The sequence below is a fragment of the Canis lupus genome, chromosome 9 (genome assembly GCF_011100685.1).
Source record: "Canis lupus familiaris isolate Mischka breed German Shepherd chromosome 9, alternate assembly UU_Cfam_GSD_1.0, whole genome shotgun sequence".
Taxonomy (NCBI): domain Eukaryota; kingdom Metazoa; phylum Chordata; class Mammalia; order Carnivora; family Canidae; genus Canis; species Canis lupus.
This window is the reverse complement of record NC_049230.1, coordinates 23,532,328-23,672,551: the sequence shown is the minus strand read 5'-3', so window position 1 is coordinate 23,672,551 and position 140,224 is coordinate 23,532,328. Positions and strand designations below refer to the sequence as shown.

General features: G+C 54.0%; 2 protein-coding genes and 1 pseudogene across 21 annotated transcripts in view; 2 read left to right on the top strand and 1 right to left on the bottom strand.

Annotated features, from left to right (window-relative positions):
- Positions 1-40,535, top strand: part of ARHGAP23 (Rho GTPase activating protein 23) — a 72,263-nt gene extending 31,728 nt beyond the window's left edge. The window contains 19 exon segments of the mRNA XM_038547507.1: positions 2,204-3,368; positions 5,018-5,173; positions 5,398-5,509; positions 5,686-5,743; positions 7,203-7,346; positions 12,618-12,935; positions 14,278-14,339; positions 14,592-14,722; positions 15,340-15,461; positions 15,829-15,984; positions 19,546-19,624; positions 22,251-22,324; positions 22,592-22,681; positions 23,473-23,598; positions 31,148-31,189; positions 31,765-31,861; positions 33,961-33,992; positions 37,986-38,228; positions 38,230-40,535. Of these exon segments, the coding sequence (XP_038403435.1) occupies positions 2,204-3,368; positions 5,018-5,173; positions 5,398-5,509; positions 5,686-5,743; positions 7,203-7,346; positions 12,618-12,935; positions 14,278-14,339; positions 14,592-14,722; positions 15,340-15,461; positions 15,829-15,984; positions 19,546-19,624; positions 22,251-22,324; positions 22,592-22,681; positions 23,473-23,598; positions 31,148-31,189; positions 31,765-31,861; positions 33,961-33,992; positions 37,986-38,228; positions 38,230-39,075 (4,053 nt within the window). The 3' untranslated portion in view covers positions 39,076-40,535.
- A 10,072-nt stretch (positions 40,536-50,607) lies between these two features.
- SRCIN1 (SRC kinase signaling inhibitor 1) lies at positions 50,608-120,216 on the bottom strand. Of its 20 annotated transcripts, none has more exons than XM_038547494.1 (23): positions 118,127-118,203; positions 109,039-109,101; positions 92,900-93,201; positions 89,735-89,833; positions 82,999-83,022; positions 79,104-79,299; positions 78,278-78,476; positions 77,764-77,857; positions 76,339-77,249; positions 75,140-75,232; positions 74,844-74,887; positions 74,341-74,525; positions 73,034-73,209; positions 67,163-67,293; positions 66,824-66,971; positions 66,236-66,482; positions 65,574-65,808; positions 63,847-64,001; positions 63,428-63,580; positions 62,742-62,864; positions 59,707-60,291; positions 58,638-58,784; positions 50,608-54,080 (listed from the first exon to the last, which is right to left on the bottom strand). In XM_038547494.1, the coding sequence occupies exons 3-23, from the start codon at positions 93,176-93,178 to the stop codon at positions 53,946-53,948; spliced, it is 4,359 nt and encodes a 1,452-aa protein (XP_038403422.1). In that variant the 5' UTR covers positions 93,179-93,201; positions 109,039-109,101; positions 118,127-118,203; the 3' UTR covers positions 50,608-53,945. The 20 variants fall into 20 exon arrangements, with proteins under 20 accessions (XP_038403422.1, XP_038403415.1, XP_038403414.1 ...); XM_038547487.1 differs by lacking the exon at positions 118,127-118,203 and adding an exon at positions 117,624-117,832 and having other exon boundaries at positions 82,999-83,019; XM_038547486.1 differs by lacking the exon at positions 118,127-118,203 and adding an exon at positions 117,624-117,831.
- An 8,950-nt stretch (positions 120,217-129,166) lies between these two features.
- Positions 129,167-132,722, top strand: LOC119873186 (annotated as a pseudogene).
- Positions 132,723-140,224: the final 7,502 nt, after the last annotated feature.

Below are 140,224 nucleotides of genomic sequence, written 5' to 3'. Positions count from 1 at the left end.
CTGGGCCACCACACACAGAGCCGGTACCCAGCACTAACATGTATATCTGTCTGCCCCACATGCTCTGTGCCCTGAGACACACACGTACATGTGCACACACACATGCTGTCTCTGTGCACCCCAACCTCAGTCCTGGCCCAGAGCCCAGGGCAGTTCTCTCTGCCCAGTGTCCAGTTTCCTGATCTCATGGGTCTCAGTCAGATGCCAGCTTGCTTGCCCCCAAGGTCACAGCCCCCTGGGGGGGAGGCTGAGGGCCAAACCCAGGAGGCCCTGGGAGCCGCCGTGCTGGCTTCTGCCCTGGACACACTCTCATAATCACTGTAATCACAGTGCCATGCCTGGCACGGAGCCCTTCTGGGAACCTCCGCCCTCTGACCTGGATTGTCCCCCTTGTCCTTCCTGGGGAGGGGGAGGTAAGGCTGGAGGCCCAGAGAGATGAACGAACTCAACTCGCAAACCTCCCAAACTCCGCAAGTCTCAAAGGCCCTGTGGGTATGCTTCCCCAGGCGGAGGCGAGGCAAGCAATGAGGGAGTGACCGCCAGCCAGCGCTGGAGGAGGACAGGGGTGGGGACAGAGCAGCAGCCTTGAGCTCTTTTCTAGAGATTTGAGAGGTTTGAGATCGAGGTGGGAAGGCAGCCCCAGATGTTAGCATCTGGGGCCCTCCGCTGCCACCCCCCACCCTGGGCCAGCCCGAGGGTGGGGCCCAGGCATTCCTGTGGTTGGGAGCCAAAGCTGGGGGCCAATGGGGCCTCAGCAGCTGCTGACGCCACCGCCGACGCGGCGAGGCCCCTCCACACCCATCTTCCCCTCCCTCCTCCTCCTCCCGCCAGCAGAGAGAGAGAGAGAGAGAGAGAGAGAGAGAGAGTGCGCGAGCGCACGCGAGCGAGCGCTCGAGCACGAGCGCCGGTGGGGGCGGAGGGCAGGCGCTGGGAGCCCAGACTGGGGGTGTGGGGGGGAACGGAGGCTAGGCCAGCACAGTGGTCAGTGGGGGTTAGCCCGGAGGAGCCTGGGAGGCCGAAGGCTGGCCGAGATGCTGGCGCCGCCACCGCCACCGCCTTGATGCGGGGAGCCTGGGGAGCCGGCAGGATGGCAGGAGGGAGAGGTATGTGAGTGTTGCCGACTGGGTGTGTGGGTCTGGAGGGGGCTGAGTGTGTGTGTGTGGGGGGGGGGGTGTGGTCTAACTTGTCTTCAGCACATGATGTGTGTGCCTGGGACTGGAGGTATAGTTATTTGTGTGTGTGTGTGTCTCATTGTGTTTCGTTGTGTGTGTGTGTCTTTGGGTGTGTATTTTCCGGTATCTCCTTGTGGTGTGGCACATGCACGCGCTTGCGCATGTGTGAGTGTGTCTGTGTGTTTCACCCTCCCAGCCTTTGATACTTCACCCTGCAATAGGCCCCTGCGCACCCATGGGCCAGGCCAGGGCCACAAGGCCGCGGTCCCTGGGGGCTGCCTCCTTTTTTGGCTGGGCCTGGGCACTGGGCCTGTCACTCCTCAGCAATGCAGCGTCAGCCTCAGCTCCCAGGGCCAGATTCCAGGCCTGGGGTGGCAGGAGGTGGCCCAGGGCCCCTTAGGCAGTCTGGCCCCTCCCCTAAGCCTGGCCTAGAGGGAGCAAGAGGTGGGCAAGTTTCTCCTCACTCCAGAGGCCCAGCTCCCTGTCGGGGGGGAGGGACAGAGGGACAGCTGGGCTTTCCCAGCCCACCCCACTGTGGACACACCCCTTAGTCGGCTTTTTTCTGTCTCTGGCCACCTAGACTGGTCTCTGGTGGGGTTTCCCAGCTCTGCTAGAGGGACTGTGGGTACTGTTGGATGTCAGGAAGCAAGGAGGCAGCTGAGGCCAGTGTGGGGGAAGGACCCCAGAAAACAGATGTCGGAATGTTTGTGGCTAAAGGCAGTCCTTGTCATAAGTCTTAGAGAAATCCTGGCTCTTTCTCCAGTGAAAGAGAGTGTTTGTGTGTGTGTGTGTGTGTGTGTGTGTATGTATGACAGAGAGACTCCCAAAGGCCTCTAATTTCTTTGTTCTCTCCCTTCCTTCCACTTGACTCTCTGTGGAGCATGCCCTCCTTCCCCCACCCACTCAGGGCTCCCCTGCTTGGTCTGTTCCCTCAGTCCCCTTCCCCAGGGTCCTGATCTCCCACGGCTGCTGTAGCCCTGCTTTGTGGGACTTGTCTCACCCTGCTCACCTGCCTTTGTGTCCCCGGTCAGGCCTACTCCCAGGACGCCTACCTGAAGGGGAACGAGCCGTATTCTGGAGAGGCCCGGAGCATCCCAGAGCCACCCCCAATCTGCTACCCTCGCAAGACTTACGCCCCGCCAGCCCGGGTCTCCACCTGGGCCACTATGGTGCCTGAGCCCCTCTCAGCACTGCCCAGTGACCCCCGGAGTCCTGCTGCCTGGAGCGACCCGGGGCCCCGCGTCCCTTCCACCACCCGTTCCCATCTGGACAACTCTTCCTCGGGGATGAGCCAGCCCCGCCCCAGCCCTGGTGCCTTCCCCCGCCTCCCCCCGGAGCCCCGGATGCCCCGTGCCTTCCCTGAGCCTGGCAGCCGGGTGCCCCCCAGCAGACTGGAGTGCCAACAGGCCTTGTCACACTGGCTGTCAAACCAGGTACCCCGCAGGGCGGGGGAGAGACGGTGCCCTGCCATGCCCCCCCGGGCCCGCAGTGCCTCCCAGGACCGGTTAGAGGAAGTGACTGCCCACCACCCATGGCCCTGCTCCACCTCCCAGGGTGCCTTGAGCCAGTTGGGCCAGGAAGGCTGGCACCGAGCTCGCTCAGACGACTACTTGAGCCGGGCCACCCGCTCAGCTGAGGCACTGGGGCCAGGAGCACTGGTATCACCCCGTTTTGAGCGCTGTGGCTGGGCTTCCCAGCGTCCGTCTGCCCACACCTCTGCCTGCCCACCCAGGGACCTTCCCGCACCCCAGGCCCCACCCCCGCCTGGTCTGCAAGGCCTGGACGACATTGGGTACATTGGATACCGGAGCTACAGTCCATCATTCCAGCGCCGGACTGGCCTCCTGCATGCACTCTCCTTCCGGGACTCACCATTTGGGGGGCTACCCACCTTCAACTTGGCCCAGTCCCCAGCATCATTCCCACCGGAGGCCTCCGAACCACCAAGGGTTGTCCGCCCAGAACCTGGCACCCGGGCTCTGGAGCCTCCCACTGAGGATCGCCGCGATGAGGTGGTCCTGAGGCAAAAGCCTCCCACAGGCCGCAAGGTCCAGCTGCCCCCTGCAAGACAGATGAACCTTGGGTTTGGTGAAGAGTCCCCAGAGCCAGAGACCAGTGGGCGCGTGGAACGCTTGGGCAAGAAGATGGCCCCTTTGGCCACTACCGAAGATTCTCTGGCTTCCATCCCCTTCATTGGTGAGTGATGGTACAGGGGGCTTGGGAGATTTGGTCATTTGTGCCCTGTTGTACCCCACCCACCTGTCACACGGGTGAAACCTGGGTTGAGCGCTGTTAGGATCAGTCTGTTTCTCTGTCCATCCATCCATTTGTCCATCCATCCATCCATCCATCCTTCTGTGCTGTCTTGTATCCTGTCATCCTTTCTCCTGTTCGTTTCTCCCCCAGCCGTCTTCCCTCCCTCCCTTCTCTTCTTCCTTCTCTCACTCTCTCCCTCTTTCTCTTCAGCTCTGTTTTTATTTTTCCTTCTGTCTTGCCTCGCTTCTTTCCCTCCCTTCTTCCTTTTGCCCACCCACCCACCCACCTCATCATTTATCTTCTTTCCTCCTCCCTTTCTTTCTCCCTCCTCCCTTTGTCCATTCATTTCTTCCTTCCATTCTTTCTTTTTTCTATCCTTCCTTTGTTCCTTTCACTCCTTGTTCCTTCCATCCACCCTCCATCCATCCATTCATCCAACAAATATTTGTGTTAGGCACTGTGCGAGGTTCCGTGCTCTCCTGGAGTGTGTGGTCCAGCAGCGGGGACAGATGATCAGACAAGAACAACGCCATGATGTGTGTGTGATGGAAGTACAGGAAACTCTAGGAGACAGAGAAGGGTGACATGGCCAAATTGAGGCGTGGTAGCCAAGGAGAGAATCTTGAAGAAAGGAGATTAGAGCTAAGATTTGAAGGATGAGAAGGAGTTAGTCAGGGGGAGACTATCAAGGAAGAGAATAGAATATACCAAGACTCTGAAGTGAGAGAGGCAGGCTGCCCTTCCAGGTCATCAGAGGGGCCGTGTCATTCTCTGGGGGAGTTTGGACTTTATCCTGAGAGCAGAGAAGGCACTGAAAGTTTGCTGCCAGGGAAACAGATGTTGGGTAAGGAAGAGGACAGGTGATTCCCAGGTTTCTGGCCTAGCTAGAGGGTTGTGCCTCCCCTCCATATTGGGAATGAGAATAGGGCAGGAAAAGGCTTAGGGTTTGCTACTGTGTCATGAGGGTGCAGGATGGGCTGGGCTGGGTGTAGGGGCTTGAGAGAAAGACCAGATGCAAGATCATGAGACTGGGAGCCAGGAGCCGAGAGATGGTGCCTACAGCTGAGCATGGTGAGCTCACCCTATGTGTAGTCATGGGAGTGAGGGAGAAGAGGCCAGACCAGGGAGGGGAGACCCAGCCCTGACCTTCCCTGGCCAGCCTTTGGTCTGAGTAGGCAGACACAGCCTTTAGTAAGTTCCTGGTCTAGGAACCAGAGCACCGAGCTCACTCAGATGAGAGGTGAAGCCTTTATTTTCAAATTGTTCCTAGTCTGAGGGAGAAACATAGCACCTACCCTGAAGGAACCCCCAACTGATGGACGAGGTGGTCTTTATCCTCAAGAGACTCTCAGTCTAGAAGCCCAGTCTAGGGAGGGTGGGTCAATCTCATGCCTGGGTCACCTCAGTGTGAAGGGGGAGGGGGACTGAGCCTCCATGCCCACAGTCTAGGAGGGTGGGGACCCTTGGCCATGGGCATATTGCCAGCAGGGCCCTGGGAATGTGATCTGGTCCTGGACATGAGGCTGGGGGTGGGAGGCAGGCAGGCTTAGCTTTCTGCCACCTTTTGCCAGCACTCCCTCTGCTTGCAGATGAACCCACCAGCCCCAGCATTGACCTCCAAGCCAAGCACGTCCCTGCCTCTGCTGTGGTCTCCAGCGCCATGAATTCAGCCCCTGTCCTGGGCACCAGCCCATCCTCCCCAACCTTCACCTTTGCTCTCGGCCGCCATTACTCCCAGGACTGCAGTGAGTGCTCCCTGAATCCCAGCCCATCCTGTCCCTGGCTGCTTGGCCCTCAGAGGTCTCTGCGGGGCCTGCTGCCTGATGTCTGGCCTCTTCCTGCTGGCTTCTGCTACCCCAGGGCCCCATGGGTAAAGTCACCTCCTGGCCCTGCCAGACGGGAGGGCTCCAGGGAAGTCCCTGCCCCACCACCCTGCTGACCTTGTGGCCCAATGTGGGCGGCTTTGCAGGTAGCATCAAGGCCGGCCGCCGCTCCTCCTACCTTCTGGCCATCACCACCGAGCGCTCCAAGTCCTGTGACGATGGGCTCAACACCTTCCGGGAAGAGGGCAGGGCTCTGAGGTGAGGACAGGGTGTGAGCATCCCAGCCACCCCAACTGGGCTGTGATGGGACATTTGGCTCTGCTGTCCTCCAGGCCAATGAGTTCCCTCCCGGGAAGGCTTCTGAGCCTTGGGACTTGGGGGGGAAGTCCCAGCTGCGCTTCCTATATCCCTCACACTCAGTTCTCACTTCCCAGGCGCCTGCCAAACCGGGTACCCAGCCTGCGGATGCTGCGAAGCTTCTTCACTGACGGGGTGAGTGGTGAGTGTGTGTGAGAGCAACAATGTTGGGCGGGGGGGTGGGGAGGGGCTGGAAGTGACCAATGCTTCAGCTCCGAAGTCCAGTCTTGGAGTGACACCCCTGACCAGAAGTGGTACACTCTGGCTCCTGTCTCCCTTCCCCCTGCTGTGCCCGACCCCCCTCATGTCAGCCATGGGGGCTCTCTGTCATCACCTAAAGACACCTGCACCCTCCCACCCAAGGCCTCAGCCCTTGTCTTTCTCCCATCGAGAATGTCCTTTCCACACACACCCCTCCATAGCCATGTGACTCACTTTGTTACTTTCTTCAGGTTTTTTCTGAGATTTCAAGTCTTCATCCCTGACATTTCATGCCTCTTTTCGCCACCTAGGCTTTTTTCCTTAGCACTCCTCATGGGATACCATGCATACATCTGTCTCCTTGCTTGCCTGTCTCCCAGCTAGAATGTAAGCTCCCTGAGGACAGGGATTTCATTTGGCTTGCTTGTTCCCGTGGGTCCCTAAAACTGCCTTCCCTGTGCAGCATTGGGCAGTAACTGCGTGGTGTCTTCAGGGGACAAGGGGACACTGGAAAGGAGGGGGACACAGCATTGAGAGTGATGGATGGGCTGGAGTTCCCAGGTTCCACCCCTGGGGACCACACAGGGTCAGTTCGTTGTTGTTGTTGTTGTTTTTTAAATTTATTCATGAAAGATACAGAGAGAGAGGCAGAGACATAGGCAGAGGGAGAAGCAGGCTCCCTGCGGGGAGCCCGATGTGGAACTCCATCCCAGGACCCTGGGATCACGACCCAAGCCAAAGGCAGATGCTCAACCACTGAGCCACCTGGGTGCCCCTAGGGTCAGTTCTGAAATGGCCTTCACTCTTTGTGATTTTGCAGATGGACTGGAAAAGCCATTTTGATTTCATATCCTCAGTATCTTTGGTTCATTTGACACCTTGAGGACATTGTCACCTGCCTTATTCCTTATCACTTCCTCTGCTTACTTAACTCTCCCTTGACCTGTCACTTCTGTTGCTGGAGTCTTGTTGACACTATCACTTCCTCTGTTTAACTCCTTGTGGACATGACTACCTGCTCCACTAACTCAGCCTCTGTTGATGTTTCTACTTCCTCTGTTTATTTAACTCCATGTTGACACAATCACTTCCTCTGTTTCCTTAGTTTCTTCAAGTCTGTAAAATGACAGGAGGTTCCAGATTGGCTTTTCTAGCGTGATGAGGCATGTGGTCGGCATGGCCTTTCCTCCTTTCTGGTTTCCTTGGCACATACGTCCCATGACCTCAGCACAGTGGTTCAGAAAGGGCATGTGGGGCCCGTGAAGCCACACAGCATAGCAGAGCATACCACAGGCATATCCCAGGCCTGTGTGACTGTGTGAGGTCCATGGGGCTCCTGGCATGCTGGCACTGTGGGAGTCACCCTAAGTTGCCCTCTGTTGTCTCACCACAGTCCTTGGATAGCTGGGGCACTTCTGAAGATGCCGATGCTCCCTCTAAGCGACACTCCACCTCTGACCTCTCGGATGCAACCTTCAGTGATATCAGGAGAGAAGGCTGGTTGTATTATAAGCAGGTCCTCACCAAGAAGGGGAAGGTAAGGTAGTTGCCAGAATGAGATAGAGGTGGATGGAAGCCATCTCTGGCGGAACTCTTCAGCGTCTACACCTATCCCACAGCCTCTGGAGCCAGAGAGAACCAGCTAAGCCTGTAGCATGAGGGGTGAAAGCTAGATGTCAGGAAGAGTTTCCTGGGGGACCTAAAGAACTCCTGAAACAGAGGTTAACCAGAGAGATGGTCTCTGCTGTGGGATGGGTCCGGTCAAATTGTGCCTGGAATTCTGACAGAACCATCCCACAGTAATCTTTGGTTGGCAGATCACCCCAAGAATGGCCACGGGGGCTCTTGGAAAATGAAGGGGCAAGGCCAGGGTGATTCTCTTAGGGGAGCTGAGACCCCAGAAGAATGCAGAGGTTCCCCTTTTCAGGGTTTTGCAGGGCCAGCAGAGCTTTTAGTCTTTATCCTAAAGCAATTGAAAGCTCCCGGGGCCTCTTTCATTTGGCTTCCTGGGGAATGAGTTAGAGAGGGCCCGACTGGAGGCCAGAAGACCAATTAAGAGCCACCACAGTGATCCAGGTGAGCGATGAAAATGGCTGGGCCCGAGGGTGGCAGAGGGAGACCAACAGGATCCCAAATTGAGAGGGCGGGGCCCCTGAGTCTGAAGCCCTGGTTCCAGGCCATGCTGTGGCTGAGGAGGAAGGAAGAGACACAGCCCAGGCAGGACTGAGGAGAGCGGTTAGCATAAACCTGGGCTTGGCCCTTGACTGCATCATGCATTGCTGGAGAGCTTGGGTGACTCAGCTGCCTATGACTCAGTTTCCTCATCTGTAAATAGAGCTAATGACAGCCCCCAGCACATACATCTGTTGCTGAGGATCAAACAAGTTGACCTGAGCAAAAGTGTAGCCAGGCCCACAAAAAGTGTACCCAGGAAGCTATGCTCTGGCTGTGATTCGAATTTCCTGCCTTGCCTTCTAGGGGTCTTGTACCTGGAGAAAGAACATAAGCTTTGAAGTCAGACAATTTTGGAGTTCCTGCCCAGCCACTTTGGCCAGCATAAAGCTTTGGGTAGCCCCCTTAACCTCTGTGCCTCACTTTTCCAATCTGTAAGATGGGGACGAGGTTATCCTGTGCCCTGGACTGGTGTGAGGTGAAGTGAGCTGGGTAGGCCAGGCGGGGCAGCTTCATTCATCCATGCCTTCGTCCAGTCCGTGAAATGACTGAGTGCCTGCCGTGTTCCCGATTTGAGGTCAAGGTTCTCGGTATTTTGTAGAGAGGGAGCCAGACCAGTCCTGCCCTGCTGGGGCTCAGGATAAGCAGAGAAAGCACATGGTGCATAATAGTTGCCGGTACATGGCTGTTATGGTGGAAGAGCAGAGCAGCATGCAGTAGGTGATCCCAGCCTCGGTGGGGTGCAGAATGATGTCCAGGAGGCTATGACTTGAAGGGTGCGTGAGAATCCACAAAGCAGGGAGGGCAAGGAGTGCTCTGACAGCAGAGATGTCCTCCTGGATAGCCTGGGAGAACAGAGGGCATGCTGGGTGGCTGCAAGCCAGGCTGCGAGGTGGAAGCCGAGGTGGGGAATCAGGCGCCTCCTCGTGGGACCTCAACACTCACAGCAAGCCTTTGCAGGGGTTTCAATGGGGGTGAGAGGTATGTAAGCCTAGGAGGCAAGAGTCATGTCTGTGACAGGAGAAGACAACACCACTGCTGTTGTCCAGGTGAGCCAGGGTGGGGGCCCTGACCAAGGTTGTGGCATGGGGCTGAAGGGAAGGGACAATTTGGAGAGATTAAGGGAGGGATGCCCTGGGCTTGCTGATGGCCAGGAGGTGAGAGGGGGTGGAGGAGGCAGATGATGGCTGTGGGGATGATGGAGCCTTCCCCTGAGCCATAGGGCACAGGAGGGGCAGGTTTGGTGAGAGAAAGCCAAGGGTTCATATGGCAACTTGTGGAGTCCAAGGGCCCTGGGATGTATCCCAGGGGAGGTGTCCTGGGAACAGAAGCTCCGGAGGCATGGCACTCAGGAGGGAGTCCATCCAGGTGTGCATGGGCCTCTGCCTCCATGGGTTGGGGAGCACTGAGGGAGAAGGCAAGAGCCCAGCTACACCTTGAGAGGGAGTGGGGAACACAGACCAAGAAGGAAAGCCAGCAGGATGGCAGGAGGGGTTGCCTAGGAGGAGCAGCAGGAGCCAGCTGTGGGAGCTGAGGAAGGGCAGCCAGGGTGGGCAAACCCTTCCAGCCTGAAGTTTGAGCCCCTCTGAGGGCCTGGGGAGAGCTGCTGACTCTTGCCTGCAGGTATCCTGTCCCCCAGCTGTGGATGGCTCCTGGCAGCCCTACCAGTGTCTCTCCCAGGCAGGGAGAGGAGCTGGCCCCTTCCTGCTCACTGACCAGTTCCAAAGGACAGAGGCTTCCACTCCTGGCTTGGCCAGGACCCGATTTCACTTATCCCCTAGATGCTGTGGCCCAGGAGTTAGGAGAGGGTTCCTTAGGTTAGCTTCAGGCCCTTAGTCTGTCCAGGAAACTGATTGCCAGACAGATGTTGTCCACTCTAGCAAATCTAGCCTCTCCTGGGTAACCCCAGCCTCCTCTTTCAGAGGCTGTTCACTACTGGGCAGCGGGCGGGGGCGGGGGGGTGTGCATGGTTGTGACAAGACAAGTCCCTGCAGTCACAGACCCAGCATTTGAGCTGGATGTAACCTTTGAGACCAGCTAGTTCACTTTTCATTTTACCAATAGGGAACACTGATGCCAGGGGACTGACTTGTCCAAGGTCATCTAGCTGGCTTGGTCTCAAAGGGGTACCTTGCCAGCACCTCACCCTGACATTAAAAAATCCCCTGGAGGACCATGCCGTCTCCTGCTCTGACGATCCTCTCTGGGTCCAGCAGGTCTGCGGTGGTGGGCAGGGCTCATGGCCAGATGTGGCTGTGTTCCCTGCCAGCCATGGAGTTTCCTCACCTGGTTTGTTCTGAGGGCAGAGGCCCGTGTTGGGGGAGGAGGAGCAGGTAGGCCACCAGCCCAAGGAAGGGAGCCCTCCATCTGATGAGGGAGATGGAGCTCCTGCCCTTAGTGTGCTCTGGGAATGATTAATTCATTTATTCAGTGAATATTGATGACCACTTACCCTATGCCTGTGGCTGCTCTACGGCTCTTGGGTGTGGACGTGAGAGGAGAGACAAGCTCCCAAGAGCTTTCCATTTACTGGAGAGATCCGCAACTAGTATAACTGGAGGTTGCAGTAAGCACTCAGGGAAAATGAACTGGGTGACATGATTGCCTTTATGTATATATATATATATATATATATATGATTTTATTTATTTATTCATGAGAGACACACAGAGAGAGAGAGAGAGAGGCAGAGACACAGGCAGAGGGAGAAGCAGGCTCCATGCTGGGAGCCTGACGTGGGACTCAGTCCCGGGTCTCCAGGATCACACCCTGGGCCGAAGGCGGCGCTAAACCACTGGGCCACCAGGGCTGCCCACATGATTGCCTTTAAATTTGGAGGTAGTGGGGAAGCTGCTGTTAGAAAAAAAATGGTCAGAGAAGACCTTGCTGAGGAGGTGATGTTTGTGACATTTGAGCAAACCTAAAGGGCAAGAGGGAGGCCACATGGAGAAGCAAGAGAAGAGACTCTGGGCAGAAGGAACAGAGAGAGCAAGGTCCCTAGCAGGGGATGGTTGGCTTGTTCACAGAGAAGGCCCCTGTGTCGTGATATAGTGAGAAAGAAGTCGGTGGAGAAGTTGAGTTTGGAGGGGGAGGGACACAGAAATTCTTGGATTTGATTCCGGGGGCAGCAGGAGCCCACTGAGAGGGTGCTAAGCAGGGGAGAGACACAATCTCATTTACATTTTAAAATGGTGGCCGCGGCACACCTGGCTGGCTCATCCCATAGAACGTGCAACTCTTGGTCTCAGGGTCATGAGTTTGAGCTCCAAGTTGGGTGCAGAGATTACTTAAAAACATGGTGGCCGCAGCTGCTGGGTGGAGAGTGGATTACAGGAGGCAAGGGTGGGGACTGGGAAGGTTTGTGTAGTTGCCCAGGTAAGAAGCGTTGGTGGCATGGGCAAGGTGGTAGAGAGCAAGAAGGATGGAGACAGGTGATATTTTGGAAGCAGAGCAGCTGTGACTTTGTGATGGGTTGGATGTCAAGGGTAAGGAAAAGGGAGGGGTGAAGGGCAACCCCCAGGTTTCTGGACCACTGGGTGGATTTACTGAGCTGGAGGAGTTGGAGGGGGGGCTGCTGTGGAGAACAAGTTTGATGACACAAACCAAGTGCCCCATGGTGAGCAAGTAGTGTGCAGAGTGCCTATGGGAATGCAAGTGGGGACACTGGGCAGGCAGTGGGGGGTGCAGCACTGTGGCTGGGGTGTGGGGGGGGTGCCAGACCAGGGATACATTTGTGAGTCAGCAGACAGATGGGATTTAAAGCCACAGCTGTGGATGACATCAGAGTAGAGGCATGGATGGAAAGGGGAACCCAGGATAGAGGTCTGGAGCGCCACCCCGTGCTTTAGGGCAGGGTCTCAACATCAGCTGTAGTGCCATGGGGGGCCAGACGATTCTATGTTGTAGGGGGCTGTCTTGGACATCAGGGGATGTTTAGCAGCATCCTTGGCCTCTCTACCCACTAGATGTCATAGCACTTGCCCAGGTGTGACACCTGAAAACGTCTCCAGACTAATGTCCCCTGGGCACCGGTTCGCCTCCATCGAGAATGGCTGGCAAGAGGATGTTGCGGGGAAGGGAACCAATGGAGGAGACCAAGAAGGAGCCAGTGGGATTTTAGGAGGAAAAACAGGGACCCTGGGGTCCCAGGTGCCAAGAGAGGGTTTAGAGAAGGAAGGAGTGTCAGGCTGGGTCACATGCCTCAGAGGGGTTAAGAAAGAGCCGAGAAGGACGGAGAAGCTGCCACTGGCTTGGGTAACATGGGCGTCCTGGCTGACCTTGTGAGCCTCTTCTGCCGGGATACTCAGCAGAGGCTTGAGCCAGCGGCCAGAGTGGGGAGAGCAGGTGCGGCGGACAGCTCTGCGCTAGAGCTGCGCAGGGGGCAGCGTGGCCTGGGAATGGCAGTGCCGCCGCCAGACGCTGCTGACGCTGGTATTCAAGGACGACTGGGGACACGGGGGCAGGGGGCACTGAGAACCGTAATAGGTGGGGGGTCCAGCAGGGGAGGGGCTGGGCAGGAGTGGGGGGCCCCGGCTGTGGCCGCCCACGGCTCCTAGAGCCCCCTCGGGCTGTGGGGGCGGGGCGGGCCGGCCTCTCACGCGCCCCGTGTCTCCCCCTCCCCCGTGTCTCCCTGCAGAAAGCGGGCGGCGGCCTGCGCCAGTGGAAGCGGGTGTACGCCGCGCTGCGGGCGCGCTCGCTCTCGCTGAGCAAGGAGCGGCGGGAGCCCGGGCCGGCGGCGGCGGGGGCGGCGGCGGCCGTCGCAGGTGAGGACGAGGCGGCGCCCGTCTGCATCGGCTCCTGCCTGGTGGACATCTCCTACAGCGAGACCAAGAGGAGGCACGTGTTCCGGCTGACCACCGCTGACTTCTGTGAATATCTCTTTCAGGCTGAGGACCGGGATGACATGCTGGGCTGGATCAGAGCGATCCGAGAGAACAGCAGGGCCGAGGGCGAGGTGAGGGCCCGGCCGCCCACCCGGGCCGGGGCGGGGATCAGCCGGGAGGGTGGGGAGCCAGGGCCGCTCCTCACCTGCCAGTGCACCTCGCTTTGCCGCTCTGAGCCTCAGTTCCCTCAGCCAGAAAATGGGCTAACAGGAGTACACCTTGTAGCTGTACCCACCTGGGCTTTGGTGTGAAGAGAAAAATGCAGGCAGTGGCTCACAGAGCACCTGGCATCCTCAGTGTTCCCTGGCTGGCAGGAACAATAATAACTGGAGGAATGACACTAATTATTATTATTATCATTATTAATTATTATTACTGCCTTGGGCAGGCTCTGGCACAGACAGGTCAGCTCCAGGCCAACCTCAAGTTGGGGTTCAGGAAGCAGAGGTTTCTTCTGGAGTGTATTACAGAATGAGGTGCCCCCGTGCCAGAACTGTGGCTGGCACTTCTGACAGGCCTGGCCTGTCAGCAGGGCATGAACACATTGACCTTGGGAGGAGGCCAAGAGGATTGGCCTTTGGCAGCAAGCTGTAGTGGTTGAGCCAAAGGCTTTGGCAGGGATTTCGGTGTAATTTTTAAATGGCGCCCCCTCTTGGGCAGCTGCAGCCTCACACCAGGAGCTTGGGCTGGGAGGTTGTCTGCCTCCCCTTGCCCTCCCCACCAAGTGCCTGCACCATGTTGTCTCTGCACAAAGTCATGTGGGGGTCCTGGGCTCAGGGGCTGGTCTCTACCATGAGGATGGTGGGCCTGCGCCCTGGTCCAGGTGTGCACCTGCTCTGGCCACGGGGAGAGGGACACTAGTACATAGCCACAGGCCCTCTCACTGAGGGGAGGCATATGCTCTCACTGAACCAGGCTCTGCTTTCCCTCAGGACATTGTCTTTCCTTACTGTAAGGAGGAAAGTACCTGGAAACTGTGGCTCCTGCTCTAGGGGCTCCTGGCTGAGGCTGTTCCCAGCAGGGCACAGTCGGGGGCGGGGGGGGGGGGGTCTCAAGTGACCTTCATTATTGCAATAGCTGCCGGTCATGGGGTGCCTCCTCAGTGCCTTGCCAGGAATGTGATCAGTGCCAGATGCATAGTTATGCACCCCAACCCTGAGGTTGCCATATTCTCTCCTTTGCTACTGTGGGTGAGACTGAGGCTCAGAGAGGCTAGTGGATTACCCTAGGTCACACAGCTGGTGAGGGGGTGCTCAGGAGTCCAGCCCTGGTCTTTCTCACTCCAGGGTGTGAGCCCTCCAGCTGGCAGATGGAGGAGAGGGGAGGCAAAGCCGAGGCAGGGACCAGGGGTGAGACCTGAGTTGGCTGATTGTGGGCACTGATGGGGTCTGCTTTTTCTTTCCTCTCCTCCAGGACCCCGGCTGTGCCAACCAAGCTCTGATCAGCAAGAAGCTTAATGATTATCGCAAAGTAAGGTGAGGCCCGGCTCTCCTAAGTGGTCCTGGCCATAGGGCAGGGACACTCCAAACAGAGGTCATCCTCCTGGCCCACCTCCAGGCCTGAGGGCAGCCCCCGAGTCACCCTCTGCAGGGGGGCAGGCAGGATGGCAGGGGCATCAAACTCATTGCTTCAGGGACGGAGGGGAGGTCCAAAGTGGTAGGAGGCTGGGGCAGGCAGCACACTGGGTCACCCCAGATGAAGACTTCTCTTCCCCTTTTCCTACACAGCCATAGCTCTGCGCCCAAAGCTGATTCCTCCCCAAAAATCTCTCGTGGCCTGGGGGGCCTCAAGTCTGAGTTCCTCAAACAGAGTGCTGCACGTGGCCTCCGGACTCAGGACCAGCCTGCAGGAAACAAGGGTATGAAGGTGGCTGCTGAGGGGATAATGTGTGTGTGTGCATGCGTGTGGGAAGATGGGGAGGGGGTCAGCCCCGTGGATTGGCCTGTGTGCCAAGGGCTCGTGTGTGTGTGTGTGTGCGTGCATGCCTGTGGATGTGTGCCTCTGAGGGTCTGCGGGCTCCCAGTCTCAAGGCTGGAAGGGCCTAGAACCTGACTTCCCCCCCATGACATCCTAGCTGGGTAGACTCCAAGTCTCTGTTTGTGTCATCCTTCAGGAGCTAAAGGCTCATTCTCTCTGGAGGCAGCCTTTTCCATCTTTATACACTTTGGGCTACTAGAAAGTTCTTTCTTTGGTTGTACCAGAATCTCTGGCTCTCACCTTGTTGTTTTAGCCCTTGAGACCATATAGAAGTCCTTACATTACCCTGAGGCTGTCTTGTCAGGAATACACACCCTCATCTCTTAGGCTATCCCTTGGGATATAATTTCCCATCAGCCCTCATCATTTCAGTCGCCTCTTGATGGAGTCCCCATACGTCCAAGCATGGGATGAGGTGTGTGTGACCTGGTGTGGCTGCTACTCCTCCCCCTGCCCCCAGCTCAGCCTGGCTTTTTCTGCCTCCCCCCCTCTCCCCAGATGACAGTGCTGCCACTCCTAAAACCCCTTGGGGCATCAACATTATCAAGAAAAACAAGAAGGCAGCTCCTCGGGCATTTGGGGTCCGGCTGGAGGAGTGCCAGCCAGCCATCGAGAACCAGGTGAGTCCCCCGCTACACTCCAGAGCCAGCGGTTAATGGGGGAGACCAAGGCACAGAGCTGTGAGGGACTTTGGAACCAGCTCTCCAGCTCATCTTAGAGACACAGTGGTCGGAGGGCACTCAGAGAGGGAACTGTGGAGCTGAGGCAGAACCCAGAATTCCTGACCCTTGGGTGGTAGTCCTCTGCAGACCTTGGCGAGGCTCTGGTGTTACTTCCAGCCCCTGAACTGGAGACAGTGGCCTTTTATGCCCCTGCACGGGGCTCTGGGTAGCAGCTCTGGCCTTTTGCTGCTCCCGTCTTGGCCTTTCCGCCTCTTCTGGCCTGCCCTTTACCTTCCTAACATGTCTGCCCTGCCTGTGTCCCCAGAGGGTCCCCCTGATTGTGGCTGCGTGCTGTCGCATTGTGGAGGCACGGGGGCTGGAGTCCACGGGCATTTACCGAGTGCCAGGCAACAATGCAGTGGTGTCCAGCCTGCAGGAGCAGCTCAACCGTGGGCCCGGTGACATCAACCTACAGGATGAGGTGGGTGCAGCTGGGGAGTCTGAAAGCAGGAGTGGAGGTGGGGGCAAGGTGGTATGTGTGTCTGTTGTGTTCATCAGACCCTGTGATGTGCCTGGCAGTGGGCCAGGGCATCCAGATGGGTGAGACAGGACCTGCCCAGGCAGGCTAGTCCCGCGGATGGCCATCACCCCAGCTGAAGCCTGAGAGACAGACACAGTCATGACTGGGGATCCCTGAGGTGGAGGCTTGCAGGTAATAGGTTTTGAGGCCTTGAGGATGAATAGAGTTCCCCAGTGTCAGTGAAAGCTGGGTAGGTAGGCACATTCCAGGTGGAAGGAATGGCCAGGGCAGAGGTGCAGCCAGTAGTCAACTCACCTTCTCTGTAAAGGGCCAGGTTGCAAATGCTTTAGACATTGGTTACCATCATGCGGTCTCCTTCTCCTCTGCCTCCTCCTCCTTCTTCTTCTTCCCAGCCTTTTAAACGTGTAAAAACCATTCTTAGCTCAAGGGTCATACAAAACCAGACAGCTGGCTGGACTTGACCTACAGGTTATGGTTTGCAGACCCGTGGCTTAGAAGGCGAGCATGTGGTATTTTCTGGAGCAGCCAGCACTTTGAGCGGTTACAACACGGGAAGAGGAGGGGCTGGTGGGGTGTGACACAGCCAGCTCGGGAAGGAATGTGACAGCCACACTTATGAACTCGCAGCAGGTTACATGTCAGTTACATCTCAGTAAAGCTGGAAGAAAAGCCAAAAACATATTTCAGTGTGGAAAAAGAAAATAACAAAAGTATTTGCAGCAAGGCCAGTGTTTCTCAAACCATCTTCCCCAGAGGAGCTGTGGGAGGCCTGGAACAGGTCAGAGTACCGCCTCCCCCCTTCCTTGTTTGAACTAGAGTAATCTGCGTTGTTAATTTTTCTTTTAATGTCAATTATTTTCATATTGGGTTTTCATGGATAATTCTGTTCAACAAAAGGGGCTCTGCTGAGAAAGATGTGGAAGGCCATGAATCTGGGCAATGAAGTCCCACAAGTCACATATTGTGAAACCTTATGTGATACATGCCAGTCTTCCTGCCCTTGGGGAGGAAGTGGAGAGACATGATATGTGGGATAGTAGCCATGAGAAAAGGCTGATCTCTCATCAAGGACCAGACTGTGATGAGGAAGGAGAAGATGCTGAGGGCTGGAGCAAGTGGGAAGCTTGAGTGTTGGAATCTTTGAAGGATGAATGGGAGTGGGCAGGTGGACAAGAAGGCAGTCCAGGCTGGGAATGATAGCATTTTCCAAAATCCCAAAGAACGGTCTGAGTGTCAAGAGAGAACAGACCCACCCCCTTCCTCCTTCCTGAGCTTGGCAGTGGGGAGGGTGAAGCCCAGGGCAGGAGGCAGAGGGCTATTGATGACTGCACTGGAGCCTTTGATCTTGATCCAGTGGACAATAGGGAGTCTTCACTGGTTCTTCAGCTGGGGAGGTATAAATGAGCATGGGGTCTGCGTTAGCTTATGCCTGATGGATATGAATGAGGGAGGCCCAGAGTAGGGCATCTGTAGGGGAAACTGCTGATATGTGGGAAGTGCCAGGGGCCAGGAGGACACAGTGGTCCCAGAGGAATTAGGGAGGATGGGAGCAGCTCTAGGAGTTGACTGCATGAGGAGGGGCAGGGAAGAGCCAACATTTGAACTGGGGGCTGATAGTATCTCTCTGGCAGAAACTGGGGGAGTAGGGCCAGAGAAGAGGATATGTCAGGTAGGGCCTCCATCGGATTTGGGGTGATGGCACAATCAGGCACTGCCCAAGAGTGGACTGGGGGGATGGGTGTGGTCACATTGGGGCACAGAGCAGGACAATGGAGGGAACTGCTAGGTGGACAGACAGAGAGCATCAGGAGTGAAGGGCCAGGCTCTGCATGGGACAGAGGAGAGGGCTCAGGTGAGGCTGAGGATGAGGGGCTGATATGCACACACAAGAGGGGTCCAGAAGCCTTGGGTTTGGCAGCTGGGAGATGAGAAGAGACCATGCCCCCAGGCCAGGAGCTGAAGGGGCAGGTGGGCAGGAGCTGCACTGGGCAGGGGTAGGTATGCGCTGAAGCACATTCGTGGAACCTTAGCCAGGAAGAAGCATGGCCAGAGCTGGACAGGCAGCTGGCCCACGTCAAGGCCCAGAGTGTGGGTACACCCATTGTGTTGGGTGTGTGGTTTTGTCTCAGGCATCAGTCCTGTCCTTTATCCTGGGGATGGCTGGAAGTTAATTGTTGTGGGCAGGGTGGCTGTAACTCCTGCTGAGCCTGAGGGGAAGCTATTGTTTGTGGGATGGTGTGGCATTGGGCTGTGGCCCCACTGTACAGAGTGTGTATATTGTGGAGCTCTGTGTCTTTGTGGAGAGCATTGCCTTGTTTTCTGTGCCTGAATTATTCTAAGCGGTTCTCAAGTCTTTTACCCTTGACTTTGTGCACGATGGTGGTGCCCCCTGGTGGTGAGAGGGGACAATGACCCGTCCATGCTTCAGTGATTCTTGCATTTAACAACCCGTTCATTTAGAACAGGGTTTCTCAATCTTGACTCTTTAGGCAGAATAGTTCTTTGTCATGGAAAGTTGTCCTGTGCATCACAGAAAGTTTGAAAGCATCCCCAGACTCTATCCACTGGATGCCAGTGGCACTCCCCAGTTGTGGAAACCAAAGTGGTTCTAGATACCACCAGATGTCCCTGGGGGGGGTGATTCCACTCCTGTTGAGAATTGCCGACTTAGACCATTTAAGTGCCAGGCTCATTGAGCTCGACAGGTGGTAGGAGCACGGTGGGGGACAGGACAGATAGGGTCCCTGCTCCTCAGGGAGCTGCAGTCTGCCAGGCAGACAGGCAGGGGCAAGGAGACAAATGCATACCACAGTTACAAAGTGTGGCAAGCACCACAGAAGAAACAAAGTCAGGGCTGTTGCACAGATGACGGGGCAGTGGCAGTGGGGGCTGCGTTAGCTGGGACTGTCAGGGAAGGCCTCCCTGAAGAAGTGACCTTTGGGCAGGATGAGAAGCCAGGCCTGTGAAGGCAGGAAAGGAAGGTTCTGGGGGAGGGAATCGGCAAGTGCAAAGGGCCTGAGACAGCAAGGTGCCAGGCACAAGTGACTACTGGGCCATGGATAAAGAGAGGGGGTCCAGGGATGACTCTGCTAAACGGGGAGCTCTGGGAGGCAGGGAGGGGGCTCTAGGAGGCCCAAAGAAGCCCAGTCACCAAGGAGATTTCACTTACTTCTGTCCCACAATGCTTGCACCAAAGCAGGTAGCTGGTAGGTAGATGGTACTTTCTGTGGGTAGGCAAAGATTGGAGACCACTTGGCTTTCTGGAACACGAGGGGGTTGGGGCCATTTGCTCAGGGGGCCAGGACCCAGCTGGGGACTGTTCTGCCACCACCACCCTGAGGAGTCTTCTTAGCCTGGAGATCCATGGTCTGGGCACAGCTGTGAGTGTTCCCCGGGGAGGGCCTGGGTTGCGGCAGACTGGGCTTGAGGGCTGGACAAGCATGGAAGCATGCGCGCCGCACCACGCCTGCCTGGGGCCTGATGTCTTTGCCCTCTCCCCAGCGCTGGCAAGACCTCAACGTGATCAGCAGTCTGCTCAAGTCCTTCTTCCGAAAACTACCTGAGCCTCTTTTCACTGATGGTAAGTAGTGGGTGGCAGCGGAGGATGGGAGGAGGACAGAAACCTGTCTATACTGCTTTTTGTTTTTTTATTTTAAATTTTAAAGATTTTATTTATTTTATTCATGAGTGATGCAGAGAGAGAGAGAGAGGCAGAGACATAGGCAGAGGGAGAAGCAGGCTCCCTGTGGAGAGCCTGATGCAGGACTCGATTCCAGAACCCTAGGATCATGCCCTGAGCCAAAGGCAGATGCTTCACCACTAAGCCACCCAGGTGCCCTGATACTGCTTTTTAAATTGGGTTTATTAGTTCTTTCCTCCTGGGGCTTTTGTTTTAATACAAGGGAAACACGTGCTTGTAACGAACTTAGTATAGATACAAGGAAAGAGAACACAAAGGTCCCTGTCACACCTCTCGTCCCTGTCTGGTCACTGACTATGTGCCAAGCCCTGCTCCCTCTCAACAACTCTGAAAGGTAGGTACTATTATTTCCACTGTACAGATGAGGAAACGAAGATGAAGTCATTTGCCTAAGGTCACACAGGTTATAAGTGTCAGAGCCAGCATTGGGCCCAGGCATCAGGCTCCAGGGCCCAGCTCTTCATGTTTGCTGAGCTGCTTAGTAATGGTCTGTTGTGTTTCCTCCCGGGCCCTCTTACACCCATGACAGAGATATAGATGCAGATATAGGGTTTGGAGTGGGGTGAGTTCACAGGTGTGCTGGCAGATGTTTAACATCTGGCTCTCAAGGGGAAAAAAAAACTTGATTTTTAGCATTTTTCCAGTCTGCATGTACAAATCTGTCCATCGTGGCTTATTTCAAGTCATGGATAAGCTACCACCAACGTGGAGTCGGGACGAACAGAACACCTCCAGCCCTCAGGAGCCAGTGTGAGCGGGCTCCAGCACGCCACTGGTGGGGTTGTCCTTAACAAAAGGAGGCTTATAATTTTGAGATTCGTTCATGTTTGTACATAGAACCCTACCTCATTCTTCTTTTAAATCAACCACATAGTAGTTCCTAGTCTGAATAGGCTATAGTTTGCCTAATCACTCCCCTATGGATGGAGTTTGGGTCGTGTTTGGGTTTTTGCTCTTATAAAAATGGTTGCAACAACTTTCATTAACTGTGTCCCCGCACACCTGGATCGATGTCCTCGAGGTGGATTCCTAGATGTAGAATTTCTAGGTCAGGGTCCTGGCCAACATTTTTGAAAGCTCATGTCCAGTCTCCTGAGAAGAAAGCCCTAGTTCACACTCTTGCCAACAGCATAGGAGAGAATTTGCTCCCGCATCAACCTTGGATGTTATCAATATTTTATACCTTTGTTAATCAGAAGGAAAATGTCATCTCATTACTGTTTTCATTTTTGTTTCTTTCATTACTAGGGAAATTAACTATCTTTTCATTCATTTATTGACCTTTTCTGTTTTCTCTCATCTCCTGTTCAGACTGTGTGCCCATTTTTCTGTTAGGTTGTCTTTTTTTGTATTGATTTGTAGGAGACAAGCTTGTGTATATTTTGGGTGTTTGTAGATGTTTGCTCCTGGTCTGCCATTTGCATATTGACTTTGCATTGTAAGGAATTGTCAACAATTATTCTAAGTGTCATCAAAGCTGTTATGTATTCTGCATCTCATATTTAGGAAGGCCTTACTATTGTGAAGATACTTCCTTGTGTTTCCAGTATCTTAATAAGTTTTACATTTGGGGGGCACCTGGCTGACTCAGTCAGTTAAGCATCTGCCTTCAGCTCAGGTCATGATCTCAGGGCCCTGGAATTGAGCCCTGCATCGGGGACCCTGCTTCTCCCTATCCCCCCTACTCGTGCTCTCTCTGCTTTCTCTGCTGTCTCTCACTATCTCTCTCTCTCTCTCTCTCTCAAGTACATAAATAAAATCTTTAAAAAAATAATTTTTACATTCGGCTCTGTAATGCAATTAAATGTGTTTATGTATTATGTGAGCAGGAAATGGATTTTCGTTTCTCCAGCAATATAGCTAATTGTCTCAGGGACATTTATTGACACCTCCATCCTTCCCTACTGATTTGAAATACTGCCTTTGTCACATAGTAAAGACCCACGTGGCCTGTTCCCCTCCTTTCTGTGTCCTTACCCTTGGTTAGCTCTCCCTGTGGGTCCCAGACTGCTCTGGCTGTGTTGTTTTTAGTATGTTTCAGTATCTGATAGGGCACATCCTCCCTCGTCATTCTTCCTTTACAAAATATTCTCAGCAATCCTTATGCATTTATTCATCAGATGAATTTTAGAACTTCCCATATTCCATTTTTTTTTAAAGTTCCCCTTGGGCTTCTTCTGAAGGGAGTTGGGGGCATCTTGACCCAGCTCAGGAGGCTGAAAGGCCCTTCGCTCTTTCTAGGTAACCTCCTCTTTTAACCTCGTGGTGTCCTTGTCCCAGAGACTGGGGCAAGGATCCCTTTGCCATTATCAACCTGCAGCTCAGGTCTTATTTCTTACCAAACAAACACACCTGGGCTACCCCAGGTCAGGTGTTATGGACACAAGGCCACAGAGCTTTTCCCAACTGGAGCAACCTGGGTCTCTTCAGCTTGGGAGCAGCCCACCCTGAGAGTGAGAGAAAGGACTGCCTTCCACCTCTCTAAAGAGTCTTCACTGTGTTCTAGACAAATACAATGACTTCATCGAGGCCAACCGCATCGAAGACTCAAGGGAGCGGATGAAGACGCTCAGGAAGCTGGTAAGGGGGGAGAGAGATGCCCTTAGGCAAAAGGCAGACTAGGCTGGAAGGACACCATCACCTTGGGAGGCCTGGAGTCCTTCTATTCCTTCTGTGACCTTGGAGAGACCCTGCTCCACTATGGGCCTCAGTTTCTCCATCTATCCAACAGGGCTGGTTAGAGGGTGGTTTCCAGACTCCCGAGATAGGACAGTGGGAGCCCCTGTGGGGTGTGGTGGGGAGGTGGGGAGGCCATCACAACCCATATCCCTTCTCACTCCTTCTCAGATCCGAGATCTCCCAGGACACTACTATGAAACACTCAAATTCCTCGTGGGCCATCTGAAGACCATTGCTGACCACTCGGAGAAAAACAAGGTGGGGGGACTCTGGTGTAGAGTGTGGGGCAAGGAAGCATATAAGGTCCTCTCAGCATATTCTAATCTCTTCCAGGTCAGATAATCCCATGGTCCTCTAGGCGCACCTTCCTCCTTAGAGGTCATTTTGTCCCCACCCCACCTTTCTGTGCTTCTCCCCCGGAGAGTCATCTCCTGAGTTTCCGAGGTTCTCCCAGAGGCAGAGAACCACAGTTCCACAGTGTCCAATGGAAATCTCTCCTCAGATTTAGCTCGAATCTCTTGCGTTGCCTTTTTCTTTTCTTTTTAAAAAGATTTTATTTTAAGTAATCTCCACACCCCATGTGGAGCTCAAACTTACAACCCCGAGATCAAGAGTCACATGCTGTACAGACTGAGCCAGCCAAGTGCCCCGCATTGCTTTTTTCTAATCAAACCTCTGCATCTTCTGGTTCTGCAGCAGGGAAAATAAATGGAGCTATAGGAATTCTCCCAGTTTTAAGATATCCTTAGAACCTCCAGAAGGTCCCTCCCTATTCTGGGATCTCTCATTGTTAGAGCAGTATGGATGAGCAGATTGGGTACTGCCCTTGGCTGCCAGACCTGCGGATGTATAAGGCTGAAAATCTGGCCTGTGCTGTACTTACCAGGCATCTCCATGCCCAGCAAGGAGGTATCTATCCCCTAAGCCAAGCATAGCTCAGAATGTGGTTGGGGCTCAGGCCTTAGGTGCCCACAGTGATGGAGGCATGGGGGACTGGAGATCAGAGCTCATGGGGTGTTGACACTGACCTGGTTTCCTCCCTCACCCAGATGGAGCCCAGGAACCTGGCCCTGGTCTTTGGGCCAACACTGGTGAGGACGTCTGAGGACAACATGGCAGACATGGTGACCCACATGCCTGACCGCTATAAGATTGTGGAGACGCTGATCCAGCATGTAAGCAGCCACCCTGGGCTGTGGCCATGTTCCCCTGGGCAGCTTGCTCCTGCCTGCTTGGGTGGATGAGCCCAGTGAAGGGGGAGACAGTTTAAACAAATGTTCCTGGGATGGTGAATGCCCTTCAGAAGGGATGGGCTGTGTTTCTGGACCAAACAGCAGTGGATCCTAGAATCCTTGTCTTTCTAGGATGTTTCATCCCCAGCAGGAGAATCAGGAGCCCCTTGAGCTTCCAAGATGCATGTGAGGGTCAGAGGTGAAGGAAGGTCAGGGAAGGTGCTACGGAGTTGGACAGCCAAGGAGTGAATGCAGGGGCATCTTCAGAAGGTGGCCCCCAGGAGAAGTGTCCTGGCAGAAACAAGCAGACAGGTGCAAGTAGAACAGGTGCAGCAGAACTCGGCCTTGCTGGCCTCACTGAGGCTTTGGGGGCCAAGTGGTGATGCCCAGTGGAGGGTGATGGGTGGGACAGGGCAGAGCAAGGGCTGAGGTGGGATCCTGCACTTGTGCTCTGTATGTCCTCGGCTGCTGTCTTGCCTTCTCATGGCTTCCCAGGGACACCACAACCCCACTGTCTCTAAGGATTCTAGATAGTTTTTGTCCATGATGGGATGAGAACCTAGAGCAGCCAGCAGAGGGCGCAGGAGGCCTTGGTCCTCTGGAGCCAAACCCAGGACAGCACCGCCCCCTTCTGGGGCACTCAGGAATGTTTTTATAAATCACGTTTTCCATTTCCAAATCTCCCTATGGCCTGTGGAGGGAATAGACCCCCTCCTGCTAGGAGAAATAAGATTGGCAGCTGGCCAGGAGAACGGGGTCCTCAGGCTCTGCAATGTCACAGATGCTTTAGGGAAGAGAATCCAGGTCATGTTACTTCCATTTTGTAGATAAGGAAACTGGTGCTCAGAGAGGCAAAGTGACTTGCTCAAAGTCACACAGCTAATAAGTGACAGCCCCAGGATTCTAAGCCAGCTTTGTCTGACCAAAGTTTGTGCTTTCCTCTTCCCCTACTGGGAGGGCAGACTCATGGGTCCTTCCTAGAGCTGATCTGACTGGCCAGGGGCAGTGAAGCGAGGCAGCAGGGTAGACTTTGGTCATGCTGACTGGCCTTGCCTGCTTATTTCCTTCCTTTCCTAGGTGGTCAGGGCTCTGAGCCTCAGGAGGGAACATCAGAGCCTGTTTTCTTGCTAACTTTGGGACCACCGGGGATCCCTGGGTGGCGCAGCGGTTTGGCACCTGCCTTTGGCCCAGGGCGCGATCTTGGAGATCTGGGATCGAATCCCATGTCGGGCTCTCAGTGCATGGAGCCTGCTTCTCCCTCTGCCTATGTCTCTGCCTCTCTCTCTCTCTCTCTCTCTGTGACTATCATAAATAAATAAAAATTAAAAAAAAAAAAAAAAAACTTTGGGACCACCAGCCCTGCAGGGGGGCGGCGGCGGGGGAGGGCAGCACTCCAGAACTGCCAGGGAGACCAGGGCTGCTGGGCAGTGTCAGGGATCCTGAATGAGGCCTTAGTCTGGGGAAGCTATCTCCCTTGGAAAAGTTCAGCTCCCCAACCTAACCCAGGTAGCCCCTGGAGCCCCCATGGGCATGTGCTTTGGGAAAGGGCCAGTGCGGAAGAGAGGGAGACTAGCCCCATGGCTCCTGGAGAAGCCCCTGGAAGCCCAAGGCCTGTGGTCAGCTGGAGTGTCAGGAATAGCAGCCTTTGGGAGAAAGGAGGCCCAGTGTGTGCACTTACCCTCCCCTAGGCCCCCAAGAGGGAGTCCCTAGACAGTAGCAGCCCTTCCTTTGGGCTGGCTGCCGGGAGGAAGAACACAATCTATCTCCTTCATAGGACTACTCCCAGCATCCAGCCTAGTGCCTGGCACATGGTGAACACTAAGGGTTTGTTGAATGAATGCATGAATGAATGAATGAATGAATGAGTGGCTATTGAGTTTCACCCGTCTGGGCTTTCCCACTCAGGGATTCATTCCTGGGCACTAGTGCAGCTGGTGACTCTCTGTTCTCTGCCTCCTTGGCACTTGAACATAATCAGCCTGGACAGTTGTCTAGGGAATGCGCTACCCCCTCCGTGGTCCACTGAAGTCCACCCACGCAAGTTTGCTGGTCTTTCTCTAGTCCAGAGGCCCTATAGCCAAGGCTCAGTGTAGTCAAGAGCCCAGGCAGGATGGGACTTTGGCAGAGACCGTGCTCTGACTCTGGCTGAGTCTGTGGCCAGTGAGTGGATGGTTGAGGGTCTGGGTGACATGACCTCCTGCTGGACTTCCAGCCACAGCTGTTACCTGGCCTCTCTACCTGGGGCTCCTGTCTTCTGTGGAACTCTTAGACAGCAGAGCCAGAAGGGGCTATAAGGCATGGAGACCCATTGTCGCATCCTACAGGAGGTGGAAACAGGTGTAGAGAGAGGCAGTGACTTGCCTAGGGTCACACAACATGATCGATCATGGCAGGGTGGAAGTGTGCAGACCCAGCTGTTCAACCCTCTCAGTGGCAAGTTGTCGCCAGCTCTTACCCGTGTTCACTGAGTCATCTGAAATCCAAAGAGCATTCATTCCTTTATTCCCCTGGCAAACGTGGTTGATTCCTCCTCTATGTACACTGGGATTTTTCAGTGCCAGTACTAGTGACCTTTGGGGCCAGGTAATTCTTCTTGGGGGGGGGGGGGGCTGTCCTGTGTATTATAAGATGGTTAGCAACATCTCTGGCTAGATGCCAGGAACATCCCTCCAGTTGTGACCAATGAAAATGTCTGCAGACTTTGCCAGTGCCCCCTGGGGAGTGGGGGAGTGGAGTCACCCTGGCTGAGAAGCACTGAGGCAGCTGTTGAAGGGCACTGGCTCTGGAGCCAGCCTGCCTGAGTTCACCTCTGCCTCTGCTCCTTGCATGCTGTGTGGCCTTAAACACATTACTTACCCTCTCATCTGTAACGTAGAGACAATAATAATGCTTATGGCACAAAGTAGTTGTTGAGGGTTATGTGAGTTAATGGCTGTAAAACACTTCAAAAGCCACCTAGCAGCTAGGAAGTGTTCTCTGAATTAGCGATCTCTGATCTCCGTTACTGACTTGATGGGCATGATTTCATGCCAGAGGCCAATGCAGGTGCTGAGACACAGATGTCACTTCATTTTCTGGGCTGCAGCTAGCTAGCGAAGCTTGGTGGAAGGCCCCGCCCCTGCCCCAGGGGTAGAGAGGGACCAAGAGGTGGGAGGGGTGGGAGGACTACTTGAATTATCTTAAAAGGCCCCAAGGAATTTAGCCAGGCAGAGAAAGGAGAAAGCATTCCAGGCAGTGGGAACTGTATATGCAAAAAGCAGGGTGGCACCAGCTAGCATGCATTCTTCCAGAGGCCTCTGGGCTACCCGGAAGCTTCCTTTAGACTTCTGGGTTCCCACAGCACTTTTGGGCACCCTCAAACCGAATTAAAGGCTGGCTTATTATACACTAACAATGTGTTGTACATACAGGATCTCATTATTTTTAAAAAATTTTAAACGGAGGGGAGCATCTGGGTAGCTCAGTTGGTTAAGTGTCAGACTTTTTTTTTTTTTAAGATTTTATTTATTTATTCATGAGTGACAGAGAGAGAGAGAGAGAGAGAGAGACAGGCAGAGGGAGAAGCAGGCTCCATGTAGGGAGCCCGATGTGGGACTCGATCCCGGGTCTCCAGGACCAGGCTGAAGGCGGTGCTAAACCACTGAGTCCCCCGGGCTGCCCCTAAGTGTCTGACTCTTGATTTCAGCTCAGGTCATGATCTCAGGGTCATGAGATAGAGCCTGGGGTTGGGCTCTGCACTGGGCCTGGCACCTGCTTGACATCCTCTCCCTCTCCCTCTGCCTCATCCCTCTCCTGCTTGCAGGCATGCTCTATCTTTCAAAAAAAATTCTTTTTAATGGAGTTATAACTGACATGTAACGTTATATTAGTTTCAGGTGTACAACATAATGATCCGATATTTGTATACGTTGTGAAATGATCGGCACTATAAGTCTAGTTACCACCCATCACCATGTATAGGTACAATTGTTTTTCTTCTGATGAGAATATTTTTAGTTTTTAATTTTTTTATTTTTATTTTTTTAAAGATTTTATTTATTTATTCATGAGACACACACACACAGAGAGAAGCAGAGACACAGACAGAGGGAGAAGCAGGCTCCATGCAGGGAGCCTGATGTGGGACTTGATCCTGGGACTCCAGGATCATGCCCTGGACTAAAGGCAGGCGCTAAACCGCTAAGCCACCCAGGGATCCTGAGAATTTTTTTAAAGTTTGATTTTATTTTAGAGAAAGCAAGGGAGAGTGGGGTGAGGGACAGAGGGAGAGGGAGAGAGAATCTCCAACAGAATCCCCACTGAGTGCAGAGCCTGACGCAGGGCTCAATCCCAAGACCCTGAGATTATGATCTGAGCAGAAATCGAGAGTCAGACACTTAACCAACTGAGCCACCCAGGTGCCCCTTGTGATGAGAATTTTTAAGAGTCATTCTCTTAGTGACTTCCACATATACAATACAGTGTTTTTAACTATAGTCATCATGCTCTATGCTACATCCCCATGACTTATTTATAACTAGAAGTTTGTACCTTTTGACCCTCTTCACCTACTTGGTCCTCACCCTACTCCTGGCAACCACCAGTCTGTTCTCTCTACCTATGAACTTGGATTTTGTTTATTTGTTTGTTTGTTTTAGATGCCACATAAGTGAGATCATTCGGTATTTGTCTTTCTCTGTCTGAAATATTTCATTTATCATAGTGTCTTTGAGGTCCACCCATGTGGTCACACATGGCAAGATTTCCTTCTTTTTTTTTTTTTTTTTGATATCCTTCTTTTTATGGCTGAGGAATGTTCCATGTTATATATATATATACCACATCTTCTTTATCCATTTCTCCATTGATGGACACATAGGTCACTTCTGTATCTTGGCTTTTGTAAATAAAAACTGCTGCAGTGAACGTCAGGGTGCAGATATCTTTTCTTGTTGGTGTTTTTTTTTCCCCCCTTCAGATAAATACCTAGAAGTGGAATTGCTGGATCATAAGGTAGTTCTACTTTTAACTTTTTGAGGAACCTCTATACTGGTTTCCATAGTGGCTGCACCATTTCACATTCCCACCAACAGGGCGTGAGGATTCCCTTTTCCCTACATCCTTGCCAACACTTGGTATTCTAATCTTTTTTATAATAGCTATATGGGATTTCATTTTAATTCTCACCACAATTCTAGAAGTAGATACTCCTATTATGCCCATTTTACAGATAAGTAAATAGGTCATTTACCTGAGGTGAACTTGAACCTGACACGACAGACTTTAGATCTTGCATTATTTTAAAACTATTTTATTTATTTATTTGAGAGAGAGAGAGAGCATGAGTGGAGGGGAGGGACAGAGGGAGAGGGAGAAGCAGACTCCCCACTCAGCAGGGAGCCCGGCTTGGAGCTTGGTCCCAGGACCCTGAGATCACAACCTTAGCTGAAGGCAGACACTTAACTGACTGAGCCACCCAGGCACCCCTAGATCTTGCATTATTTCTTGTCCTCTCTTCTCTTTCTTATTTCTCTTCTGTGCCACTTATTTGTGTTAATAATATGCCCAATTATGATAAATAATAACTGAGGTTCATGGCACATGGTCATCAACTTGCAAGTCTTATGCCCACCTTCATTCCTACCCTCACTCTGCCCCCCCATAATGACCCACTCTAAAAGGTTAATACATGTCCTTCCAATCCACCTTCTCTATGCTTACTTTATTTATTTTTAAACAAACAGTATTTTATTTTTATTTTTTAAAAGTAATCTCTCTGCCCAACATGGGGCTTGAACTCATGACTCCAAGATCAAGAGTCACACACTCTACCAACTGAGCCAGCTGGGCACCCCAAATCTGTGTGTTTTAATTTTCATCAGTGAACTCATTGGCTTGATTCTAATTTCTATACTGTTAGGATTTCTCTCAGTTATCTTTTTTATTTTATTTTATTTTATTTTATTTTATTTTATTTTATTTTAAAGATTTTATTTATTTATTCATGAGAGACACAGAAAGAGATAGGCAGAGACATAAGCAGAGGGAGAAGCAGGCTCCATGCTGGGGGCCCGATGTGAGACTCAATCCTGGGTTTCCAGGATCACACCCTGAGCTGAAGGCAGACGCTTAACCACTGAGCCACCGAGGCGTCCCTTATCTCTGTTATCTTAAATGTCATTTATTTACCCCATTTTCATTTTATTTCTTTTCGATCTGTCCTACCTTGCTTTAGATGAATTGATTTTTATTCTCCTGATGTGAAAATTACACAATTTATAAAGCCTGTACTGTGTTTAATTATACAATTATAACAGCCCATACTTATGTTTCATTTTCTCTGACTATTTCTAAAGCTCATCAATATCCATTGTCTTCCACCACATCTGAAAGCCAAGTACATTAATGTATGCTCACCTGTCACTGGTTTCTCCCTCTGCATTTGAAATCCACGGTGTGATGTATATACTTTGATTGTATTTGTATATGTGTGTGAGTATCCTTGCTTGGATCGACAATGGACTTTTCTATGCTACTGTCCATCCTTCTCAGAGCTTGTTATTCCACCCTGGAGTCATTTCTTTATATGCTCATGTACACAATTAAGACAGTCTTTGTGCAGTCAGCTTTTTGATGTCTTAGAAAAGCTGTAGTTTATACCCAGTTGAGAGTTTAGCAGGGTATAGAATTCTAGGTTTGAAATTCCTGCGTTTTTAAGTCTAGCAATACAGTGAAAATATTGTCTTCTTGTGTCTTGCTGCTGTAAGTTCTAGTTACAGCTAATACTTGCTCATGTGTAAGCAGTCTGTTTTTGTCTTTCAGAAAACTTTGGGTTTTTATCTTCAAGATTTCTCACATATCACAAAATGTATTCAAGAGTGGGATTTTCACTATTTTCTATCCTGTTTGGCATTTATGTGAAAACCCTTGCCTGCGTGCCCTTCAGAGAACCTCCTAACGCTTCCCTCCAGGCACTTTTCTGGCCAGGGGAGGGGCTGCTGCCCCAGTGCCGGTGAGGGGTACACAGCTGGGACATCTGTGATTGGCCCACTCCCTGCAGTGGCCTGGACCAGCACTAGATGGTGCTGCTGTCCCCACTTCTGGCCTATTGTTGGGAGGGAGCTCCAGACGCTTGCACTGGTGCACTGTACGAGGTCTAGTGACACACAGGCCACAGGCCGAAAAGCTCTCCCTGAGCCAGCCCTCCATCAATCCTCAGCGCCTTCCCCAACCAGGCTGCGTTTCCCTCCCACACTGGGGTCCGACCTTTTCTCTCCCCAAGAGTTTCTCATAATCTATGGATTTGGGTCCTGGGCTTCATCAACTTCCCTTGGGGACTTCTAGTAACCAGGCATGAGGTGGGGACCCTCACCCCTTGGTGCCCCCTCCTGCCCCACTCCATCTGGCATCTGAGTGAAACCATTTGGACTGTGCAGATCGGGAGCCCATGTCTCCATCTTCCCTTAGCGCCTTCCCATGCTGAGCTCACCACTTCCTTTTGTCTCTTCTGCAGTCAGACTGGTTCTTCAGCGATGATGAGGACAAGGGAGAGAGAGTAAGTGATGCGGGGGTGGGGTGGGGGTGTCTGGTCTGAGGTTGGCCCTTATCCTGGGCTGGGGGCCAGGAGGGGGCAGGCAGCAAGACTCAAGTCGGGGAAGGTCCCTCCCTCAGGGCTTCCCAGTCTGATGGAGGAAACATAGACCCTCTCCTCAGGAGCCTCTAATCTGATAGAAAACACAATCTTTGCCTTCACGAGAGCCCCCAGTCTGAGGAAGGAGATATAAGCTTGACCCTAAGAAAACTGAATCCAATGGCAAAGGCAGACCCCACCATCTGGTTTTCTGTGGAGGGTACAGGTCTTAGGAAAGTCCAGTCTGATGGGGGAGACACAGCTCCTGCCTCCAGCCTTTAGGGGTTCAGTCAAGGTGCTGGGGAAGGCACAAAGCAGTCTAATGGGAGGACATGTAGGACCTATCCTCCAGAGTGCCTGACTGATGAGAGAGACAGTTGCCCCAGTGAGCCTCAGTTTGATGGGGGAGTTGTGGGCTTTGCCTTCGGGTTACCCCATTTTGCGGGATCCACAGTCTAGCCACCTGAGGGCATGCTGGCTGACCCTCCTCCTGTTTGCAGACTCCTGTGGATGACAAGGAGCCTCAGTCAGTGCCCAACATTGAGTACCTCCTGCCTAACATTGGCAGGACGGTGCCCCCTGGTGACCCAGGTTCAGGTGAGTGTGGGGGGGCCTGGGAAGGGGTGGGAGTGGGGTGGGATCCACATCCCTGAGGGTCCCAGGTGCCTGGCCAGATGCCTAGCTTCCCTGCTCTGCCCCCACCACAGAGACTGGGCCGTGGCAGGGCCTTCTCCTCTCTGGGGAGGTCCAGCTTTCCTGTGCACCTGCCTCCTCATCTGCTCAGCTGCCCCTGGGCTGGGGAGGGACTTTGTTTGCCCTCCTTCACTGGTTTCCTTCCTGAGCTTTTTATTTCTCATGGGCTGTGTCCTTCTGGGCATGTTGCTCTTTTTAATTTTTCTTCCTTTTCTCCTTGCACCCCTCCACCCTCCTTTCTCCTTTCCCTGTGCTCTCCTCCCACCCCTGAACCCTGCCCCTCTCTTCTCTTCTTCCTCTCCTCCAGCGGACCTGTTGGAGATTTAAAGGGTACAGTGTGGCATTGCGGCCTCGGTCACTAACAGTGGCGGGTGATTATAAGAAGGCTGGGCAGGCCTGAGGGGCAGGCAGAAAGGTCCCGGGTTGTAAGCACCTCGATGTGACACTCCAGCTACCCATGCTTGTTAGCAACGCCCCCCCACCACCACCACCTCCCTGACCCTCTCATCTGAAAGCCCCTTCTCAGGAGGAAGGAGGCATTTGTTGGAGCCAGATCCTATCCCCTTGCCAGGAAGTCAGGGCACCTGGGGTTGCTCTCTGCAGTCCCCAGACTCTGGCCTTCTTTCTGTGCCCAGCCTGGCCACTTTTGGTTATCTGGACAGGGGGAGGCTTGGCTGGAGGGGGACCCAGACTGTCCAGACATGAGGGATGTCATCCCTAAAAGCCTTTCTATAGCTGTGGCACCTGCCTCAGTTGCCTCCAAGGGCTGGCTCTTCCTGCTTCTGAAACCAGAGCCCCTGATCACTCAGCCCCTTAGTCCTCTTTCTGGGCATGGACCCTCATAGCAGCGTAGCCCAGAGCAGTCCTTCTTGGCTCAAGGCATTAACTTGTCCCACTCCATGGCTGAGCCTCCCCTTTGTATTTTGACTGCTCCTGCCTCTGACATAGGTATACCACAGCCCCTCTAGTTACCAGAGGCAGGCCGGGGAGGGAGCCAGAGGACCAGGTGGGTGGGGGTCGCAGAGAGGAGCCCCCCATTTCTTCTAATCACCTGCTGCCGCACCCCTGCCCTGTGTGTGTCACTGTGTGGTCAGCCATCTGCTCTTCTCACTGTGTGCAGGGGAGGGCCGGGGAGGAGGTCTCACTTGCTTGCCAGAGAGTGTGGATTAACTGTGCCTGTCCACTGCCCCTTCTGACCCCAGGGAGATCCTTAGAGCAGCCCGCTCCCTCCCCAGTCCCGGAGAAGACACTACCAGGATTCGTTTCTGGTTCCTTCTCCACCCCCAATGATATTAAGGGAGTGGGACCCAAGTCCCACGGATGTGATGATTTACTCTTCTTCATAACTCTGGTGATGAACAGATGCCTTGCCCCATAAGGGCAGATTGACCTGGAGTCTGGAGATGGAGCCTGGCAAGGCCCTAATCACCAGCCCACTCTACCTCCTGTGTCTCACCCACCTGCTGTCTGCCCCTGTACTCCATCTTTCACAGGGCCCGTCTTCTTCCTCCTGTCCTGGGATTGGGGTGGGGTGGAGGTAGATGTAGGGCACCCACCCGTCTATGCACTGTGTGGTCTCCATTTCTCCAGAGCATCTGTGATTTGCTGTGTTTCATTGTGGTTTCCGTGGACTGCATCTCGTATTTGCCATTTTCTCTCCAGTGCTTCAGAGTAACAGGGACAGAAGGGGAGGGGGGGAGAAACTAGACCCAAAGAAAAGCACCGCCCGCCCTTGGCCCTGACCCTGGCAAACGAGGGTCTAGGGACTGGCAGCCTGATGTCACCTTCTGCCTCAAAAGGAAGTGGCAATTGACATCATTGTTCGTTCCATCCCTGTCCCTTAGGAAATGACATCAGAAGTCCATCACACTCCCAGGACCTGGGGAGATCTCAGGTGTCTGAACTCCCTGGTTTCTGAAGCCTCCGAGGAGAGGGAATTGTGTTCACAGGACAGCCTCCTCTTGCTCCAATTTAACTTTCGTTTTTCTCTCTCTCGCCAACAGACTCTACCACCTGCAGTTCAGCCAAGTCCAAGGTGAGTGCCAAAGCCATTCTGAAGGCTTTATCCCTGTCCAAGATAGCCTGCTCTTTGCTTTTAGGTCAGGGGACTTGGGAGAATGGCCATTGGGCCCTGAGGAAGATTCCTGGTCACTGGGATGGAAGGTAGGGAGTACGTGTATGCGAGGCAAGCAGAGAAGCTGCTCCCCTTCGCAGGGCTCCGTGAGGCATCCGGGGGAAGAGAAGGATCTGGCTTGGGAGTTAGGTGGTCAGGACTTGGCAGTTAGGTGGTCAGGGGGCCAGTGGTTAGAAGCACAGACAGTCCTGGGTCTGAGTCCTGGCTGCATCACTCAGTTGCTCCGGGACGTCAGGCAAGATGCTTAACCTCTTTGTGACCTGCCGTTTCTGCAACGAGGCCTAGTATTTATCTCCATAAATGGGATACCAACAAATATGTCTGCTCTAGTAACGACACTTTTTGGAGAGCCCAAAGCAAGCAAGCAGAAGGAAGGAAATAAAGATAAGAGCATAAATCAATGAAATTGAAAACATTGAGAAAATCAGTGAAACCAAAGCCGGCTCTTTGTTGTTGTTGTTGTTTTGTTTTTAATATATATATATATTTAATTTATGTATTCATGAGAGACCGAGAGAGAGGCAGAGACACAGGCACAGGGAGAAGCAGACTGATGTGGGACTCGATCCTGGGACCCCAGGATCCCGCTCTGGGCTGAAGGCAGGTGCTAAACTGCCGAGCCACCCAGGGATCCCCTCAAAGCTGGCTCTTTGAACCAGCTCTCGTAGCCAGTTACTCCTGCCTGCTCCAGAGCCTGCCCTCTAAGACAGCCCATTAGGTGAGGATCGCTGCCGAGCCTTTAGATTAGAGCTTCATGGCCAAAGGCATTGTCTTGGGCAGCTCAGGCTGCCAAAACAAAATGCCACATATTGGGTGGCTTAAACAACAAACATCTATTTTTTTCACAGTTCTTGAGGCTAGATTCCAAGATCAAGGTGTCAGCATGGTCAGTTTCTGGTGAGAGCTCTCTTCCTGTCTTGTAGATGGCAGCCTTCTTGCTTTGTCCTCATATAGCAGAGAGAGAGAGCGTGTGCGATAGAACTAGCTCTCTGGCGTCTTTTTTTTTTTTTTTTTAATAAGAGGACTAATGCCACCATAATGGCACAACCTCATTACCTCCCATCTTTAAATACACTGGGCTTCAGTGTATTTAGGGCTTCAGCAGATGGATTTGGGGAGGGGGACACAATTCTGTCCCTAGTAGTCGATGAAATCACTAAACATTGTTGACTGGACTGGACTCATTTTTAGCTGGGTCTCTAAGGACTGGCCAGGTCATAGTAAGCCCAGTGTGCCTGACACCAAACAGGTGCTCATTATGTATCTGGGGGGCACCTGGGTGGTTCAATTGGTTAAGCGCCCAACTCTTGATTTCCACTCAGGTCATGATCTCAGGGTCATGAAGAGCTGTGTGTCAGGCTCTGCACTTCTCATGCTTGAGATTTCTCTCTCCCTCTCCCTCTGCTCTCCCCTCTCTGCTTGCACACATACTGTCTAAAAAAAAAAAAAAGAAGAAAGAAAGAAAGAAAGAAAGAAAGAAAGAAAGAAAGAAAGAAAGAAAGAAAGAAAGAAAGAAAGAAAGAAGGAAGGAAGGAAGGAAAAAGGAAGGGAAGGAAAGGAAAGGAAAAAGGCTGCTTTAGTCTGGTACAGAGGTCCTCTGCAACCTCTCCATAGAACCTCTGACTGCACACCTGTGGGGCAGGGAGCTTCCTCCATCATAATATTGCCAGGGCAAAGAGAAAATTCATTATAGTGACCTGAATCTAGCTGAATCTAGCTGCATGTAACTTCCACCCATTGCTCCTGCTAGCCTCTGGTTTTCCAGAGCCTCTCCTGACCTCTGCATTCCTGGAAGTGACCACTATGACCTCACTGCTTCTGTAACTAGCAAGGATGAGAGGATAATTTGATCAGATGGTCCTAGTGGCCTCTCCAGTCTCTCAGAGAGCATTGGCCAGAAGAGAAAGTGGCACTGGCCACCCTGTGCTTTGGGTTGATCACAGCAGAGCTGCCATATCTCACAACTCCAAGGATTGCCTTCTGGAGTCATGCCATGTTGACAGCCACAGCCCAGGAGCCACATTTCTTTGAATCCTGACTGCCTGACATGCTTCACCTTTCTCAGAATGAGCTGTTGTGAGGGACAGTACATAGGTTGCGGTGGCCACATGAGACATCTCTGTGTCTCCATTATTATGCTGTGGCTGAAACAGGAGGTGACCTATGAAGAGGGGTCACAGGGCAGGCCATTCCAGCCAACAGGGGGACCAGTTTCAGCCTCTGCTTCTGCAGGGCTTCCTGTGTCAAGGGGACTGCATTCACCCATTTGTCCATTCACTTAATATTTATTGAGCACCTGTTATGTGCCAGGCACTGTGCTAGGAGCCATGGATGCAAACACAGATTAGCCACAGACCTTGCTCTCAAGGAAGTCAGAGTTTGATACAGATCCTGTGGAAACAGACCTATCCTGATGGGAGAAGAGCAGGTGTAGATGTATTTTCAAAGGGCTATGGGAGGACTGAGAGGTAGATACATGGAGGATGCCATGTTTGAGCTGGGCCTAGTAGGAGGACTTAAGAGTTTATCAAGCACAAAGGGTGGGCCAGGGGGTGGTGGGCTGTCAGTGTTAAAGTGCAAGTAAGTCTGGCAGGTGGGTATCACTCGAGTGAAGGCTGTGTTGGGGTTGGGGTAGAGAGGACCTTAGGCTGGGAAAGTTGGGAACAGATTGTGAAGGGCCCTGAGTCTGGGCTTCATCCTGATGGAGGTGGAGGGGTCCTGCAGAGTCTTGGAGGTGATGGGATTCCTGCCTAGTCTTAGAAGGACTGATTGCTCTGGAGGAGGGACTGGGGTAAGGCAAAGGTGGAGGCAGGGAGTCCTATTAGAGAAGGCAGAAAAGCCCAGAAAAGGCAGAGTGAGGGTCTGGAAAGAGGATGGTGAAGATGGGCTGGCTTTGAGAGTCACTTCAGGAGAATTGAGAAGAAACAGGGGAGAGGAAGGAGGCCGGGAATCACTTTAAGGTGGGGAACATGAATGCAGGTGGTTTGGGGCTGGGGAGTAGGGAGTGTAGTGTGGTTGCAGACAGGTGAGTTTCAGGTCCTTGTAGAAACCTTGCTGGAGACGATTCACCGTTGGATTCACCGTTGTGAGAAGAGTTCTGGAGTTCAAGAGATAGTTTGGTGTTGGCCGGTGATGGGCAGCGTGGGCTCTGCTGGAGCATCATGGAAGGCCGGGGCCAGAAAACACCCACAGGGGCTTAGCAGTGAGAATAGGGCAGGAAGTTGCCCAGCATGGGAAATCACTGCTCGGGGAGCAGCTTCAACGCAAACCATTAGATTGTGCAGGATTGTGTGGCCACTTCTGGCCGAAGAGCCGAGGGCTGGATTGATGTGAGATTGGGGATTGTGGGTGGGGTGCAGGTGGGAAGCCTGAAATGCCAGCCTGTGGGCTGCAGTGGGAAGGGGAAGTGACCTTGGGCCGGTTGCCCTGGAGAGGCCCATACATGCAGCGCAGGTGGACAGGCAGGTTTCCCAGGTGGGGGTGAGTGGAGATGGAGGGGATAGAAGCCTGGATCAGGGAGGTCCCGCCAGGCTCTGGTGGTTATAATCCGGGGCAGTACATGTGAAGCGGGTTCAAACTGCCAGGCGTATTCCCTGTTGAGAGACTGTTCCCACCAGAGCTGTGTGTAAAAGGGCTTATCTAGCGCTGTGCACGGGAATGGGGTGGAAGCTGGGCGGAGGTGGGGGACGGGCCCCAGCTCACTCGGAGGAGCCGAAAGTGTGGACGGAGGCCGGAGCGGGGGCGGGTGCCGGTGCGGTCTCCCGGCTGGGGGGGGACGCTCCCGCGGGGGCAGCCGCGTTCCGGGTGGGCCGACGGCGGGGGGGGGGGGGTGTGCCGCGGTGCGGGTGGCCTCCTGCCTCCTGCCTCCTGCATCCTGGCCTATCTCCCGCGCAGGGCTCGTGGGCCCCCAAGAAGGAGCCGTACGCCCGGGAGATGCTGGCGATCTCCTTCATCTCGGCGGTCAACCGCAAGCGGAAGAAGCGGCGGGAGGCGCGGGGGCTGGGCAGCAGCACCGACGACGACTCGGAGCAGGAGGCGCACAAGCCCGAGGCGGGGGCGCCGGCGCCTGGGGCGCGGGACCAGCCGGAGGGGCCGCCGCCGGCCGCCGCCGCCGCCGCCGCCGCCGCCGCCCCCCCCCCCGGAGGCCCCGGGCCGCCTCAGCCCCCCGGCGGCGCCGGACGAGCGGCCGGCCGCGGACACGCGCTCCATCGTCTCGGGCTACTCCACGCTGTCCACCATGGACCGCAGCGTGTGCTCGGGCGCCGGCGGCCGGCGGCCGGGCGCGGGGGACGAGGCGGACGACGAGCGCAGCGAGCTGAGCCACGTGGAGACGGACACGGAGGCCGGCGCGGGACCCGGGGGGCGCCCTGCGCGCCGGCCCTCCTTCAGCTCGCACCGCCTCATGCCCTGCGACACCCTGGCGCGCCGCCGCCTGGCCCGCAGCCGCCCGGACGCCGAGAGCCCGGGCGGGGGCGGGGGCGCGGGCGGGGGCGCGGGGCGGGGCGGGGGCCGCGCCGCGGAGCCGCCGGGCTCGGCCTCGTCCAGCAGCCAGGAGTCGCTGCGCCCCCCGGCGGCGGCGGCGGCGGCGGCGGCGGCGCTGGGCTCGCGGCCGTCGCGCATCGAGGCGCTGCGGCTGCGCCTCCGCGGCACCGCGGACGACATGCTGGCCGTGCGGCTGCGGCGGCCGCTGTCGCCCGAGACGCGGCGGCGCCGGAGCAGCTGGCGGCGCCACACGGTGGTGGTGCAGAGCCCGCTGACCGACCTCAACTTCAACGAGTGGAAGGAGCTGGGCGGCGGCGGCCCCCCGGAGCCCACGGGCCCGCGGGCGCACAGCGACAACAAAGACTCGGGCCTCAGCAGCCTGGAGTCCACCAAGGCGCGGGCCCCGGCGGCGGCGCCCTCGCTGCCGCCCGGGGACCCGGGGGCCCTGCAGAGCCAGCCCCCGCGCCGCTCGGCCGCCTCCCGCCTCCATCAGTGTCTGTGACCAGCACCCCCGTAGCGCCGGTCCCCTCCCCCAGGCCTCTGTGGCCTGCGGCCCCCTCCCCTTGTCCCCCGGGCGTCCCTCGAGTCTGTGTGCGGGGCTGGTAGGACGTGGGCAGGCCAGAGGCCCCCGCAGCCGTCAGAGCAGCGGGGAGACCGGAGGCACGGGCTGCTGGGGCTCTGTGGCAGAGTGGGCCCTTCGTGCTGCTCTTAGAGACCCTTGGTGGCCACGGGGCGTGGCTAAGGACCCCCCAAGTCTCAGACTAAAGGAAAGACACAGGGTGATGCTGGCTCTTGGCATCTTTCCTCTGCCCCTGCCTAGTAGCTCCTAGCTCCTGGCTGAGGGGAACGGGGTGTATGTATGTCAGGGGAGAGGAGATGGAGGGGGTAGTGTCCCTGGGACGCAGGGCATGTGTGCCACTGTGCCAGTCACTGTCAGAAGATGTTTCCGTGGCAACTTCTGCCCCTCCCGCCCCCTTGATTCCTGGCCTGCCCCACACCACACACCTGCCTGCCCCCCCCCCGGGGCTTCTTGCCTTTGGTGCATCCAGGGATCCTGCCCCCTGCTGCTTGTCAGAGCCAGAGAAGGAAGCTAGGGCCACTCCACAGAGGCAGGGCTGAGTCTTACCAGGGTTACTCCCCTCACCAACTTTTTGCCAACCTCTAAACCACCCTTACTAGGCGTGGTGACCATGAGGAGCTAGCTGCCAGTTCCCCAGCGAGTTTTGGGAGGGTCCAGTGTGCCCCCCTCCCAAGACCTCCATTGCCCGTCCTTTTATTCTTCCAGCTGTGCCTGCTTCTTCCACAACTCAGGCACACAGACCCCCACCTCCTTCCCTGTAGGAGGGGGCGTAGTAAACATCCCTGGTGTCTCTCTCGGTCTCTCTCTCTTGTTCTCTGTCCCTCCCTCCCTCCCTCTCTCTCTCAAACACACCACACACACACACACACACACACACACACACTGATTTATGGGGTCTGAGCTGGGCTGTTCCTTCAGGATGGGCGGGACCCAGCCCCCTCCCCTTCTCCCCACATGTTGTAAATAGACCTCAGACCACCAGGCCTCCCCACACACGCCCTCACTTATTCCAGGGAAGCCCAGGTGGGGTTGTGAACCCCACTGCCATGTCTATCAGTCCTCTCGTTTTATGCAAAGATTTGCTGTAAAGTAGAGTTCACTCTCCTCCCTCCCTCCCTCCCTCTTCCTTTTATTGTAAATATTGTCTCTAAATGTGTAACATATTATAAAGAATTTATAAGGATTTTTAAAGATGTTTTGCTCCTTTAAAAAAGTGTTGTAACAGTGTTGGATAAGCCTCTGGCCCCACGTGCGCATGTCTCCTTTCACTGTGTCCTTGACACACCTCTCTAGGCGACAACTAAGATTTCCTGCTTCTGAAAAGTCCTGTCTTAAAAGTATAGTCTATATCTTGGAAATAAATGGCCTTCCTTGAGGCACGAGTCAGCTGTGTCGCTTGTTTCGAAGGGAGGAAAGGGCCGAAGTGGGGCTAGGATGGAGAAGGGGTGAGGGGCTGGCCGGGGGCTGGCAGAGTGGAGGCAAACCTCTGCCTCCCGGTAGCTCTGTAGGTATTCTCGGGGACTTGCATGAGCAGTGACATAGGTGCAGAATACAAGATGGAAGGGTGCCTGACCCTCAATGGGGCAAGAGGTTTTCATGTGCATCTGCTTTCTGAATTCCTCCAGAGGCCAGGTAGGTGCCTGGGCACCTTCCTTCTCAGGCCTGCCCGAACCTTCAGAATGGTCCAGAGGTACTGCCCAGCAGACAGGAGACTTGGACAAGGCCCAGGCCACCAATAGGCCCATCCTGGCTGGCGTCATCATGGGCACCCCAGACCTGTGCGATATCCTGAGAGAACAAGAATGGGTTTTGCCCATTATCTTAGGCCACATGTGTGAGTTTACAACATGGGATGGGCTTCCTTCAATGTCATGGTTCTATGGTTGCCTCTGCTAGCTTCCAGACTGCCTGTGACGATGAGCCTAGTATCCTGTAGGAGAAGCAGGTGACAGTCATCAAAACCTAGGGGAGAGCCCTGGAGCTGGGTAGAGCTCACTCGCTGAGTCCTCCTTCCTTTCTTTCTTTTTTTTAGAATGGCTTTATTTTATTTTATTTTTTTTAATTTATGATAGTCCGAGAGAGAGAGAGAGAGAGAGAGGCAGAGACACAGGCAGTGGGAGAAGGAGGCTCCATGCACCAGGAGCCCGATGTGGGATTCGATCCCGGGTCTCCAGGATCGCGCCCTGGGCCAAAGGCAGGCGCCAAACCACTGCGCCACCCAGGGATCCCCCTCCTTCCTTTCTTTACCCTTTCCCACCGCCCAGGTTATTTTTGTCTGGCAAATGAAGTCACAGCTAGTGTCGTGGGCTCATACCAGGCCCCAAGGGCTTTACAAGTCCTAACTCAGTCCTGCAACACTTTTGAGCTCATCATTGTTATTTCCAGTTTATATAGGAGGAAACTAAGGCACAGAGAAGTGACATGACCTGTCCAAGGTCACACAGCTAGTAAGTTGGTGAAGCCAGGATAAATCTAAGAGAAAGGACCTAAAACTAAGGTTATTGGCCCTTTGGACCATCTTCTCCAGGCTGTAGTAGGCTTTGGATGAGAATGGATCAAAACCTTGTGCTCTCCAAAAACAAAGGGAAACGAAGACATGTCCAGGAAGGAAAAACAATTTGTCATTAGCAAGCTTGCCCAATGAGAAATACTCCGGGGAGGCCTACGAGCCGAAATGAAAGTACACTCAATGATAACATGAATGCACACAGAGAAATGACAGGCATCAGCGAGGGTAACTACATAGATATTATGAAAGTATAAACTTTTTTTTATTTGTAATTTTTTGTCTTTAACTCATTTTTTTTGTCTTTAAAAGGCAACTGCATAGGGGTTCCTGGCTAGCTCAGTCGGTAAAACATCTGATTCTTGATCTCGGGATCATGAGTTCAAGCCTCATGTTGGGCAGGGAACCTACTTTAAAATAAAATGAAATTTCAAGCCCATTATTTTAAAAATAAAAGGCAACTGCATAAAGCAATAATTACAAAACTGTGTTGGCAGGCTTATAACCTGTACAGAGGAGATTTGTATGACAATAATCGTGCAAAGATATGGAAAGGGAATGTGCTAGACCAAAGTTTTTATACACTATTAAGATTAAATTAGTATTTACCCAAACTATATTGTTTATTTTCTCTTTTTAAGTTTATTTATTTTTTTAGTAACCACTACACCCAATGTGGGGCTTGAACCCATGACCCTGAAATCAACGAGTCACATGCTCTTCATCTTCTGAATGAGCCAGCCTGGCGCCCCAAAGCCAAACTATTGTAAGTGAAGATGTTGCTAATTGTCATCCCCAGAGCAACCGCTAAGAAGATCATTCCAAAAAACACTATAAGTGAAACAAGGAATTTAAAAGATGCACTAGGAAATATCCATCTTAACAAAAGAAGGCAGGAATCAAGAAATAGGAAACAACAACAATAAAAAGCCCATAAGGGATCCCTGGGTGGCGCAGCGGTTAAGCGCCTGCCTTTGGCCCAGGGCGCGATCCTGGAGACCCGGGATCGAATCCCACATCGGGCTTCCGGTGCATGGAGCCTGCTTCTCCCTCTGCCTGTGTCTCTGCCTCTCTCTCTCTCTCTCTCTGTGTGACTATCATAAATGGATAAATAAATAAAAAAAATAAAATAAAAAGCCCATAAGACGTTAAAAAATAGCAAAATGGCAGACATAAATCTTACCTCCTCTGTGAGTACGTTGGACATAAATGGTACAAACAGCCCAATCAAAGGCAGGGAGTGGCAGGATAGATTTAAGCACACGATCAAACTACATGCGGTTTATAAGAAATTTACCTTAGACTCAAAGACGCAAAAAGTTTAAAGTAAAAGGATAGAAATAGATGCCACACAGAGTTACCAACAGAGAGCTGGAGTAGCTATAAAATTTTGAGACAAAAACTATTACTTGAGACAAGAAGGACATTTATAATGATAAGAGGGTCTATCAAGAAGATAAAATTATTGGGGTGTCTGGGCAGCTCAGTCGGTTAAGTGTCTGCCTTCAGTTCAGGTCGTGATCTCAGGGTCCTGGAATGGAGCCCCGTGTCAGGCTTCCTGCTCATCGGGGAGTTTGCTTCTCCCTCTGCCTGCCACTCCCCCTGCTTGTGCCTCTCTCTCTCTCTCTTTCTCTCTCAAATAAATAAAATCTTTAAAAACAGAAGATAAAATTATTGTAAATATATATGCTTTAACAACAAAATTTGGAGCAAAAACTAACAATTAAAGGGAAAGTAGACGATTCAAAATAATGGAGACTTCGACACCCACCTTCAATAACAGAACAACTAAGGCAGATCAGTAATGCTGTAAACCAACTAGACCTCATGGAATTCTAAAGAAGATTCCACTCAACAGCAGAATGCACATCTTTCTCAAGTGCACATGTAGCATTCTCCAGGATAAACCATATGCTAGGTTGTAAAACAAGCCTCAATAAATTTAAGAGGATTGAAATCACATGAAGTTGGTTCTCCAACCACAGTGGAATTAAATTAGAAATTAATAACAGAAGGAGCACCTGGCCCAGTCACTTAAGCATCTGACTCTTGATTTCAGCTCAGGTCATGATCTCAAGTTTGTAAGACTGAGCCCTGCATCAGGCTCTGTGCTCAGCGGGGAAGTCCGCTTGGGATTCTCTCTATCCCTCTCCCTCTCCCTGCTCTCTGCCAAATAATAAATAAATAAATCTTTAAAAAAAATAACAGAAGAAATGGGAAGTTCAGAGATATGTAGAACTAGTAAAGTTCACTCCTAAATAATCAGTGGGTCAAAGCAGAAATAATAGGGGAAATTAGAAATACCTTAAGATCGGGCAGCCCAGGTGGCTCAGTGGTTTAGTGCCTGCCTTTGGTCCAGGGCATAATCCTGGAGACCCGGCATTGAGTCCCATGTCAGGCTCCCTGAATGGAGCCTGCTTCCCTCTGCCTGTGTCTCTGCCTCTCTCTCTCATAAATAAAAGAAAAAAAGAAATACCTTAAGATGAATGAAAGCAAAACACAACAGCTGTAAGTGAATGTGATGTAGCCAAAGCCATGTTTTGAGGTAAATTTATAGCTGTTAATGTCTGTATTAGAAAAAAAGAAAGATTTCCAGTCAATAACCTAACCTTTCACCTTAAGAAACTAGAAAGAGAAGAGCAAACCAATCCTAAAGCAAGCCTAAGGCAGAACATAATAAAGATAAGCATGGAAATAAGTGAAATAGAAAATAGAAAAAAATAGAGAAAATCAATATAGCTACAAGTTGGTTCTTGGAAAAGGTCATCAAAATTGACAAATATATAGCTAGACTGGCCAAGAAAAAAGAGCTAAATCTCTGCCAATTTTATCTTTTCCAAGAACCAACTTTTAGTTTTATTAATTTTATCATTTTTAGGGACACCTGGGTGGCTCGGCAGTTGGGCATCTGCCTTTAGCTCAGAGCATGATCCTGCGGTCCTGGGATCGAGTCCCTCACCAGGGTCTCTGCATGGAGCCTGCTTCTTCCTCTGACTGTGTCTCTGCCTCTCTCTCTGTGTGTCTCTCATGAATAAATAAAATCTGAAGAAAGAAAGAAAGATTAAAAAGCGAACATGTTGGTGGAAATGTAAATTGATGCAGCCACTATAGGAAACAGTGTGGAGGTTTCTCAAAAAAATTAAATAGAAGTACCATATGACCCAGTAATTCCACCTCTGGGTATTTATCCCAAGGAAATGAAAACAGGGACTGGGAAAGATACATGCACCCCCAATTCCATGTCCATTGTAGCATTAGTTACAATAGCCAACATATGGAAGCCACTTATGTGTCGGTCTATGGAGGCATGGATAAAAAAGGTGTGGTATTATATATACAATGGAATATTATTCAGCAATGAAAAGGAATGAAATCTTGTCTTTTGCAACAACATGGATTTTTTAAAAATATTTTACTTATTTATTCATGAGAGACACAGAGAGAGAGAGAGAGGCAGAGACACAGGCAGAGGGAGAAACAGGCTCCATGCAGGGAGCCCAACGTGGGACTCGATCCCAGGTCTCCAGGATCACGCCCTGGGCTGAAGGTGGCGCTAAACCGCTGAACCACCAGGACTGCCCCCCCCCTTTTTCTTTTTTAAGATTTCATTTATTTACTCATGAGAGACACACACACACACAGAGAAAGAGGCAGAGATATAGACAGAGGGAGAAGCAGGCTCCATGCAGGGAGCCTGACGTGGGACTCGATCCTGAGTCTCCAGGATCATACCCTGGGTCAAAGGCAGCGCTAAACTGCTGGGCCACCGGGGCTGCCCACATGGATGCTTCTTGAGGGTGTTATGTTAAGTGAAATAAGTTAGAGAAAGACAAATACCAAATGATTGCACTTATATGTGGAATCTAAACAACAAAAAACTCCAAATAAAAAATAAGTTCATAGATACAGAGCACAAATTGGTGGAACTAGGGGTAGCAACTAGGGGGTGGGTAAAATGGGTAAAGAGGGTCAAAGGTACAAAATTTCAGTTATAAAATAAATAAGTAATGGGGATCATATGTAGTAAGATGACTACAGCTAATAATATTGTGTTGTGTGTTTGAAAGTTGCTAAGAGTAGATCTTAAAAAGTTATCATCATATGAAAAAACTCTATAACTATGTATGGTGACAGATGTGTTAACTACCATGGTAACCATTTCACCATGTATACAAACAAATATGGAGGGGTGCCTGGATGGCTCAACCATGAATATTTACTTATGAATAAATAAGTAAACCTTTAAAAAAATAATGAAACAGGCATAAACTTAACAAAAGAAGTACAAGGCTTATAGAGAAAGAACTATAAAGCACTGCTGAAAGAAATTAAAGATCTAAATAAATGGAAAGATAACCCATGTTTCAGGGGACTTAATGTTGTTAAGATGGCAATATTCCTTAAGGTGAACTACAGATTCAACTTAATTCTTTTTTTTTATTTTTTTAAGATATTTATTTATTTATTTATTTATTTATTTATTTATTTATTTATTTATTTATTTATTTATTTATGACAGAGAGAGAGAGAGAAGCAGAGGGAGAAGCAGGCCCCACGCAGGAAGCCCGACACGGGACTCGATCCTGGGACTCCAGGATCATGCCCCAGGCCAAAGGCAGACACCCAACCACTGAGCCACCCAGGTGTCCCTAATTCCTTTAAAAAAAAAGATTATTTATTTATTTGAGAGAGAGAGCAGGAGCTGGAGTGAGGGGCAAGGCAGGAGCAGGAGAGAAGCAAACTCCCCTATAAGCAGGAAGCCCAATGCAATGGGATGCAGGGCTGGATCCCAGGATCATGGGATCATGCCTGAGCCAAAGGCAGATGCTTAACCAACTGAGCCACCCAGGTGCCCCAGATTCAACACAATTCCTATTAAAATCCTATTTTTCTGTCTTTTTGGCAAAAATTGACAAGTTTAAAAAAAATTGACAAGTTTATCCTAAAATTCTTATGGAAATGCAAGGAACCCAGAGCAGCCAAACAATTTTGAAGAAGAAAACAAAATTACAAGCTCCAAATTTCAAAACTTACTACCAGTCAAAACAGAGTGGTACTGGCATAAGGATAATAGATATTTACTTCATGAGAAACACTTCTTTTTTATTTTTTAAAAGATTTTATTTATTTATTCATGAGAGACACACAGAGAGAGAGAGAGAGAGAGAGGCAGAGACACAGGCAGAGGGGGAAGCAGGTTCCATGCAGGAAGCCCGATCCTGGGTTTCCAGGATCACTCCCTGAGCCAAAGGCAGGTGCTAAACCGCTGAGCCACCCAGGGATCCCCAACACTTCTTTTAAAAAAAATATTTTTTTAAAGATTTTATTTATTTATTCATGAGAGACACACAGAGAGAGGCAGAGACACAGGCAGAGGGAGAAGCAGGCTCCATGCAGGGAACTCAACATGGGACTCGATCCCGGGTCTCCAGGATCACACCCTAAGCAAAAGGCAGCGCTAAACCACTGAGCCACCTGGGCTGCCCGAAAGATTTTATTTTTAGGGGCTCCTGGGTGGCTCAGTTGGTTAGGTGTCTGCCTTTGGCTGGGATCATGATCCCAGGGCTCTGAGATCAAGCCTCATGTCAGGCTCCCTGCTCAGTGGAGGAGTCTGCTTCTCCTTCTCCCTCTGCTACTCCTCCTGATTGTGCTCTCTCCTTCTCTCTGTCAAATAAATAAATAAATAATCTTAAAAAAAAAGATTTTAAGTAATCGCTACACTCAATGTGGGACTCAAACTTACCACCCTGAAATCAAGAGTCACATGCTCTACTGACAGAGCCAGACAGGTGCCCTACATGAGAAACATTTCTTTGGGAAAACTGCAAATCCCTTTGAGGTGAATGAAGAGGATAGGGATTTTCCTTGTCATTCTGGCATGGGCAGGTAGAAAGAAGGACCATGACCGTGGCCTGAGCTAAAGGAGAGAATCTGGGGATTTTCAGTTAAGTTTCTAGGATAGTGACCAGGGATATGGGACGGAGCTTCCTATCAGGTGTCATTATGAGTAGTGTCAATCAGCATCAGTGAGTGTCAAGGGAGCCTGTCGTCAGCTAATGGGCACGGTAGCTGTGAGCAGAGGCCCACCATCCCCTGCACCACAGACTCTGCTCAGTCCCCCTGTGAACTCTGGAATACTTAAGCCACTCGGAGATCAAAGAGGAGGAAAATGCCTGGGGCCTCAGAGATGTGCAGACAGTGAGGGAGAAGATGAAGGCTTCCCCAGGTCTCTGTCTATAAAACAGTCTCTTTTCTCTTACCAATTAGAATCCGACTCTGAGGCCAGCCGGTCTCATCCCTGCTTTGCTCAGTCAACCTTCCCCATTAGTAAAATGGAGCTAATGATACCCACAGGCCATGTTGTCAGGGTGAAAGAGACCCTTTATAGTAGTGAGGAGTCTTGAAGCATTAAGAAAGCGGGGCCATCCTGGCAAAGGGCGGGGCGCCTGGGTGGCTCAGTGGTTGAGCGGCTGCCTTTGGCTCAGGTTGTGATCCCGGGGTCCTGGGATCGAGTCTTGCATCGGGCTCCCCACAGGGAGCCTGCTTCTTCCTCTGCCTATGCCTCTGCCTCTCTCTGTGTCTCTCATGAATAAATAAATAAAATCTTTTAAAGAGAGAGAGAGAGAGAGAGAGAAAGCAAGCAAACGTGGCCATCGGGAGGGATAAGTCTTGGGTTTGAACTGAGACGTGGTCTCCCTTCCCTCCAGGCTTGAGTCCAGGCAGGCGTCGCTTGCATCTGATGGCTCTGCGCTCACTCCTGCCCCTTGCTCCCCATCTTTTCTCCACACCACTGCCAGAGGTAACTTCTGAAATAGTGTCAGGTCACATCACCTGCTTACTTAAAAATCTCCGATGGGTTTCCACGGCTCTGAGGAGAAATCCACATTCCTAACCGCATCCCGAAAGATGGGGCTCCAGGGCTGGGGCTTCTGCCCTCTGCTCTGGCCCCATGACCTGCAACCCCCCCCACCCCCGCTCTACGTGGGTTTTGTGCACCTTCCAGAACCCACCTCAGGGCCTTCTGCCTGTGACACTCAGCCACCAGCTGCCACATGGCCATTCACCATACCTAAGGGTGCCACTCAAAGGTGACCTTAGGGCCAGTCACCCTCTTGGAGTGGTCTGCATGACTGTCACAGCCTGCTCCCCTGTGGCACTGTTCACCATGGGTCACGATTCTGCTCGGGTCTCAGGGTGGAGCATCCACTGGCTCCACTGCTAAATGCTGAGCCCTGGTCCCAGCGAGGAAGTAGACACGACGCCCCCGCAAGCAGACATTTGGTCAGCATTTGAAGGATGAATGAAGGGCCTGGCATGATTCCTGGCACGCAGCTGATGCTCCTATCGGTCACTTGATCTTGAACTGTCAGTGAATGGGGTGATTCGAGGAGATGAAGGGGCTTTTGACCACGTTCCCAGCTTTCTGGAATAGGATTCGAGAGAGAAGGCAAGGCCTGCTGACATTTTAAAAAGTACATAAGGAATGAGGTTTGGCTGTTGGAGTGGGTCTGGAGGGCTGCTCAGCAGGGAGGGCGGGAGCCCATGGAATGCACATTCCTCCCAGACAGTGAGCTCTCCTCCACCTCTGTCTCCAAGGAGGCTATTGGCCTTTAAGGGAAGACTGTGACAGGGGCTTCCATGAGTTCTGGAAGAGTGTTGCTCTAGGACAGTGTCATTACCTCACAGGACAGAAGGCCCAGTGTTTGCTGGGGGAGGAACAGGACACCCACTGATACCCCAGGCCTCGGTCAACCAGGAGAATGCCTGGAAGGGTAATCTCAAGGATCCTTAGAACATGCTGGAACAGTGGCACAGTCTTCAGAATTCCTGGAAAACTCCATCAGGACATCTGGTCTACTCAAAGGTGGGGTAGATGGGACTCTGATGCGGTGACCTGGAAGGGTTCAGGCAGCTTGCTGGCTACAGGGTGGGGGCCGGGACCCCCACCCAACCAGAATCAAGGGTAAATCTCCTCTTGGGGGTCTTCCAATTTTAGAGGACACCAGGGGTAAGTGGGGCTGGTAGGCCTTTGAGAGGGAGAAAGCAGGAACGCAGCAGGATTGGGGCTAAAACTAGATGTTCAGACAAGTATTTTTCCAACTGTGGGTTCTGATCGATTTGAGGGTCATGAAGTCAATTTAGTGGGTTGTTTAGCATTTAACAGGAAATAGGAGAGAGCATTGTATATAGTAAGTGCTCTTTCACTAAATGTGTGTGTGTACATGTCTAAATCACTGAAATATAAAATGTATTTCTTTTTTTTAAGATTTTATTCATTCATGAAAGACACAGAGAGAGAGAGAGAGGCAGAGATATAGGCAGAGAAGCAGGCTCCCTGTGAGGAGCCCGATGCAGGACTCCATCCCAGGACCCTGGGATCACGACCTGAGCCAGAGGCAGCCGCTCAACCACTGAGCCACCCAGGTGCCCCATAAAATGTATTTCTTACTGCGAGTTAGTTTTTTTTAAAAAGTTTGAAAGCCTCCACTCTTGAAAGGATAGGCGACACCATGAAGGATCATCCCACCCAAAGGGCAGGAGGTCAAGACCCAACTCAGGGAGGTAATCAGACCCTCTTTGATTTTGGGGGAAAAGCATTGGGTTTGGGGTCAGGCAGAGTTGGATTGAAATCCTGACTCTGCATCTTACTAGTTGTGTGTCTCTGGGCAAGATGTAATGTCAGTAATGCCCGCAGCGACCTCACTGGTGGTGATGACTCATCTAGCTGGGGGCTGGCCCCCCATAGAGTTAGTGATCTTCCTCTCCGGTGTCCCTGATGTTGGGGGTTCTCATGGGTCCTTGGGGCAGCAGCCACGGGAGGGCCCCTGTTCCTGTCCCCTCTGCCTGCCAAGCCGCAGGGCCCTTACCTGCCCGAGATTCCCCATCTCTGCCCCATCCCTCCCAGCCTCTGCCAGGGTGAAGAGGGGAAATAATGAGACAGCAGCCTATAGAAAGGAGATCCAGGAGAGGAAAAAGAAACAAGTTTTATTTAAGCCCCAAACACTCGGCTAGAAAAACCGGAAAGGAAAGAGAGCAGGGAAGTGAGAAGAAAAAGGACATTAAAAAAAGAGACAGAAAACACAGCAACCCTTTTCCATTTAGAAATTGTCAAGTTACACTGACAGGTCACAGAATATCCACAGAAGCCATCACTGCTACACCAACACGGGCCCTACGGGGTGGACGGGGCGGGGTGCGGAGCCGCAGCTCAGCCCGGGGGTGGGGAGACCCCAGCTGGGGCTCCCCGGCTCAGAGCCTCGGGCCGGGCAGGGGGGTGGGGGGGACTCCTGGGGAAACAGCATATCGTGGACGGGGCAGGAAAGGAACCCCCCCATGCGAGTTACACAGCACAGCGGGCGGGGGTGGGGGGCCGGGTACAGGGGTCCCCCCAGACGTCTTAGTTTTTCTTGGTCAAGCACACACTGATGGACGGAGCAGCGAGGCGCATGCAGCTGAGGGGCGGCGACGTGCTGCGGCCTTGGAGAGGGCGGGGCCGGCGGGTGGGGGGCGAAGCGAGCGCTGCAGGCACCAGGCACACACACGCGGGCACTCCCACACGCCTGGGTCTACGCCCGTGCACGCGCACACACACACACACACACACACACACACGCCCGCACACACAGGTCACATGCACCTCCGCGTACGGCCCTCTGTCCACGCGGCTCGCACGCACCCCAGTCTCTCAAGCCACGCACGTCTGCGCACGCGCGCACACACACACAGCACACGCCTTCTCACGTGCCAAGTGCCTCCGTACCAGCACGCAGGTGGGCACGGCCGATGCCCCTGCAGGGAACGCGCGCCCAGTGCGCATGCCTCCCTGCACACACGTGTGGAAGGTCACGCTGCGCACACACACACTTCCCTCCACGCGCGGACAAGTGGACCTGGGCCAATGCGCGCGCGCGTGCACGCATACACACACACAGGTTGCACACAACTCCATACAAACGCCTCTCAGCCCAGAAATGTGCAGGAGTCAACGGGAAAGAGAGATGCAAATCCCATTGGGCTCTAGGCTAGCGGGTGGGGTGGCGCCCTCGGCTCCCTCCGTCTGCCCCTGGTGGATGGACACCTCCTCCTCCCCCCACAAAGGGACATTCAACTCAGGACAAAGACGGTGGGACACACATTCAGGTCACAGGGCTGAGGGTGGGGGCAAGCGAAAAGTAGCAAGCAAAGAGTAATGGAGTGGAGGGAGGAGGGGGCACCACTCCCCCCTCCCCTCCCAATCAGGGGGGGTCTCTGTACAGCCAAATCAAACCAAACCATTTCACTGGACCACAGAAGCCAGGCCGATGTGCCCATCCTCTAGCCTCCCTCCGCTGCCAAAACAGCGGCCAGGGAGAGAGCGCCGTGGTTTTCTTTTTTTTTTTTTCTTTTTTAAATATTTATATATATTTATATTACGTATATTATATATATATAATATGTAAATATATTTTTAAAACAATATAAAATGTTAAGACACTTCACTTAAATGTAAAGAATTGTCTGCAATTAAAAGTAATTGCATCATTTATGAGGTCCTTTTTTTTTCCTATTTTCCAAGGTTTTTTTTTTTTTTTCAGGAGGGATTTTTTTTTCCTCTTGTTATTTTTCAAAAAGGCCTGCTTGCCTTTGTACAAAAATGATCCAAAGCTAGAAAACAAGGATGAACCGACAAAAAACAAAACAAAAAGAAGGAAATGAAGAAACACAACCCCAGTCTCCCCTCCCTCCCCAACCCTCAACAGTTCCCCTGGCTCCCCCCAAACACTGACCTTCCAGCCAGGCCCCAGGGACTAGGAGGTCCTGCCCTTTCAATGGCTCCTTCTTTCTGTGCTTACTCTGGGAGACTATTCCCAAACCCTCCCCTGTGCTTACCTCACTTTGTGCTCCAAATAGGAATCCTGCTAGCCGGGACCCTCCACTATCAGCCTCCTCATCCCCCACCCACATAACCCCCCTGCTGGCCCCTCATTGTGCCCTCTGGGGGCCCCCCCGGGGGCTGAGAACCAAAGCTGGTCTTTTCCTTCCCTTCTTGGGACCTGGTCACAAACCTCACTGCCACAGCCTCTGCAAGGCAGGCATCTACAGGGTCAGGGCCAGGGGCGCTGGCTGGCTGGTCAGGCCTCAAGGACCCTCAGAGATCTCACCAGGGGTCACCAGCTCCCCATTTAAATATCATCTCACCCCCTTCCCTGAAAATCCTCAAATCTCAAAGAGGATGGTTAAAGGTCAAGTCACCTGACCTTTGGGTCAGCGCTGTCCTCACTGCCCCCCCAACAGCCCCTCTCTGTTCCCCCTGCTGCCCTCACAATCAGACCCTTCCCCCCCCTCAGGCCCCCAAATCTAGTTTTCTAGGCCCTTCATCCTTGCCCACCCCACCCCCATTAAATAAGTTAATGTCATTTAAAGTGCTAAATTAGGAAACTGAAAGTACCAAATAGTCCTCCTCGGGGCTGCCCTCTTCCAGGGTGGGGACCCCAGTGTCAGGCTGGCCGTGCACAACCCACCGTCCAAAAGGGTCCCCCTGCTCCTCCTCGCTTGGCACAGGCTAGGCAGCTCCTCACCGCAAGAAGGGAGTCCCAGGGAGCCAACTCCTCTCCATGGACACACAGATTCAAAGGCCTCACAGCCACCCCAGGGCCCCTCCAACCCTGGCCTCCCTCCGCAGCCCACCCGTCCTGACTCCAGGCCCACACGGGGCACAAGCGGAAGTTGTGCGGAAGGGAACGGAAGGAAGGGAACGGAGCAGCAGAGTTTGGTCCTGTGGAGGTTGGGCAGCCGGGGCGCTTCCAGGGCGAGTCTCCCCGCCAGCCTGAGAGCGGGCTTGGTCCAACGTCCAGAGTCTCCTCCAGAAAGGCTTCCGAGGAAGGGGAGAGGGGTGTCTTGCCGCTCCAAGTCTCCGTGGCTCAGAGTTTGTTTGGAGTGCTCTCAGAAGAGAGTGTAGGGTACAGGAAATTTTAAGATGGATTTGGGAAGAAGCAGGTAAAGAGAGAAGGAAGGATGACAGGAGGCGGGCCAATTTGGAACAGGAAAGTCAAAGGAAGGTGGTGCATTTTGGTTTTTAGTTTTACTGTTTTGCTTAAAAAAAAAAAATTAAAAGTGAATCATTTAAAAAACCAAAAACACCAACAGAGGATGATGGGTGTAGAGGAGGGCCGTACCCGTGGCAAAGCCTTCCGAAGGTGCAGAGCATGGTGTGGGGGTAGCGTTGGAGATGAAGGGAAGAAGAGCAGGGAGAGGAGTGGCAGGGATGAGGAGGGGGACAGGCTGAGGCAGAGGTGGGTGGAAGCTTCTAGAAGGAAATGGAAGAATTCCTTGCCCCAAAGGAAGTCAATACAGGGATGGAGGTTCTGGAAGCCGTGGGCTTTTCTGAGACTGGGCTTGAGGTCTCATTTGACCCGCTCATCTCTTTAGATGGTTTAGTGGCCTGGAATAAAAACAGAGGTCATGGGTCAGACAGGAAGGGAGATCCTTCATGCTGGCCCCCAGCTGGTTTTAAAAAACCCCAAACCTTCACACATCCAAGAGAAAGTTAATGCAAAAGGAAGAAGCCAAAGGGGCATCTGGAGAGAGTGATCCCCTGAGATGGGGAGGAGGGGGCCACAGTGGGGGTGTGGAGTGGGGTGGGGTGGGGGGGTTTGGGGTGGGCATACGGTTGACTCAAAGGCTTGGGGACCTGGGTTATTGACAGGAAAGAGAGCAGGTGGAGGAGAGAGACTAGAGAAACACAAGGGGGGCTACACCCAGGTCAGGTAGACAGGGGAGATGGAATGGGGAAGGGAAAGGAGAAGTGGAACAGGCTAGCGGCCACAGGGGCACAGGCAGAGAGGGGAGTGGCCCCAGTCGGGAGTAGGTAGGCTCTTAGTCTCAACCCGCCAGCAGCCCAACCAGGCCCCTTCTGACCTCTGCAGGAGCCTGACACTAAGCAGAAGGTCTTGAGGGACAATGGGACAATGTGGGCAAGCTTGTCCTCCTGGGAGAGCACTTCTCTGAAGAACCCTCCCCTCCCCAACCAGATCCCACCTCCAAGCTGGAGGAAAACGCACTCATTGCATCCAGCCTCTGGCCCAAGGCAGGAAGCCCCGCTGCATCCCCTATAAATGTTCTTCCAGGTTCCAGCTGCACCTTGGGGGTTGCGGGTCATGGGAGATTACTCCTTCTCGGTGTGTGCTCTGCTCATTGGTCAATTCTGATAGTTAGAGACAGCCGCACCTCCCTCCACCCCTAGCATACACCCTGTGTCTATAATGGTTCTGGAAGTTTGTAGGGTTCCAGAGGAGGATGTGTCACAAATGTAGCTTCCAGGGCCTTTCCCCAGAATACATCTCTGGCCCAGGCTCAGGAATCTGCATTTTAGGTAGGCACCCTAGGTGACCCTGCTGCACACATAACTTTGAGAACCACTGGGCTGGGGCTGCACAGATCGGATTTCTGTGTATTCACTGCCTGCTCCCCTCTCCCTTGCCTTGCATAGCTACAAGTGGGATTACTGAACAGTCTTGATTAAAAAAAAGAAAAAGAGAAGAAAAGAAAAGAAAAAAAAAGAAGATGAGAGGGGAGGGGAGGGGAGGGGAGGGGAGGGGAGGAGAGGAGAGGAGAGTAGAGGAGAAGAAAGGAAAGGAAAGGGAAGGGAAGGGAAGGGAAGGGAAGGGAAGGGAAGGGAAGGGAAGGGAAGGGAAGGGAAGGGAAGGGAAGGGGAAGAGAGCGCATCACCAGTCACCTCCTGCAGCTCTGGTCTGGGCAGTGTGGCCCCCTTTCCCATCCCCAGTTACCACCCATTGCTGGGTGGGCTCTATTGGGTGCCTGATGGTGGGGAAGGCACATGGTGCCTCCAGCGGTCAGCGAGGGCAGGACAGAGACCTGGGACCCCTGGGAGTGAGGGCAGCCACACAGAGGGTGGGGAGGCCGGATGATTGGACAGCAGGACCATCTGACAAGATGTATCAGGGCTGGGACAGATTTCTTTTTTTTTTTTTAAACATTTTTTAAAAAGATTTTATTTATTTATTCATAGAGACACACACACACAGAGAGAGAGAGAGAGAGAGAGAGAGAGGGGCAGAGACACAGGCAGAGGGAGAAGCAGGCTCCACGCAGGGAGCCCGACATGGGACTCAATCCCGGGTCTCCAGGATCACACCTCAGGCTGCAGGCAGCGCTAAACCGCTGCGCCCCAGGGGCTGCCCTGGGACAGATTTCTTAGCCCCAGTAGAAGAGGAGGGGTCCGTGGTTTCACGTCTGCTCCAGGCCCCAGATCCCTACATCCCTGGGAATCTGCTACCATCCCAGCCCTGGATCATGAGCATGACATCTAAGGGCCTGTTCTCTATAGTATAAGGCACTGTTGCATCCCCTATCTCGGAACTTTCTTCCCCCCAGTTTTGGTGTCTCTGGTTCCCCTTCTCCTTGTCACTGTCAAAGGGAGCTTTGAGCCCCAAATGTTAGAACCACGTGATGAGAGAAAGGCCCCTGCCCAGCCCTTGGTGCTGACAAATGTACAAATGGATGAAGACAGAGTACAACAGAGGACGACGGGGACTCTCCCTCACAGCGCACTCTGGGGCTTTCCCGGGTCTTTCCACACCTGGTGTTATGTGACCTCAGAACACTGCGGCTGGCTTTCATCTCCACTGTACAGATGAGAGGAGAGCCAGCAGGAGGCAAGGACTTTGACCAAGTTCACAGCCTGAGCTGATGGGAACGGTGTCCGGGCCCAGAGGACAGAGGGCCAGGTGACCCAGGGTGGCTGCAGCAAATTGAGGGTGTGGGGCAGAGAGCACCAGGAGAGCTGAGGGAGGAACCCAGGCTGCCCACGGAAGTGCCCTGCAGCAGGTGAAGGACTGGATTATCTCACCTGGCGGGGAGCAGTGGGCATGGGTTTGAAGTGGGGGGAGGATGACATAATCAAATCTGCGTTTTACAAACATCCCTTCCTCTGTGCTCGCTTAGGCAGCACCTACACAAACATCCCTCCCCAGCCCGCAGGTCTGGGAAAATAGGTTAGAGGTGATAGAAGTGACAGGGAGACCGTAGAAGGCCATGCATTTAGGTAATGAGGCAGAGGGTGAATTTTATTCCTGCTTCTTTAAGACATTTCCACAAGGAACATATATTACTTTACTAGGGAGAAAGTGCTTCTGTAAAGAAAGTGAAAGCGAGAGGTATGGCCGGGCCGTGGGACTGGCGTGGAGAGAACCGTGTATCGTAGGTGGTGAGGAGGAGCCACCAAGCCTCCCCAGTGCGGGTGGATGCCCCGGGGGTGGGTGACATTCTCTGAGGGGTAGACTTGGGCTCAGAACAGAGACCCGGGCAGGGCCAGATGGCCCCTGGTGCCCCAGGAGAGGAGTGTGTGGTATGGGGAGCAAAGAGGCCCAGGAGGAAGCGGGGTGCAGTGACATGAGGAGCCATGCAGAGAAACACCGAGAAAGGAGTCAGGAGGGTCAGGGTGAGGGCTGGCCAGGGAGGAGAGGATAGCAAGGAGTAAAGGACCTACACAGCTCCCGTGTGTGTGTGTGTGTGTGTGTGTGTGTGTGTGTGTGTGTGTGTTGAGGGGCAGGGTCTGTACCACTAAGAAGGGTACAGAGAGGTGGGGAGGGCTCCATGACCGTGGGTAAAGCCTCAGTTTCCCCATCTACTGAGCGGGGATCATAAGGACTTTCCTCAGGGTGGTGTGAATGAGAAACGAGAGAACATGTGTCTGGCACAAATGAGCGCCCTGTGAATGTCAGCTGCTGTTCTGGACATGAAGGAGGGGCCAGTCCAGACAGGATGAGGGGAACTCGTGCACTGTGGAGCAAGACAGGGCTGGGGTGGGATTGTACGTGATGTCTGGGGGCCCACGAGGAAGATGGTGGGCCAGCTGGGAGCTAGTGAGGAGAGCTGGTCCGGGGCGGGTGGGGCCTGGATGTCTCCTCTCCACGCGTGCCTCTGGGGAACCAACAGCCCAGGGCTGTCACAGGACCATGGGTGGGAAGGGCTTGGTGGTTCCCAGGGCCTGTCCTGGCTCTGATGCCACCTTCCTGTGTGCCTTTCGGAAGCCTCTTTCCTTCTCTGAGCTGTCCCCTCATCTGTAAAAAAGGTAGCTGGACTTGCCATCTCTAACCTCCTGCTTCTGAGCCTAGAACCTTCTTCAGGTCACAGCATCTGGAGATCGCACAGCGCCCACTCCCACCCCAGCACCCACAATAGGCCTGGCATGCAGGAGCTGCTCAGAAATACTTACTGAACCAAATGAGTACACAAAAGGTCTCTCTCAGTATCTAGGCCCAGGGACCACCCTGTACCTTCTGACCCAGCCACGCAGGGGGTTACAGGACAGAAACACCCACAGGTGAGGCTGTCAACTCTGTACACTGGCCCCAAGCCCGCTGACTAAATCTGAAAGAGGGTATAGTACCCTTGTCATTCCCACCCCACTGAGATCCCCTTCCTCTCCCCACTGACATCAATGGAACCCACCAAAGCCCAAACAATGAAAAGCAGATGCAAAATTGGTTTCTCCCTCAGCGGGGAGATGGTCTGAGAGCCAAGAGGGAGGCCAAATGAGAGTGGGGTAGGGGCAGAGAGCAGGGGGCTGAGAGCAGGGAGAGGAAGCAAAGCAGAGCAGAGCAGAGGCAGGAAGACAAAGGGACTTCGAAACCCTCTCTCCCATCCCAGGGCAGGCCCGGCCTTGGAAGGCATCGGGCCAGTGGGGACATAAATCCTCTGGGTCCCCCTCCTCCAGGAGCAGCTGGGGAGAGGGCCTTCTGTGACCTGAGTGAGGGTAAGGAAAGGAGAGTGTCCTGGTTGAAAATACATATTCCAAACCAGATCCTGAGTGCTGGGGCTGGCAGGAGGAGGGAAAAGATGGCTCGGGGGACCAGAGGGGCCATCCTGGCAGGGAGGTCGTCTCTGGGCAGCTGGCAGGTGCCCAGAACACAGCCTTGCAGGGGAAGGGGAGGGGCCTGGGTGGGCCAAGCCCCGCCCACCCCACCGGGTTGCCTACCTGCTGCTGGGCCTGGATCCTCATGTACTCTGCCCTCTGCTTGCCATGCTTGCCTTTGTCGGGGCTGCCTGCCTGGCCCTGGACCGCCTTCAGCCGAGAGGCCCCTGGAGTCACCACCTTCATGGGTGGCACGCTGCCACCACCGCTCTGCAGGAAGAGAGACAGGGTGGGGGTTGGAGGTGGGATGGCACCTGAATCCTAGGTGTCGGGTGGGGTCTCTGGGGCTGGAGGCTCCTCAATGGGCCCTTTGAGACCTGGAGACCTTTGCACCTCCCTGGCTCCACATCCCAGGCCAGGACTCAGGTCCACTCTCTGAGACCAGGGTTAAGGCCTCCCTTCAGAGGGGACAGCCACCCGTATCCCCCAGCCAGGTTCCCAGCAGCTCCCCAGTGAGGGCTCTTTGGTGGTTTCCTTGAGTAGCCCAGGAGCAGCAGGTACCCTTCTGGGGGAACCACTTCTAAATTGAGAGTCCCTGCCATCACCCCCACTCCTGACAAGGTACCCTTTCTTGGGTCTCACAGAGCATGCCTGAGATCTGAGGGGGTCTTTATAATGGCAGACAGAGTGGGACTGGCAGCCCTGGACCCCCATCTTCCTCTAATTGGGAGGATGGGGGTAAAGTCTCCCTACAGATTTGACAAGTCTGGCTCCTCCAAAGCACCCCAGGTACCACCCTGCCCAGAAGGACTCTGGGGATTCAGAGGCGCAGACAGAGAAACGACAGAGGCAGAAAGTCGGACAGGAGTTGGGGGGGGGGAAGTGTGGGGCTGGAAAAGGAGGAGAGAACTTTATTTGTTGGTTTAGAGATACAGAGCAGAGGGGAGAGGACCTGGTCCCTGGCAGGGCTGGTTGGGCCGATCCCTGGGGAGGCCGGCTTCCCAGCCCCCCGGGGCTCTGCCTGCAAACCACACCCGGTGCCCGGGCTCCCAGGAGGCTGGCAGGAGCTGAGGAAAGGCCGGTGGGAGGAGGGGGCTGGCGTGGTGCTCCTGCAGCCCCCCACCTCCTCCAGCTCTGAGGACTGAGACTGGAGTGTGAAGGCAGGAGGAGAGGCTAGGGAGGAGGCAGCCACCTGGGGACCGGGTGGCAGGGGCAGGGGGCTGCCAGGGAGCCCCACGGCGAGGGCAGTGCCCATCTGGCTCAGGGTGGCTTCCAGCTCCCGGAGCGTTTCCTCCAGGCTGTCCATTCGCTGGGTGGCAGCGCCTCTCACTGTGCAGCCTAGGCCACCAGTGGGCTGGCCCCTGGGCTCCCCACTGCAGGATTGGGTGTCCCGGCCGGTGTCCTTGGCGGTCTCCTCTGGGTGGGTCTCAGCAGTGGGGGGCTCCTGAGTCCCATCAGGGGCTGGTCTCCAAGGACACTGAGCCCCGGGTCCTCCCTCCTCCGGGGTACAGCTCTCTGTCCCCAGTCTCTTCAGAGCAGTCCCTTCTGTGTCAGGCGCCAAGCTGCTCCTAGGCTGGGAGGCCCTGGCCACCACCTCTGGCAGGGCCCGGGCACCATCACAGCCCCTCCCACTGCCAGGCAGGGTCCGGGGGCGCGGAGTGGGAGTTGTCCTGGGACCAGCTTCCTCGGGTCTGGCCTCTGGTGGTGAGGGAGGGTTGGGGGTACACTCTGTCAAGATGATCTGGGGGACGCAGAAGGCCCTGGGGCTTGGGGCAGCCTGGGGGGAGAAGAGAGATGAGGGAGAGTCTGATCCCTGCAAACCGAATCCCCTGAGCTAGGATGAGGGTTTACATGGGTGAGCCCAGTCCATTCCTTTCATAGATGGGGAAACCGAGGCAGGTGAGTGGGGTGACTGAGTTTCCTTAGCAAGAGGCAAAGCCAGGACTAGAATTCAGGCCTCTTCCCACCCCATGCTATGGTCTCCCACTTTTTGGCAGAGACACTGGTCCCCCCGTAGCACAGACACAGGTTTACCTCTCACTGCCCGTGTGAAACTCTGGGAGCCCAGGGGCACTCCCAGGAGTCTGCCCATCTGTGCAACAAGGTAACAAAAGCATGGAGTTGGTGGAGAATTTAGTGAGCTCACATGGGCGTGTGCTCAGAACAGTGTCTGGCATATTGTAAGCACCTGGCAAATGTCAGTTAGCTCTTTATCAAACTGACCTGAGTGGCTTCTGGCCTCAGAGGGTAGGGGCTGTCACCCTCACCTTAGGCCAGAGACTTCTGGTTCCCTCATCCCCTACTTCTGGAGCTTTTCCAAGGGCTTCACAGCCACAAGGGGAGGGACGAGGTCCCTCTGCTGCACACATGCTCGGTAAAGCTAGAGCAACTGCTCTTGTGGAGCATCACCTGCTCTGGCTTTGGGGGGCTCCACCCACTACCCCCCAAATTGAGTGAATTCTAGTCTAATTCAGACCATATGTCTTCATCTTTAGTCTTTACTATGACCCATGAAATGGCTACTGCTCTTATGGTTCCCACTTTACAGATGAGGAAACTGAGCGTGGGTGTCACGTGATTCACTCAAGGTCACTTATCCACAGTTAGTGGCAGAGCCAGGATTTGAACCCAGGCAGTGTGACTCCAAGTCCAGAGTTCTTTCCACTAAAAGGAGCCATGAGGATATTCCAGGGAGGTAGCTGGGACCTCAAGCCCCCCTCCCAAAGCCACCCACCCAGCCCTGCCACCTGCTTACCTGGATGGAGGTGGAGGGTGCTGACTGGGAAAGCAGAGAGGCGACCCATGCCTGCCCAGCTCCACTGCCCGATGGCGCCTCTGGACGCAGAGGGTAAACCAGCCCGAAAGGCCAGCAGAGGGGCTTTGCCCACTGGACCCCCTCAGGATTGACTCCCAGGGGCCAGAGAGAGGCAGGGGTGGGTGCGGTAAGCCAAGGCACCAAGGGCACAGCTAGCCCAGGGGGCACCCCTTGCACACTGCTCATCCCCAGACAGCTCCTTGGACTGCCCTGTGCCCATCTTTTGCCCAGCAGACAGTCTTGTCCACCTGTCTGCTCCTCCTGGCAAGGGAGTCAAAGCACCACCAAGCCTCAAGCCAGGTCAGAAATTAGGTGTCGGGCAGCATGGAGCCCGCTGTGGGCCAAAGAGAACCAGACAAGGCAGGTGAGCACATGCTGGGGGGCAGTGGGGGGGCACGGGGGCTGCCCTCCCCAGAGTAGAGGCCCTCCTGCCCCAACCTGACTAGGAAGAGGGAGAGATCCCCAGACCACCTCCCCCAGTTCCCCTTCCCCAAGTGCAGTCCCCTGGGGGTGCAGACGTCAGGTCCACCCCAACATTCCCAGGAAAGGATAAAGAGAAAATTAAGTGCAGCAGGACAGTAGCAAGGACTGAAGTTAGAGAGAAGGTACATCTTCCCCATGCTGAAAGACAGAACCAGCAGCCAAGGAAGGGCATGGCTTCCTTCTCCAGGACTCCTGACCACTGGGGCCATGGCAGAGAGGGAGGCTGTAAATGAGTCTTTCTCCTGGGGTGTCCCGGCCCCCAGTGCAAGGCATAGATTCTAGTGGGAGAAACGGAGCCCCACCAGGCACTGGCGGCAGAGGAGGGGGTTCGGGGGCAAGGGCTCAGGACAAAGTCAGATTTTGAGTTGGCCTAAAGTCATGTAGTGAGCTGGACCCGAGCTCCAATCTTGGACCAAGACAACACCCAGGCTCCGGGGCAGACCTAAACTCTGGCTGTGGATTGGAACAAAATACCCAACTCAGAATTAAGCCTGTAAGAAAATGCGGACACAGGACACCTGGGTGGCTCAGAGGTTGAGCATCTGCCTTCAGCTGAAGGCGTGATCCCGGGGTCTGGGGATGGAGTCCCACATCAGGCTCCCTATGGGGAGCCTGCTTCTCCCTCTGCCTATGTCTCTATGTCTCTCATGAATAAATAAATACAATCTTAAAAAAAAAAAAAAGAAAAGAAAGAAAACGCGGACACGGTGGGTGTGCCGCCAGGTACCAGCCTGCTAGAGTCTCAGAGAGGGAGAAGGCAGGAAGGGTTATGCACCTGCCCTCGGAGCTGGGGAGGGGGGAGGCTGTGGCAGTGGTGGGATTTGGGGAGGTGACCGGCATGTTAGCAGGTTAGCGTGAGAGGTGAGGAGAGGAAGGTGTGGAGGCACAGGCAGAGAGAGAGCCGTGAGAGGTGGGGGGCAGCCCGTTACCTTCCATGTGGGGCCCTGGGCTGAGCCCCGAGGGGGCCCCAGGTCCTGGGGTGCCAGCAAGGTGGGGATCGGCTGGCGGCGGGGCGTGGGGGGGAGGGAAGACACTGAGCTTCTCTCAAACACCTGGGGAGCAGAAGGTGGGGGCAAGTTTGGAGAAGGGGGCACAGGGAGGACAAGGGTGCTGGCCTGTGGCCCACAGGGAGGAACCCCAGCCTTACTCCTTGGCCCCTCACCAGGCTCACTGGCCACTCTGCCCTCCGTCTTGTCTCTTCCTCCAGAGGCCTAGGTGGTCAGCGTCTCCAGCCACTTGGGGAGCAGGGCTGAGAACACTTGAGTGTGGGTGACTTACAGCATGGGGTGAGGGCACCTGAAGGTACTCAGGTATCAGGGTGTTACAGCACTCTGTTCTCAGAACACTCAGGGGTGGCTGTGTGAGAGCACAGAGGGTCTCGGGGCAGTTGTGGGGTCCCAGAGACTACAATAAGGAAAACTCAAACCTGTAAAGAGGGACTTCAGACCCCGTCCCCCCACTTTACAGTGGCAGAGAAATGGAGGCAAGAAGGACAGTTCCCACACAGGCCAGCCTTCTGCTGGAGCCCAGGTCACCTCTCACAGGGTCAGCTTGGTGGGCAAGAGAGGAGGGGCCTGGCTGAGGACTTGGGGAGCCAGGCATGCCCCTGACCCACCTCTAGCTCGGCGATGATGCGGTCCTCATCGTCCTCATCTTTGATGGCAGAGGCCATGATGGGTGGCGTGGAGGCTGGGCGGGCCACTTCGGACACCGTTCGGCGCAGCTTCACTTGGGGCTTCTGCACCTCCAGCTCCTCGGACTCGGCTTTCTGCAAGGCCCAGGCCCCGGTCAAGACCAGGCTCTGCAGCCCCTCCAGCACCAGCTCACCTCCTGGGCCCCACCCGTTCCAGACTGGCTCCAGCCCGACCTCCTCATCAGCACACTCCTCAGTCCCCTGCCAGCTGGCCCCCTTCCCAGGGTGGGAGCCCCACCCAGAAGCAGAGGTACCACTGGCCAGCCCCCTTCTTTTCTTCTGCCCCATGGGGTCTTCAGAGGCCACCTCGGGTATCCCATGGCCTAGGGTGGGCTTGGTACCTTGATGAAGGCCGAATCCTTCTTGCTGGTGACCACGACCTCTCCTGTGCGCGTGGTGGTGAGGCCGTGGGAGGAGGGGAAGCTCCGGCGGGGAGGGGGCGGCGGGGGCGACTTGGAGGGCTTCTCCGTGCGGTACCGAGGCACTGTCAGCTCATCTGTGGGCAGCCAAGGGGCTGGGGGTCAGGGGGTCCTTGACCTCACAGTCCATGCACCAAGGTGATGAAATTTGCTTCCTCCTCCAGGGAGGATAGGGGAGGGAAGCTCAGGGAAACGACACGGCCCCTCCTCTTTCCTCCTCCTCCTCCTCCTCTCTCATCTCCCCTTGGAACCCATGTCTAGCACTTCTCTTAGTGCTTCTCTTAGACCCAAAGTGCGGTCAGTGAACAGGACCAGCAGCCCAGCAGCACCTGCGAGCTCGTTAGAAATGCGGAAGCTCGGGTCTCACCCTTGGTTGCTGAATCAGAATCCACATTTTGACAGATTTCCAGTGATTTTGTGCATACACTCACTCAGAAGCGCTGCCTTAATCCATCTCTTTTCCTCTGCCCCTCTGCTGCATCTCTGCACTCTTCTCTGTCTCTTCTCCATCTTGCAAGAGCCTGACCCAACCCCCTAGGCTCTCCCTGCTCCTTTCCCCAGGGGTGGGGGTGGTTTCCAGGGCAACCTACAGAAAAGTCACTCAAACCTGACACTCCTCTGCCTTTGAGCCTCCTGGTTCCCAATGACCCCAAACCATGTGCAAACTCCTCCGCTCAGCACCTTCCACGACTGCCCATTTTCAGCCTCAGCTCTGCTAGCTACTTCCCAGCCTGAACCTCGCTTAACAACACCAAACACATCCCTCCAGGCACTTGCACGTGCTGCTACTCTCTAAAATGCCCTCCCTCACTGTCCAGGGAAAGGCCCACTTGTTTTCAAGACTCCAAGGCAACGTGACCCCCAGTGGGCAGTGCTCCCCACCCTCTCAGGGCCTCCTGTAGGACTGCAGGCCACTGCCACAGTTAGCACCTGCATCCTCTTTCTGGTTTACACACTGAGTAGGGCCTGGGACAGATCATTTAGCTATGCTGAGCCTTAGCGTCCTCATCTGCAAGATGGGAATAATGACTGTATCTGCCTCCTGGGGTTGCTGCAAAATCGTAAGGATTTCTATATACAATGCATCTGGAGTAGCCTGTCACCTAAGCACACGATAAAAATGTTAGTATTACACTAAAACCTCCTTGAAAATAAGCAGTGTCTTGTTTCCTTATCTCTGGCAATCAGCATACAGTAGGTGCTTAACAAATACAGATAGCAGGATGATAATTGTTATTTCTGGTTGGATTTCTGCTTCCCCTGTGGGCTGGCAGGCTCAGCAGGAACAGAAATCATATCCATGAGGACCGGCACCGTTCCCCGTCTTGCCACAGCCTGGTGCAAAGCATATGCTCGGTCACAATGTACAGGCGGTGACTCTTGGTCCCCGACTGGCTCCTCCTCCGTGTGGGCCTCTCAGCAGCAGTTAGGGCAGTGGGAAAAGCCCCATGTGGAGTCCAGCTCTACCCTGTCCTCTGGGTGTCCCTACAGCAGCTGAGGGTCAGGCTGCTGATGCCCTAGCATCTCCCTTCTCTGGCAGTCTGACCACACAGATTCTCACACCCAGGTACCTCCCCCAACAACCTGAGAGCTCCTGAAGATGGGGCTCTCCTCCTCTGGGCTCTTCAGTCCCCCACCTCTCCCCATACCTGAGCCCCTCCTTCCACTGGGCTCCGTTCGAGGGGCTGCCTTCTGGCCGTGGGGGACCTTGGGAGGCTTGTGGTCAGGGGTGGGGGCCAGGCCTGGGTGGGCCTTGCTCGCACAGTCTAGGTCAGGGATGGCCTTCAGCAGCTCCGCCTGTGTCTCCTCCAGCAGCCGGTTGATGTCCTTGGCGCTGTACTGGGTCAGGGCTGCCCGCTTCTCCTCCCAGTCCCGTTCAGCAGCCTTGAGAGGAGGAGCAAGAGTCAGCACTGAAGCAGCGGCCCGGCTTGGACTCTGGGCATGCAGCCCCTTCCCCCAGCCACACATGCCAGGAATGGAGAAGGAAGGTTGGCCCAGCCCCCAGGAGACCCTCAGACTTCTTGAGTATTCTATGCTCTCCCTGTTAGGTCCGGAATGCCACCTTCATTAGCCCCATTTTGGGACATTCTATTCTGTTTCATTGACCACACGGTCTATTCTTAGGCCAACATCACACTGCCTTGATTGTTAATAGTGGTATAAAATGTTTTTCTGTCTGGCAGAACTAATGTCACCATCATTGTGCTCCTCCAACATCCTCCTCCTCCCAGGAAAAAGTATCCAGTCTAGGATGGTGGTAAGAATGTGTGAGCCTAGCTCATGCCCCCCACCCCCGTCTCAGGCCCAGCACCTCAACAGACACAGCCTTGTCCACGCTTCTCTTGCCAGCAGCATCCAGGCCTTTGGTAGGGTTGCCCCCCTTGGGAGTAGGAGGGGCTCCCTCGGCCGGGCCACTCAGCTCATGGAGGTTCAGTGGAGGGCTAGGGGGTGCCATTTCGAAGTCCAAGTTCTTGCTGAAGTCCGTTTCAGCCGTCACCTTCTTGGGGGACTGATTCAGGAGGTTGTTGGGGGGTGGCCACACCCCCTCATCCACTTGCCTGGGGTTGGGAGAATTAGGAGCAGCTGTGAGGCCCTGAGCGTTGACAGCCCCATGCAAGGGAAGCCTGGCCTGGGGGAGGTAGAGGGTGAGCAGGGCCCTGGGATCTTGCAGGACAGAGGGAGGGGCCTGGGAGGAGTGACTGCATCCAGCGGAAGAGAGAGCCAAGTCTGTACCCTGCCAGGGGTCATAGGTCAGAGTGGAGGTAGAGATCCAGTTGGCGCATCAGTGACCTCTAGAGGAGTCAGGGTAAGGGGTCAAGCTGATCTATCCATCTATGCCCAGCGTGTGACCTCATGGGAAATCGGAGGTCCGAGATTAAGAGGTCAGGGAGAGAAAGACCTTCGGATCTGGGCCAGCATGTCCGTGACCCCACGGCAGCGTTTGAGTAGCCCGTCCAGGCGCTGTGGCTCCTCCTTCAGGAACTTCACTGCCTCCACCTCCACACGCAGTACTACCCGCATCTTGCTCTGCAGGCCTGGGAAGTGAGCTGAGGGGACCAGGAAGAGTGAGCTGGGGAGGGAGCAGCTCCGAGAGGATGGGGAGGAAGGGCAGCAGGGAGGGCAGTGTCTGGGGGGTGGGGGTGCAGCAGGGACTCCCGCCCCGGGACCACATGCCACTCGCTCGCTCGCTCGCTCGCTTGCTTGCTTGCTTGCCCGCCTGCCAGGACGCTGGCCTCACCCTTGAGCTCAGTCAGGGTCTCCCCGAGCTGCTTCAGCACCAGCGCCTTCTCTTCCAGCTCTGGCCCAGGTACCAGCCGGTGGTTGTGGGACACATCCCGCTGGATCTTCTCCACCGACTTCTCCAGGTCACTGCAACCAGAGAGAGACCCTCTCAGCCCCTCTGGCCCCAGCCCAGCCCCCTGAAATTGGGCAAATGGGAAGAAATCAGGACATCAGTTAGATCAAAATTAAAAGCCATCCACTGGGTCACCTGGGTGGCTCAGTTAAGCATCTGCCTTTAGCTCAGGTCATGATCCCAGGGTCCTGGGATACATACAGCCCCACATTAGGCTCTCTGCCCAGCAGGGAGTCTGTTCCCCACCTCCACGCATGCACATGCTCTCTCTCTCAATAATAAATAAAATATTTGTAAATAAATAAATAAATGCCATCCATCAGGCTCCATGCCCAAATGAAATCAGAAATGCCAAACCCCAGAGATAAGACTTCAGACGAGTTCTTTAATAGGTGTCTTGGGTTCCCCCACCTTGCTGTCAAAGTTCTGGTCTTTAGCAACATCAGCCCAAATATCTCTCCCTATAACTTGCATCCTCTGGTTCTCATTCTGCCAAGGAAGCAGGAGACAACCCAGCAGCCTTTCAGGGAACTGCAGGCAGCTGTGTGTGCCCCTACAAAGTCTCGCCCCTTGAGGGGTGGCACCACTTTTCTCAAATAATCCACTCAGCCTCTTTCCTTGAAGACAAAACTGCTTTCAAGTGTTAAAGGGTTTATGCTGAGCGTCTACCATTTTAAAACCCACATCTTTTTTTTTTAATTTTTTTAAAATTTTTATTTATTTATGATAGTCACAGAGAGAGAGAGAGAGAGGCAGAGACACAGGCAGAGGGAGAAGCAGGCTCCATGCACCGGGAGCCCGATGTGGGATTCGATCCCGGGTCTCCAGGATGGCGCCCTGGGCCAAAGGCAGGCGCCAAACCACTGCGCCACCCAGGGATCCCAAAACACACATCTTTCTAAAATGTAAGTCACACCAAGTCATTACCTTCTGTGTTGAACCCTATACATAGATCCCATTGTCCTGAGGCTAAAATCCAAGAGAAGAAGGGCATGAAGGTAGTAGCTGAAAAGTTGGCTCTATAGTCAGACAGATCCAAATTTCAATCCCAGCTCTGCCCGTCCAACAGAGAGATCTTGGACAAGTTACCTACTATTTCTGGGCTGCAACCTCCTCAACCAAAAAAAAATGGGGGTAGTAAGAGTTCTTCCCTCCAGGGGCCATTGTGAAGATTAACTGAGCCAATGCAGAGATGCCAGGATGGCTCAGATGGTTAAGCATCTGAGCTCCCAGGGTCCTGGGATCAAGCCCTGCTGAGCAGGGACCCTGCCTCTCCCTCTCCCCCTGCTCATGCTCTCTCTCACTCTCTTGCTCTCTCTCTCTCTCTCTCTCAAATAAATGAATAAATTCTTTTAAAAAAATAAGCCAATGCAGATGGGAAAAGGGTGGTAAAGGGTCAGTCCCTGGGGGCTGCTCTTAATTTCCCTCCAGCCACATCCCCTGTCCTCACCTGGCTTGCTTCTGTTTAGAACTGTCCACAACTTCTCCAAGGTCCTTGTATGTGCTGCACTGTCTGGGCCTTTATAATGCCATTTCCCCTGCTTCCCACACTCCACTCACACACATACACATGTGCATACACATGCACATGTGTAACCAATTCCCACTCCTCCCTCAGGTCTCAATGGAAACTGCTCCCCCACTCCCTGTACTTGGGGTTGGGGCTCTGCTTCCTGCCTCATAAAAACCCTCAGAGCTCTTGCATGCTGGGCTCGGTAGCTCCTGGCAGGCAGGGACCACGTCTTCTGGATTCATCTCCAATTGCCAGCTCCTGGCACAGTGCCTGGAGCAGAACAGAGGTCCGGTAAATAATTGTGGAATGAATGAGTAAGTGAAAGAAGGAATTGCTGCCCAGGTAGGTCATCTCAATTGTGTGACTTGAGTCACCAACATCCCTGACCCACATGCAGGACTTTACATACATTCTTGTCAGATCCCATCTGCTGGAATTTAGCTCAACAATCCAGGCGGGAACAATGTTTGAATCTCAGTTCTACCATCCAACAGATTTGCTCCCCCTCAAAGCTCTGTGTCACTAGCAAATCTTATCAGCATGCCTATACATCTTCATCCAACTAGTGGATGAAAAGACAGACCACACTGGAGCAAGGACGAAATCCTGTGACTCAGCACTGCCAGCTGAAGAGCTAGCTTGTACTAAGCGCTTACTGTGTGCCAGGTGCCACAGGCAGCCCTCCACTTCCATTACCTTATTTAATCCTCATAAAAAATCCTGGGCATGGAAGCCATTATTACCTCCAGTCTACACACAAACGGTAGCTCAGACATCAGACTATGCTTCCCAGCCTCCCTTGCAGTTACAAATGGCCATGACTGGGGCACCTTGGTGGCTCAGTGGTTGAGCATCTGTCTTTGGCTCAGGATGTGATCCTGGGGTCCTGCGATTGAGTCCAGCATCAGGCTCTCCACGGGGAGTCTGCTTCTCCCTCTGCCTATGTCTCTGCCTCTCTCTCTATGTCTCTTATGAATGAATAAATAAAATCTTTTTTAAAAAAAGAAATGGGGACACCTGGGTGGCTCAGCGATTGAGCATCAAGGCATGATCCCGGCTCAGGGCATGATCCCGGATCCAGGGATTGAATCCACATAGGGCTCTCTGTGAGAAGCCCGCTTCTCCCTCTATGTCTCTGCCTCTCTCTGTGTGTCTCTCATGAATAAATAAATAAAATCTAAAATAAATTAAAAATAAAAAAAAAGAAATGGCCATGACTGAGGTCCAGCCAATGCAATGCAAGTCAAAGGGATAACATGTTGCCTCCAGGCTGTCCCGTAAAAACCTCCCATGGAAGTTCCTCCATGCTCTTTTCCCCTTCCTCTGGGTTGAAAGGCAATGACCCTGCACATGATCTCCAAAGGCATATATTGAAGATGGAAAAGCCTCCATTAGCCTGGGCCCCTGCATGATTGCATGGAGGAGGGTCACTCCACTAACCCACCCAGTACTGTTTCATGAGAAAATAAGATACGTCTGTTACTTTTGAACCATTATATAATTTGTTATAGCAGTTATCTTAACTAAGACAATAAGGTTTGGCATTAAAAAAAGAGAGAGAGAGGCTGAGGGACTTCAAGTAGCTTGTCTAAGGTTATACAAATATTTTGTGGCAAAGCAAGATCTATTCATGTCTGGCTTCAGCCATTGGACTCTGCTGCATCTCACTTCCACACTGGACCGACATCACCCCATACTCATCCCTGTCCCACTCAGCCCTTGCTCTGCCAAGTGGGAAAGAGAAACTGTTCTTTCCTGCTGTGTGGGACACCTAACTGGCTCAGAGTGTGCCAGTTTTCTAAAACAATCACTCCCAAACATCACTCTGATGGGGAAGAGACCCTCATTTAAAGGAGGACTCAGGTAAGCCTTCAGGAGGACACAACACCGTGACTCTCGGGCAGAAGGGACTTGGTTCTCAATTAGCACCTCGATTTTCTGGTCATGAAACCTGCCACAAGTTTTGGGCGGCCTAACTTGGGCAGCCTCTGCAAGTGAGCCCCAGACTGGTCTAAGTCTAGACACCATTATCAGAAAGGGGTTGGGCTTTCCAGACCCAGGTTCAGTCCTAGAGGGGTGCAGGGTCAGGAAAGAGCCAGCTCTATAATTTATGGGGCCTAGTGAAAAATGAAGATGCTGATCCTAGTTTAAAAATTATTAAGAATTTCAAGATAACAACAGCTAAGCATAGGGCCATTCGGAGTGTGGGGCCCTGTGTGGCTGTGTAGTTGGTATTCCTACAAAACCCGTGCTGGCTTAGTTCAAGTGAGGCTGCAGAGGCCAAAAGGTCTCAAGTCAGCAGAGGGTACCCCTCAGGGCAATGTCTAGACAGAGCTCAAGGCCCTGGCTAGAAAAACAGATGAGAGTGATGCCTGGGTGGCTCAGAATGGCTCATGAATAAATAAATAAAATCTTAAAATAAAAAAAAGAAAGAAAAAAGAAAAACAGGTGAGAGAGCCAAGCTGCATAAAGCATGGAACTGGTCTTAACTGCTAGCAAGATGCTGGGGCGAGCATCTTGCCAGCAGTGTGCCAGTTTTGGTGCCCCACACAGAGCAAAGCAGAGCAAGTGCAAGCATGCAGAGGCTACAGCCAGAGTAGGGGTAAGGATGGGCCTGCTGGTCCACCTAATACCCAGGGAGGTTATGGGAGCTGGTAGGGAGGGCCCTCATAGCCAAGCAGAGCCACCTCAGGGCTGATGGACAGACCAGGCTGTCCCCCAAAAAGGCAGGAATCCCCTTCAAAGTGGATAGAGAATCCTACCAAAAGCAATGTATCAGCCCCCAAGCTCTCTCAAGTGAGCAGTCTGAACAAGGGGTTTGATAACAGGACAGAGGATAGGGAGTCTGTGAGCTCCGGGAGAACTGAGGGCCCCAGGAAGCTGAAGACCAGACACTCATGTGACAGCAGCTTAAATCTGTTCTTTCATCTCTTCTGTCTCTGTGCTTTTATATTTTCTTTTATTTTCCTTTAATGTTTCAGTAAAGTTCCTTTTAAAAATCCCAACCCAGCTCCTCTGTGCTGAGTGAAAAAGGGGCAAGGAGAGGACAGAAAAGTTGGGTAAATGGAATTCTCTGGGGGGCGGGGTGACAGCTACCAGTCTGCTTGGAGATCTGAGGTTCTCACTAAGTTTTCACACCTGAAATGATGGGGTAGTGGCTGCCAGCTTACTGCCAAGTGAGATGGTCCTTTCATCTCAGCCTCAAGGGGTCATGGGAATCTTTGCCTTGGGCCCTACCAAAGTGCACAGGCTGTGTGGGTCCAAGGCTGAGAAGGAGGGACCCATCTCAAGGAGCCCTTTGCAAGCTGGGCTCCTCAGAGAAGCCTCCCCTGGCTCCCCAAAGTCACTGGCCAGTAGAACCCAAGCTCCCCCTGGAAAGAACTGCAAAAATCTTAATACTGGGCACAGATAAGGAAGCTGAAGCACAGAAGAGGGCGGAAACTGGCCTGATCACATAGTCTTTCAATGCTGGAGCCAGACTTCAGGTCGCTTGTGCCCTGTGCCACCAAGAAGGAGGCCAGAGGAAGGAGCAAGGCCTCTGTCTCAGATCCCAGTGATTGACAAGGGAAGGCTGCTGTGGCCTGGGGGTGCTCACTGGGTGGATGGACAGCAAAAGGCAGTTTCTCCCTTCAACGGTGCGAGACAATGGAATCTTGGCCAGACAGCCATTTGCTAAATTTGGATCAGAAGACTGTCTCCGATTAACCCTTCCATGTCTAAGCATTTGGGAGCCGGGTGTTCTCTATTCCTCACTCCTTCTGAAAAAACTAGAGCCTTGTTTCAGCGGCACTAGGACTGAAGGAAGGTTTTCCTTGGCTATCCCTGGTCTTAGAGATAGGGGAATTGGAGTGGCGGCAGTGGTGGCTACCCAAGGGTCACTTTGTACAGGTCACAGGCCAGAGTGAAAGCAGACAGAGGACAGAGTGGAATCCTGCACCTGGCCACATGAAAATAAGGTCACAGGGCAGGGGGAAGCCAGACTGTGGACCATGAGATAGCAAAAAGAGGGCATGGAGCCAGGGGAAAAAAAAAAGAGAAAAGAAATAAGGAATGGTGCCAGATGGTCAAAGGTTTGTGGGTCACAGAGAAATCAGGCCATAGAGGAGAGGGAAATCAGGCTTCAGACCAGACCAGTCACCTGTGATTCAGAAGGAAGGCAGCTGCACCTCCCAGGGAAACCAGGTTGCGGCCCAGGCCGCAGCGCCAGCCCTCCCTCCTCCGCGCCCCGGGCCCAGCCTCACTTGAGCTGCTGGGTGATGAGCTCCTCGTCGTTGAGGTAGCGCAGCCGCTCCTCCTCCACCAGGGTGCGCTGCCGCTGCAGCGGGTCCTCCTGCCGCCGCGCCGCCTCCGACACGCGCATGCTCAGCTCCGCCTCTGTGCCCTTGAGCAGTGCGCGCAGCGACTCCAGGTTTTGTAGCTGCGGGACGCAAAGGGACCGGTGGCCGAGGGTGGGAGGGGACCGAGGTGCTCGGCAGGCGAGGAGCCGGGAGGAGGCGGGCAGGGGACAACCCGATGCTGGGAGGGCTCCCCAGAAGAAGCGGCTGCTCGGCTGCGGCCGTGAGCCCCAGAGAAAGGGCGGTATAGGGGAGAGCAGAGGTCCAGGGCTAAATTCTGGGGAGGAAGAGGCGGGATAGTGGAGAGAAAAGGGCTAAATTGGGGCGTGCGGGACGTGCGGCTCCGTGGCTGTGGCCGTGAGCAGCGTGATGGTGCGGGGCGGAGGACAGGTCTCGGGCTGGGGAAATACACAGGCAGGAGAACCGGACGGGCGTATTTGGGGGGAGGCAAGAGGCAGCCCTCTGTAGGGCTGCGCCCACAGTGCGGCTGCGGCTTCGAGGCAAGACCGAAGCACTGGGGTTTCATAGAGAGTCCGTGGCCAGCGCAAGAACATTAACTTTACGCTCGAACCCAGTTCAAAGGCCGAGTTGGGGCAACGGCGCGCGGGTGGGTGAGATCCTACCCGTTGCCCAGATGGCAGCTCTCTGCCCCCTCTCCAGCTTGTCTCTGCTCATTATTCTCACCTGATGGGCCCCAGGGCCCTCTCGAGGAGCGGGCACAGCGATGCCAGGCTCCTGACTGGTGGGACCATCTGCCAGGCGGGGCAGGCCGTGGGGGGGGGACGGGACTGCGGACTCGGGAAGGGGTAGTGGAGGGGGTGCAGGGGGAGGGCTTCCGCCCGACGGAAGAGAGGGAGGGGAGAAAGAATGCTGGGCAACAGGGAATCGGGACTGCCCTGAGGGATACTGGGGGGCGGGGGGGATGAGAAGGGGCTCAATGGGGTGGACTGGAGCTCCAGGAGAACGGTGAGTATTCAGGAAAGGGGAAGGAGGGCGCAGTGAGGGGAACCAGGGCGAGCGGTGGGGCTTGGTGAGAGAGCAGAGATTCCGCCAGCAAGCGGGAGCTCGAGGAAGGGTCGGGGGAGAAAGCGCTCGCAGAGGGGCCCAGTGAACCTCCAGGGGCATCTGCGCAGCGCGAGTGGGAGTGGGTGGGTTCCGTCCCGGAGGGGCTGGAGGGGGCGGGGCACGGGGCGAGGCCCGGGAGCGCGCAGTACCTGGAGCTTTCGCAACTGCTGAAGCTGGCTGCGCAGGTCACTGGTGCTGTTCTGCAGGCCACGCAGGTGCAGCTGCATCTGCAAACGGCTGATGGAGGTGGGCTGCCCCGCAGGTGTGCTGGCTGAAGGCGGGGGAGGGCCGGACACTGGGGTGGCGCCGCTGCTCCGGCTGCCTGACCCACAGGCTGCAGAGAGGGACCCCGAGGATGGGAGAAAGGCAACAAAGCTTGAGCCTGCAAGGGGCCCGGACAAGGTCCCTCCCACCCCTGATACTCAGGGTAGCGGTAGAAGCACATGGCTCTGACTCCCTGCCCCAGTTAGTGGGCCAGCCCTTCTATGGGGAGCAAAGCACCAGGGCAAATCCACCTGGGGCGAAGGTAACTGCTTATTGATCCTCTGAAGCCCACTGATGTATCTGATGGTTTAATTCCCACTTTACAGATTAGTAATCTGAGGTTCAGAGAGGGCAGGTACCTGTGGGGGAGGGGCAAAGGGCCACTCACGTGCTGAGGGGGTGCCTGCTCCATTGGAACCTTCAATCTTCTCGCTGTGGCACAGGGAAAAGATGGCCATCAGAGGGGCCAGGCTGACCCCAGACCATCAAAGCTGGGTGAGACTTTTAACATAATCTCCTCCAGTCCCCTGATGTCACGATGGAGTCCCAGAGAAGGGAAAGGGCTCACCCAGAGTCACACACTGAAACATTGGCAGAGCTGGGCCGGGTGCCCCTGCTGCCCACTCTTCCTTCCTCTCACCCCAACCATAGGCCCTGACTGTAGTATTGAGATAGGAATTTTACCTGGGGGTCTCAGGCTCTGAGCCTCGTAGTAGGGCACTCTGTACCAGGCCTGTGAGGCTGGCAATCTGCTTCTCCATGGCCTCCATGCGCTCCCTGGAGAGGACGGTGGCTTTAAGCAACCCCTTCTCTGGGCTTGGGGTCCCTCTTACCTAGCCCCCTCATTCTGAAGATTGATAATTAGAGGAAATACCGTTCCCTCCCCAGCCACCAGCACACAGACAATGCAAAAGGCCCCAAGGCCAAAGGTTCAAGCCCACAGTCCCCCTTCTAATACTGGTAAGGCTCCTTTCCATCTAACAGTCACCCCCTCCCTTGCCAGCCCCATCTCTCACTACTGGCTCCCTAATGGCCCCACCCAGGCCTCTCTGTGCCTCTACACATGTTTTCCCCCTTCCTGGCATTTCCCCCCCCCCACCTCCTCCCTGAAGCCATCCCAGAGCCCCAAAAGCTTTAAGGAATCCCTCCTCCCACACCACCTATTTACCCTCCCAAGGGAAGTGTAAGTATTTCTTAATGTGTCACCCCCACTAGACAAGGCAGGAACCAGGTTTGCCCAACGTGGCATCCACAGTGCCCAGTGCAGTGCCTGGCACACAAGCCACAAGAGAGCTGTGTGAATGTGAATTGCTTCTCCTCATCTCTCAGCAGCACTGCCTGAAGACAGAAGAGGATAGGTCAATGCTCTGGTTACCTCCTCCAGCCCTGCACCCTTAGGACGGAGCTGAATAATGGGCAAGAGTTCCCAGCTTGGAGGCTACCTAATAGCAGGTGCTTCTCTCCCCATCCCTATTTCTTACCAGCACCCCCTCCCCAGTGGACTTCAGCTGACCGTGTGCTGGACAGCTCTCGTGGCTGCAAACTCTGAGCAGGAAAAGCACTAGAATGCTGGTTCAACCTCAATTTTAGTTAGAGAAACTGAGGTTCAGGGAACGGATGCAAACCCAGGTCTCCAGAAATCTTGTCTGAGGCCCTTTCATCCAACCCCCAGGTCTTGCAGCAGGAAGGAAAAAGGCATGTCCATCTCTCCAGTGCCTTCCCTGCCATATCCAAAGTACTCCCGTGAACCCTCAAGAGTGCTACCGGCCTACAAAGGACTCTGGGGCCTCACAGTCCAGTACACAACCCTGCCACAGCCTCTGCAGAGTCCCCTCTCCCCACCCCATCCCCAACAACCCTAAGGCCTCGTGAGCGACCCTCACCTGGTCTCCGTGTCCTTGGCTGGCACTGGCGGCCCAAACCCAACGAGCGGGCGCTCCCCAGGCCCGGGGAAGAGCTCGGGCGGGGGAGCTCCGGCCGTCGAGGAGCCCCCCGTGCTGCGGGTCTTGCCTCCCGGGCTCTCTGCGAAGACCGACGAGGAGCCCGAGTCTTTGCGGAAAGACTGGCGCACCGGCGAGCCGCGGCTGGGCGGCCCCGAGTAGGGGCTGTGAGGAGGCTGGGGGCCCCCGGGGGGCGCCGCCACGTCGGCCAGCTTCTGCGGCGACGAGGGCGGCAGGCGGAAGCCGTAGCCGTCGCCGTAGAGTGGGCCTCCGCCCGCCGCCTTGTACAGCGAGTCCTCCAGGTCGGACTGCAGCGCGGCGGCCGAGTAGGTGCTGAGCGAGCGCACCGAGCCGCGCTTGTAGAGGCCGCTGGCGCCCGGGTAGGCGAACGGGTCGCCGGCGGCCGCGGCCAGGCTCAGGCGGCCCTCGTGGAGCAACCCGTAGGGGTCGGCGTAGAGGCCCTCGCCCTTCACCAGCACCATGCCGCCCGCCTTGCCTGCCAGGTCCTCGTCCGGCTTCACGTCGCGCCGCTCCAGGATGGCGCTGGGGCTGGGGCTGACGCCCTGGGCGGCGGGGGCGCCCCCCAGCCGTTCGGCCGCGTGGTGCACCGGGCTGCCAGCGTAGGAGGGCGGGCGCCCCCCGGCGTAGGACAGGCGCGAGCGCGACGGCGAGCCGGACTGCAGCCCCGATGGGAGCCCCGACGGGAGCCCCGACGGGAGCCCGGATGGCAGCCCGGACGGCAGCCCGGACGGCAGCCCCGGGGGCGGAGAGCTGGACGCCAGGTGCGGCGCCGGCGACAGGTTGTTGAGACGCCGTGTGGGCGACGACTCCCGCGAGGCATACACCATCTCTCTCTGTGCAAAAGACAGCCCCCAGAACCCCACAAGGTTGGTCACAAAGGGGATCCATTGCACCTTGCTTAAGGAGCCAGCATCTTCCCCCTGGCTCTTAGGAAGTCCCTTCTATTCTCTGCCTTCCCTTGCTCTTGCTGCATTTAGGCCCCTTACCCATCAGGGCCTCCAGCATGGAGGAAGAAGTGGCAGATGGAGAGGCTCTAAAGGGGCAACCGGCGGCCCACCCTTTGGTGAGGGCTGGGGAAGCAAGAAGGGAAGCAGTGGTTCCTGATAGAGGCCTCCTACAATACCTAGAGGTCTGGGGGGTGGGGGGGAATCCTAAATGGATAGGAGGGCAGCATGCAGATGAGGGGAGGGACCCCTCCATGAGCACAATTAGTAGAAGCCATACTCTGCTTCAGCATCTATGTTCCCTGCTCCAAAAACTGGCCCTGATCCCTGTTGACAAGTAACTAGACTCTTGGACCCCATTTGCACAGCCTCCCCAATGCCCTAGGGGAATCCCAAGCCATACCCGGAGGTCCCCGTTGGTAAGATGTGAGCCAGGGAAAGCGGCGTAAAGAGGCTCCTTCCTATAGATCTTGATAATACTTCGGTCCTGGATGTCCCTGAGGGGAAGGGGAAAATGAAATGGGTCACCATCCCTCAGCCCTGCGATAAGGAGACGTAGCTACTATAGGAAGAGGGAAGAGGGGTGGCAAGAAGGGCCAAGAGCCCCAACCTCTTCCTAGCTTCTTCTCAGTGCCTCAGACTGCCTGCCACCAACACACAGCGAGAGGCCTCCACCTCGCCCACCCCCTCGGCCTCAGGAGCCAATGTCAGGTTAGCTCAAGCCAAAATCAGCCAACAGGGATGGATGATTTAGAGAGGACAGGGCAGGAGGGTGGGGGGTAGGGAATGACGGGGAAGGAGAGAGGAAGGGCTGAGGTTGGGTCAGGAGGGGGCTGGAGAGGGAAAGGCCTGCGGAGTGGAGACCCCCTCGCAGGAGGAGCCTGGGGAAGCCCACCCCTCCCCGGGGCCACGCCCACCGGACGTCTTCCAGCTCGTAGAAGACGTTGCGAGCCTCGTCCTTGATGAGAATGGCGGTGTTGGGCGACTTCAGCATGCCCATGGTGAGCTTCTGCGGGAACATGTGCGCGATGAGCGCGTGTAGCGTGTCCAGGCTGCTGACCTCGTGCGTGATGTGCACGCGCCGAGTCTCCTCCCCGAACTGCAGGAACAGCACCCCTGCGAAGGAGATGCCACCTTCGCTGTCAGAGCCGCTGCCGCCACCGCCACCGCCACTACCGCCACCACCACGCCGGCCAGGAGAGCGAGGGGGACCTTCGGGAGCCGCGCTGGTCCTGCAGAGGCAGGGTCTGAGGCCCGACGCGGCCCCGGAATGCAGGTGCACCCAGGCACTCCTCATGCCGACGTCCCCTCAAGCCACCTCCTCAACTCCAGGCAGGTAGGAGCCTGGACGAGGAAACGGAACTGGGGACAGGAGCAGGTGCGGCAGAAACAGAGGCAGTCGTTGCGAGGGGGAGAGAGGTGAGCAAGAGGGGGATGAGGCAAGGGGAGGCTGCTGAAAGGAGTGAGGGAGAGAGGAGGCCAGGAGAGAAAGGGATAGGGCAGGGGCTGCTGAGGGAGGGCAGGGGTAGGAGAGAGGAGGGCTGGGAAGATAAGCTGAGGAGGGAGAGGCCCCAAGGGGAGGAGACTGCTGGGGGCGGGGGTGGGCAGGGAGGTGGGAATGAGGTGCTGGAAGAGAGCCAGGGGTTCGTTGAAGGAGAGCTGGAGTGGTGAAGAGGGTTCCAGAGTGAGCCAAGCAGAAGGAGGGGCCGTGGCCAGGAGGAAGGTGGACCAGGCGAGCAGTACCTGGTGAGCGCAGCTTGGTCTGGCTGGCTGAGCGGGAGAGGGGCAGGCTCTGTCGGAAGCGGTTCATCCTACTGAAGCCCAGGGGCAGCTCCGCCTCCGACATGGTCTCCAGCGACTCAGCCGAGGCGTATGACAGCTTGGCTGCCTGGTCTGCCAGCCCCGGCTGGGCTCCCTGAGTGTGGCGTGAGCTGCGGGTCTGCAGGGGCAGGGCAGGATGAGAGGAGTCAAATGGGAGCCCCTCTGCTCAGCCCATTGCCTCTATCCAGGCCCAGGGAGCCCCTGCCAGCCAGTGTCTCTCTCTCTCTCTCTCTCTCTCTCTCTCTCTCTCTCACACACACACACACACACACACACACACACACACACACACGGGTCTCGGGTCTCCTGGATTCCAGACTTGCTGTGTGGCTACAGGAGAGTTCCCCAACCCTTTAGGGCTTTGGCCTCCCTGGGACACCCAGCAGGTAAGGAGTGGGCAAAGGCCTCAGGCACCCTGGGAAGCCAGACAAGAAACCATCTGAGCAGGAGCCAGGGCACGCCTGCTATTTTAAGCTTCCAAAGAACAACAACAACACAAATTTGTCACTGAGGTGAGCAGCAGAATCGTTGCGCAAATTGGGGCATTAGTTCCAGACATTAATTAAGCGGCGGGTTTGAGCGGCGAATTTATCCTTTGTGGAGTTCAGAGGGTTGGGTGGGGGCAGGAAGCAGGGCCCAGTGGAAGCAAAGAGAACTAACCCAGCTCAGGGAGGCATGGGCCCTCAGAGAGGAGCGCAAAGTCTTTGACTTAGGGTGACTAGGAGAACCATCCCGAAGCTGGTTTCAAACAGACTCTACCTACTACATGCAATGCGCATGCTAAGCCTGGTATGATCCGTGTGAGCACCCGGCATATGTGTCTGACCTCAGCCCCTCTCTGCAAGGCACATGCTGCCCACAGCCAACTGGCCTGGCTTGCCTCCTAGAAAGGCCTACCCCAGTACCCAGCGTGGCAGCCCCTTGCCCTGAAGCTACAGCCAAGGGTGATATATGGCTGGGGCTAGGGAGGAGTGTCACTCAGGGACAGTCCCCTGCCCTGAGGACAGCTTGATCACTCTCTCCTTGAGGGAGGGGTCACCATCATTTCAGTTACACTTTAAGACTACTTTTGGCCGTGACTGGGGCCACAGCTCCCGCCATTCTGCCCCAGCCCCTTCCCTTAAACCTGGATGCTGTCAGATACTCTTGCATTTCAGGGAGAAGATACTAAGTCAGATCTGTTTTATGTGCATTCTATGTTATGTGCAATATATACATATATGGATTATATATGCATATATTATCAAGAAAAAAAATCATGTCGCCCAATTGTACTTTTCTATAAAACACGTTGCCTATTTTTAACAACAAATCCCTTGACTCCATTAACATTGGTGAAGTCGGGGTTGAGACAGAGCTTTCTCTTTTACACATTTCTTTGCTGGGTGAATTTCACACAATCAGAATATATCACTTTTATAATAAAAATAAAGTAAAAGTATCTCTAAAAAGGAATCATTTATTCTCCTCAGCTCTTTCCTTCCCCAAATCCTGATTAGCCCCTAATTAATCTCCATCTTCATATTAACTCAATTTAATGTTCCAATTGGATTAGCACTCTAGAAAAGAGAGAGCATCTTCCTCTGATGGGCAATGTGCCCAGCCGTCCCCAATGTGGCCTTGAAGAATTGGGGATGCAGAAGGTCAGATTTAGAGACCTCAGGGGGGCCAGTCCCAAGCACAATGCCTTGACCAGTGAGTGGGTATGGGTCTGGGGAGGAGGGAGGCAGTGTGGGAAGGAGGCCCAAGTGGAGAGTGTCTGTGCCCAGACTCTGGACTCTGTGGCTCAGCTCTAGGTTGATCACCAGTGCCAGCCGGTGCCCCCTTCTCTCACCTTCAGCCCTGAAGCAGGCCTGGTCTGGTGATCATGAGGTTGCCAGGCAACTGGAAGGCCAGTGGTTGCCAGGCGGATGTGGATGAAGGGCTACAGAATTCAGGCAGAATGAAGCAGCTAGCAGGGAATGAAGGGGGTGGTCACAGTGCTGGGGGACACAAGTGAGGTGCCAGTAAGAAGATAGAACAGGGGCCAGAATGAAGGGGGGTGGGCAAGGATCCTCAGAGCTGCTGGCTGCAGAAGAGGCAGGACCCTGTCCAGGCAATCCAGGGAGAAGAGTTGCCCACATTCCTGCCCTGCTAGCACTGGTCTCCATCCTGGCCCTCTGCGCACCTTTCCATTCTCACAGCCTTTGTAGAAAACCCTCTTGAGAAGAGAGAAAGCCCATTAGCACTTCTCTCCAAGTCCTGGGCTGAGTCAACAGGGCAGAAAAAAGTGAGACATCCAGGGCTTCCTGTCTATGAGGGAGATGGCAAGAGAATAAAACGGTAATCCAAGCAGAGCTCTCCAAAGATAGGAGGGGGCTGCTGTGCGTGGCAGTGCGCAAGGAGGCTGCTGTGGGCAGCAGTGCGCGCCTGGCACTGGAGGTATTCCAGCGAGGAGCCGATGACTCCTGGCCGGAGATCAGGCCGAGGGAACCTTGAGTGGGAACAGTCAGACTAGGATCTGAGGTTCCCAAAGGCTGTCCATAGGGGGACAGAAACCCTTGGGAACTTTTAAAAATGTTCTTTCCGGGACCCCACATTTACTGAATCCAAATCTCTGGGGCGTAGGGCCTGGTGTTCAAGATTTCTGACAAGTTCTCAAGGTGATTCTGATTTGGGAATCAAGTCAGTGTCTGTGATTCTAACAGCCCATGCAGTAAGCTACCATGTCAGGCTCACCATGAGCCAGGCACTGTGTTTAGGACGTGCAGTACCTCTTCTATCTTTACAACAACCCCATGATGCAGATATTATTGTTCCACTTTACAGAGGAGAAACTGAGGCCCAGGGGATTATGAAATTTGCCCCAGGTCACCCAGCTAGTTAGTAGCAGACTGGAACTCACCACCAGCCTCTGGGACCCATGCAATGAACCATTACATTCTACTGCTTCCTCCCAAAAAGGTTGTGTGCCTGACATAATGAGTCTATGATTCTGTGATTTCTCTGATGCAAGGACTTCTCTCTGCGAGCACGCTCGCAAATAAGATGCTTGGTGCAGGATGGCACCTGGGGTGTTGGGGATAGAAGGCTTCCACCATGTCACGATGCCTGGGAGTTGGAGGGCTGGAGACTCTGGGACACAGTGGCAGCCTAATTTGGCTCAGTTCTGAGCCTGGGATGCCAGGGAAAGTAGGGAAGGCACCTGAGGGTGTTCCCCCAGGGTTCAGCGGGATGCCCTCGAAGAAGAGGAGAGAGCTTTCCGGCTGTGGACAGCCCAAACTGTCCAGGGGAGGCAGGAAGGCACTCATTCCTGAGCTCAGCCTTCCATGTGGGCAACAGGTTTGGGGTTCAAGGCTGTGAGTCTCTTGCCTGGCACTGACCAGCTCACCAAAGGGCCAAAGTAAGAAGGGGATGAGGGGCCCATCATAGTCACAAGACCTCCCTGGCAGATGAAGGCTGAATTCAGAGAAGAGGGCCCTCCACCAGATCATGGGATCCAGGTCCCTACCTTGGAGCCAGCAGTGTCTCCAGGTGGGAGTAAATGTGAGGCAGCCTCTCTCATTCCAAAATGCCCCTCCCAGTCTGGGAAAGCCTAAGTACTCCAGCCCAGATCCCCAGCAGAGGTGGCCCAAACTCCCACTCTGGATCCTCGAGCCCCTGGCAGGCAAGCCCAGACTCTCTCAAAAGCAGCAGCCACAGCCTGCAGCCCCAAAGCCCACCACCCACACCAGAAGGTCCCGTGCAGACGCACACCCCTGTGCAAAGCATGTGCAGGGAGGGCCAGGGGCAGGAGGGCACATGCAGTGGTCACGGAAGCAGAAGCACACGCACTGACCTTGAAACTCCAGTAGTTTGGCTGCTGATGGAAATAAGAGAAGACATGGTTATGCAGGGAGGGGGCCACAAGGGGAGAGAAGGGGCAGAAATGGGTTAGAGACCCTCTGAGCTCAGCACTCAGCCCTGGGAGGAGGGCCCTCCGCCCTCCCAGGAGCAGGAAGGAAGCAGTGTCTGGTACATCCCATCCTCTACTGAGACCCAGGCGAGACCTGAGTGGGCTCCAGGCTCACTGGTGGGGACAAGGGAGAGCCATTCCAGATGTTCACAAGCCACACATTCTAGTCATGGTAACTCAGAGAGTTACAGGTAGGAAAGGTGCCAAAGGCCATGATATGGGGAACCCATGAGACACGGGCAGAGATGAATCGGAGCTGTGGGGTCAGAGAAGGGGCATCTGGTTGTGACGGGCCAGGGGAAACTTCCCAGAAAAGGTGACATCTGGGCTGGGTCTTGAAAACTGAGCAGCTGGAGATTGAGAGGAAAGGTGCACTGAGCAGAGGGGACAGTGCGGCAAGTGCCCAGGGGCAGGGTGCACTGAGCAGAGGGGACAGTGCGGCAAGTGCCCAGGGGCAGGGTGCACTGAGCAGAGGGGACAGTGCGGCAAGTGCCCAGGGGCAGGCAGGCAGAGATTGTGTTGAGGGAAGAGTCACCAGGCCAGTCTGGCTGGGCTGCAGGCTCTGGGAAGGTAGCGGATTGAGCCGCGAAGAGGGACTGAGGCCAGCTGGGTGGGCTTCGATTTGGACTTGACAAGGTGGACAGGCAGAAAGCATCTGAGCGAAGCTCCAGTGAGGTCATTGCAGGAGTCCAGGGGGGTCAAAATGGGAGGGAGAGAGGGGATGAGGGAGGCTAGGGGCCAAGGCCAGGGCAGGGAGGCCTGTGTACCATGATGGGCCGGGATTACAGAGCCAAGTGGACAGCTACCAGTCACTTCACAGTACTGGGCAATGAATGCGATGCCATGAGGAACAAGGGGAGCTGTAGCGACTGGGAGTGTGGGCAACGTCCTGTAGCCAGATAGACGAAAGAGGAAGACTCCTTGTACCCCTAGAGTAGGGCACCTGAGGTTCCTCCTCATTCACAATAACCTAGGGTCACCCTGTCTTCCCTAGAGACCAGAAGGCCCTTCCAGATGGCTAAGGACAAGGAAGGAGGCCCAGAGGATGGACTGGTTCTTGGCAAAGCTGAAGGCACCCTGCTGACCGGTGCCAGCCTCAGCAGGAAGACAGAGGCAGCAGATGGCCTGGCACTGGGGTGCCTGGCACAAGCAGACAAAATTCCCAGGCCTCAGAGCCACAAGCAGAGAAGAGGGACAATGAGGGTCCCTGATAGGGGAAGGACATCACAGAGGGGCATCCTGTGCCACCTGAATGCCTTTCAGAGGCAGAGAGCAGTTGGACAGGGGCTGAGTTGAAGGGCACAGCTGGGATGGAGGCTTTACCTGAGTTAGAGCTTTAGGGTGGGGGTGATGCCAGGCTTGGGCTGGGATGAAGAGGTTCACTCACCAGGGCCATCCCCATCTGAGCTACATTCCCACCTCTTTCCCCAGCATTGGCTCCAAGAAGATAGACTTGTGCCAAGCAAGGGAAGGGGACTGAAAGTCTGTGCTCCGGTCAAGGCCTAGAACAATCTATGGACACATGCCGTTCCCATGGGTGCCAGGGGATGCCCACAGGTGCTGAGGGGAGGAGAGGCAAGAGGCTGGAATGTCTGCCTGCGGCCATGGGAAGGGAGGGGTGGCAGAGGGAGTGGACACGTTGGGGGCAGACAGAGCCAGGCAGAGGGCATGGGAAGGTTTATGATAAGAGTCGTGTCTGCAGCCCCGGCAGTGATGGACGGCTCTGCAGAGAAGGCCACTGTCCCTCATCTACCACCACCATTACGCAGTGTACACACAGGCCACCCACCGTGCCCAAAACACACAGACCCCATGCCGCCGAGCTGAGCACAGACTCTCAGACATCCTCAGCTAAGGACATCGCCAGAGATACACCCAGAGCAACAAAAACACACTCACAAAGGGACACAAGCACTTGGAGAGAAGCCTCCATTGTTGTTCAGAAACAACCCCAGAAACTTGGAGACAAAGATTTTCATACAGAGACCAGCCCCACACAGACACAAACATGCATCCCTCCCACCAGACCCTGACTTGCTCACATACACTCAACTCCACTCACAGAAACACAGAGGCACCAGTACCATTCACCTGCACTCTAGCCTCCCCCAGAATCACAGAAACACACAGAGACATGGATACCATTCACACATGTACGCACACACACACCTCAGCTGCAGAAACACGTAAAACAGTACCCACACAGTATATACATGTACAAAGAGAAAATCCCTCCTCCCACAACTAGCCAGGTCACAGAGCCTCTGGCCACCTCGGCCACCGTCCCAGGCTTATGACACCCCAGACATCATGGGTTAGGTAGGTTAACTCCTGATCCAAGAGACAGAAAATGTCCCCACCCAGACCCAGCCCCCAGTGCCAACACATCAGACTCAGTATGTCGAAGCCACCTTGCACCACTGGGGCCTGGCCACAGCCACACGGGCCTGCCTCAGACTCCCAAGACTGGGCACATCCATGGAGCAGTTAGACCTGGAAGGGAGGGGTCACTAGCTGGGGACAGGAGAGAGGACCGCGTAGCATCAGTGCCACAAGAAAGCCAGAAAGCCCCACTAGAGGGTAACAACGGAAGAGTTGCTGCACTTGTGCTTGGCAAACTCATGGTAAGGCTGAGATCAGACTTCTGAGACTTTAGGCCCTGGCCCGTAGAGCACACTGAGTAGATCCTAGCCCCTCTGGCCTCTCTGGAAAGTGGGAGGAAAGATCCTCCTTTATGTTGGCCCCACTAGGATAAGACACATGGTCTCCTGGCAACTCAGTGTCTTTGGGGGGATGGGGGGAGACAACTGGGGAGAAGTCATTAGGAATGCTGTCTGTCCTCTGTTGCTGTCTCTTTCCAGGGTGTTAAACCCAAGGGACGGCCTTGGGTCACTGAGAGCAGAGGAGGAGCTCTTAGCACCCCATTGGCTAAGGTGAGGTTCTCCCCATCCAACCTCCTCACCCTTTTCCTAGTAGTCTGGTCCTCCTGTGTACCTAACACAATGCCTGGTATGTAGTAGGCCCTCAACAAATATTTGACCATGAATGAAGGCGAAGGAAATAGGACCAGCCCATAGGAGGAGGGGGATGTCTCTGAATACGCTCCTCTGGCATCACTCCCGCCATCTCCTGGCACCCAGCGCCGCTCAGCCTTCTAGGCCTTTTCCCCGGGAGTTTCCTAGCACCAAAAACCCCCTGGAAGGAGGGCAAAAGACAAGAAGAGCCCAAGTTGGCCTCTCTTCCCCAGCAAAGCTCTCCCATACCAGACAGAAACTCTCCCCCTCCCCCATACTCAGGGAGTGGTCTCCCCTTCCCAGAGGACAGTGAGAAGGTGGAAAAAAGAAAGGTTTGAGTGGGAGAGCCCTTGCGGAGGGCGATCACTTGTAGGAAAGAGTCTTACAGGAGCAGGGAGCAAAATGAGAGGTGTTCTAAAGGATTAGGCTTGGAAGCCAACCATTCACTCTAGGGACAAGGCTTTCAGAAATGAGGGAGGGGAGCTTCCCAGAGACCCAAGAAAGCGAGGCCAGGGAGTCCTCCAACTCCTCGGTGAGAAGAGGAAATAGCTTCTTCCCTCTGGGGGCTGAGGAGTTAACCCCTGCCCTTCCTCACCTCAGTGCCCTTAGTGGGGTTCTTCTCTCTCCCTGCAGCTGATCCTTCCAACCCCCTCCCAGGCACGAGCCCTGGGAGGCGCGGGGCCTAGCCCCTCACCCCCCACCCCCGGGAGCCCAAGCCCAGTCAGCCCCGGTCCTGCTTCCCGGGTCTCTCCCTTCCTCTTCAGGCAGGCATCCCCCCTGTAGGCTAGGTGAGTGGCGTGACCCCTCCTTGACCTCGAGCCCAGACGACGACGCAACCTCCTGGGAGGGAGGACAACCAAATAGGTCGCACCTCTGGCTCCTTATCCCTAGGCTCCGCGTGCACCGGCGCACACACCCACCTCTCAACTCCTGCGAACACGCGTCCACGTAAACAGGCGCCCCTCAGCCTGGGGCTATCTAACGTGCCCCCGCGTGGCCAGCCTCCCACCACCCCGCACATGCACGACCCTCCCCCCACGGCACCCTCATCTCCTCCCCCTCCCCGGTGCAGAGCGCGTGGAGGGGGGCGGCACTGCGGGACCTGCGCGGCGCCGGGGGCAAGGGCGCACCCCAGGAAGGTCATGACTTTCCGAGATTGGGGGAGAGGGCGCCAGCCGCATTTTGGGGTGGGGGGGCCGGCCCACGCGGAAGGCGGCGAACACGGTGGGGGAGGGGTGGGGGCGTTTCTGGGGACTGGGAACCGCAACGGCCTGCCCGCCTCCCACCCCCGGACCGCCCCTCGGAGCCGCGGGGCCGCCCCCATCCCCGTGCCCCACCGCCCGCGGAACCCCGCGGCGGCCCCGGCCCCCGCAGCCGCTCCTCCTTACCTGCGGCCACAGGTGTACGCGCGGGGCCCCCAGGCCCAGGTCCGCGTCAGGCGCGGGAGGGAGGGCGGCCCCCTACTCCCACCCGCCCGGGCTCTCCCCGCCCCCGGCCGCCTCCGCAGCCTCCGCCGCCGCCGCCGGTGCCCTTTGCTGCAATGCGAGAGCCGCCGCCGCCGAGCCGGCCCGGGCCCCGGTCGCCCCGGTAACCGCGACTCCACCTGGCGCGGCGCGGCGCGCCGCCGAGCACATCCTCTCCCCGGCCCCCTCCCCCGGCGCGGCCCCGCCGGCGCAGCCCCGCCGAGGATCGGCGGAGGCTGGTGGCTGCGTCGCCGCGGTCACCCGATACGCCGGCCGGCCGCCCGGGACTCGGGTTGCAGAAGGAGGGAGGGAGGTTAGGCAGCCTGGTGGAAGCGGGGGAGGGGCTGCGGCTCGGAGTCTAGGCTCTGGTCCTCTCCCAGGGCCCTCTTCAGCCTCCCACTCCCAAAGGTCTGGCCAAGGGGTGGGGGGTGGGGGGTGGGGGAGTGTGTCCTGCCTCCCGACCTGTCACCCTCCGAGATCATGGCCTCTCCCCATCAGGGTGTCAGGGTGCACTGCTCCCCTCCTCAGCTGTCCTGTGACTCAATCCCCAGCTAAGTCTGGGAGGCCTAGGACGCCTGAGCTTCCCCGATGGCCTCTGACCCTGCTCTGCTGTGCAACTCTGGCATTTGCTGACCATCTCTGATCCTACACTTTACATAAAGGAGCCTCAGACTCAGCCATGGAGGTGTGATGAGTACCAAGCAGCAAGTGATGACAAGATCCTATGAACGTCCGCTTTCCTCTGTAATCACAAAGCCCTGGGGTCAGGATCTCCTCAAACTCTGATGGAATTTCCTCCATCAGAGCAAATCCCAGATGCAGACAGGCCTAGAGCCCCATGACCTAGGACAACTGACCTCACCAAGTTCAGCCTCACGCCTCTCCATCACCCCAACCATATCTAGTGCCAAGACATGTCATCTGGAGAGGGCCTCTGTATGTCCCAGGCGCATCGCACCTGTCCACTGCCCCATCACCATTCCTGTCCCAGCCCCCTTTTTGGTCTCTACTTGCACTTGGCCACTTAGGACAAGTCTGTCCCACTTGCCATCCAGCCTTGGGGGCAGACACACCTTTGTTCCCCAAAGTTCAGTCAAGATGGAGCTGAAAGCCAAGAAGGGAAGTGGGCGGAATGCCTTGTGGGTGATGCCAAGTGTGCCAATCTGTTGCCAGACTTGAGTTACACTCCGCTAAAACGTCCGGTCCGTGCTTGGGAGCCTCATCCTTTCCTAGGCTGTCACATCTATCCTTCTGATCCTTCTTGAAAAAGTCAAGCCTTGCTACCTGTCCCCAGGGGCAGCAGGGTATGTGAGAAAATGAAGCCAGTACCCATTCTACTCCTTGGACTCCTCTTTTCTGTGTCTCCTCTGCCTCCTACAACTGAACACCCTCAAGCCAAGGCCCCCTCTTCAGGGCTTGCCCCCTCCCTGGCTGCAACTCAGACTCCCTGGCCCTTCCTCCCTGCTGGGGCCCCAGATGCCTCTTTTTCTCCCCATGGCAATATCCAGGCCTGAGCTGGAAGCCCAAGCCCTGCCTGAGTGTGTCCCTGTCTGAGCTGAGATCTGTCTTCCCACCAGGGAAACTGAGGCTTGACGAGGAATCAGGGAACAAATTCAGAACAAATGGCTAGATGCCAAAGTCCTCTGAAAAATTGGAAACTAAGTCTTGAACATACCAAGAAAAGTAATAGAGAAACATTGTGAAGAACTTCCTGATGGTGAGACCTCAGGGGAACAAACGCTGGGTCCACTCAGAGATGGAAAGATAGGGTGGGGGGGATCTGGGAGTGAGGTGGTCTGCAGGGGGATACAGAGCATAAGAGTCTCCTGAAAACCAATAGGATGAGGGTGGATACTCCTGTTCAAAGGAGGAAAGAATCCAAATTTTTTTTTCAAAACTTGAGTATTCCCCTTCAAAAATTCCTTCCCCAAAGACAAACCTTTAGGGAGGTAGTGGCAAGAATTAGACAATCAGGAGGGAGTACAGGGCTTAGGAGTCCTCTGAAATGGGGGGGGGGGGGTCCTACATAAGAGAAAGGAATGCAAAATTAAAATCCTAGATATCCCCCCTCCAAAAAAAAAGTGTTCCCCAAGCCAAACTCTGCCAGGGTTTGGGGGGCATGGGGGCTTGTGCATGACTCACCTGGGCCGGCTGGCCAGCCCCGGAGGGGGCGGAGTCGCCATGGAGGTGGGAGCAGAGGGAGCTGAGGAGGCACACGGGGTCCACGGTCCAGCCGCCAACCTGTGTGTGCGAAGGGGGGGACACCCCATTAGGGGGAGCGGGCAGGAGCCGCTGGGAGACTGTGATGGGCCAGGGAGGGACATTTCTGGGGCAAACTTTGGCATACCCCAGAGGGACCCTGCAACACTGGCTAGTCCCTTTTCGAGGGTGGATCTCTAACTAGAGCCCCTGGTCTGTTTCTTATTGTTTCTCTTCTGCCTGACTGGGAGGTCCCTGAGCCCTGGAGAGGGCCTCCTCCATCAGATACTCCTGAATTTCTTTTCTTCAGTTCTTGACTGCCTCCCGGGATGCTCTGCCCGGGAGCTGTTCCTCACCTGTCGGCTCCTCCAGCTCCTCTCCCTCCGCACTGAAGATGTCATCTCCTACCTCACAGAGATCGGAACCATTCCGCAGGGGTCCTCACCCCCATGTGCCACTGTCCTAACAGCACCTCTTTCTTCCCTGCCATCTCCCACCCCAGGGCCACCCCACACCTAAGGCTTGAAACCCATCACCTCCTGATTTCCCTCTTCTCCACAGCCCTCTCCCCCCTCGGCATCCCCAAATCCATTCATCTTCATTCATCCTGCTGACATTCACCCAGCTGGCACTATCCTTAGGCGCCAGGCCCTCCTTGGCCAGAGAACTGCCTGTAGGTCTTACCCACTCACACTCTACCGGGGGGGAATGAATGAGTGAATGAACAAAGGAATGAATTTGTGAGTGAGTTGCTGTGCTTTGACTCATCTAGTAGAGGAGTATTTGCTGAGTGCCTCCCTGTGCCAGTGAATTTGCCAGACACGTCTGAGGCCCTTAGACACACCCCCACCTTCCCTCTTGGGCCTGCTGCCCCTTGAGGCCATCACCCCCTCTATCTTCATCGTTTTATGGCCAAAACTCCCAGACAGATCTGTGTCCCAGGGCGTGCTCTCTCACCACCTCCAAACACCTCAACCCCTAAAACGAACCATGACCTCGCCACATCACAAGAGACGAGGGGTACCCTCCAGACCCACAGATCCCATCCAGTCCTAATGGCTGTTTCTCACTCCCCAGCGCTGCCCCCACAGCTTCTGAAGTGCAAGTGGTCCTCCTGCTGGGCCTTTCTCTTCTTCCTCAAGATGGAGAGAATGTTCCTGGCTCCTCCTCCCCACTTTCATGGCCCTCTCCCCTCTCAGACTCCATCCTGCCTTGGTGGCCAGGCTTATGCCCCAAGTCCCACTGCCATTCTGCCTTGATCATCATGCTGAAGCTGTGGTCCCTTCAGAATCCCAGGCTGTACCTATGGCGCGCCTGATGGACATCCCTGCTCTGCAACTCACCTCCCATATTGCTGTCTCCCACCCCCACCCTCAAAGTGTCCCTCCCACCCTCTTATTTCTCCCAGGGCACCGCATCTCCCTGCTACCCAGGTTTTCTGTCTTTGGCTCCTCCCTCCAGGCAGCAAATAAGCTTTGCTCAACTTCCCCATCCTTTCCCTTAGTCCTCCCTAACACATTCTCTTCCCCCGCCTCCTTCCCCTCCCTCCAGTCCCCCTTTTGTCCTCTCCTATTCACCATCCAAAAACAACCACAGCCCTCCTAGCTCCCACCATCTGGCCCCACTTTTCCAGTCTGCCCCCACATCTCCCACTGCCTCCCGCCCTGAGCCTTCTGCACCAGCCAGGTGGGTCTCTGTACCCATCCCCAGACCGACTCAGAACCATGCTCACTTCCCATCTTCCCAGCTCCTAAAGCAGCATGCTCTTCCTCGATGCCCATTCACACCCTTTTCATCCTTCTAAGCCTCATTTAGATACCTCTTCCTGTAGAAAGCCTTTCCTGACCAGGCCTGCCTGCCTGGTGTCCCCTTCTCTAAACCCTCTACTGACTGTGCCCTTCCCACTCAAGTGTAACCATCCTTTCCCCCACCTCCAGATCACAAATGCCCCTGCCCCCTCCTCCCAAGCCAGCACACCAGAAGGAACCCACTGAGAGGGGCACCCTGAGGGTGAGGGCCATATTTCCAACTGCAAGTCTCCCTTATTCCAGCCAGAACTCTGCTCCCAGGAGGACCCTAAAGCTGGAAAAGGACAAGACAGAACTGGAGGTGACTTGAGGGGCACCAATGTGTCCTTGTTCCCTTCTGTGACAATAGGAGTGGGGACACCCTTCCCGTTTCTCAGCCACACCCAGCAGCACGTAGAAGGGGGACGGAGCAAGACTGACACCCCCAGTCCCTACTGAAACAGTGTGGATGGGATGTACCTCCCTCCCCTCCTCTGCTTCTCCTGGAGTGTACAAGGCCTAGGTCTCCGCAGCCATCAAGGCATCTCGCCAATGTGATACTGTAGGCAGAAGGCTAGTCCCAAGAGAGAACTTTCCCACAGACAAGAAGGTGATACTTGGATGGAGAGGTGCATCCAGGCAACCAAGAATCTGGGAGAGGTTTACAAGTGAAGCATCCTACCCCACACAGAAGGAGGCAGGCTCTGGTCCAGAAGCAAGGACCCTGACTCCTCTGTAAGGCTTATTGATGGCAGGAGAGAAACCAAGGCAGCCTCTAGCTCAAAGTCACACAGCGAGTCTTGGGGCGGAAGGAATAAGGAAGGAGGAGGTCAAAAGTCCCAGGAGTTGTGGGCTCTGTTCTTGCAGGGGCTGGGGCCACATCAGATCCAGCCTACTGAGGCTCCCAAGGGGGCCACATCTAGAGGTGCCACCCCAGTCTCAACTCCAGGTGGGCCGGGCCTTCAGGCTCCTAACAGTTGGTCCCCAAGACTGTTTCCTCTTCCTCCCCACCACTTCTTTGGCGTCCAAGACAACCTTCCCCCGCTTCAGCCCAGTCCAACCGCCTCTCTGCGTCTCTGCCAGCGCTCCCCACTCCAGGACCGCAGGCAAAGGTTTGGAGGCTGAGCCCCCATCCCTTTCCTCCCCAGGCTCCAGAAAAGGCCAACCAGGGCAACTCCCAGACCGGCCCGTCCCTTCCTCCACCTCCTTCCTTCTAGCTCCCTCCCCAGATGCCTCTCAGAACAGGGAGGAGCCTGGGGGCCGGGCAGCGGGGAGCACGGGCTCAGACCCCTCCCCAGCCCACAGCCAGCCCCCCACTCACCTGCTCTCGAATCCTGTCCTGCTGACCCCGCAGGGCCAGGGCGTGCTGGGGGTACTTGTTCTTCAGGTGGTCCATGAAGGCATCGCGCTTGCGGTCGGCGTCCGCCTTCTGGAGCCCGCTGAGCGCCTCCAGGCTCTGGGCGGCGATCACCGTGTGCCGCCGCTCGGACGTGTGCACTAGCCCCACGTTGGAGAAGCGCCGGCCCCCGCTGCCCGCGCCGCCCCCGCCCCCCAGGGTCCGGTACTCCCGCGGGTACTCGGCATCGTCCGCAGACAGCATAGGGGGGCTGCTCCGCTCCGGATCTGCGAGAGGGGAGAGGGCACGGCGGGGTCACCGGGCGCCCGGTGGGGCTGCCCAGCCCTCACCAGGGTCCCTGCGGGGGCGGGGCTGAGGCAGGGACTGCCCCCTGCAAGAGCAGGGTCCGACTTTGTGCTCTTTTCCGGGCGGGTTTGGAAGGGTAATGACTGCAGGGGGGTGCTGTTTTTTGAGGCCAAGGAGGGGTTGGACGCAGGGGTCCTGAACATCTCTGGCCATGCGTCCCCTTCCTCCTTCCTAGAGCTGGTGTGAACAGGTGAGGGAAGGGGAGTTTCCTTTAGATGGTTCCTGAAAGATGTGGAAAGGAGCCAGTTCAGTCTTCCTTTCAGGAGCATCCTCTAAGGAGGGGTGTGTGTGTGTGTGTGTGTGTGTGTGTGTGTGTGTACGTGCTAACCTCCTCCCTCAGACTAGCATGTCCAGGACACACTTGTCCTAAATGCAGGGGATTGGCTTGGAAAGGGGCCAGGACTAAGATGCCGGGGGCAGGAGTAATGGTGGAAGGATTTGGAGGCCCAGGGTCTGGGGCATGGGACCCCCACTTTTCCCTCCCTTCCCAGAGACAGACAGACAGACAGGGGAGGCTGGGTACAGAGAGGACAGTGAGAGAGAGACAGATTTGGGACAAACTCAAAGGAGAAAGAAAGCAGACAGAACAGCTCAAGCCCTCCCCCTGGGACCCTCCCTTTTTTCAGTCTCCCCTCCCAACACACACACACACACACACACATACACACACACAAGTTCAAGACCTTTAAGGGATGCACAGGGGACAAAAGACAGTACAGAAGCAGAAAAAAAAAAGAGAAGGCCGGGGGTTGAGGTCCCCATGCAGAATTCTGAATCCTTTTCCCATATGCCCACCATCCCTGAGCTGCTGGCCTCACCAGGCCCAGCCTTGCTGTCTCCTGTCCTCCAACCTCAAAGCTGACTTTACAGAGCCCCAGCAGGGGACAGTGATTCCAGAGTGCCACCCTCACCAGATGCCAGGTGTCTCCCCACTAGGAGACAAATGCAGTCTCACCGGCGTACCTCCCGAGCCCCACAATCCACTAGTCTCAAAGCCACACCCCCAAGCGTAACCTAGGTCTGGGGGTGTCAGGCGCTTCAGCAAACATGTGAACCTCCACACAAGGGCTGACTCGCCGCCGGGCCACCTGGGGCAAAGAAGAGGAAGCTGGGGATCCTGGGACCCAGCCAGATTCCGTCCAGCACCAAGCCACCTCGGCCCCCTTCCTCCACACATCCATTGTGCATTAGGCCTGCCGCCAGGCCTCACTCACCTCCTGTGCTCCACAGGAGGAAAGGAGAGATTCAGCCACATTTCAGGAAAAGCCACCCCTTCCCCAGTACGCGTGTGCATGTGCACACACACACACACACACACTCCTCCCCAGGCTTTATGGCTGAAGCATGTAGATCTGGGGGACAGAGACTTTGAGGCCCCAGCACCTCCCACCAAAACTAAAGGAAGAATGACTTCCACAGACACAAATTCCATGGCTTCCAAAGGCCTGATGAGCCACCATCATCATGATGTATGAGCCTCTCAGCACCCCTTTTGGGGGATTATCACAGTGGCCCCATTTCAGAGATGGGGCTGCCGAGGTCACAGAAGTCCAACGACATGCCCAAAGCCACAGTGAGTGGTAGAGGCTAGATTTGACCCCAATATCTATTAGGTTAGCCCCATCCCCTCCCATCACACTTTCTCAACAAATGTCTATTGACAGAACAATGGCAACACCACTCAGCACTAGGTGCTCCTCTCTGTTTATCTCACCTGTCCCCAGCCTGGCACTGCGTCTGGGGTCTCTCCTGTCTCCCCCACCACCCCATACCAGGCATCTGTCCCTTTCATTGTAGTCATCACCCTCTGGCATGCTCCCCAAAGTAAGGTTCAGATTCACAAGAGCTGTCTTTGGCAGGAACAGTTTCATATTCTAATACTTATACCTTTATTTTCATAAGAATTAGGAAACCCCAGATAGAAAGTCCAACCACTGATGCCATGGATATTATTCCTGGGGATGGTAAAGAGATAAGACTTCCTTTTAAGTAAATTTATTTAGATTCAAAGAGAGTTAATGAAAAACATTGCGTTAATATGGTGCAGAGAGTCCCTGATCTGGAGGGAATTCCCGAAGATGGCCCCTGATTGAGTGGGGCTGGGAACCCTGGGACCATCTTCAGGAAGGCCTAGTCTCTGCCCTCAAGATACTGCTGACAATCTAGGGGACCACTGAATGTGGCTGAAAAGGAGTGACCTGAATAATCATCCAGGAGAAGGAGAGACAGGATGGGGATGCTCTAGACACCAGAGAAATAGCCCCAACCAGAGTCGGGGGGCTGCCTCCCATGAGCTTTAACCTCTGTCTTCCGCTTACCCTCAGCACCAGAGATTTGCATTGGGTACAACTGAGTAGGAGGAGACCATCCATGGCCATTGGCCTCTCTCTGCCCAGGTAGGGTGGATTCCGCCCATGGGGCTTGCTGCTGGAATCCCAGGTCTAGAGTTTGGCCCAGCCCTGCCCAGAGCCAGAGGGACTTCTCTCCTTGTGCCAGACAGCCAGGCTCACAGTGCCCTCCAAGGGCTCTGGACACACAGGTGCAGGGGACAGGTCTCCGGTTCTCATTCCCCGCCCCGTGCCTTCCTGCCCTCTGGGACCCAGAAGAGCTGCTCAGCCCCATCCCCACCCTCCATGCCTGCACCTGCTTCCCTGGCTCCTAGGGGGAGGTCTCAACATGTCTGGGCTGAGACAGAGACAAGCAAGAACTATGGGAGGCCCAGGGGTCACCCAGGGTCTCCCAGGTTGGTTAAAGGGGCAAGACTAGACTGGCAAGGAGGGGTCTGGGCTACTAGAGCCGGCAGTGGAGGGGAAGCAGCTGCGGACAGTGGACATGTGCTTGCAGCCCTATTTATGACTGCAGTCCCATAAATCTCACTGTGGGTGGCGGTGGCGAGGAGGGGGCTGCCCAGCAGCCTGAACAGAGGGAGAGTAGAGCAAGGACTGTCCCTGCCTTCTTGAGGTCAGGGCTCAGCCGGCAGGTACCCAGGCATTGGTGGAGGGAGGAGTCCGGGGTGAGGCAGAAGCTCGATTCTGGGGGGTGGCAGAGAGAGGGGCAGGGGCAGGAAAGACAATTTGCTATCTCTGAGGGGTGGTGGGAAGGAGGGGCTTTGATCTGCAAAGCTGTAACATGTCTTTAAGAACCTTTGAGAGCCTCAGCTTTATTTAGCAAAGACAGAAACTAGCTGAGGTGGGGTGGGGAGGTGTCTGGGTGTCTCAGTCCATTAAGGGTCTGCTTTCAGCTCAGAGCTTGATTAAGGGGTCCTGGGATCGAGCCTTGTGTCAGGCTCCCTGCTCAACGGAGAGGCTGCTTCTCCCTCTCCCTCCGCAGCTCCCCCTCCTTGTTCCTCTCTCTCTCTCTCTCTTTCTCTCTCTCTCTCCCCATCTCTCTGTCAAATAAATAAATAAATAGTCTTTTTTTTTTAAAGAAGAAAGACAGAACCTAGCTGGGGTGGGAGAGGGGAGATGAGGCTCCTGCTCTGTGCTCGGTTCACTCCTTTCTGCAGGGTGCCAGCTGACTGAGGACTGACCTGGGCTTCTGGACTGTGGGGCCATCCTGTTACCCCTGAGGTCAGGGCACTGGGAGAAGAGAACCCCGAGCCTGAGCTATGCTGGGTTTTAAGTCAGCTCCTTGGGATCCCTGGGTGGCGCAGCGGTTTGGCGCCTGCCTTTGGCCCAGGGCGCGATCCTGGAGACCCGGGATCGAATCCCACATCGGGCTCCCGGTGCATGGAGCCTGCTTCTCCCTCTGCCTGTGTCTCTGCCTCTCTCTCTCTCTCTGTGACTATCATAAATAAAAAAAATAAAATAAAATAAATTAAGTCAGCTCCTTTACCTGAAAGACCCTGGGGCTAGCTGTTCATTTATTTACTCATTCAGTCAACAGGTCCTTTCCTTCTCGGAGCCTGAGGGAATTAATCTGTAAAATGGGGACAGTAACCTCTAAACCCTGTCCCTGTCTTGCTGACCACCCCCCCCCCCCAAACTGGCAAGACAATGGAGGAGAAAATGTGTTCTTTTGAATTAAAGATATTCCTGGCACATTGGCTATTGGGCCCTAGCAGGACAGCCTTCCCGTTGCTCCTGCTCCAGCTACCACCAAGTCCCCGGACTGGCCCTGACCCTCCCCAGACTGAGCAGCTCAGTGCAAAGTCCAGGAGATCGATTCCAATCTAGCAAGCAGCAGGCTCTGGGCACCCCGGTCCGAGCAGATCAACGCTTCCCGTTCAGTGGCAGGGGGCAGTGAGGGGTCCGTATGGGCAGGGGTCTTCGGGGGTGGCAGAGGGGACAGATGGGACAGAGAGGCCTTGATGGGTAAGCAGGCTGGGGATTGAAGGACCATGAAGGGTGGAGGCTGGGGAGCCAGAGAAAAAAGCTGGGGTCAGAGGATTTGCCAGCCAATCATAATTTTTGAGTCAGAGACCCAAGCCCTGGAGAAGATGCCTGAGACTGGTGCAATCCAGTTCAGAACGAGGGGGAGGGAAAGTGGGGAGAGGGGTTCTGTGACTCTCAGCTCAGCCTTCCCAGCCTGGGTCTGGGGGAAGGGCCAGACCTGTGGCTGGGGTGACAGGAGGTGGTGGGCGCCTCCCAGTGGCCAGAGGGGGATAAGGGCGCAGGCGCTTGGGAAGACAGCCACATTGTTGTTTTCTGCCGCCAGTTCCAAATTCCACCTTTATTTATGAGCCTGATTTATTTTTATCCTCCTCTGCATTCTTTTACATGAGATCACTGTAACTCATGATGAGAATTAAGATCCCCAAGTTTTAGTGACACCATCTCACTAGCCATCGAGCCCATCTCCACCTAGTGTCTTTACCCCAGATGTCACTACTGTCCTCTGGCTGCCACTGGGCAACATTCACACATGACATCATCTTCAGAGGAAGAGAATGTGGAGAAGAGAAGGGGGGAGGGAGAGGGAAGAAGAGCAAGGAAGGGAAGGAAGTAGACGAAAGAAGGAAGCTACAAGGTGCAAAAAAGAGAAGTCTCTCTCTGAGGTCCCTGCCGTGAGGACCCCCAAGCTCAAAACCCAGAGTTTAGGTCCCTGGCTCCCTCCTCCCAGAGATCAGGAAGCTGGATGAGGCCCCTCCCATGAGGACCTGAGAGGGCTCCCAGGCGTGCCCCATCCATCACCTGGGCAGAGATGGGGGCCGGGTACCAGCTCAGGGAGCCCACAGGTCCTCGGGGCCAGATCCCAGTGAGGCCTGAGCAGGGCAAGAGAAGGGGTGCATGGAGACTCCTGGAAGAGTGGAGGGCCTGGCTCAGACCATAAAGTGCTTTACACACACACACACACACACACATGCATACACACACATACACACACACATGCAGCTCGAGGCTCCCCCACTCCCACTGTCTGCAGCCAAACAAGAGGAGTCCAAGTCACCCAGAAGGAGCCCCGAGGCGGCTGCCACCGTCAATTGTGCCTGACATCTCCATCCTACTGGGTGCCTGCTGCAATCAGGAAGCACGCTGTGCTGGGAGGTAAGAGGCCAGAGGTCAAAGGTCAAGCTTGGCAGAGGGTCCAGGAACCTAGAGCAGGTAAGGTGATCATCCCTCGCCTCACTCCACCCCCTCCCCTTGAAGGAACGGACCTGTCTGTCTTTGGGTGCCCCTGGCCCTGTGCTCCTTGCATGCCCCTGCCCCTCGTCCCTGCTATCTGTCTGTAGGTCCCTGGAGCAGAAGCCCATCTGTGTCTGTTTTCTAAAACCATCTTTTCCGCCCCATACCACAGCAACCAAAGTCATTTTCCGGGCAATTGCCTTTCTGTAAACATTCCTGTGTAATATCCCCCCAAATTGCTAATGCCCAGCGCCCTGTTGAGTCTCCCTGTCACTCCAACCAGAACCTCAGAGACTGGCAGGGGGGGTGGAGGGAGGGGGGATAGGAGGAAGGGCGATTGGAGGGGAAGAGGGAGTTGGACCAAGGATTAGGGACAGGGCTTCATGTCCAGTTCCTGGCACAGAGTGGGGGCTGGAAGCCCCCATACCTGCCCCTGTTTCCCTATTCCTCACCAACCCAGCAGCACCTTCCTGAGTGTCAGGCCACCTCAGGACAGCCTGTCTGGTCTGGGGGGCAAGACAGAGAGGAAGGAGGAGGGGAACCCATGAAAGGGAGGCCAGGGAGCGAAGGGAGCCATCTTGAAAGCATGGGGCAGATGGTTAGACAATAAAGGTGACTTCCCAGTGCCTAGGAGCAGAGGCACCAGGGAGGCAGGGGCAAGGCCAGGCAAGCTGTTATCCCTGGGTCCCCCTGAGGTGTCAGACGGGTGGACAGAGAAGTAGGAGGAGGCCAGGTGGAGCCCATCCCCCATAGATGGACCACTTCTTGGAGGCTGCCTTAGTGGGGAGAAAGTGGGCTGGACAAGAAGGCAACAGAGGCAGGGTGGTCCCTGGCTGATGCTCCTCCTCAACCCCCAGCACTGATCTACAGAGCCACATGGGGAAGGGCCTGGGGTAGGTTAGTTCTCCTTGAAGTACAACCAGGGAAACTGAGGATCAGGGAGGTTGGGTGACTTCAGAAGAATCACCAAACGGACTCCCTTCCCTCAGGCTGGGACGGAGTGGGGGAGCCTGGGGGATGGCGCTGGAAAGCGGGGGACTAGGACTGTGGCCCCTGCCCCTGCCCACAGAGCCCTTCCACCCCTGTGCCCAGGGAGCTCTGCTACCCCAGCCCCCAGGGAAGCTGGGGCGGAGACTCAGGAGGGGTGTGGGGCAGGGAACAACAGAGCCCGGGAGGGAGCCAGGTGGCAGGGGAGGGTGCAGGGCACTGCCAGTCACAGCTTCACGCAGGCAGAAAAACACAAACCAATTTGCGTAGATTTAAAACCCACTGAAGGCTACTTAGTTGGTAAACGAGTTGGAATCGAATTAAAGGACCTCCTTGGAGCTGCGGGGAGGAGCCCTCACCTGCCCAGGAGGAGCCATTGCAGGGGAGTCTGGGTCCCAGGTGCCCCCAGCAGAACTTCTGGGGCTCTCTCTGGGGAGAGGGAATTTGAGAGAGAACGGGTGTTGGGCTCCCCGAAGGTATGGCAAGCACTGCCCCAGCCAGATGCTCCCTCTGCCAGTTTCCCGTCTCATCCATCCCTCGCCAGACTCTCCTGCCGATTCTCTCCACCTGCTCGGGCTCAGGGCAGGGCTGCACGTCCTCTACCAGGGACACTAGTGTAGGACCCTGGTTACCTCATTCGGTTGGAAGCTGCCTCAGGGCAAGGTCTTAGCCTCCTCCCTCAGACTGGAGGCCTCCTTGATGGGAGAGCTACCACTCCATCCAGATGGGGTGGTCTTGCAGGACAGAATGGGGTGGGGGAAGGAGGCCATCAGGCCACCTCAGGAGAGGGGTGGGGACCTGGGGGCCATCAAACCATGTCAGGCTTGGTGTCAGTGACATCTCCACCAGCCACCCTGGCTCTGCATGGCTGTGGAGTCCTTGCTTCCTTCTACCTGTTGCCCTCTCCCATCAGTGGGCAGGAGTGACATCTCCAGCCTGTTCTGTGTACCCCTGCCTGTATCTTGAAAAGCAGTCTCTGCGACTCCTCCAGCCAAATGCCTTTCACAGGAAGGAAACAAAGGCCCAGAGAGTGGACCTGACCCAGTCATACCGGAGCTGGAGACAGAGCCAGAAGTGGAACCCAGGCATCCTGGACCCCAGGGACGAGGATTTTTTCCATTCCACTATGCCACTTCCCAGAAGGCGATTGCCAGGAGAGCCACCACCACCCCCTCCCCCCCCAGGCCCCAAGCCCCAGGAGGACATAGACTAACAATCTCCTTAGGAGGACTCGGCGGCTGCAAGGTAGAAAACATGCTAGAGCATCCTGAGCTCCAGAGAGAAGAGCTATGGGTCATGGCCAGCCACAAACCTAGGCATCCACCCCATCCCGGGGGAAGCTCACCACACAGAAATCAGGGGCCCCACATAGCACCCTGACCACACTCCTCAAACAAGACTTCCCCTTGCTGCAAAAGGGCCAGAAGCCAGCCACTTGACAAGAAGGCCAGATAAACAACCTTCCCTCTTTCCCCTGCACCATCCCACTCCGCAAACAGGCAAAGCTATGACGTTACCAAAAATCAATTTGGGGGTGAGAAAGCTCTGTTCAAACCTAGCTCTGCCGCTAACCAGTTGTGTGACCTTGAGCAGGTTAGCAGCCTCCTTGAGCCTCAGTCCTCTCATTTGTTTAAAAAAAAATAAAAAGCTAATAACACCCAGTAGACAGGCACACAGGTTGTGCACTGAATAAAGGCACCAGCCTAGGGGGCAAGTGGGAGGCAGTTCCTTCCCCATCGGCCTGATTCCCTGATTTCCTTTCACCCCACTGTCAGAGTTTTATCAGACCCAGCACTGAAGGGTTTTGATTTTTTGCTACTAATGAAGATCTGGCTAATTGACTTTCCTGGGAACGGAGGGGGCGGAGATGCAGAGGGGAGCGTATCACCCTCTGTCTGAAGCTGTTGCTGGAAAAGCTGGGACCAGCCCTGGCGTGGGCCCACGTGGCGCCGCGTTAACAAGCTAACTCCTGCATGGCATCTCCACCATCACGCGCCGCGGGAAGGTGTCCTGTCAGCTCTCCGTCTCCTTGGAGAGGCAGCCGAGAGGAACACAGGCTGAGAGGAAGGAAACACAAGACGGTGGGAAGGGAGGGACATGGGCACCTGTCCCCCAGCTCTGCCACCACTCTGAAGAGGCTGCCAGAGCTCCTGCTCTCCCAAGGGGCACTGGAGCCTCAGGGTGCTATGGCCAGGGCAGCCAGCACGGACAGAGGGACCTCACCCCTAAAGTTGCCTTGGGCCAAAAGCATGCTTAGAGGAGGGGACCTCCTGTTCCCAGGGGGAGACATCCCAACCTATTGGAAATGAGGGGCCCATCCATCACTCCCACCTTCCCACGGGGAAGTTGTCAATATCCAGTGTTCAGCGAGGGCCTCCTAGATGTTGGGCAGGAGCCCCAGACTTGCTAGATCCCTCCACATCTTCCACAGAGACACCATCCTTCTTGGGGTCAGACTCTCTCTAGGAGGCGCTTTCTCTGCCAGCACCCAGACAGCTCCCTCAGCCACCAGAACCACCAGGGTCCTGGTATCTCCAGATGCCAAGCGCATGCTCAGCAGCTCAGGCACACGCTCCTGCTCACTCACCCTATCGGCATCATACTTGTGCACCATGGTGCATGCCCACTTGCCCAGTACCCGCTCACCAACATGTGTCCAGCCACAAACTGCCTCATCTGCACTCGCCACGGGCATCTACACGCAGATGGGCACACCCAGGCCCAGCCAGGACCCAGGTCACCCAGACGCCACCCTGACTCACCATTTTGCCGTCTCAGATGCCATATGGACAGACAGCACACTGTGCGGTGTAGACACATCATGTACATTTAAGGACACCTCCCACCCCCCGAGAGATCACAGTGCATCCAGAGGCTACCTCAAGTGCCAGGTCAATCCATCTCCAGCTTGGAGTGTGAGACAGTGGGGACCCCATTTGCCTTTCCTGAATCCAGCTACACCTCAGGGAAGCAACTTCCTTGGCCTCTCTCCTGCTTTGCCAGGTTCAGGGCTTCCTTGCTAAAGTGCTCGAATTCCTTTTTGAAATAGAGGGATGGGTATAAACCTCAAGGCACCTCCACTCTGACGGTTGTTTAATCAAAAGGCGATGCCAAGGACAGAGCACCCTCAGCCTTTGCTCTACCTCTACAGGTGCTCAGGGGGAGGAGCCATGTGCCTTTGACCCTCTTCCACCTGCTGCGAAAGGTGAAGCTGGGGCCACTGGGCTCCAGGGCTCAACCCTCACGTCATGGGTTAATTACTCTACTGCCTAGCAAGCTGACAGAGAACAAACAGACAAATCTGCATCATATTATTCCTCTCCCTGGGGACACCAGGTTGGGACCAGAGAGCCTCTGGAGAGTCGAGGCCCAAGCGGAGGTGGGAGAAGGCAGGAGACCCCGCAGATTTCCTGCCTGACCTGGGAAGCCAGATCAGATACCACAGGCATCTTTCAGAATTTGTCCCTGTTGTGTCACCTGAACCCTCCCACCAGAGCAGATCCAGGAAGTCAGAGCACAGGCTGGAAAGCAAGCAATAAAGTCTCCCCTTCCATCTGCAAGACTGGAAGCCTCCAACCTTCTCTTCACAAGTAAACCACCCGTCCATTGAAGTGATGAGGGGTAAGCTGGGCACCAGGCCCACTGGGTGCTGTGGGAGACGCCAACCGGCCGAGTGCCACTGCCCCCAACAACAGTGCACATCACCCCCCACCCCCGGACAGTCTGCGAGGGCTCGGTGGCCAGTGCTTACTCAGTTCTCAGGGTCCCCTTGTCAGGTTCCTCTCTCTCACTTCACAACGAGGAAGAGGAGGTTCGGGAAGAGTACCTTGCCCAGATCAGAGCTGACAAGTGGAGGATTCTCATTTCAAGGGTGGGGGTTCTCAGCACAGACCCCCTTCTTTCCTGTACACCCTGCTGCCCTGAAGGAAATGCTGACTCTGCCACTAAGGCATCCCTGTGTCGTCCAGCCACTGGGCCAGAGCCTCTGTTGTCCTCCTCTCAAGTCTGTGAGAGAGGAGACTGGAGCAGCCCTCCTCCTGGGTGAAGCACAGAGCACCATCCCCCACCCCGGGAGGCCCCACACCAGGAGATCCAAAGGGACTCTTCCCCAGGGTGGGGCTGGGAGGGATGGGGGGCAGGGAACTGAGCTGCTCCAGGGCCACAGAGGCCCATGGCTGGGCAGAGGTCCCACAGTTCTGAAAGAACCTCTAGGGGCCCTACCTTCTCACACTTTAGCTGGGTACAGAGTCCTCCCAACCCCTGCCACAGAGGAACTGGAAGTCCTCCCTATCTCAGGAATGCCATCCAGCCAGGGCTTGGATACCTCCAGGAATGGAGAACTCATTACATCTGAGTCACTGATCATCGTGTGGGGTTATTCCTTCCCTAAAATGAGCCAGCATCTATGCCCATGGCCCTCAGAGGGATCTGGGGCAGGTCATGACCTCTCCCTTCAGAGCAGGATGGGGGCTTTAGAACCTGAATCTCCTCTTCTGAACCCAACATTTTAGGTCCTTCCTTCATGGCCTGGTTTTAGCCCCCCAGCCGTCTGCCTTCTGTTGGGTGACCTCCATGTTGTTACCACTCTTCCTCGCTGGTGGCCTTCAAAACTGCTCCAATGGTGTGATGAGGTCTGAGCAACCCAGATGACCCCTCTCTGCTTCTGCCTCAGCAGCCCTCCCCCTGCTCCCAGCATGTGTGCCGGGGTAACAAATACCCAGGACACACCCAGCCCTGCTCTGGGACCAGAACACACCTCCCTTGACTCCTGCTGCTAAATCTCAGGCCTCCCCTGACCTCGAACTTTGGAGGCCAACTTGATTCCTCTTGCCTGGGATGGATGACTCTTCTGGCAAGGTCAGCTGAAGCTGCCTGCTCCTTCCAGGCACTTCCATCTGTCTTCTGGTGCCTGGCCTTGCTAATATGATTCAAGGACTCTGCTCCGGGGCTTAGCCCCCTCCCAGCACCTCTATCCCCTACAGCCCCAGTAAGGCAGATCTGAGGCTTAGGCACCCAAGGGTGTACTCAAGAGTCTACCCCGGGCAGCCTGCTCTGCCTATAAGTCTCTGGTTAGTGCCCTGAGGCCCTTGATGCCCTGTCCGGCAGCCAGCCCATCTCAGGAGCATGCCTAACCACTCTGAGGACTGGAAAATCACAACTCGCATTATAGTATCTGATGCATATTAACTACACAGTGCTTCCTTCTATTCTGCTTCCTCCTCCCCACTGCTGACCCTGCCCTACTGCCAGGGGGGTCCCAGGCTTGGAAGGAGAGGCTCCCTCACCCCCAGCTGCTTCCCTGCACTGTGCCCCATATCTGCATCCCATGCTCGTGCGGTGGCTAATTCTGGCATCTCATCAGACAGTAATTATGGGGGAATCAGCAGTGCTGTCATCTCTGCAGCTCGGCACCTGTCACCACGCCACCATCCCCAAGCTGCTGGGATGGGACCGGAAGCTGAGGGAGGAGGGGTGTGCTGGGGTGATGGGCATCCGCTCCCTCCCTGCCTCTGCAGCCCTCAACTTCTTCAACCCTACCACCCCACAAGGCATGGGGCACATATTGACTGGGTGGCCACTGGCCATCGAGGGCAGGTACCGAGAGTGTGTGTCATGCGTCCCGCGCACACATGCTCACGACCAAACAGAGCAGGAATAGCACAACAAGCCAAGGTTCAAATCTTGCCTAAGCCCTCTCATATGTGTGTACTCTTGAATAAGTCATTTTACTTCCCTGGATGTCAGATTCCCCAAAGGCAAAATGGGGGAAACAGTGCCTACCCTTGGGAAGATGGGAAGAATTAAACATGTGAAGTACCTAGCTCCATGCTTAGCACGTGTACAATCATGTATTCACTCAACAAACAATTAGGAGGCACCTATTCTGTGTCGCCATCACCAGTGCACCACAGTTTGGCAAGGATCACGCTGGGGCCACACTAGGCACAGGTATTTTGTCCGGCTGGTGATGTGCTGTTTCGTTTTTTTGGATTTTAATATCTTTAAGGAGCACATGCACTGTCCCTCACCATGGTTCCCACCATTGCTATTGTCCTCATCCTCAGCTTCAAGGCTTCATGCATTTCCTGCCCCTGAAGAGCAAAAGTGGACCAGCAGGCTCAGCTGCGTCCAGAACCAATGGCCAGAAGACACATGACAGTATGGTGGGAGAGTTCAGAAGGTCAAGCCTGGAGGTGGCCCTGGAGGAGCATCTCAGGGAGGCACAGAAGTGGAGGTGACAAGGGGGGACATCCCGGAAGATGAGCCACTAAAAACAAAGGTTCACAGAGGAGACAGGCCAGCCCCAGGGGGAGCTGCTGGAGACACAGACTTCTAAGGGGGGGGGTCCTTCCTGGTGTTGGATCTCCAGGCCCCCAGGCATTCCCCATCCTCCAGGATGGTTTACTAGGTGGGCCTCACCGATGAAGTCACAGTGTGAAACCACCTTACAACCAAGCAGCACATGCTGTCACAACCAGGTCACTGAGTCACTTCCCTGGCCCTGTGGCCCATTCCCCACATGGAGAGGAATTCTGCTCTGAACCAAAAGGAGGTCGGGAAATGGGAACATGCTAACCTCCAGACCCCTCCCCAACCTTCTCCCACTCTAGGCTCCCCTGGGGCCGAACCAGGAATGGGGTTGGGGCAGGAAGGTGAAGATAAACCTCAGAGCCAATTCTCATGAACTCTGGAGGACCCCCACTCGCAGGGCCTCAGAGAGTGAGGTAAAGTGTACCTCTCTGCCTACAGCATGAGAGACCGAAGCTAGAGTGCTTTAGGTGGAGGGGGAGTAGGGCAATATGGAGGCTGCCATAATGGATTATCTGTGTGACCTTTGGCATGTTGCTTGACCTCTCTGGTCTGTCTCCTCCCCCATAAAACAATAGCATTGTTTTACTAGCACATGCACAGAGCTTAACCCAGCCTATGGCTCCTGTATTATCAAGTAAACATTCAGTAAATATTGGTCATTAGTATTTTCATTTTTACATAGGATGATTTTCCCCCCAAAACTCAGCAAGGACTAAATGAGCCCCCCACCTTGCCAGGCCCCCACTCCCTTGCAACTCGGAGCCCACAGAGGGAGCTCAGAGTACTCTTGTAAGTGAAACCCGAGTCAATGTTGAGGCACTGACCTCCACGGATGCCCCCCACCCATCCCCACCCCTAATAATCCTTCACTGTACTCTTCCAAAACCCATCCACATCTTATTCTGCTCTGGGTGGATAGGCAGGACCGGGTTGCTTCCCTTCTTTACAGATACAAGAAGTCTTGGAAGATATTGAGCTCCCTGCCTCTGGGAGTATTCCAGAAAAGGGTGGGTGAGAAAGGAGAGCATTCAGGCCCCCTTCCTGGTTCCTTGCCCCAAGCCCACCAGGGAGGCTGAGGCTCAGCCCTTCTGCTAGGGGTACGGGGGGAAGGGGGGTTGGCCCGAGTGACCAGGACAGGGGGGGAGGAGGGTGGGCAGAGGGGAAGGGCTGCCATCTCAAGTGCTCCTGCCTCCTTCTGGCAGCAGCCACTGGGCAGGGGAGGGAGGGGAGCAGCCCCGTTGCTCTTTTAGGAAAACGGTAATTTTAATTAAGAGGCAGACAAACGAGCGAGCGCTCTGCAGATTGTCTCGGAGCAAAGTTATTAAAAAGCCATCAAGGCAGCAGCAGCAGCCACAGTGGCAAGGAGGGCTGCCTCCCCCAGCTGCCCGCCCAGATTGGGGCTGAAGCATCCTTCAGGGAGATGGAAAAGGGCTGGAGGATGTGAGTCTTCAAACAGCCACGGTGGGGATCCTGCAGCCCCACTCCTCAGGTGGGGGGACAGAGAAGGACCCAGACAACACTGGGCTCAGGCTGCCCTGGGGTGGGAGGGGTGTGAGCAGAAAGGGAACCAGCAATGGGGCACAGTCCCTGCTGTAGGCCAGGCTCTGGACCAGCTGCTGCTTTTCTTGTACTCTTCTCATTACCCTGCCATTTCTGTTTTGAATTTACACCCCCCCCCCCTCTTTTTTAAGTAAGCTCCACACCCAACGTTCGGCCTGAGATAAAAAAATCACATGCTCTATTGACTGAGCCAGCCAGATGCCCGACAACCCTGCCATTTTACAGGCAGGAACACGGAGGCTCAGAGAAAAGCATCTGGTCCAGGCCCACAGAGCTAGGAAATGGCTTACATGAGGATTGGAGCCCAAATCAGGTGGTCTCAGGTCCAGGGCCCCAAGTTGCTGGTCCTGGGCACAGACTTAGGCGGTTGGGTCACTGAGGCCCTGTGAAGTGGCCTTGGCACTGGTCCAACCATGCTGCCCACAGTCCCCAAGATCACCAGGGACTTGGAGCCTCGATTACTGCCTACTTGGTGGGGTCACACGATGTAAAGAGGTGCCATCGGGTCAAGGAACACTCTACAAGGACTTAAAGTACAGAGCAGCTGCCAGCAGAGGAGCAGGAGTGGACAGGGACCTCGGAAGACACAGAGTCAGTCCTGGAGTGGGAGCAGTATTCTGCAAGCAGCTGGCCGGGCCACAGCCCAGGCTCCGTGGCTGGTGAACTTAACCAACTCCTTACCCTCTATTTGCTCAGCACTTCAGCAATGGAAGAACTTTTATCTGCCTTGGTCATTGTTGGGACTCAGACCTTAGCTCAGTGCCTGGCACAGAGGAGGTATTCAATAAATCTTTATTTATGAACAATATGAACAAATGAATGAATGAATGAATGATTGAATTACTGAATAAATGAAATAAGATCACAGGTTTGCTAGTGCCTATAAACTAAACAGAGCTGTACTGAGGTGGGATATGATCCCATGTCCCATCCCCCACCCTCTGGCCTCTGCTGGAACACAGGCTTCCCTCCATAAGAAGGGCCCCCTGCTCCTGATCCCCCCTCCCCGCCTCCCCGCCACCAGTCCCCTCAGCAGGGGGCTCCTGCCTCCTCCCCCCCTTCCCACCCCCAACTACACAGAGGCTTTGCAGCCAGCACACATATGTACATGCACACACATACTAACTCACATGCACACATAGACACATTCTCCGCCAGGCAAGTTGCCCTCCCCAGAGTCAAGTCTCTGCTGTCCCCTCCCCTGGCAAAGGCCTGGGCCCACCAGGGATAGCCCCCCTCCCCCATTTCTGGCCCTCTAGGCTGGGGAGAGGCATTTGGCTAAGAAGCAGTGGGAGGCAGGATGGCGAGGGGAAGCCTCCCTCCTGGCTTACCAACCTGGAGACTTTAAACAGAGGGAACAGAGTCCTGGAGCCTTCCCTCCCGCTGCACGCTGGAGCCCTGGGTGAGGGACAGGAAAGGAGGAAAGTCGTGAATGAATGCCCAGTCAGAGAAGAGGAACTGGAGAGAACGAGGGGCCCAGGGTGGGGCTCCCAGAGTGGGCTGGGCTGGGGCACGGGCCTTGGGCCACAGGGTTGGAGCAGGGTTAAGGACAGGGCAAGGCAGCACCTTAGGAGCCATCCCTTCAGGGAATACTGGGGGCTGGGGGGCAGGTAGGATAGAGACTGGGTGTTGGAGGAAGAGCAGGGGCTGAAGGGGAAGAGACACTGGTGGGAGACAGACAGGAGGACAGACAGCAGGACAACACAAAAAACATGGAGTCCCCAGAATGAGGTCCCCAGGACAGACAGCAGGCAGGCCTGCTTCTCCTCCCAGAAATGGGGGCAGGCCTTTTACTGTAGTGCCCAAATAAGATCCCAAATGATAGCACCTTGGAGGGGCCATCTGTGTCCCCCAACCAAGGTCACCCAACATTGAAAGGCTGGTGGGCTCAGAGTCAGAGGGGCCTGACAGCCCTCTCTCAGCATGAGAGCCCCATCTGCTCCACTCACCCCCTAACCCTGAGGAAGCCCCCCACCTCCCCTGCCTGTAACGGAGGAACACCCAACAAGCACTCACACACTCTCGCTGTGATAAGAGCTGTGTAGGAAAATGGCACCCCTGTCCCAAATTGCCTGAGGCTCTATACCTGCCTCCTGCCTCCTCACCCACCAGTGCCAAGGCAGGGCCCCTCTCTGCGGTCCATTCTGGTCCACTCTGCAGGGAAGTCCTTCTCCCTCTACCCTTTTCCCCTCGTGCTGCAGTATCTATCCATTGCCTTTCATCTTGGGGCGTGCAGCATTAACACCCTTGCTGCCCAGAGACACTGTGGCCTCTACCCTATCGAGCACAGCCTTCACTAGGCTGGCTCAGACCCATCCATACCCACATCACGTCTGGCTGCAAGAGTTCTCAGAGCCCCCTGCCAATCTCATGGTTCCAATTTTCCCACCGATTACCCAAGACGCAGGCATCCCAGGGAGAAGCAGCTGTTGTACCCAGATGTGGGGACGTTGACTGAAGGAAGAAATCAAGAATGCTCCCTAACCGATCTAGCCCCAGAGGGTTTCCGGGACAAGGCAGTGTGGTTTGGGATAGGGCATGGAAGGGACAGATGGAAAGGGGCACAGAGTCCAGGAGAGTGAAGACTCAGGAGGTCTACCTTCCTTCTCGCCACCAGCCTTGAGTGGCAGCTGCAGGGACCCAGCCCCAGATAAACTGAGGTGAACATCTGGGTTTAAAAAAAAAAAAAACTAAAGAGGGAACCTGGGTGGCTCCATCGATTAAGCATCTGCCTTCAGCTCAGGTCATGATCCCAGGGTCCTGGGATCGAGCCCCGCATCACATCGAAGCCCATCCCATCTGGCTCCCTGCTCAGGGGGGAGTCTGCTTCTCCCTCTCCCACTGCCCACTGCTCATGTTCTCTCTTGCGATCTCTCTCTCTCTCTTCTCAAATAAATAAATAAAGTCTTAAAAATATATATACAAACACAATACCTATATAAAAAATAAAATTTAAAAGCTAAAGAGGTTATTCTCACATATGCCCTTCCTCCAGGAAGAGCGGTCCCCTGTTCGGTCATTCCTTGGACAGTGAGGAGGACAAAGACAAAGAAATTACTATTTCTTGAAGGTCCCTAGTGTGCTAGGAACACTACCTAAATTCCCCCATTTACTCCCGGCACCCACCCCGCAAGGAAAACGCTGCTATGGGCCCCAGTTTACAGAATAGGAAAATGAGCTTCAGAGGCGAAGTGACTTGCCCCAAAGCACACACATCCGTCTGACTCCAGAGCCCGAGCCCGAGCACTTGACTCCTGAGCCAAGCTGCCTCCCGTCTCACCTCCTCCGGCTTTGGCTGTCTCCCCTCTTTCCAGCCCAAGCTCCAGGATAAGTTATTTCTGAAGGACAGTAAGTGGAAGAGAAGGCTTTGCTTCTGTCTCCTTCTGCCTCATCCTAGGGGTGGGAGGCAGAAGATTCTAACTCTGGGCTGCGGAGGGACCAGGGAGCAGGGGAGGGGATGAGCTGTGGGGTGCAGGAGGAGCTGGACTAGGACCTCCCGAGCTTCATCTTTAAGTGCCATCCTGCCCCCTGGTGGGGGGGGGGGCTCCTTTCCTGCTCTCTCACCTCCTCCATGGAAGAGCATCAGGAAGCCACTCACAGCCCCCTTTTCCTTCTAACTTCCAGAAATCCCCCAGCACTCAGGCTAGGGAGAGCCTTAAAGGTCAGGGCCAGCGATGTGACAATCTATGTCATCCTACCAGCCCTCACTTTCTCACTTGGAAAGAGGTTGGGACAAGAAAGGGGGCTCAGCAGGCCTGCCCAGCCACCGGGTGGGGGCGGAGAAGGACCGAGTCCTTCTCTGAAAGGGCTTCAGTGAGCCGTGGAATGCCTTCCCAAGGAGATGGAATCGTTAATTCTTCCCCAATGAGGCAGATGCTGGGGCCTAGAGTGAGGCCACAGATGCCCGCTGTGTCTGCAATTATCACTCGCCCTGGGGGTGTGGGCAGCCGGCAGGGTACCCTCCCACAACCACCTCCTCTGCTCTGCACAAATATCTCTAGCTAGGCCTCTCCATAGCGGTCTCTGGGTTTGGGCTTCTCGGTGGGGTCTCTGGGTCTTGAGGCCTCCCTGTGGACCCCTGGGTCTGGGGTCTCCAGCAGGCTCTGTGGCTGGGGTGGAAAAGCAGCCGGTGTGCGGGGATGGGGACGTTGGCGGCGGTGAGGAAGGCGGGCTGGTAAAACCCAGTTCCCTCCCAGTCTTACAGAACTCCACGCCGGGACATGCAGGCAACTGGGCCAGGTGGTGGAGGCTACCGGGAACCAGAAAAAGGTTGTGGGGGAAGAGGAGCCACCCGCGGGCAGTGCCTCCGAGGAGGAAGATGCGGACTGGATTCTAGCCCCTGACTGGAATGGAACGTAGCAAAGCCAGTTCTGCAGGGAAGGGAGAACAGTGAGCCTCCTCTGATTCAGACAGCTGAAGCCTGTAGCCACCCGCTTATCCATCCTCTGGGCTGAGGGGGTAGATTTGGGCAAAATGTGCCTTTGGAGCACAAGGGACTGTTTGTGTTTGTAAGGTGTGTGTGTGTGCGTGCATGCGTGCCTGCCTGCCCTTGCACGCATGTGCCAATATTCTCTTGGGCCAAATCTCCATTTTTCCCGGTTCAACCGGAGCTTGGAAATATCCTTCCCACCCTCTCTGTGGTGAGGCATGTATTATCTCAGGGGAGGGGAACAAGGTAGAACTTGAGACAGCTGGAAGAGACCTTACAGGTTCTCTGGTGCCACCCTCTCTTCTCCTATCAAGGACATGAAGACCAGAGCAGGCAAGTAACTTGCCCAAGGTCACACAGCAGTAGGGAAGGCAGGCAACCTGATCCCAGTCCAATGCTTGCTCTTTCCACTGCACTCCACCTCTCTGTGCTGGGGGATCAAAGAGTGACTACCCAGTCCACTTCTCCCCAGCAGGGCTGGGCCCCTCTCCATCATGGACCCCTGTACCCTGCCAACCACAACAGCCACAAGGGGTTAAACTGGACCTATCAAGCTCCTCAGGATGGCCCAAAGGTCATCTCGAAGGTCATGCCAACCAGTCCCCTGCCCTTAGGTACAACACCAGCCTCCTCATGCTCACACACACCTATCACGAGGTCTAAGACAACGCCAGAGCTCCCTACCTTGGAGTGTTCCCCCTCCCTTCACACGCTGGGAGGTTTTCTTTCCCATCTAACCTCTATTCCTCCTACTGCAGCGTGGGCCTGTTTCCTTTCAAGCTGTCCTGGGCAAAGATGGGGGAAGGGGAGAAGAATACTTTCTCACCCCCAAAGCCTTCTGTCTGCCCGCCCGCAATAGAGCGGATGAGGGCAGGGTGTCCCCGGGTGGCTGGGCCCTGAGCCGAGTGCGTGCGTGAGGTATGAGGAGTGCGCTGGGGGAGCAGCAGCCTGAGTGTGGGAGAAACAGCTCTTCTGGGAACTGTCCCTCCAACTCCTCATCCCCTGCAAAATCCTAAGTCTCAAGGTTAGGGAAGGGTCTCTTCTGGTTTCAGAGACATTTGTTCTCTTCGCCACACCATTTATTGAGTGTTTAATATGTATCAAGTGACGTGCTGGACATTTTCATCTATGATTACATTTAATCTTCGAGGCAATCCCATGGTCAAAAATGAATCTGCCCCCTGGGGATTCTCTAAGACTAAATCTAACCTTGATCCCTCTTGCTCCATTTCCTCTGGCCCAGTCTTCCTTGGCAGTGGAGGCCATCTTTGCTTCTGTCTTCAGATAATCTCACCACTACACAGTGGCCCCAAATTATCTACTCCAGGCTGCCAACCTTTACCCCAGCTTTGCCCCAGGTGATGGGCATTATAGGGGTGAAAGCAACAGAGGCAGGACTGGGGGCTGGGATCCATGACACTGGCCATACCAGACAGAGCACAGGCCAGGAGGCAGGCAAGGAGGCTCTGGGGGTAGTCCCCAGGAGATAGGGTTCTGAGGACAGAACCAGGGGCAGCAGATTCCCTCTTGCTGATGATATCTGTGACCCTCGTAGGGAGCACGGATGGGGCTTCACCTTCTGTGTGGTAACTAGACAGGCCCCAGAGATGCAATGAGCTAGTCCTCACTGTGACCAGCTCTCAGGTCCGAGTTGCAACCCACAAACACCCAGAGCCCAGGGGCCTGAGCAGAAGCGGGCAGGGCTACAAGACAGTGTGACCTGCCCTGGGCTGTGGCGGGGAGCTGACACCAGAGGAGGGACTCTTACACTTAATTAAGCTCCTTGGCATCAAGAGGGTGCTCCAGCCCTGGGAATGGAGGAGGAAGACCCCCACGCCAGCTTCCATGGGGTTTCACACATCCCATGGAAGCCACAGGCAACTTTAGTAAATTCACACAGTACTTGGCTTCCCTGTTTGGGCCTTTCGCAGTAGGGGTGATGAGGGTAGGGATCCCCTCCATTGGCGCTACCCCCCAGCCTGCCTCAGGCGTGTCTGGAAGCCAGGGGCCAGACCATCTCCCCAGGAAACATTCAGGCCTCGGCTTCCACCCCCACTAGGAGATGCTAGCAGTGAAAGCATGGGCCAATGGGCAAGGGAAGTCGGAATGGTGGGTGGGACTCTGGTCCTTGTGGGTGGCACCTTCCCCCTTCAAGCAGGCACCGTTAATATATGCAAAGCATATGCAAATCACCCAGAAGAGAGACACAACATCCACGGAATGTCAGAAGAGACCTTGGAGATGATCCAGCCCACGCCCCCTCATTTCACAGGTGAGGAAAGAGGCCCGCAGCAGGCAGGGACTTGCTCAAGGTCACTCGGACATTTGGGTGCTGAGGAAGAATTGGAAAGAGGTCTCTTTACTCAGAGTCTAGTGCTCTTTCCATAATGGTCCTGTCTTTTATATGGGAGGTTGACAAGATGGCAAAGGGGGCATGGGGCCTGGATGGGGCTCGAGGAAGGCCTACCAAGATACCAGGGGAGACGGGCAGGGAGAGGGCCCAAGGCTTCTCGGACCCCTCCCTCTCCACCTCTGAGCCTGGAACCAGTTTGCTGGATGTGAAGGCGGCAGCGATGCCTGGGTCTGTGGGTCAGAGGGGTGGAGGGGCCGAGGCCAGAGGCGCTGGTTTCCAGCAGCCAAGCAGCAGAAGGCGGCAGGAGAAGTGGAGTGTCAGAAGCCCAATGTCAGGGCAAGGTGCCCGCTGTGGTGCGGGGAGGGGGATGGCGCCCTCGCTACACACACACATCTCCAAGTGCTCAGCAGCCCCCTTCCGCTGGGACTCTGATGACTATGGTACCTGACAGACCGTAATAGTCAACCCAGACCTGTCTCTTCTGTGGCTGCGGCTGCCCTCCACCCCCCAACTTGGCTTCTCAACCTTCCAGACAGTCCTAGAAAGCGGGACTAATGCTGGGGGGGAGGAAGACAGGCAGATGGGAGGGGGGCAGACTGTGAGAAAAGAAGAGACAAGGTGGAGAGAGAGAGAGAAGGAGAGAGAAAGAGAGAGAGAGAATCAAGTGCAGAGCAGAAACTGAGAGGCTGAGAGAGGGTAAGCCAGGGGGAAGAAGTAGGGGAGCTGAGGGGCAGGGGTGGGGGGCAGGTGGGAGCAGCGAAGCAGAGAGAGGGGGGGTTCCCGGCCGCTGGCACCAAAGGACAAAGCTAGAGCCTGGGTATCAGGCATAGGAGCCCCATCGAGGCCTCAAGACTGTCTGGCAGGAGTTGGGGCCCAAGCCCCTGCCCTCTGCCCACCTCCCCAGCATTTCCGGGGGCTGCCAGGAAATCAGCCCCTCCTCCTCTGCCTGCCTGCCTCTCTCTCTCTCCCTTGGGGCAGCAGCCAAATCCAAAGCCTTCATCTCTGCTTTTCAGAGCTGGGAATGAAAGAAGGGGAAGCAAGTGCAGCCCTCAAACCCGCTGACGGCCAGATTTTTATTATCTTTGCTCGAATGGGCCCTAGGAAGCCAACAAGGGATTCTTCAAAGAGCATCTGAGTGGCTCATTGAAGCCTGCACCTGCACCAGCCCACCCACGACAGGCAGTCGGGGCATGGGGGGCACAAGCTGTCCCCCACCTCCCAAGCCCAGAGACCAGAATCGAGGCTGCCAGGAGCCTCACCTTCATTCAGCCCTCTGTGCCTAGGCAGGGGACCCTCCATCAGGCAGCCAGGTTCCAAGGCCACACCCAGGCCTGCTGGGCCTCGGAGGTAGTCTCTGTCCCTCTCTGGGCCTCGAGGACACAAGCAAAGGAAGAAATTGGATCTCCTTGCCAGTGCTAGAGGAGATAAGTGCTTGGGATTCCTCGAAAGAGAAGCTTTTATGGCAAGCCCTAGGTCTTTCCCCTGAACTCTCTGCCTGCCCCACAGGCACCCCTCTGCTGCCTCCTGACTCCCCTTCACAGGACCCCACCCAACCACAGCTTCCTCTCCATTCCAGAGCCCCAGGCCCACCAATCAGCATGACCTCCCTCCATCCAGATCCTCAACAGAAGCTCTCTTCTTTCCCCAAGACCTGACCTGGAGTGGGGGTGGGGCTCAAGCAGACCTGGTACTTCAAAGAGCCCAGCCTCCTCCCTCCTAAGCTTGGGTTTTGCCAAAGAAAGCCAAGGTTGGCACTGGGCAGACAATAGCCATGCCACCCCTGCCCCCCAGCTCTGACCACACCGTTGAGATCGATGCCCGCAGCCAAAGAAGGAATCAATGGTTCTAATTAAACCTTTTTTCCAGGGTGGGTCCCTGGCCAGAGAGAGAGAGAGAAAGAGAGAGCGTCTGAGGCTCTGCATCCCAGCACCCAAAGCTGTACCCTGTACATCTTTAAGAAACCTGGAGCTCAGCAGGAATCAGACCACAAAGACCCCAGACACCACCCCCCACCATTAGACAAGGAGGCAAGTAGAAGGCCTGGGGTGAGGGCAGGCCTCCTGATGGCTCTATTCCCAGGGATCCTTCCCCTAGGAGAGTTCCCCTTCTCCATTCAGCACTGCCTGAGGACCACAGTTGCTTCTTCCAGCTCCCCAGATCCACATCTCCATCCCAGCCCTGAGGGTCATCATAGAGAATCAGCCATCATGGTAAGGGCGGAAGGGACAGGGCGGCGGTGGGGGGGGCACTGGACAAAGACCCTCTTGTCCCCAAGGCACGGTGGCAAGAAGCCAGGGCAAAGCCTTTGCACTCGCTGCCAATGGTGCCTGGGTGCCAGGCAGTCTGGGTGGAGGGGGGGATCTTATTCTTGCAGCCCCCTTCCCTTACACCCCGAGCCCTCACCCCCAAGCCCTGCTTTTACACCAGGCCACCAGAAAAGTCTCTGCCCCAACAACTCTTAGCTCACCTGGAGCCCTCCTTCCTGCGTGGATGCCAGGCCCTGACACTTCCTCGCAGTGGCCCCAACACCAACGAGAACCAGCAAAAGCCCTCATGCATAAACTCAAACTGTCCCCCACATACATACACACACAGCCATGCCAGAGAAACCACCACGACAGCTGCCACCAATAATGACAGAGCTTCATATTTTCATAGTGACAGTCTCCATCAAATGCATCATCAATTCTTTAAAACCAGCCAGAAGGCTAGGAAAGCGAATGAGAGAAACTGAGGCATGAAGTTAGACAGCAAAGCAGTTGCCTCAAGGTCACCCAGCCAAAGATATCCAGGGTCAGGGAAGAAGGTATCCTACCCCGGCCCTCCCCCCTCCCCCCACAAAGTGCTCAAACCCCACACCAAGGAACATTCAGACCTACAAGTCCCAAGTCTGGTCAGCTGTCCCCCACTCCCAGTCCTTATCTGTTACCCCTTCCCCCCAGATAACAGTAGCTCTGACATCTCCGAGAAGGCTTCATCCAGGAGCCCTCCACCACCGCCACCGCGGGGGGGGGGGGCGGGGGGGGGGGGGCACTTCCTTTAAAGTTGGGGGCTGCAGGACCTCCTGCTTCCATAGTATTTGGAGAGAGGGAAAAACAGTCCGGGATCTCCTCCTTGCACAATCCTTGTCCTGCTCACCTGGCTCCCCTCGGCCCCCGGGGTCCCTCGGTCCAGCCTCCTCCCTAGGAGATCGGGCGCTGCCCTCGGCTGTCCTCTCCCACCAGGCCAGGGCAAAGCGCCGGAGGCACTGCCAGGGCTGCATGAGGAGGGGTGGGGCGGGGGGGCTAGCACCGGTCGCCGCACACGCCCCGCCGGGCCCTGCCAGCCGAGCTGCGGAGGCACCCGGCCGGCCCCCTCTGCTTCCACCAGCATCCTGCTGCCCCCACCGACAGGACTCGGAGCTGGCCCCGGAGCTTCTGACGTAGCAGGGGGGTGCGTGGGAGGGGAGGGGGGGCTATGGCGCGTCCCCTCCCCAGCCCCGCCCTCTGCCCCTCAGCCTCGGGCGGTCCCTACCTCCTCACTCATCCTGTATGCTCTCCCCAGTTGGGGGCGCCCTCCCCTGCCCTCTGGCCTCCGCAGGGGGAGGGCTTAAGATCAAATAGCCCCTCCCCCAGCCCCTCCTTCTTATGGCCCCTCCCTACCCGCCAGCTGAGCGGGGAGCTGGTCCCCAGTTTCTGCAACTGCTGCCTAGGCTCTGAGGTCTCCAGGGCTAGGGCCTCGAGGTGAGGGGGGCGGGGAGGGGGAATACAGACTCGTATCCCGGCAACACAGCCAACCCCAGAATGCACTCACCCCCTTCCTTCCCTGGGGGGCTGGCGCAAAGCGCCTACCACCACCGGCCAAGTGTGTTCGCCCCATTCTGGGACCTGAGGGAAACAGAGGCCTTTGAGGCCCCCCCCTGCTTCTCCACTCCCCTCGCCTCCCCGCCACCGCCCCCCCCCCCGCATCCTTCTCTTCCTCCACCACGAATGGACCACTCCCCTCCCCCACTCCCCTCACCATCCATCTCCCTTCCTCTTCTCCCCACCCCTCCTCCCTCCACACGTACCCCTTTAAATTTTCACCCTTCGGGCCCCCTCCCCCGGGCATCACGAGGCCCTCCCCGCTAGGTCTCCAGCCTTGCCAATCCCTGACCCCCTGTGGTCCCAGGACTCCTGTCGCCCGGGTCCTTCTCCCAAGCCCGCACGCCGCCGTCCCCTACCCCCCCAACACCTGAGCCCCGAGCATCCCTCGCCCCACCGGCCGCCGCCTCCCCGGCCCGGCCGCCGCCCCCGCCCCCGGCCGAGGGGAAAACACACAAAGAAAACAGAAATACCTTCCACTTAAGCATGGAGGCACATTAGGGAGGAGAGAGACAGGGACATGCCTTGGGACGGAGCGTTCCCCATCGGGCGGGGGCGCGGGGGGCGGGGGCCCCGGGCCGGCCTGCCTGGCGCTCGCCCTCTCGCCGCCTCGCGGGCTCCTCGCTCGGCCCCAGCCCCGGGGCGCGGTGCCAGGCGGGCGGGCCGGGGGCGCGGGCCCCGCCGGGGTGGACCAGCTGGGAGGGCGCCGGCGGCCGGGCGTGTGGGTGCGCGCGCGCGCGCGGGCGTGTCACCGAGTGTGCGAGAGCGAGAGTGTGTATGTGTGTGTGTGTGTGTGTGGGCGCGCGCGCGGGCCGGCGCGGGTGTGTCACTGCGGGCGGGAGCGCGCGCGGCGCGGGCACCCGCGTGTGGCCGGAACGTACAAAGGGCCGCCCGGGGTGGCGGGGAGCGGAGGGGGGGGCGCCGCGCCTCGCGCTCTCCAGCTGCACGGCGGGATCCCGCGGCGCGCGGCCGGGCGGGGGGTGCGGGGCGCGCTCACGCTCCCCTCCCCATTCCACCTGCTTCTCCCACCCCAAGCAATGCTCGCACCACCAGCACAGAGACAAACACCTAAGGCCCGGGACCGGTCTCGGAGCGGGGGTTGCACCTCGAGAGTGGAGGACTTCTCGGTCTCCAAGCCCTGGCGCGCCCGGGGAAGGGAAAGCATTCGGGGAGAAACCGGACCGTGAGAAGGGACTGGGGGGGGGGGGCACTTTTCAGCCAAGGTGACCTCTGAAAGCCACAGTCGCCCGCCCTAGTCGGGAGAACCTGGACCCTCCTCTGCCTCTGCCTCTGCCGGGACGCCCCCGCCCCCTCTGCTGAGACTCGGCTCCGCCGCAGGGATCCGGTCCCCCGGCGCCCCCTGCTGGGCGGTCCCCTTGCCCCCAGCTGCGGTTGCGGCCCCTCCTGCAGGCGTGTGCTGGAACTGCAGAGGCCCGCGCTGGGAGCGAGGGGAGGCAGCTCCTCGTCTGTCAAGTAGGATCCGAAGGAGCGCGCTCCAGCCCCTTCTCACACCTCCCTTGGCTTTGCCGCGGCCACGTCCAAGGCAGCCTGCGCGGCGCCAGCTCTGCCCCACCCCTGCTTTTTTCCCACCCCGACCCCGTCCCCACACCCGCCTACCTGTTGGCTCCACAGACTTCAGCTCTGACTGGCGCTGACCGACCCCTCCTCCTGTCCCAGTTGCTGGCTTCCTCTCTCCCTCTGGTTCTCTGTCCTGTCCCTCCTCTCCCGAGCTTCTCTTGGGGAGGGGAAGGGGAACCGAGTCCTCTGCCACTTTTGTTTACTCCTGGCATTCCCAAAGCCACTTTAGATGGAGCAGGAAAGGGGGACAGTACATCTCTTCACTCTAGGACACGAGGTGGAGTGGCAGGCAGACAGGAGAGGCAGGAGAGAAGACCCCACCCCAAGTGGCCCTAATGACAAACCGGTTTCCCCACTTCCTGGTCTACTAGGTTGCAACCTTAATGGAGGCTCTCCCATTTTCCTGCCCGCCCCCAGGCCTGCCCCTGAGCCAGCCTTATGCTTGGGTAGGGGCAAGTCCCAGATGCCCCTAGAGATTAATCTCCAGTTGCAGTAATTTAGGCCGTTGGGCCAGGCCAGGAGGAGGAGGGCCCCTTCCCAGCTCCAGCAGGATAGATCAGGAGGGCAGCCAAGAGCCATGTCTCAGACACACCGTCTGGGCACACGACCCCAGCAGTCGGCACCCTGACTTCTCCTGTCCTGGGCCAGCTGCCTCTCTCTCTGCCAACTGGACGGTGCCCATCTTTTGGCCTCTGAGCACACAGTGGGCATTCATCCAGCTCCCTGACTGGCTGTCTGCCCAGGATGGGCATGGGAGGCAGCAGGCCCTGTGTAGAGGAGGGGGCTGTGTGGGGAGGGGTGGCTTCCCCCCAGCTGCTCGGAAACAACCTCCTATGCCTTCCAGAGTCTACAGGCTGAGGACTCAAGCTTCTTGCTCCTCCATTCAGAAGTCTGACTCAACCACACAAACTCTGCCCTTTGTCTCCCTGTCAGGTTCCTTATAAGACAACGTCTCTTCCCTGCCCCACTTTGTGCCCACTTAAGGAGAGGGGATTCAGCAAGGGCTTTACTCATATTCTCTAACGTAACTCTCTCAACAAACCTGAAGAAGAGGGCATCCTCGGCCCCATTTCAGAGATAAGGAGTTGAGGCTCAGGGGTGCCTGGGTGGTTCAGTGGTTGAGCATCTGCCTTCAGCTCAGGGCGTGATCCCAGGGTCCTGAGATCGAGTCCCCCATTGGGCACCCCGCAGGGAGCCTGTTTCTCCCTTTTCATGTCTCTGCCTCTCTCTCCGTGTCTCTCATAAATAAATAAATAAAATCTTGAAGAAAAAAAAAAAAGAGTTGAGGCTCAGATAGGAATAGCCACGTGTCCACTCTAAGAGTAGCAAAAAAAAAAAAAAAAAAAAATAAGAGTAGCAAAGCTGAAAATCAAACCCACATCTGCCTGACTCCAAAGCTCCCAGCCTCTTTTCTATCACCAGCACCACCTCCAAACCCTGTGCACTGCCAGCAGCTGGAGGGCAGGGGGCAGGGGAGCAGCCTCAGTGGATAGAAGAGAGCTGGGCTCCAGAACATGGCTGAGGGTTAAGACATAATGGTTAAGTCAAGGTTAAGGAACTGGGCATTAGCCCTGGATGATGACAGGAAAGATGCTTGCCCAGTCACATGGAGATTTTTCTGCCCTTATGATAAATGCCAAGAAGCCACTGGTTCAGAGACTGGGGGGTGGGGAGAAGCTCTGTGAATCAGCCCCCAGACATTGGGGACAGTTCCAGAGGTGTCAGCAGGACAATGCCTCCATCTTTGCCCACCCTGAGGTGACTTCTTGCATTAGGAGGGCTCCTTCACAGTGAGGAGCTTAAATCAAATTCAGGTAATATTTTTTATTTGTGCAGCTCACTTTTTAAAGACAAATCCTTAACATTTCTCATCATCTGCGTAGCCATGAATTCATTTAACCCCCTATTCTCAGCTACTACTTCATCCACACCCACCCAACCCAGGATAGCTGGGTCCCATCGAGGGGTGAGAAGAGATACGGCTTCTGGACAGAAACAAAGACCCCAAGATCCCACAGTGAGCCAAAGGACAGATGGTGTAGACCCCACGAGATCCTGTGGCCCACCTGCCCAGGGAAGATAGGTTCCTGGCCCCCATCACATCTCCAAAGCAGGGTCTCCTAGGGTAGGGAAAAGGCTGGGAAGCCATTGCCACTGATCAGGGGCAGAGCAACACAAAGATTATTTCTCCAGTCCAGAGCCAAGAATTGCTCCCGTAAGCTGGCACGGTGCCCAGGCACAACCAATGTGCCAGCTGCCTCCACCTGAGATGCCTCAGGTGCCACCCCACCCCCGCTCTCATTCTTCAACAGGTCACTTCCCTCTGGCCCTCCTCCCCCGCATCTCTGCTATTGCTCTCTGTCTGGGCCGGGCAGCTGGCATGTCTGAGGGATCCAACGGCAGAGTTTAACCAAGCTTCTCACACACTGCTCCCTGCCCCCTTGCCTGTTCCTGGGAACCTGCAGGAGGGAGGTTATGGAGCAAACTAGAGGTGAGAATTCTGCCTCAGAGGTGGGATGTGGCGTGGGGGGGTGGGTGGGGGGGCAGAGAGAAGCATGTGAACCTCTAGGGAAAGGCACAGGAAAAAGGATGACATGGAAATTATGGCCAGGATATGCTGAACTGCTCACTCTGCCGTGGTGGAACACACACACACACACACACACACACACACCAGATCCTAGAAAAAGCCCCCCTGCCCGTGAGGCTATTGTCCAGCCAGCGCATTTCATGAATCCCCTTTGGACCATCCACATGCCATCAAGGGTGGCCTGCGGCAGAGGAACTGTGATATGGCCCTGTTCTGGAAATACAGTGACCGGGGTAAGTGACCTGGCATCTGGGGCAGAGGCTGGCATGGGTGGGGGAGGCTAGGAGAAGGAGAGTCTTCTTCCCCTCTGCCCCAGTCCTGCACCCTTCTGACCACCGGCTCGCACCCAAGAACCCCTAACCCTCTCCTCTTGCATTTTGGGCCTCCCATCCCCCTCCCATCTTAGAGCCGAGTGAATAGCTGTAAGTTTCAAAAGATCGTCCCTCATTCCCTCTGGTCCCCCCCTCTCCTGCTTCTTATTGTAATGAATGCTAATGATGCTCCATAATTGATGCCCTCATTAGCACATCAAACCCACTTTCTGAAGAATGGGGAGAGAGGTGGGAGGGGGGTTCTCTGGGGTCCTGACTGCAGCCACCTCCTGCCAAAGAAATTCATCCCAGTGCTTCAGCAGAGAGAGACCCCAGGGTTGAGGGACTTCCAGAGAAAAGCCTAGATGTCCCTCTGATTGGCAGTTTTCTGAGCACAGGTCTCTGTCTTCCCTGTCAGATGGCGGGCAAGGGTCCTAACTCTGCCATCAGACTGGGAGCGCTGAGTCTCCCTCATTAACTAGAGCTCCCCCCTCAGGGTCGCACAGTGGTTCTCAAACTAAAGTGAGTATCAGAATCACTGGAGGGCCTGTCAAAACAGGGGTTACTGGGGCCCACTCCTGAAGTTTCTGATTCAGTAAGTTTGAAGAAGGGCCTGGGAAGTTGCATTTCTAACAGTATCCAAGGGATGCTGCTGCTGCTCTGGGCCCCATTTGGAGAACCAGTGGGGGGTGGAGGGGACTAGTTTCTTGTTTTCTCAGCTTAGGGATTTGCCTGATGATGCAGCTTGACTGGCAAGTCACCACAGGGCCTGGCACAGGGGGAGTGTCTGGGAGAACTTTGTGCCATGGACGATGGCACTTCTCCTCTCAAACCCCCTATCCTCAGACCACCACCAAGGCCAATTTCTGCCACATAAGCACCCCTGGAGACTTGTTTCTCCCCAGACCTTGACCTTTGATGCTGAGGGACAGAGATGACCAGAACTGGATCTCTGGATCCCCAGCTGCATGCCACCACGTGCCCTGCCACTGGTGTCAGTGGGTCTCCTGGAAAGAGGAAGGAATAAAAAAGAAGAGGGGGTGAGCAGAGAGGGGAGGTGGAATAGAGAGAGGGAGGGAGGTCAGAAGCTCAGGAATGGCAAAGGGAAGAGAGAAGAAAGATGAGGCGAGGAGACCAGAGCAGGGAGGAGGAGGAGGCACACAGTCTGCATCTATCCTAGAGGACGTATTTCGAGCCACAGGGTCCAGGTGGACCACAAACCCAACTCCTTCAGGACCACACCCAGCTTGGCTTTGAGGCTTTATTTTTCACCATCTGAACTACATGCCTTGGTGAAAAGAGGGAAAGGCAACTCTCCCATGCCCCCACTCCAGCCAGCAGCCTCCCAGGCCTGCCCACTAGCCTCAGCAGCCTATGGTGGGCAGTAGGGGATGGGAACGGGTACCATCCTGACCTATTTTACCCACGCTAGCACCTGGGAACCATTGCCTGGCCCTCCCAGGTGACAGCAATCACCTGTTTAATAGTGAAAGTGGGTGGAACCCTCTCACACTTTGTTGGTGGCAATGAAAGATGGCTTTAGCAACTATGGAGAACAGTTTGGCAATTCCTCAAAAAGCTAAACACAGAAATACCACATGACCTGACAACCTAAATGTCCTTCAGTGGATGGGTGGATAAACAATTTGTGATCTCTGCATATAATGGAATATTATCTGTCCCCAGGAAGGAGTGAAGTACTAATACTCACTCCAACACAGATGAGCCTTGACCATGAGCTAAGTGAAAGAAGCCAGACACAGAAGGTCATGTATTGTATGATTCTGGGTACGTGAAATGTTTAGAATAGGTAAATCCATAGAGATCTGCCGAGGAGGAGGAGGAAGAAGAGGAGGAGGGCAAAATAGAGAGCAATACTTCATGAGTGTGAGATTTCCTTCCGGGGTGATGAAATGTTTTAGAGCTCAGTGGAGGTGGTGGTTGCACAACATGGTGAATGCACTAAATGCTACTGAGTTGTTCACTTTAATTTTATGTTACATGCATTTCACCTCAAAAAAAAAGAAGTGGTAATGAAAGTAGGAGTTTTCCAGGGAGTTCATTAAATCGATCCATCTGTGGTCTACCTGTGTTGGAAAGAGGAGCTTGTGCTCACATGAGTGACGGCCTATCCTGATGCCCTGGGGCCCTGGGCATCTGCTCGAAAGACTCAGAAGATGCTTGCAGGACCCCAGGATGCCGTCTTCTGGACCTATGCTGCATCCCTGAAGCCTCCTCTTCTGCCTGGCTCACACCCCAAGAGAGGCTCCCTTTCAGATTCTTGCTTCCCCAGCAGGCAGCAGATGCAGGATCCCTCGGTTGATGCCGAGGAGCTAGCTTCCTGTCTTCAGCTAACGTCGCGCCATCCACCCCAGAGACAGACGCACCTCTCCCTCATCTTCTTGCTCCAAACATAGCTGTAAAAGCCCTCTGGTTTTCTTTCCCACAGATGATTTTAATCACCCTCTAAATGGGCCTCCTGCTCCCTAGAACCCCTCACTCTTCCCAAGTCCTATCTCCATGGACAGGCTGCTCTGGGTGCAGGTGAAGCAGGGCAGGGTCCCAGAGTGAATCAGGCACATCTGCTGCTCCCACTGCTCTAGAGCCCCACTAGATCCTTCCACTCAAAGACCTTCCATGACTACTCCCTACACAATGGATTGTGTCCTTTGAGGACTCTTCATCCTTTGAGGTCCTAACAAAAGTTCTGCACCTTCTCCCTAGATAAAGGAACATACACACCCACCACAAAAAAATCTGCGGCCCTCCGCAACCTCTGCAGCCCCTCCAAGGACCCTTGGGGCAGGGCTACTCAAAGCGTGGTCCACAGACCAGTGTGGCCACTGGTTCGCAAGATAAGTACAGAAATAGAGAGCAAGCGTTAAGCCACTTTACAGGGATTTGACATTGCCACAACGTCCAGGCACATGATCATTTTTACTCTATTTTTTAAAATGTGGGTTCATAGTCAAGTGGAAATTTAACAACACTAAAAATGTCTTTCACCCCAGGGGTGCCTGGTTGGCTCAGTCGGTTAAGCGTCTGTGTTGGGCTCAGGTCATGATTCCCAGGGTCCTGGGATTGAGCCCTACATCGGGCTCCCTGCTCCGTGCTCAGCAGGGAGCCTGCTTCTCCCTCTCTCTCTGCACCCCCCACTCATGCTCTCTCTTTCTCACTCTATCTCTCAAATAAATAAATAAAATCTTAAAACAACAACAACAAAAAAGTCTCTCACCCCAGAGAGTTTAAGAAGCACTGCCCTGTGGATCCATTCACCTCCACTCATTCTCATCCCTGAGAATGTCAATAATTTCTTAGGCTGGCATTCGAGGCCCTCCAAGATCTGTCCCCTAAATCTTTCCAGCCTTATCTCTGGCCACTTTCTGCTATACTATGCAGCATACACATGCACATACGCACATGTGCTTGCTTGTGTGCATGTGTGCTCTGTATCTTCCCTTCATGCTTCAGCCTTTGCTCATACTGTTCCCCACCATAGGGTCATTCTTTCATTCTGCACCTGTTGACACAGGACTCCCAATTTCAGGAGCATCTCAAATTCCCATTTCCTCAATATAAAGCCTTCCCAAACGCTACCCCTGCTCTCCTCACTTGCAAACACATTCTAGCTGCAGTTCCCTCTCCCCTGGGCTTTCGTGACACCCACTTAGCTTTCTTTGTGGCCGTCTGTCTCCTTGTCATAGGGCAGAGCTTTGGTCCTCTTGGTCCCCTCTGTCTCCTCCACCTCCCAGAGTATCCATACTGTGTGGATTCTGGGAATTCCACTGTCCTGATTCTCTTGGGTCTCTCCTGGGGCTGCTCTCCTGTGGCCACTTGAAGGCTGGGCCTTCAGAGCCTCAAGGTCCTTCCCAAGATAGGGCCCAGGCTGGGGCACCTGGGTGGCTCAGTGGTTGAGCGTCTGCCTTTGGCTCAGGTCCTGATCCCAGGGTCCTGGGATCGAGTCCTGCATCAGGCTCCCCAGCCTGCTTCTCCCTCTGCCTGTGTCTCTGCCTCTTTCTGTGTATCTTTCATGAATAAATACATATAATCTTAAAAAAAAAAAAAAAAAAAAACGGATAGGACCCAGGCCTCTATACCACTCCCTGCCCCACCCCTGGCTTCACCCTCCTACTCTGGGGGTCAGACTGCAGCAATAACCACTGGGAGATGACGGGGGCCAAAAATCAGTGACATCCAAGATTTCTAGGACTGGAAAAAAGTTAAATTGACTTATTTTTTGAATAGGAAATCCTTCTTGCAAGTGATACGAAACTCAAAAGTAAAATTCAAAAGGCAGAAAGGGAAGTACAGTTGAAAGTCAGTTTCCCCACCACTGCCTCCACCACAGCCACCAGGGTCCAGCGCCAGAAGCAAACACCATTCCCAGTTTCTCTGGCCTTTCGGGGCTCGCCCAAGGTGCTCAAAAGCATTTCCTTTGTGTTCTTTTACCCAAAAGGCAGCATAGGGTGCACACTCAACAATTATAAACTGGACGTTGTTCTGCATCAGCGCATATAAAGGTACTCTGTTGGGGCGGCACCTAGCTGGCTCAGTTGGTGGAGCATGCACGCTTGTTCTCAGGGTTGTAAGTGCGAGCCCCACATTGGGTTTAGAGATGATTTAAAAATAAAGTATTTTAAAAGATAAAATAAAGGTGGGGTGCCTGGGTGGCTCAGCGATTGAGCGTCTGCCTTCAGCTCGGGGTGTGATCCTGCAGTCTTGGGATTGAGTCCCACATCGGGCTTCCTGCATGGAGCCTGCTTCTGTCTCTATCTCTGTCTCTGTCTCTGTCTCTGTCTCTCTCTGTCTCTGTCTCTCTCTGTGTGTCTCTCATGAATAAATAAATAAAATCTTAAAATAAAATAAAATAAAAATGCCCTGTTGATAAATATTTAGGCCATGTCCCATGCAAGAGGTATCCTGGTAATTACTTTAGTTCACACAATGCAAGCAGATCTGTAGAATAAATTCCCAGAAGTGGAATAGCTGGATAAGGGTATGTGCATAATAAGTGTTTTAGGTATGAACTCTTATTCCTGTTCTTGCCCTGATTCACAGATCCATAGCAACCAATCTTTCCCAGTTTGGACACTTCTTTCTCTAGTTGTGTGCCAGCTAGGGAAACTGAGGCAGACACTCTCTCCCTCCCCTGCCTCATACACACACCCATGGAATCCCAAACTGGGCAAGGGAACTGAAAGCAGAAAGAAATCCAGCTTCATCAGAGTTAGGAAGTATCCCAAGGATCCTGCCCACCTTGAGAAACAGAGGGAAGGATGAGGTGATTAGTCTGAAAAGGGAGAAACTAAGATAATGACCACTTTTCATGTGAAGGAGGAGACAAGTCAAAACACTGAAGGGATCCCTGTCAGCAAGAGAGACTTGAGATTAGCTCCCAGGGTGAACTTCCTGCAAGCACAGGAGGGGTGATGAGGGCCTGACAGCCTCAAGGACTGCGGGTGACTCCTCACTCAGAGAGCATTAAACCAGGATTAAGGGTGGTGGCCTGGCCAGGCCCGCCGGGAGGCAGAGGGCTAGAGCAGGTGACCACTTAAGCTGCCAAGCAAGGGCATGGCCTCGCCAAGATGAACAGCCCGGGAACTGGATTAGTAAACATGGTCCAGAGTTTTTACGGTCTTCACAGCAATCCCGTCATCAAGCCACCGAGGAGGGCAAGCAACCGTTATGTAGAGCCCATTTCACTGATGGGAAAACCAAAGCCCAGAGAGGTTAAGACACTCGCCCAAGGCTTCACAGGTGAACCAGAACTTGAACCCCCGCCCCCCCAAGTCCAATGACGTGGCCTCCACTGCCTTCCAGAGCCTGTAAGCTTCCCCAGGATAGGTCCTGGTTCCTCCACCAGCTTCCCCAGGCCCTTTGCACCCCCACTCCTCCATGCCACCCTCCGCACCAACACCCCAACCACGCAGCCGCAGAGCAGGGTGGGGACTGCTGGGTGAGGCTGCAAATCCCTCTCCTGTCTAACAACTAAGCGGAGAGAGGAAGACAGAGGTGGGAACAGGTCCCAAACTCCCATCTCACGTGTCCTCGCCCGTCTCAGTCCCAGACTCTCTCGTGATAGGAAAGTAGGCCAGTTTGGAATATGTCACAGATATTTTCGACATCCCCATCTGTACTATAGCTTTCCACACAGCCAAGTAGGGTGGAGCCAGAACCTCCGTGCCGGATGAGGGGTACACCTGCTACCTCTGGGGCTCGGAGCCCAGATGGGGGCTGTGAACGAGCACAGGGGACCCTGATGGGCACTGAGCATGTGGCCGTCAGCCTGGACGTCAGCCTGGACAGGATGGGACAAAAGACCGACCCTATCTGCCCTCTGCCCAGAGGAGCAGTAGCAGAATGGTTATGATCTGTAGCAACTATTGCGGGGCGCAAGGCGTTGCCCTTCGAGTAGGTGTGCCTGGTGAGCCTGGGGGCAGAGCACTGGGGAGGGAGCAATTAGTCCTGCAGGGAAAGGGGTCTGGGAAAGCTTTAGGGGAGAGGTGACTGATATTGGAGTTGGGCCTTGAAAGGGGAACAAAACTTGGTTGGATGAAGATTCAGAGGGTGTTCCTGGCCCAGCATGTGCTTGGGTTGTGCTGCGGCCACTGTGGCTGGGCGAGTAGAGGGCTGGTCAGGAAAGCACAGCAAGAGAGACCGGGCAGGGGTGGGCTAGCATTGGAGAAGGAGCTGTCATGGTGAATGTCCAGCTAAGGAGCTTCAGATGCACCTGCAGGTGCCCATGGAGGCTCTTGAGTTATGTGATTCAGAAAGAACATGTAACTGTGGGCAGGGAAGAGCTACGGTGGGAGAGGCAGAGGTGCAGGCAATGAGTGAAAGTTCACTTTGAGCCACCAGCCACCCTGACCAAGTCGTTCTCCAATTTGCTGGCAGGGGTCCGGCTAGTGGGGAAGGGAGACCAACATGAGACACAAATTCCTTGAAGAAGTTAGCTGCCAGTGTAAAGGGGCCAGGGTCGGGATGGGGATTGCATAACAAGTGATTCTCCTGGAAAGGCTGGAAGAGGAGACACCTGGACACTGGGTTTACTAAACACCTATTAATGGTCACTTTGCAACATTGCCTCACTTAACCTTTACAACAAGCCCAAGAGGTAGGTACGCTTTGTGCCTTTTTATCAGTGTGGAAACTGAAGTGTGGGTTTTGGGAGTAAAGAAGCAAAGGGACATATAAGTCCCTTCCCAAGGTCCCAGAGCTGATAATTGGGATGAGAATCAGATTTGTCTGTCCCCAAAGCCCATCCCCTTCATCTCTCACCACCTCCCAGATAAGAGACAAGGATCCCCCCCACCAAAGAAATGACTCAGGCCTCAACCCCTGACCTCCCTCTCAGCCTCCACCCTAGACCAGGCTTCCAGGGCCCCACAGCAACCCTGTGAGAGAGCCAATGAACCATTTGCTCCAGTGAGCAAACGGAGCCTCAGAGAAGTTAAGTGACTTGCCAAGGACACAAAGCTAATTAGTGACAGAGGTGGGATTCAGATCCAGATACCTTCTCCCACCTAATCACTCTGCCTTATTCCTCCCTGAACACTTAGCTTCTCTGTTCTCCAGTTTCCTCATCTGCAAAAGGGATCCCTCCAAAGGGATTCTTGAGAGAATGCACAGAGGCCACTTGGCACAGGACCCAGCACTCATCCAACATTTGACAAATATTTGCCGAGCACCTACTAGGAACAGGACCCTCTTTTAGCCTCTGGGAGGCAACAGATAAGAGAAACCAGCACTTGCTCTCCTGAAGTGGATTTTTTTTTTAAGATTTTATTTATTTATTCATGAGTGACAGAGAGAGAGAGGGCAGAGACACAGGCAAAGGGAGAAGCAGGCTCCATGCAGGGAGCCTGACGCAGGACTCGATCCCGGGTCTCCAGGATCATGCCCTGGGCTGAAGACGGCACTAAACCACTGAGCCACCCGGGCTGCCCTGAAGTGGATATTTAGATGAGGGTTAGGAAGAGAATGTGCTATAGCCACGGAAAAAGTGCCCCATAGTCTGCACCCACTGAAGTCCTACCTACTGGTTGTAGGAGTTGGGCAAGTCACTGGTGTTCTCTGCTTCTGGATCTAGAAACCAGGAAGAGCAGAGAAGGGAGCTCCCCACAGAGTAGCCCATCATGTGTTAAGTTACTGGCAGCCTTCCAGGTGAGCCGCCCTGCTCCAACTGCCATGACACCAGTGAAGCACCTTTCTCCCCTGCCCCTGGTGGCCGGCGATAGGCTAATACCTTCATTTTTCTGTCTGCAAAACAGAGAAAAAAAAATAATATCTACCACATAGGATTAGTGCATTAAATGTCAATTGTGGGAAATGCTAAGGGTGATACGCGGCATTTGCTAAGCACTCAACAAAGACATTATAGTTTACTTAAAGTTGTCATCCTATGGTGCACACACTTTGCTTCCTGATCCCCATCTTCCCAGGACCTACAGCCTGTACTCCTTGTTCTGTTGCAGACTGAATGCTGCCCAGCCTCCTGTCCCCAGTACAGCCCTGAATCTGATGCAGGAATCGCGGGGGTCCTAAGAGCCTGAGGTTCAGGGAATGCTTTGGAGGCCTTGATACAGCCCAGAGAAGTAGAGCCCCAGCTCCTCACTTTCAAGAAGATGGACACATTTGCTTGTAAGGGGTGGGTGGGCTTCTGGTCACAATCAGGGAGTTCCTCACAGAGGCTAAGGAAAACCAGGTTCTAACTCTATGAATAGAAAATAATCACAGCTGGAGCCATTCTTAAACAGGACATTATTTTTTTTTAAGATTTGATTTATTTATTCATGAGACACACACACACACAGAGAGAGAGAGAGAGAGAGAGAGAGAGGCAGAGACATAGGCAGAGGGAGAAGCAGGCTCCATGCAGGGAGCCTGCTGTGGGACTTGATCCCGGTTCTCCAGGATCGTGCCCTGGGCTAAAGGCAGGCGCTAAACCACTGAGCTACCCAGGGATCCCCAGGACATTATTTTATTTAGTCTTGGCTCAGGTCATGATCTCAAGGTCCTTGGATGGAGATTCCACATGGAGCGTCCAACCAGAGCCACCTGCCCAATGGAGAGCCTACTTACTCCCTCTCTTTCTGCTCCTCCCCCCAACTCATGCTTTCTCTCCCTCTGCTCTTTCTCAAATAAATAAATAAAATCTTAAAAAAAATAAAAGAAGAAGGCTATCTTAGCACACATGTTTACCAATCCAACCACAAAAACCCCTTTAAAATGACAGAGAAGGGATGTCTGGGTGGCTCAGTGGTTGAGTGCCTGCCCCTGGCTCAGGGCGTGATCCTGAAGTCCTGGGATAGAGTGCCACATCAGGCTTCCTGCATGGAGCCTGCTTCTCCCTCTGCCTATGTCTCTGCCTCCCTCTTTCTGTGTCTCTCATGAATGAATAAATAAAATCTTTAAATTAATTAATTAATTAAATTTTAAAAAAGAAAAAGAAGTTCAAGGAGTTGAAAGGCCCTCTCCCCTGGCTGGCAGCACCAAGGCCACAGGTGGCTGGAGTTACTGCAAAAGACGTGAACCAGCAGGAGTTCATCCGAGCTCAGGCAACCTTCCTCAAAAAGTTTGGGAAGCTGAAGTTTTCTAAATGGGTGTACACTGTCAAGCTGCTCAAGCAAAAAGAACTTGTTCTCTATGATGAGAACTGGTTCTACAGATGAGCCACCTCCTAGAGCAGTGCCTGTATCTCTCAGGCTGCACCACTGCTGGCCCCATGACCAAGGTCTGTGGTGGACATCAGAGAAGTAGAGTCATGCCCAGCTACGGCTCCAAGAATGTAGCCCACAAGGTCCTCCAAACCCTGGAAGGGCTGAAAATTGTAGACAAGGACCAAGACGGAAGCCACAAACTGACACCTCAGGGAAAGAGATCTGGACAGATGACAGATGCCAACAAGAAGCATTAGAACAGGGGCACCTGGGTGGCTCAGTCCGTTAAGCCTCTGCCTTCAGCTCAGGTGGTGATCTCATGGTCCTGGGATTGAGCCCCATCACCAGCTCCCTGCTCAGTGAGGAATCTGCTTCTCTCTCCCCTCTGTTGCTCCCCTACCACTCCTATTTTCTCCATCAAATAAGCAAATAAAATCATTTTTTTAAAGAAGCATTAGAATAAATCCTGGGTTAATAAGTTGCTTCATTTGTGGAAGAAAGAAAAAACAAGTTGAAGAACTTATACTACCTCATTTCAAGATTCTTAGAAAGCTACAGTAATCAAGGTTGTAAGTATCCTGTTGGCATCAAGATAGACAAATAGACCAAAAGAAGAGAATAGAAAGTCTACTAATAGATTCACACATATATGCCAATTGACTTTCAACAAAGATGCAAAGGCAGTCTAGTGGGAAAAGGATAGTCTTTACAATAAATATCCTGAAGCAAATGACTTTCTTTGTTCAAAATAAAATAATTCACACTGTATACAAAAAACACAAAGTGGATCCTAGACCTAAACATAAGCTTTAAAGTATAAAATTTCTAGAAGAAACATAGGAGAAAATCTTTGTGATCTTGGGTTAGGTAAAGATTTCTTAGATAAGAACACCATAAGAGAAAAAAAACTGAAAAATTGCACTTCATCAGAACTAAGGATTTATGCCATCTCAAAGATACAGTTAAAAGGACAAAAAGACAAACTACAGACAAGGAGAGAGTATTTGCAAAGCATATACATCATAAAAGACTTTTACCTAGAATATATAAAGAATTCTCAAAACTCAGTAAGAAGGAAGCCTGGCTAGCTCAGCGGTTGAGCCTCTGCCTTTGGCTCAGGGCGTGATTTTTACTCGGGGATTGAGTCCCACATCAGGTTCCCGGTGAGGAGAGCCTGCTCCTCTCTCTGCCTATGTCTCTGTCTCTCTCTTTCTCTCATGAATAAATAAATAAATCTTTAAAAAAAAAACTCGGTAAGAAAACAAACACCTAATTTTTTTTTATTTTTATTTATTTATTTATGAGAGACAGAGAGAGAGAAGAGGCAGAGACACAGGTGGAGGGAGAAGCAGTCTCCATGCAGGGAGCCCGATGTGGGACTTGATCCCAGGTCTCCAGGATCATGCCCTGGGCCGAAGGCAGCGCTAGATCGCTGAGCCACCCGGCTGCCCACACCTAATTTTTTAAATGGGCAAAAGATTTGAATAGACACTTCAACAAGGGAAATCTATACATGGCAAATAAGCGTATGGGAAGATGTTCATTATCAGTCATTAGGGCAATACAACTTAAAACTCTAATGAGATATCACTATTAGAAGAGCTAAAAATTTTTTTCTTTAATGACAATACCAAGTGCTGGTGAGAATGTAGAGCAAGTAGAGCTCTCATACACTGTCAGTGGAAATATAAATCAATTGGAAATCAGTTTGCCAGTATCTTAAAATGTTAAACAGACATTATCCCATGACCAGCTATTCTATTCTACTCCACAAACTATTCACCCAAGAGAAATGAAAGCATATAATCATACAAAGACTTGCATGTAAATGTCCATAGCAGCTTTATTTGTAGTAGCCAAGAACTGGAAACCCAAATGTCCATCAAAAAATGAATGAATGGGGGATCCCTGGGTGGCGCAGCGGTTTGGCGCCTGCCTTTGGCCCAGGGCGCGATCCTGGAGACCCGGGATCGAATCCCACATCGGGCTCCTGGTGCATGGAGCCTGCTTCTCCCTCTGCCTATGTCTCTGCGTCCCTCTCTCTCTCTCTCTCTCTGTGACTATCATAAATAAATAAAAAAATAAAATTCTTAAAAAAAAATGAATGAATGGGGATGCCTGGGTAGCTCAGTAATTGAGCATCTGCCTTTGGCTCAGGTTGTGATCCCAGAGTCCTGGGATCAAGTCCCACATCAGGCTCCCTCCCGCATCACCTTTTCCCTCTGCCTATGTCTCCGCCTCTCTCTGTATGTCTCTCATGGATAAAATAAAATAAAATAAAATAAAATAAAATAAAATAAAATAAAATAAAAGCTTTAAAAAAAAAATGAATGAATAGGGGCGCCAGGCTGGCTTGGTCAGAACAACATGTGACTCTTGATTTCAGAGTCACAAGTCCAAGCCCCATGTTGGATGTAGAGATTACAAATAAATAAATAAGCTTTATTTTTTAAAAAAGATTTTATTTATTTGACATACACAGAGAGAGAGCACAAGCAGAGAGAGCAGGAGAGGGAGAAACAGACTCAATCCCAGAACCCTGGGATCATGACCTGAGCCAAAGGCAGACGCTTAACTGACTGAGCCACCCAGGCACTCCCTTAAGCTTTATTCTTAAAAAGTGAATGAATAAACAAATTAGAACATGTTCATACAAAGGAATACTACCCAGCAATAAAAAGCAATGAACAATTGATACACATAATAACATGGATGAATCCCAAAATGATTATGCTAAGTGAAAGGAGGCAGACAAAAAAAAGAATATTTTTATGCTGTTCGATTCCAAAGTGGTATCAAATCTAGAAAAGGCAAACTAACTAATCTCTAATAACAGGTAAGCACATCAGTGTTTGCCTAAAGAGAGGGGAGGAGGGGGAGAGGAGTGGGAGTAATAGATTAAAAAGGAACACAAGGAAACTTTTGGGGGTATTGGATATGTTCATCATCTTGACTTAGTGATGGTTTGACAGGTGTACTCATATGTGAAAACTTAACAAACGGTACATTTTTAAATATGTGTGTAGTTTGGGCAGCCCAGGTGGCTCAGCGGTTTAAAGCCACCTTCAGCTCAGGGTGTGATCCTGGAGACCCGGATGGAGGCCCACATCGGGATCCCTGCATGGAGCCTGCTTCTCCCTCTGTCTGTGTCTCTGCCTCTCTCTCTCTCTCTGTCTCATGAATAAATAAATAAAATCTTTAAAAAATATATATGTGTAGTTTATTGTGTTGCCAATTATTCTTCAGTAGAACTATAAAAAAGGTAAATGAAAAGAAACAATAATCTGATAAAACAAAAGAATTAATCCAAAAAAAAAAAGGAATGAGATCTAAATATTGGGAAAAAGCAAAATCATCTCTACATGCAGATTACATTATTATCTACTTAGATAAGTCAAAGATTCCACTGAAGCCTTATAAATCTTATCAGCAAGTTCAGTAAAATGACCAGTTAAAATAAAAATATTTTTAAAAAATCAATAATTTTCTTTTTTATCAAGAAAAACCAGTTTTAAAATGTTGTTTTAAATCATTCTATTCATAATAGCAATTACAGCTATGAAATACGTAAGTATAAATTTTACCAGGGACATACTAGAAGACTCGAGTAAATGGAGAGACGTATGTCATTTTCTCACAATGGAAAAATACTTTGGTAAGGCTGTCACTTTCCCCCAAATTACTCTATAAAGCCAATGCTACTTGAAAGATAATTCTAAAATTCATCTGGAAAGGTAAATGAGTACCAAGAGGGAAAAAAAATGATTTAAAAAATAAGGATAATGGGCTGAGTGGGAATTGCTTGCATTACCACTAATCCAAATGTACCATAAAATAATAGATATTACAGTAAGAATAAGGTTTGTATTCACCCATAGTAGGTATTTCACAAACATTTGTAAAATGATCAAGTAAGTCAATAAGCTAACAGGTCAATAGAACAAACAGTCCAAAAGCAGTATCAAAAGCTTCTTTCATATAGTGAATGTCCTAATGTAAAAGTTTATCATGTGTTTCTATTAAATATGTCCCTGATGTCCATGAGAACCTGAAAATCAACATGCCCTGGATTGACCTAACCACCTTTCTTCCCTCTCCAAGCCCTCCATCCCTATTCCTGCTCCTCTTCCTATTTCAGAGTTCTGCACAATCACTCAAACAGGAAAAGTGGTCACCCTGGATCCCCTTCTCCCCCTCACGCTCTCATTCAGTTTTACTTTCTAAGATATCGGTCTCCACCTCCCACCACAGAGGAATTTAGCACATGATAAAAACAGCAAGGAAGGGACACAGTGCTGGAACAAGTGGCTATCTATGGAAAAGAAATACTTAAGTTAAATCCATATATAAAAGTGAATTCCAGATGGATTAAATATCTAAGTATAAAGAGTTAAACTATAAAACACATGAAAGAAAGAGGTGTTTGCCTGGCTTACTTGGTGGAGCCTGAGATTCTTGATCTCAGGGTTGTGCGTTAGAGCCCCACGCTCTGTGTAGAGTTTACTTTAAAAAAAAGAAAACACTTGAAAGAAATATTCAAGGATGCTCTTTATAGTTTGGGGAGGGGGAAGGACTTTTATAAGATATAAAAGTCTTAAACTACAAAGAACAGCAACAGATTTGGTTATAGTGAAAAGCACCACAAAATTAAAAACTCAATGCTAGATGGGGAATATTTGCAACATTTAAGATATAGATGACATTAATTACTATCCTCAACATATAATGAATCTCTATAAATCAGTAAGAAAGGGGTAGAAAATCCAATAAAAAAAGGCAAAAGTGGGGATCCCTGGGTGGCGCAGCGGTTTGGCGCCTGCCTTTGGCCCAGGGCGCGATCCTGGAGACCCGGGATCGAATCCCACGTCGGGCTCCCGGTGCATGGAGCCTGCTTCTCCCTCTGCCTGTGTCTCTGCCTCTCTCTCTCTCTCTCTCTCTCTCTCTCTCTGTGTGACTATCATAAATAAATAAAAAATTTTAAAAAAAGGCAAAAGTAATGTGAAGGAAATTTATGGAGTTAACTCAAAAGCTAACAAGCATGTGAGAAGTTATTCTTAGTCACTAGGGTCAGGCAAATGCAAATTGAAATAATGATGAGATACCATTTTTATCCATGAAATTGGGGGAGGGGATTAACACAATTGATAATGTTCAATGTTTATATGAGTGGACATAAAACTCTAATACATTGTTGGTGAGAATACAAAATGGCAAAACAGGGATGTCTGGGTGGCTTAATGGTTTGAGCGCTGCCTTCGTCCCAGGGCGTGATCCCGGAGTCCCTGGATCGAGTCCTGCGTCGGGCTCCCTGCGTGGAGCCTGCTTCTCCCTCTGCCTATGTCTCTGCCTCTCTCTCTCTCTCTCTCTCTCTATGTCTATCATAAATAAATAAATCTTTAAAAAAATTTTTTAAATAAATAAATAAATAAATAAAACCCTAAGGAATCTACAGAAACTATTAGAGCTAATGAGTGAACTTATTGTCAACATGCAAAAATCAATTGTTTTTCTATATATTAGCAACAGACAACTGAAAAATTGAGACCTAAAATATATTATTAAAAATAATTTAAAAAATTTATAAAATACCAATGAATAAACTTCGTGGAAAATGTGCAAGACCTTCACAAAAATACAAAACATTGCTTAGAGAAATAAAGGACAAATAAATAATGAGATGCCCATGTTTATAGAATGGAAGACAAAATATTGTTAAAATTCACAAGTCCCATTTGTTGGGACTCCTGGGTGGCTCAGTGGCTGAGCGTCTGCCTTTGGCTCAGGGTGTGATCCTGGGGTCCAGAATCAAGTCCTGCATCAGGCACCCTGATCACAATAAACGTTTCAGCAGATTTTAAAAAGTAGAAATTGACAAGCTGACTCTATCATTTATATGGAAATGCCAAGGACCCAAGATAGTCAAAACAATCTTGAGAAAGAACAAACTTGGAAAATTTACACTACTAGATTTTAAGACTTACAACTACAACGCTATAGTAATCAAGACAGTGTAATATTGGTGTATGGTAGACAAATAGATCAATGGAAAGAATGTTCATAAATAAACGCATATATATAATGTCAATCAATTTCAACAAAAGCATTGAGGTACCTCAATGGGAAAAGTTTTGGTGCTGGAACAGTTTGTAGAAATCCCAACCCTCACCTCACACCATACACAAAGACCAATTCAAAATAGATTATACACCTAAATGTAAAAAGTTATAACTATAAAGCTGCTGAAAGAAAGCATATGAAAATATCTCTGCAGCCTTGGGGTAGGCAAAAATATCTTAACGAGAAAAAAATACTAGCCATAAAAGAAAAAAGTGATAAAGTGGACTTAATTAAAATTAAAAACTTCTGCACATCAAATAATACCCTTACAAAATGAAAAAGTAAATCACCAAATGAAAGACTATAATCGTAATACATATATGTATTACAGAGCTTATATACAGAATAAGTAAATAACTTCTATAACCAATAATAGAAAGACAAGCAATCCAATTTTTTGAATGGGCAAAAGACTTGAAGACACACTTCTAAAAGATATGGGAATGAAAATAGGCAAATGAGGGGTGCCTGGCTGCTTCAGTTGGTGGAGTGTGCAACTCTTGATTTTAGGGTTGTGAATTCGAGCCCCATGTTGGATGTAGAGATTACTTTAAAAAAAATAGAATCTTTACCAAAAAAGAAGAAGAAGAAGAAGAAGAAGAAGAAGAAGAAGAAGAAGAAGAAGAAGAAGAAGAAGAAGGAGAAGAAGAAATAAGCAAATGAAAAGATGTTCAACATCCTCAGTCACCAGTGAAATTCAAATTAAAACCAAAGGGGGGGATCCCTGGGTGGTGCAGCGGTTTGGCGCCTGCCTTTGGCCCAGGGCACGATCCTGGAGACCCGGGATTGAATCCCACATCAGGCTCCCGGTACATGGAGCCTGCTTCTCCCTCTGCCTATGTCTCTGCCTCTCTCTCTCTCTCTCTCTCTCTATCATAAGTAAATAAAAATTAAAAAAAAAAAAAAAAACACAGGGGATCCCTGGGAGGATCAGTGGTTAAGCACCTGCCTTTGGCCCAGGGCACGATCCTAGAGTCCCAGGATCAAGTCCCACATCAGGCTCCCTACTTGGAGCCTGCTTCTCCCTCTGCCTCTGTGTGTGTGTGTGTGTGTGTGTGTGTGTGTGTCACAAACAAATAAATAAAATATTTTTTAAAAAGACCAAATTAAAACCACAACAGAATGCACATCAAATCAATGACTACAATCAAAATCTGAAAATATTATATATTGGGAACATGTCAGTAACCAGGACACACCTACATGTAAAATAGTACAACCACTTTGGAAAACAGTTTGGTAATTTAACAGAAACAGACACATATATCATTAGCTAATTTACAACAAAGAACTAAGTATCAGTGGAAATGTGATGGTGCTTTTCTTTTCTTTTTTTAAGGTTTTATTTATTTATTCATGAGAGACACAGACTGAGAGAAAGAGGCAGAGACACAGGCTGAGGGAGGAGCAGTCTCCATGCAGGGAGCCCGATGCGGGACTTGATCCCAGCTCTCCAGGATCACACCCCGGGCTGCAGGCGCCAAACCACTGAGCCATCCAGGGATCCCCCTGATGGTGCTTTTGAATAAATGATGCTAGAGTAATTGGATCACCACATAGAAAAACACAGACCTTGGCTCCTATCTCAAATATGCCCCAAAATTCATTTAAGATGGAGCATAGACTTAAGTGAGAAAAATAA

Coding starts and splice junctions, on each gene's coding strand:
- SRCIN1 (XM_038547486.1), bottom strand. CDS start 117,747: ATGCAGCCCTGGCAGTGCCTCCGGCGCTTTGCCCTGGCCTGGTGGGAG. Junction 79,300..82,998: donor CAAACTACTGGAGTTTCAAG/GTCAGTGCGTGT, acceptor CTGCCCCTGCAG/ACCCGCAGCTCACGCCACAC. Junction 58,785..59,706: donor CCCTGCCACCCGGTCCCCAG/GTGGCTGCCTCC, acceptor CTCTTCCTGCAG/AGCGGTGGTGGCAGCGTGCC.